At 51.0% G+C, this 139,147-nt stretch overlaps 6 protein-coding genes across 10 annotated transcripts; all 6 read right to left on the bottom strand.

Moving 5' to 3' along the window:
- Positions 1-323: 323 nt before the first annotated feature.
- Positions 324-4,348, bottom strand: Nanos3 (nanos C2HC-type zinc finger 3). 2 transcript variants are annotated; one of them, XM_036189186.1, is made up of 2 exons: positions 3,882-4,348; positions 324-680 (listed from the first exon to the last, which is right to left on the bottom strand). In XM_036189186.1, the coding sequence occupies exons 1-2, from the start codon at positions 4,336-4,338 to the stop codon at positions 613-615; spliced, it is 525 nt and encodes a 174-aa protein (XP_036045079.1). In that variant the 5' UTR covers positions 4,339-4,348; the 3' UTR covers positions 324-612. The 2 variants fall into 2 exon arrangements, with proteins under 2 accessions (XP_036045079.1, XP_036045078.1); XM_036189185.1 differs by having other exon boundaries at positions 3,870-4,348.
- Positions 4,349-13,538: 9,190 nt separating this feature from the next.
- Positions 13,539-24,472, bottom strand: LOC118583886. Its single transcript, XM_036187633.1, has 3 exons — positions 23,386-24,472; positions 15,052-15,282; positions 13,539-13,891 (listed from the first exon to the last, which is right to left on the bottom strand). Exons 1-3 carry the CDS (start codon positions 23,837-23,839, stop codon positions 13,539-13,541), a joined length of 1,038 nt encoding a protein of 345 aa, XP_036043526.1. The 5' UTR covers positions 23,840-24,472.
- Positions 24,473-37,168: 12,696 nt separating this feature from the next.
- Positions 37,169-61,137, bottom strand: Zswim4 (zinc finger SWIM-type containing 4). Of its 2 annotated transcripts, XM_036188300.1 has the most exons (15): positions 60,279-61,137; positions 58,517-58,718; positions 55,743-56,099; positions 53,938-54,086; positions 53,697-53,847; positions 52,441-52,608; positions 51,344-51,697; positions 49,449-49,586; positions 48,938-49,192; positions 48,434-48,569; positions 45,527-45,681; positions 42,780-42,943; positions 40,182-40,263; positions 38,081-38,950; positions 37,169-37,689 (listed from the first exon to the last, which is right to left on the bottom strand). In XM_036188300.1, exons 1-14 carry the CDS (start codon positions 60,414-60,416, stop codon positions 38,091-38,093), a joined length of 3,309 nt encoding a protein of 1,102 aa, XP_036044193.1. In that variant the 5' UTR covers positions 60,417-61,137; the 3' UTR covers positions 37,169-37,689; positions 38,081-38,090. The 2 variants fall into 2 exon arrangements, with proteins under 2 accessions (XP_036044193.1, XP_036044195.1); XM_036188302.1 differs by having other exon boundaries at positions 37,169-38,950; positions 54,007-54,086.
- Positions 61,138-71,473: 10,336 nt separating this feature from the next.
- Positions 71,474-73,904, bottom strand: C5H19orf53 (chromosome 5 C19orf53 homolog). Its single transcript, XM_036189155.1, has 3 exons — positions 73,741-73,904; positions 73,601-73,656; positions 71,474-72,158 (listed from the first exon to the last, which is right to left on the bottom strand). Exons 1-3 carry the CDS (start codon positions 73,829-73,831, stop codon positions 72,021-72,023), a joined length of 285 nt encoding a protein of 94 aa, XP_036045048.1. The 5' UTR covers positions 73,832-73,904; the 3' UTR covers positions 71,474-72,020.
- Positions 73,905-76,759: 2,855 nt separating this feature from the next.
- Positions 76,760-81,767, bottom strand: Mri1 (methylthioribose-1-phosphate isomerase 1). Of its 2 annotated transcripts, none has more exons than XM_036189201.1 (5): positions 80,859-81,767; positions 80,054-80,229; positions 78,427-78,594; positions 78,108-78,332; positions 76,760-76,988 (listed from the first exon to the last, which is right to left on the bottom strand). In XM_036189201.1, exons 1-5 carry the CDS (start codon positions 81,311-81,313, stop codon positions 76,831-76,833), a joined length of 1,182 nt encoding a protein of 393 aa, XP_036045094.1. In that variant the 5' UTR covers positions 81,314-81,767; the 3' UTR covers positions 76,760-76,830. The 2 variants fall into 2 exon arrangements, with proteins under 2 accessions (XP_036045094.1, XP_036045093.1); XM_036189200.1 differs by having other exon boundaries at positions 78,418-78,594; positions 80,859-81,766.
- A 648-nt stretch (positions 81,768-82,415) lies between these two features.
- Ccdc130 (coiled-coil domain containing 130) lies at positions 82,416-95,271 on the bottom strand. Of its 2 annotated transcripts, none has more exons than XM_036186759.1 (10): positions 95,213-95,271; positions 91,302-91,537; positions 89,254-89,307; positions 88,811-88,893; positions 87,971-88,026; positions 86,574-86,634; positions 84,929-85,071; positions 84,680-84,852; positions 83,465-83,603; positions 82,416-83,279 (listed from the first exon to the last, which is right to left on the bottom strand). In XM_036186759.1, exons 2-10 carry the CDS (start codon positions 91,302-91,304, stop codon positions 82,840-82,842), a joined length of 1,152 nt encoding a protein of 383 aa, XP_036042652.1. In that variant the 5' UTR covers positions 91,305-91,537; positions 95,213-95,271; the 3' UTR covers positions 82,416-82,839. The 2 variants fall into 2 exon arrangements, with proteins under 2 accessions (XP_036042652.1, XP_036042653.1); XM_036186760.1 differs by lacking the exon at positions 95,213-95,271 and adding an exon at positions 94,482-94,550.
- Between the last annotated feature and the right edge of the window lie 43,876 nt (positions 95,272-139,147).

Consider the following 139,147-nt stretch of genomic DNA (forward strand, 5'->3'; position numbering starts at 1 on the left):
TGCCAGGAACAAAGGGGTCCCTGGGAATCCAATTCCTGCCCCAACCTCAGTGCCAGAAGATATGGGCTGAGGGTGAAGCCTCAGGCCAGTTAGATGAATCCAGGCAGTGCTCTCCTCAGCGCCCCACAGGATGTGGGGCTGAAGGAGACAAAGGGGTGGTGACCCACAGAGCATAGGTAGCCTGTTCCCCCAAGTCCTGTGCTCCTTCAGTGCAAGGGGAGGCCCCGTTTTGCATATCAGTATGCACTGGGTGGCCGGGGGTTTAAAAACCTCACAGCTGCCCTCATGCTCCTGATTCAGCTCCTCAAGGTGACCCCAAGATTCAAAGAGCAGTCTGTCAGGTGGGAGGTGACAGGGAGTGAGCTGTGGTCTGTAAAGTAGAAGCATCCCTGCTAGCCAGATCCACACCACCTTGTCCCAAGACCAGGCTCCACTCCTCTCCATTTATTGGGTACTGATCCAACAACACAAGCAAGACTGGGGTAGGGGAAGGGCAGGCGATTTCCAACAAGCCTGTGGCCAGCCTCAGAGTCCTAAGCAAGTCCAGTCTCCAGCATGCCTGTGTCCAGACCCTTGGCAAGAGTACCCCATGGACCTCCCCACTCCGAGCTCCTAGGCCGTAGTGGAGGGACTGCAGGCCGAAGGTGAGGGTCCAGAGGGCTTCCTGCCACTTTTGGAACCTGGGGGTTGAAGCAGAGGAGAGAAATGCTGAAATGAGGAGCTCAGATGGCTGAGCAGGGACTCACGGTGGCACCTAGGGCCTCCTGCGCCACCTGGTGGCCACACCTGGGATCGTCATCCCAGGACCCAGAGCAAAAGCACAGAAATGCTACTCAAATGAAGGTGGTGTCCGAGTCAGGCTGCAAGGGACCTTGCATTCCTTACACCTAGAATGCAGTGCTCAGCTCGCTGTGACAGTATGCTGGTGAGGGCAGTACCAGGGAGGTGTTCCTGTCCCTTCAGAATTCAGAGATCATCTCTAAGACCCCCAACCCCAATTGCTAGCCCCTCAGGGCTGAGTCCCTTTAAGACTCCCCTCACTGGGAGGAATAAGGCTGTGGTGCAGCACGCAAAGGCCCTGGGGTCCATCTCCACATCACACCAACAACATAAAATTCTAACAGGCACCACGGGTGGTGGCGCACACCTTTGACCCCAGCACTGGGAGGGAGGCAGTCAGACCTCTGAGTTCGAGGCCAGCCTGATCTACAGAGTGAGTTCCAGGACAGGCTCCAAAGCTACACAGAGAAACCATGTCTCGAAAAATACAAAAACCGGAGGGGGAACAAAAACGAAACTCTTAACAGGCAGGCATAGGGGTTCATGTCTTTTCCAGCAATAGGGGTGCTGAGGCACGTTCTTTCAAGTCCACCCTGAGCTACACGGACAGACTGTCTCAACAACAAACTTTGAAAGAATGGGGTCCTCACCTGAGTTCCACTGCAAAGTTAAGGGAGACACCCCAGTGCACTGCCACCCTCTGGGACTGCCAGACTACCCAGGGAGACAAGCACACAACCAACAACTAACCATGGTGAAGCAGCCAGCTGTCTACCTCTGAGTCACCTTCAGTGTCCCACCCACAAACTTTCAGTTTCCTGAGGCCTCACAGGAGCTGAGGCCTGCAGAGCTTTGAGACAAGCAAGCACCTGCTAGTCCAGCATTTTTCAGGACAGGACAACTTGAGCTACAAACACCGAGTGCCTGCCGTCTCCAAAAACAGAAGAGAGAGGAAAGTGACAAAGAAACAAACAATGGCAGCCAGGGGCTAGCTTACCGACAACCCCCCACCCCGGGGTCCCCAGCACCCGTGTGGCCACTCACAAGCAGCTGTGACTCAAGTTCCAGGGTTTCTCATACCTCTTCTGGATTGCACACAGGTGGTACACAATCATACATGCACGCGAAACATCCACACACATGAAATAAAACTATCTGCATCTCTTGAGGACTCGTGAGGTGGACCCGTGGGTGAAAGGGAGCTTGTGACCAAGCCTGACCATCCGAGGTCTTTACCCCAGACCCACATGGTAGGAGAGGACTGATTCTTGCAAGTTGTGCGTGTCAAAAAGATTGAAGAAACAAACAGCAGGATGGGGATTTACCTCAGAGGTAGAGCACTTGGCAAGAGCAAGGCCCTGGGATAGGTCCTCAGCTCCCAAGGGATAAAAAGAAAAAGGAAAAAGTGAATCTCTGCAAGTTCCAGGCCAGCCTGGTCTACAGAGCAAGCTCCAGGACAGGACAGCCAGGGCTGTTACACAAACAAACACTATCTCAAAAAAACAAAACAAAACAAAACAAAAAAACAACTTACAACAACAACCACCAAAAAAACACCTGGGCACGGTGGCACACACCTTTAATCCCAGCACTTGGGAGGCAGAGCCAGGTGGATCTCTGCGAGTTAGAGGCCAGCCTGATCTACAGAGCAAGCCCCAGGACAGCCAGGGCTGTTACACAAAGAAACACTATCTCAAGAAAAACAAAACAAAGAATAAACAGGAACACTAGGGCACCCTGAAGTGGGGTGCCTCTGAAATCCTGGTCCATTAGCATGGATAGCATTAAAACTTACCAGGACAGGGAGATGCGGCCTCCTAGTTAAAGAGTGCAGGCTGCTCTTCCAGAGGACTAGGATTCAATTCCTAGCACCCACATGGCAGCTTCTAACCATCTATAACCAGTTCAGGGGAATCCACACCCCCTTCTGAAGCGCATGGGCACAGGCTTACATGCAGGCAAACCACACACTTAAAATCCATAAAAACCTTACAGTTTCAGGTGCTTAGGCCTGGCCTGGAGGGTGGTACTCTGCATTTGTGGGGAGATGGGGAGGCCCCTACACTGTAACAGCACAGACCCACCAAGCAGATTCCTAAGGGGTCCAACTGTAGTCTCTCCAGCTGCCCCCCTCTCCTGCCCTGCTGGCCCCCAGCGGGGCCTTGAGGTTCATGACAGCCATGGGACTCTGGAACCCCTTGGTCATGGTCTGTCCCTCCTGCAGACTTCTGAGAAGCCTTCTTGCTGTGTTTGTGGTGTGGAGGTCAGTGGACAATTTGAAAGAAATCAGTTCTCTCCTACTATGTGGATCCCAGGGATCAAACTTGGGTCTTCAGAATTATAGGCAGTCCTTACCCACTGAGTCACTGTGCTGGCACAGCACCCCAAACTTACCTTTTAGGGTTCTGACTGGGGAGCAAACTCATAATCTCTTACACACTATGCACGAGCCCTAACTTCGAACTCGCTAAAGTGACACCCCAAAGACCCAATGATTTCTAGCCACCCCACAGCACACACCTCCATCCAGTCACACTGAATTTTACGATAGTTTCCAAGAAGGTCCAGTCCACACTTCCCACCTCCACACCGGAAGTGAAGGAATCCAGACTCCTAGAAGTCACTTCTCCAGGAAGTTCTGGGACCCCTCATCTGAGTCAAGTGCTCCCCCATTCAGCACTGTCTTAACTGCCACTTTCCTGTACAACTTGTTCACTACTACCCCAGCACCCAGTGCAGAACACACACGGATAGTTTGGCCAAGGAATAAATGGTTTCAAGGTTCGGAAGGGATTTAGCTTCCCCCAAAGCTCCTGATCCCCAGGCAGAAACCAGAGTTCACAACTGCACCCCGCAACATCTGACTGCCACCATATGCCTGGGTTGCTCAGAGAAGGACAGTGACTTGTGAAAGACCACACAGCAACGTAAACCCCACACTCCCGAGCTATGCTCTACACACTTTCAGAATGTTCTCAGCTCTACACAGTGGGATGCTTAATTTCCAAGATACTGGCATCACACACACAAACACCCCAAAGAGCTGAGAGCCTAGAATGGGTCCCTCCTCCACCCAGTCCCTAAACCACCCGCATAGACACCTGCTGCTGCTTCTCCTCCTGGGCGGTGGCCAGCATCCTGTGTCTTTGCCTTGTCAGGCCGGGTCAGCTTTTTGCCTGCAGAGTTCCGGGTAGTGTAGCAGTAGACAGAAGTGTAGCCCTGGCCGGTGAGTGGGCAGAAGCGTCGAGTGTGGGCGTGCTCCTGAGTGGCCCCACATTGGGGACACACATAATCCCTCAAGATGGGACACAGCACCCGGCCCGCCTCATCTTTCAGGACGTGGGATTGATAGATGGCCCGGGACTCCCCATTGTGTTTGCAGAATGAGCACAAGCGTTCAGGAGCTGTTGAGGATTCCTTGCTGGCCTTCCGGCTTTCTGGAATCGGCTTGGGTTCTGGCTTGGGGTCCAGCCTGACATCAGGTACCTCTTCCTCATGCAGACCCCCAACCAGGTTTGCCAGACCCAGGTAATCTGTCCACAGATTGAAAGTCCCCATGACTGGGCACAGGAGCGACCGAAGGAAAACACGGCCTGACTGCTGCTCCCCTCGGTCCCTGAAGCTAAAGCTTCTCCGGCAGCTTTTCTATCTTGAGGGGGTGGGAGAGGGTGGAGCAGGCAGGCTCTGGGGGGCCCCTCATTATCACTGGGGGCTTCTTACATACCTGCCCAGGGGGTATATGGTGTTTGTGTGGGCTGGAGATAGACTAGGAGCCACTGAACCCCCAGGCTTCCCAGGGTCTCCTCCCCCTCCATGTGGGAGGTCAACCCTGAAGGCCCTCTAGGTGGAGGGGGGGGAGGTGGCTAAGAACTCCGCCCCAGGGCCAAACACTTACATTGATTTACTGATTTTTTTTTTCTCTTCCTTCCTCAGGGCTGGGGAAGGGTCGTGGTGGCCTTGAGTCCTTGTTAGGGCTAGTACTGTAAAATCCCAGTGCATGGAATGGGGGCGGGGAGGCAAGGGCTGGGTCCCAAGGCTCTGGCTTCACTAAGGGACTTTCATGCCTACTCCAGTGGCTGAGAACTTAGTCGTGAAGCGTGGATGGCACAAAGAAAGGTGAGCAGGACTGCCCCTAAGGGGCTGAGGAGCTTTACTGTAGAGAAAAGGGACAATGTAGGCAAAGACAGACACTTGGGAGAGTCTGGAGTCGATATGTGAGGAGAGAGGGAGAAGGGAACCTGGAGTGGGCGGCCAAGAAGCCCCCCCCCCCAAAAAAAAGGTGAAAAGACCATATAACCAAAGCGGCGGGGTTATAAAGGAACCAGAACAGCTGGGGAAAGGGCAAGCCCAGCCTGAGGATGCTAGCCAGAATCTGGACCCTGTAACAGGTGGGGACTGAGGGCTGTTGGGAGTACGGCAGCCAAGTGTCAGCTTTGATATGCTAATAGACACCTCAGCGGAGTTCCCAACTCTTCCTCCTGCAGTTAGGGGTCTGGCAGCCCCAAAGGAGGGGAAAGAGTCCCCCCCCCAGGCAGGCAGGCTGCATCCCAGCATGTGCCAGCTCTCTGATCCCCAACACTACCTGTCAGAGGAGGCCTCAGCCTGAGGTGCTTGGTTGGGGTCACCACTGGCTAGAGCACACTTCCACCCCACCAGTCCACCAGCCTACCATCTATCTGTCACAAGCCATCTACCAATTCCCCCATTCCAGAAACCTCACTGAGCAAACTTCCACCCTTCCCGGAATGGCTTCTGCCCACGGAGGGAGGCCCCACTTTGTGATCCCCCAACATCAAGTCCTCCAGGGTTTATTTCCTAATTCCAGTCTGCCCATCAGGATCCCAGATACCAGTCCACAAGGGGAGCAAGAATTTGGGGCTTCTAAGGGGTCCTGTCCTCCTTGTCCCTGAGACTGTAGTATGGCCCAGCCACAGTGACATTCATCCCTCGGTGGGTCTGACCTCCTCCTCACAACCCACCGACAACAATGAATGTTGATTGTGACCTTTGCTGTGGCCTGGGGGAGGGGATGCCAGGCTGCCTGGGGGAATCTCCCAGATATAGAAGGTGGGGATGGTGATGGAGCAGACGGCAGTTCCAGGCCTCGGGGTCCACTCAACGGTCGATGGTTTGTCTGAGCTGCCCAAACTCACCGACAGGTTGAATGTTCCCCCAAACCCTTGGCAAGTTTCTTGGAGAACTGGAGTGGGCAGCGGCCCAGATAGGGGGTGGGGATCATGTAGGGGGGTGGGGATCGTGTAGGGGGGTGGGGATCATGTAGGGCGATGGAGAAGCCAGGATCCCTTTGGGTCTCATGAAACCAGCCATCCCTTATTCAGCATCAACTGTCCTTTTGGAGACCCAGGAGAAACAGCACAAATATAAATCATAATGTAAAAAACGTGGCCCCTGCAACAGAGGCAACAACGTGCCTGTCTAAATTCATGTACTTTATTCAAGGGATGCCCGAACTAGTGGACCTGACCTGACAACTCAGGCTGAGTAGTTCCTGGTGAGGGCTAAGTAGTGAGATAAAAATAAAGTCCACCAAAGCGGTCCTGAGGTGCAGATTACCCCCGCCAGCAGTTAGTTGGGGAAACTGAGGCCAAGAGCACAGAGGAGAGACATTCCTAGCCCCCCCTGGGAAGTCTGGCAGCCACCTAGTTCTGATCTGAGAGGGTCAGAGACAACTGAGCAGTAAACAAGTTCCTTTAACAATGTAACGGCTCCTCGGGCAGGCTTGATTGTGGGGTAAATAAGGCTTCAATACAATGTAGACCTTTTTGCTTTCCGGAGGTCTCTAAGCTTGTTTCCTCCTGAGCCCTTCCCAGCCAAACAGTAAGCTAGGAAAGGAAGGGGGCACTGCCCTGCCCGCCCGAGACAGACAGACAGACAGACAGACAGACAGACTCACACACACACACACACACACACACACACACACACACACACACACAGAGACACACACACGGTCTGAAGGTTTCTCTAGGCCTTTTGGCTGGGGGTAGAGCATCTGCCCACGTGGGCAAAGGCCTGGGCTCTGCACCCTTGGCGCTGCCAACTTTGCTTTACCTGAGCTCCTGACCCTTCAGTGAGGGGAGTGATTACCCTCAGGAGTCTCCTGAGTTCACACAAGGCAGGCCCGGAGCACCAGGTGTAACCATGCTTGTGTGAAACCCAGTAACTCCGGCAGAGACCAGCCTATGCAGCCCCAGGCCACGACCCCAGACTTGCCCTCAATTCAGGCCTCTGCCAGGGTCCCTAGGAAACCTCCTGCAAGCCGGTCCTTCTAGATCTGCCTCCAAACTCAACCATCTGAGAGCTTGGGTCCCACCCTGTGCAGCACCTCGGGAGGCTTCCAGAGCACCCCCAGAAGTCCCCTAGAAGCTCAGCTCTTCCTGAGGTCCACCCCAACCCGTAGACCCAAACCAGGCCCCAGAAACCAGCGGGACTCAGGACGCACTCCCACCAGGTAAGGCCCAGTGCCTAGGACTGGTCACATTGCCACCCCGAGGCTAGCAGCCCCCTTTGAGGCCAGGGGCTGGGGGCAGCCCTTCGTGGACTTGGTCACTCTCGGCCCTGAGGAGGTACGGGCCTAGATCTGTCAGAGGAAGGTGAGCCGCAATTAGGGGCTTTGCACAGATCGCCACTATACCCCTGGGGGAGGGGTCGCGGCGAGTCCAGAACAGTTTTAGGGGGTTCCGGAAAGCTAAAATGGATGTTTACGAGGCACACAAGACACTCTGGGCAATGCGGGGCATCTCGCCGACACCCTCCTCTTATTCGCCTCGCCAAGTCCACTCCGCTTACTTATCCTTAAGCAAAGGGAGGCGTCTGCTGTGGGCATTCCCAGCAGGACCGCAAGCCTGGGAGCCGGGGGCGGGGCGGGCGCCCGGCCCCGCCCCCGCCCGTCTCTTTGTCTGCAGGCGTGGTGCCGGCTTCCCGCCCTCTGTGTCTGTCTGCGCTTGCTTGCCCTTTGTCAGCGGGGGTCGTCTGTCTGGGTCTGCACCTTCTCTTCCCGATGCGGGTTCGTGAGGTTGTGGGCAGCCATGCCCCCTGTGTGTGGGGGCTCACAGCCAGGGCCTGAGTTCTGGGCTGGAGGCTGACCGCATTCTTCCCGCCACGTGTCTGCCAGCCTAGGGTGCTTAGGCGGGAGGTTTGACTTTGAAGTCCCTTAGGGTGGGGGTGGGAAACTGTCTCCTCCCATCCCCAACCCCAGGGCCTGGTACAGGGGCCACCGCAGCAGGAAACGTCTGACCTGGGTGGGCCCTGCCCCGCTCACTCTGAGCCCCAAAAAAGCTGGGCAGCTGACTGGCGTCCTAGAGGTCAGGTTGAGGTGAAATGCCCAGCCAGATGGGGCTAGCTCTACCGTCAAGGGGAAGGAGCGGTGGGTGGGTCAGCTGTCTGCTGTTGAGTGCTCCTGTGGTCTGCAGTGTTCAGTGAGCAATGCCTGTGTGTAAGTCAGTGGGGCACAAGGGAAGGGTAGGACCTGGAAGACGAGCTCACTAGAGGGGGTGTAGTGACAAGACAGGGGTCTCATGGGTCACACTGATGGGGTCACATTGATGGTCCAGGCTGGCTAGACCTCCTTTTAGCCACACTTTCAAGGCTTCCCTCCCAAGCTTCTCCAGTGCTTCCCAGATACTCAGGTCTCTCATGGGGGGACTCACAGAAGCTCCTGTGTCCTACCCTGCCTGTGGGCAGTGGGTAGGCCAAAAGCCCAAAATTCTAGGCTGGCTGGCTGGGAGGCCATGGCTGTGGGTGAGAGGGGTCTGGCTTCTGGGTTGGGGCTATGATGAAGGGCTGACGGGAACTCCAGACACTCTTCTGAACTGAAAAGTTCAAGGTGCAGGGTGGGCCTGAGTATGCATCAAGGTGGACTGTCCTCACAAACTCGTCTGTCTACTTACACACCTGTTCATGGGTTAGTGGGAGCTTTCTGCTCTAAACTAATCTGGAGCTAGGGGGAGGGGAGTGAGGGTGTGTGTGTGTGTGTGTGTGTGTGTGTGTACCATAGTGGGTGGTGCTACTAGTGTGTGTGGGGGTGTCAATGTATGTACATCCATCCTGTGGGACTGTTTATGTGTAATGTCAGTATTATTGTAGGTAGGTGTGTCAAGCGCCGGTCTAATTGCAGGTCGATGTGTGAACAGGTGTATGTGGGCGTATGGGGTTTGTTAGAGTAACTGGGTGACTGTAGCCTGTAAGCAATGGCATCCCTCAGGCCCAGCCCCACTAAAATAACAGCTGTGTTACGGAAGGGAATTTACTGAGTCACAGGTGTGTCCCCAGAGCCAGCTGCTGCCTGGCGCTCAGTAAGTGTTGCTGGACATGGTGGCTGTTGAGACCTGTCACCTCTGTAGTTATTCACAAAAGCCCGAGGTTATCTAGTGAGAACCTATCTTAAAAAAAAAAAAGGCTGGGTGTGGTGTTGAACACCTGTAAATCCCAGCACTAAGGAGGCAGAGGCAGGCAGAACTCTGAATTTGAGGCCAGCCTGGACTAATATATATAGTGAGTTCCAGTCCGAACAAGGTTTCACATAGTGAGACCCTGTCTCAGTAACAACAACTTTTTTTTTTCTGTTTTTCGAGACAGGGTTTCTCTGTGTAGCCCTGGCTGTCCTGGAACTTGCTCTGTAGACCAGGGTGGCCTTGAACTCAGAGATGTGCCTGCCTCTGCCTCCTGAGTGCTGGGATTACAGGTGTGCACCACCACCTGGCTTAACAAAATATTGAGCTTTTGAATATCTGTGTGGCTCCACCTGTGTGTGTCTTTCCCGGTGGGTCTGTGTGTCTGTGTATGCACGCAATCATCGGTGTCTTCAGTATGCATGTGTAGAATAAAAGCATTAGGGTAGGGTACTATGGATGTAAGTTCCAAGGGTTTTGTTTATTTGTGTTTGTTTTGATATCCGCACCAATCCCCAGGGTCTTCTCATTACGCCAGGTTAGTACACTGCTTTAACATTAAAGCCACACCCCCAGCTCACTGTTTATTTTGATTTTTGTGGAGGTTTGTTTGTTTTTTGTATGAGATGGGATCTCCCAATAGATCCCTGGTTGGCCTGGAACTCAATAGATCTGCCTCCTGAGTACTGGGATTGAAACTGCTCCAGCTGGGCAGTGGTGGCGCACGCCCTTAATCCCAACACTACCCCAACACTTGGGAGGCAGAGGCAGGTGAATCTCTGTGAGTTCAAGGCCAGCCTGGTCTACAAAGTGAGATCCAGGACAGGCTCCAAAAGCTACACAGAGAAACCCTGTCTTGAAGAACAAACAAAAACTGCTCCAACACATCCGGCCTCCATTTCTTTTTTTTTTTTAAGACAGCCTCTAAATTGCCCAGGTTGGCCTCAGATTCACTCTATAGCCCAAGCAGGCCCTGAGCTTCCCCTGTCTCAGCCTCCCAAGGGCTGGGAAGACAGACCTGTCACTATGTCCTGCTCCATACCAAGTTATGGCTTTATGGGTGACTGTCTCTGTGGGTATCTGTGTTCCCGTGACAGTCTGGATTGCTGGGACCTGCTTTGGGCTCCTATGAGGGATGTTGTTATTTGGAAGTGTGTTTGTTGACCATCCTGCACCTGTGGTTGTCAGTTATTCTGGGTATGTGAGTGACCAGGTGAGGGTGGGCACCACTGATGTGACTCTGCTTTGTACCACCTTCCACTGGTAACTATTCCTCTGCAGGGGTGTTTTCCAGCCTTTGTGGGTGCAGTGTGTGCATGGGTGTCGGCGCTGTGGTTGACTATGTGCTTAGGATGTAAGATTATTAATGGGATAGTGTGTGTCTGTATCACGCTGTGTGCCTTGTAGGACTTTGTCTGATGACTTGAGACTAATTTTGGTTTGGCAAGTGCGTCTGTGAGCGGTGGGGGATGGGTGGGAAGGAGCTGGGGAACCCAAGTGTGATGGGGGTACTTTCTCAGCCCCCAGTTGGCCAAAGATGTGGCTTCTGCAGCCCCCAGCCCCAGCATGTATGCCCTCCGGGGCGAGGTCCCCAGGAAAGGCGCCCGGTCGCTTTAAAGCTAGAGCTCCTCAGCAGAGTGATCGGGGCCATCTTTCCTTTCTGCGGCCACTTTTGGAGGGCGGGTTCCAGTCGGCAAACCTTGTCCCCGGCGATCACCGTGCAGATGCGGTCCGTGCCCCCGGCCGGAGGCGGCCTCCCGCCCCGCGCCCCGAGAACAAAGCGCCCCGGCCCCGCGCCCCGGTCGGCCCGGCCCAGGCACTCGCGGCCGTGTCCGGGTACAGGCGGCGTCCCGGGCCGCACGGCCGGGAACAATGGAGGCCTCGGCCGTGGCCGTGACCGGCAGGTGCGCCCCCCGCCCCGGCCCGCGCTCACCTCGTCTCTGCCGCCGCAGCGCCCTCCGCTCCGCCAGGGCCCGGGAGCCCGCCCGGCCGCCCGCGCGGGAAGGCACCGAGCGGTTCGAACCCGCGGCCACGCGCCCGCGCCCCCGAGGCCCCCGCGCGGCGCCGGCCGGTGGGTCCAGCTGCGGCCGTGCGCGCCCCGGCCCGCCTGCAAAGCCCCCGCGCTGCAGGCTGCGGCTGGCGGGGGACTCGGGGCGCGGGCAGGGACCCGGGCTGCACGCAGCCCTCCAGACGCGGCGGGAGCACGCGCGCACAAAGGCACGCGGGCCACAGACGGAGAAGGTGCGCGGGGGCCTTGGGGCGTACGCCTGCCGGACGAAGGGGGTGGCGGCCACACACGTAGGGATACCTGGGAGCGGCAGGCGCCACTTTGAGGGACAGCACGAAATGTTCTTAGAACTGAATATGCCCAGCGGAGCCCGGTGTCACAGATCACACCCCACCATGTACACACAACCGGTGCACAGCCCAGAAAAAACCCGAAGTAAGGTACAAACAAAACCAGAGCACAGCTGGTGAGCTAGTCCACGCCTCTAAACCCTGGAACTCAGGAAGCTGAGGCAGGAGGATCGTGGTTTCAAGCCAGCCTGGATTAGAGTGAGTTTCAGACCAACCTGAGCTATAATGTCTCAAAACAAACAAACAACAAATAAACCAGAGCATGTCCATAAGGACCACCAGACAGAGTCTGGGCATACAGTTAATGAGCACACAAATACACAGCAGCCTTTCGTGGTTACAGAACAGAGCCAGGACCGCCGGTTACTTGGACAGACCTAACACTTGCTTCTGGGACCATGGGGCGAAAACGTGCACGCAGTCCAGTTATGCAAGTTCCTCTTGGGATGGGGCACATACAAGGTGGGGGGAGGGCTCCAGGTCTGCCAGAGACACATATGCAGAGCCCCAAAGTGGCAGCTGCCTGAGCACCACACAGGCAGGAAGTACTGGCTGAGCCCCTCCAGACACACACACACACACACACACACACACACACACACACACACAGTCTGCCACAGTCCCAGCTGGTTGGGGGAAAGGTCAAACCAGCCTGGGGCAGAGCCAACAGTTGACACTGTATGAATGTATGTCTGTATGTTTGTATGTCTGTATGAATGCCCGGCCCATATCCCAGGGCTGAAGACTTGGAACCTCTAAAAACTCAACTCAAGCCTTTTCCCTTGTAGGGCTCCATCCCTGGACTTCCTGGCTATTGCCTGCCTTCCTTTAACTCCTTACTGCCTCAGTTTCCCCTGGTCGGCTCCCCTTTCAGACATCCTCCTTAGAAAGACAAGTCTCAGCTGGCCCAGGAGAACCCCGTGGGGTGCAGAGTGAGACACGTGTAAGGAAGGAAAAGGGAGTGTAGAGGAGTCTGAGGCTGAAGACGACGCCGCTGGGGTTGGTAGTGTTTAACCAGAACGCCCAAAGCCCAGTATAAACCAAGCCCGGTGCTACAGTATTCCGGAGGTAGAGGCAGGATAGAAGATAAAGGGCATCCTTAGCTACATAGAGTTTGAAGCCAGCCTGAGCTACATGATACCATGTCTCAAAAAACAAGTAAAAAATAAAACCACCTAACAGTAATTGGGCCTCCCTATGTGAGGCCAGCTTTGTTCACGCCTCTGTCCTTTTCCTGCCCGCCCCCATAAAGTGAAGACTGCCCTTGAACTTCTGATTCTCCTGCCTCCACTCCCAAGTGCTGGGATCACAGGCGTTGCTCCCACGCCCAACCTGGGAGGGGTGGCTTTGGAGAGCATGGCATCCGTTCATGCACTCACCCATTCATTCACTCGTCCCTGTTTCTCAGTTTGGGGAGGCAACATTGGGACGGGCTCCTCAACTTCACTTTGCATTTCCCCTCAGCGCTACAAAGCCTGGCATCTCAGAGCCAAACCAGCAAAGTCCGTCAAGGGGATATTGTCCTCTTCACAGATGGACAGTTGAATGAGACAGAGCGACCGACCAGCCTCTCGCCCTAGGCGGCACAGTCACAGAGGCAGTCTGTTTTCTGTCTTTTTCCCGCTTGGGCACGCCTGCTTGTTTAGTGTCCTGCAGGGGGCAGCCGACTCCAGCGCTCCTCAGTTTTTGGGTCAGGCTGCCCTTCAGCGAGCTTTTCCTCCCACTGCAAACGGGGACTCTGCCTCGACCTCCCGCCCCAATCTGGGAAACAACCCCCTCGGCCCCCCCCCCCCGCTAAAATGCTGAAAGAGCTCTTCTGAAATAATCCCACCCCTAGAAGTGACGTCTGCGCCAGGCTCACTCGGAGGCGTCTCGGAACGTCTGGCTTCCCTTCCTGTGGTTCATTTACTGGGCCTGGGCAGGCGCCGTTGCGCTCCGGAACCGGTTAACGTCCCGGGAGAGGACTTCTGACTGCTGCCCAGGTGGAGTCTACGCTCCGTTGTCAGACCCGTCCACCGCCAGGAGCCCAGACAGAATGCCAGCAGCGGGCAAGCCCGTGCCTGGGCCGCTGTCCGGAGGACACCCGCTCTTCCCGACTGAGCCCAGCCAGAGTCCCCGCCTCCTTTGGGGCTCCGTGGGGACCCAGATGTGGCCGCCCGGGGCTCCAGCATCCCGGAGTCCCTGAGTCGGCAGCTCTGGGCGTCGCCCACGGGTCGCACACTTTGTCATCCGGGAAGAAAGGGGCTGCCCTTTTTGCACCCCGGTGGGGCCCAGGCGGCAACACGCAGGGCTCTTAGGAGGCTGGCGTGGAATCTGGAGCCAGCTTCTGCCACCTGCGTTGTCTGCGGGAACGGCAGCACCATCTTCCTAGCTGTAGAGGCCAAAACATTTAATACGTGCAGCGAATTCTCAAGTTCAGTTTTCGGTTTCCTGTGTATGCATCTAGAATCCTGCTGCCCGGAGCTCCCACCGGGGACCCCATAGCTTTCCTCTTGGACAAGCCCATTTGCTACCTGCTTGGTCTTCTCGCCCTCTCCGGCTGCTCCCTTATGGCCGCCAGGGGGCGCTTGGACTACTCAGGGCTGCTCCTCAGAATTAAGGCTGAAGGCTTGCACTGTCCGCCCCTGCCAGCCCTCACTTCCTCCATTACCCACCACTCCCCCTGTCCCACCAGGCACAAGCTGTTCCTTCCACCAAGGGTCTGTATACCTCTACTGCTAGGACTGAAGGCCTGCACCACCACACCTACCACCACCTTTGAACACAGTGAAACCTGGGGCTGCTCTTCGGTTTGGCTAGCTTTCCAGTGAGCCCCAGAAGTACTTTTGTCTCCATTTCCCCGATGTGAGGATTACACACATGTGCCACTAACCTAGCTGTTAAAATTGTTTACTTCTGCAGTTTCCTTTAATCCCAGCATTCTGGAGACAGGTAACCTCTGTGAGTTTGAAACCAGCCTGGTCATATAGTGTGTGTGTGTGTGTGTGTGTGTGTGTGTGTGTGTGTGTGTGTGTTCTGAGGACAACTTGCCTCTCTCCTTCCTTTATGTGAGCCCTGGGATGGACTCCGGCCACCAGGCCTGGTGGTAACTGCCTCTCCCTGCCGAGCTCTCACGGGCCTGCTGCCTTTCTACGTGGTGCTTCTGTGAGCACTCCATTGACTGGGTTCCCTCAGCTCTCCTCTCTTTCTCCCTTTCTCCCTTTGGTTTTCCTCCTTTTCATTGTCATCCTCTGCTCCCTCCCCAAGCGTGCGTTTGTAGCCCAGGCTGCCCCTGAACTCTGTATCCTCAGCTGTCCTTCTCTCCTGTCTGTCTGCCGTATCCATACATCATCTACTCCTAGTCACAGATTTCAGTTTGGTGTGCTTTTTTCATGACCAGGGGCTGATCCTGGGCCTTATGTGTGTTAGACAAGCAACTGGCACCGAGTTGGAGCCCCGGCCCTCTGTCTTCACCTCTTTCCTGTCATTGGGAGCATCTGCCGAACCCATAATCCATACTTACCAGGGAACAGAACAAATGTGAAGCCTGCCTGCATCGCTGGGAAGGGCAGGCAAGCAGCAGGCGGTTCTGTGAAGTTTGCTGCTCTGAGAAGTCCGGAGGCACAAGCAGTGTGGGAAAGGCTCAGTGAACAACCAAGGAGGGCCCTGGCTGTGGGGGCAGGGCTGCTGAGAGAGACGTGTGGGGCTCTGGAGGTCACAGGACAACTCTGGAGTCTCTTTCCATCTGGTAGGTCTTGGGGATCAAAGCAGGCCATCAGGCACATGACCTTTCCCTCTGAGCCATCTCATTGGCCCGTTTTTACTTTTTAGACAGCTATATTTAATAGACACTAAACTTCACTTTTTTGTTTGTTTGTTTTTTGTTTTTTGAGACAGGGTTTCTCTGTGTAGCTTTGCGCCTTTTCCGGAACTCACTTGGTAGCCCAGGCTGGCCTTGAACTCACAGAGATCTGCCTGGCTCTGCCTCCCGAGTGCTGGGATTAAAGGCGTGTGCCACCACCGCCCGGCCAAACTTAAACTTTCTATAGTACTAAGGCTGGTTCGCTTTTGAATTTTCATTTTTATTACTATTTTGGTGTGTGTGCGTTTGTGTTCTTGAGAAAGGGTTTTACTGTGGAGGCCAGGCTTACCTCTAACTACTGATCCCCCTGCCTCAGCCTCCCAAGTGTCCAGCTGTTAGCAGAATTCCAAGCAATCGGTGGCCCATGGCTAGTGGCAACAGCACTGGCAGGCAAGCCTTAGGGTCCTATCTGTCCTCATGTGGCTCTCCTTGGAGCTGCATCACATCCTGTCCTCACTGGAAACTTCAGTATTGGCTTCCTTGGGATTTCTCTCCCTCCCTCCCTCCCTTCCTTCCGTGGGGGTGGGGATGGAATCCAGGGACTTACTGTAGCTACGCCCTTTCATGTTAATGCCTATTTCCTAAGAAGTGCTCCATTGCACTTTCCACAGAGAGACTTGTCAGTGCATGCCCAGGACCTCAGCTACTAGGGAGGCTGAGGCAGTAGGATTCAAGTTCAAAGCCAATTTGGATTAAAAAGTGAGTTTCAGGACAGCCTGGGAAACTTGGTTAGATAGACCCTGTCTCGAAACTTTCTTTTTTCTTTTTTTTTCCTGAGACAGGACTCTCTGTGTAGTCCTGGCTGTCCTGGAACTCACTCTGTAGACCAAGCTGGTCTCAAACTCAGAAATCCACCTGTCTGTGCCTCCTAGAGTGCTGGGATTAAAGGTGTGCACCACCACACTTGGCTAAAATTTTCAGGCTTAAAAAACAGATGGGTTTGGGTGGCTGGGACCTGGCTCAGTGGTGATCATTGGTTTGGTGTGTGAGCCCAGTACATCTCATCATCAACCACAGTGCAGTCTCTCCACAGGTCAGTACCTGCACAATGATCGGAGAGATGTTCTGATGCACACTCCAATTGGGCTGAACCTACAAATTGAGGAAGCCCCATTCCTGAGACCCGTTCATACACAGACATGGAGAGCCCAAGGCTGCAGGACCTGCTGTCTAGAGAGAAAACAGAAGTGGCCACTAATGAACTCATGGTTTCTTTAGGGGTGGTAAAAAGTTCTAATTGTGGGCCAGGGGGTGACAACCAAATCTGGTCCCAGCTATTTGAAAGGTGGAGGCAGGAGGGTCCCATGATATCTAGTGTTCAATACTAGTGTGGGCAACACAGCCAGACTCAAAAAAGTGTGAGGTCACAGAACTGGCATGTTAACTCAGAGGTTAAAAGCACTGGCTGCTCTCCTGATGTCCGAGGTTCCATTCCCCTCATGCACATGGTGGCTCCCAACCCTCTGTAACTTCAGTTCTGAGATCTGATGCCCTCTCCTGGACTCCGAGAGCACTGCACACACATGGTGCACAGACACACCCTCAGGTAAAACACCCAAACACATAAAAATAAAAATTAAAGGTGTCAAATCAGCCAGGTGGTGGTGGCACATGCCTTTAATCAGGAGGCAGAGGCAGGCGGATCTCTGCGAGTTCCAGGCCAGACTGGTCTACAGAGCTAATTCCAGAACATCCCGGGGCTACACAGAGAAACTCTGTCCCCTGCCCCCCCAAAAAAGTGTCAAGTCATATAAAATAACTCAGTAATGATATGATACAGGCCTGTAGTCTTAGCATTCTGGCAAGTCTGAACTATCAAGTGAGACTTTGTTTCAAAACAAACAAGAAAACCCACAAAAACATTATTTTTTGTTATTTAAATTTTGTTTTTGCTTTTTCAAGAAGAGTTTTTCTGTGTAGCCCTGGCTGCCCTGGAACTGGGTCTGTAGATCAGGCTGGTCTCAAACTCAGAGATCTGCCTGCCTCTGTCTCCTGAGTGCTGGCACTAAAGGTGTGTGCTACCACACTCAGCAAACATTCTTTTCATTATATGTACATGGGGAGATATGCACACATGAGAACATCGCCCATGAGGGACCCCTGGAGCTGGAGCTACAGGATATTGTGAGCTGAGAGTTATTAAGAGTTACTTGTTCTTAAGCTGATGGTCTCACTATCCACCAAATAAACTAATAAAGTCAAATAATACAAAGTGTGGTGCTGGGCTACCACATCTGTGTATATGTACTAATATATTTGAATGCACTGATTATCAATTTAGTAGTGCGATTTTTTTTTCTGAATATTTATTTACTGGGGGTGCATACAGCATGTCAAGGCACACAGTGGAGGTCAGAGGGCGAATTTTGGAAGCCGGTTCTCTTTTCTCACCACGTGGTACTGGGAATCAAGGGGTGGCAATCAGCCATTGTTGTTGTTGTTAAAAGAGTTCTCACTGTGTAGCCCTGACTGGCCTAGAACTCGGTATGGAGACCAGGCTGCCTTCAAAGTTACTGAGATCTGCCTGCCCCTGCCTCCCAAATGCTGGATTAAAGGCTGGAGCATCATGAATTCTACTTCCATACAGCTTTCATAGCTTTCGTTTAAAACACTTTACTGCTACCTGACCCGGGTTTAAAAACACCCTGGTTGGGGCTGCAGAGATGACTCGGCAGTTGGGAGTACTAGCTGAGCTTCCCCAGGACCTGAGTCCAGTTCATTCAAAGTGCCCACGTACATTAATACATCACACACACACAGGGCTTCTCTCTTTGTAGCCCTGGCCTTTCTGAAACTCTGTGTAGACCAGGCTGGCCTCTGCCTCTGGAGAGTGCTGGATTAAAGACATGCACCACCATGCCTGGCCATAAACAAATTTTAAAGATAAAATAACACCTTGATCAACTGCCTTTTTGATGCTTTGTTAAATCTCCTTTAAAACATTTATAAGTATGGGTGTTTTGCTTGAATGCATGTCTAAGAGAACATCTGATTCTCTGGAACTGGAGTTACCAGCCATGTGGGTGCTGCGAATCAAACCCAGGTCCTCTGGAGGGCTGATGAGCCAGGCACCTGCACACTCCCACACCCCGCTTTCACTGACCTTTTGAGCCAGCCAGGGTCTCATTCTGTATCCTGGGTGGCCTGGAACTTGTTATGTAGACCACTTTGGCTCCAAACACGCAGAGAGCCATTTGCCTGAGTGTTGGGACTATATGTGCCCACAACTGGCATCCCCCCCCCCCCCCCCCCCCGACAGGGTTTCTCTGTGGAGCTTTGCACCTTTCCTGGAACTCGCTTTGGAGACCAGGCTGGCCTCGAACTCACAGAGATCCGCCTGCCTCTGCCTCCCGAGTGCTGGGATTACAGGCATGCGACACCACCATCTTTTTGTTTTGTTTTGAAACTGGGTTTCTCTATGTAGTTCTGGCTGTCCTGGAACTCACTCTGTAGATCAGGCTGCCCAGAGATCTGCCTGCCTCTGCCTCCCAAGTGCTGGATTAAACATCTCTGGCTACTGACTCCTCCTTCTTAAACCTTATACCCATGTGGAGACTTTTTGGTATCCTCAGGCCTGGTAATGGTTGTCTGTGTCCTGCCTGAGAAGGCTCCAAGGTCTCAAGGAGAGAAGGCCCCTCAGGCTTGAGTGGTCCTGAAGACGGGGAGATCCCTCCAGCACCCGCTTTTCCTGCCGACATTGGACAGCCTGACTCAATTAGCCTGCTGTGTGCGTGGGCCCAGCGAAAAGGATCCTCTGCTGTCCTGACAGTGACTCAGGCGGCCAGGAAGCCCCTCTCGGGGGTGCCCCGGGATGGTGACTTTTCACAGATGTGGCAGACACCCAGGCCAGGCTCCTGGGGGCTGGGCGGGGTGCGGAGCGCTTCTCAAAGGTCCTTTGTAGGAGCGGCTGGTGGGAGGCGCCGGACCCCGCCCTGTGACTCAGCCTCATTGCTGGGCAGTGACTCATGCCCAGGCCCCTCCGGACGCCACCCGCAGCAGGTGCTGCCCGCCCGCTGCGGCCCCCACAAGTGTCCTCTCCAGACCCACACCCACTTCCGGGAGTACCCACGTTGCTGACTGCCCGGTGTAGCTGGGTACAACCAGGGAGGGCACTTACACCCTGCTCCTCCTTGGGGCTACGGGCTGGCTACTGGGGTGCGCTAGCCTTTGACGGACGGAACTCTCAAACCGGTCTGGAGCTGGCCTCTTCTGGCCTCCTTTGTGGGGAAACTGAGGCTCTGAGCAGCCGGGAGACTCCCAAGTGGTCGTGGAGGCACCGGAATCAGTTACTCCGGCAACGAGGCCTCCATTTTACTCATGCAAAATGTAAACTGAGGCAGCAGCCCTAAGCCCAGGCCTGCCCTGCTGCGCCCCCGCCGCAGCCCTCCCGTCGCCGCCAGCCCGGGGCAGGCTGCCAGCCCGCCCGGCGCCCGCCCGCCCGCCCGCGTCACGCCGCGGTGAGTCACCGCCCGCCCCGCCCCCGCGCCAACAAACAGCGCGTTACCAGGCAACGGCCGCCGCCAGCTTCCTTTGGTCTGGGTTCGAGCCTCCAGCCAGGCCAGGAGCCAGGCCGGGGAGGGGGGTGTCTCTCCGGGCGGGCGGCCTTCTCCATGTCAGGGTTCAGATCAGGCCTGCAGTCCTGACGTGTGCAGGTCAGGAGGTTACAGAGACGTTGGTGGTCGGGTTCGGGGTTCAAGAACAATCGAATTCGCAAACCAGACTCATCCCCGTCCAGGCCCGTGGGAACTGGACAGTCAAAGCTGCTCTCCTAGAAGCAGCCTGCTTGGGTAGGGATGGCAATCCAAAGCCTGCCACAGGAGCATTCCCTTTTTGCTAACCGCCCCCGGTCCTAGGCAGGTGTTGTACGTACATCGGTCATTAACAAATTAGGTTTTCTTTGCAGGTGGGGGGCAGTTGCCTGGTTAGACAGGGTTTCTTGTGGTACGGACGGACCTGGAACTCACTACATAGCCAAGATGACTTCCAACTCCTGATCCTCTGGCCTCCCCCGGTGCCGGCTTCACAGACCTGAGCCACTGTGTTTGGCTTATTTAGCCAAATACTGTGAAGTACCTGGGCATTACCAGTTTGAGAAACAGCCGCAAAGCATTGCCATCACTTGAGGATACAGGACAGAATTCCAGGTGGATGATTTGAGTGGTTGCTGGAATTGTTATGTCTGGAATCTTCTAGAATGTGTGGGCATGAATGCCAAGTCCACACTGGAGCTGGGTGCTGCTTTTGAGCTCTGAACACAGACAGTTCAACATTGTGCCTCCTATGCCACCTTCCCTGAGGAGACCTAGAGAGGGTCCCTAAGGGCCAGTGTCAATCACTCTAGGCTCCCAGCATCCCATAATAGTCATCGCTCACCTGTAGGGACATGACCAGCTTGCCTGAGATGGTTTTTGTCCCACTTAGGAGGAATTTAGGGGCTGGAGAGCTGGCCCAGTAGTTAAGAGCATTTATTGCTCTTACAGAGGACCTGGGATAAGTTCCTGGCACTCATAACTGGTAGCTCACAACTGCTTGTAACTCCAGTTCCAAGGGATCCAATGCCCCCTCTGGCCTTTGAGAGCACCTGCATTCACTTCCACCCCACACCCCACATAATCATAATTTTAATTTGTGAACTTGGGATTTATTTCATGTGTACGAGTGTTTTCATGTATGTGCACCTCTGTGGAAGTCAGAAGAGGGTGTAGGATCCCCAGGAATTGGAGTTACAGATCAGTGTGCTCTTGACCCCTGAGCCATCTCTCCAGCACTCCATATACTCACATTTAAAATAAAATCTTTTTAAAAAATGAAAAATATTCAGCTACATGATGGTGCATGCCTGTGATCCTGTCACTCTGGGAGGCAGAGGCAGGAGGATGGCTGTAGCGAGCTTTCTTGTCGGAATGTCTTTGGACCACTAGCCCGCAAATAATGACCAGGAGACTTACTATTAATTATGAAAGCTTGGCCTTAGCTTGGGCTTTTTCCAAACTAGCTCTTATAATTTAACCCATACTTTTTCAATCCATGGTCTACCACATGGCTCGGTTGCCTCTTCTTAGTATGGCACATTCGACTTGTTCCGAGTTTGATGGCAAAATCGCATGCCTAGACTCCTCCTCCCAACCCCTCCCCGCTGCCCGGAAGTCCCACCCATTCTCTCCGGTCTAGTTATTGGCCATTTAGCTGTTTATTAAACGAATCTGAAGGCAGCTTAGGCAGAGACACATCTTTACAGTGTAAACAAATTCTCTGCAACAGAGTACTTCAGATTAGAGGCGAGCCTTAACAACACAGTGAGTCTCACCAAGCCTAGACCACACAGCAAAACCTTGTCTCAACTTCCACTTCAAATGAAAAGTAATGTTTTGTTAGCACAGATGGTGGTATGCAACTATAATCCCAGAATTTATAAAGCTGAAACAGGAAGATTGCAGATTAGGGCTATATACTGAGACTTTCTCAAAAACAAGCAAATTGGGCTGGGGATGTGGCTCCGTGGTAGAGGGCTTTTGTGGCAGGCATCGAGCCCTGTGTCTCCATTAGCACTGTGTAAAGGGAGGTGGAGTTGTGCTGTGCCTGTGGATGTATTCCACGGATGGAGAAAGGAGGGTCGGAAGTTCAAGGTTATCTCTGGCTACCTAGGGAGTCTGAGGCCAGCCTGAGACACCCTGTCTCAAAACAAGCATTCAACACTAAAAATCCAGCATCAAAGATAAAATCCGTGCTCCTCTTAGGGCAGAGGTGTGAAAGAAGATGGAGCTGAGGAGCAGGTGGGAGAATGGGGTGGAGAGAGAGCCAGGACTGGACTCCACTGCTTGTTTTGAGAATGGAGGGCAGAGGGGATCAGATGGGGAACAGGGAGCTGCAGGCTTTAGAGAACACTTAGGCCAGAAAGCCTTCTACCCACCTGGGATGACCAGATCACCTGCAGTTACAGGGAATTGAAGGCCCTCTTCTGGCCCGTGCTGTCCCCTACACACAGAGACACAAACACATGCACACACACATAAAATATAGTTTAAAAAATTCATCCTGGGAGCCCAATGGTGGTGGTGCACACCTTTGATCCCAGCACTTGTGAGGTAGAGGCAGGTGGATCTCTGTGAGTTCGAGGTCAGCCTGGTCCACAAATCCAGTTCCAGGACAGCAAGTCTACACAAGAAACCCCATCTTGAAAAACCAAGAAAAAAAAAATCATGGTGGGCCAGGCAGTGGTTGCACAAGCCTTTAATTCCAGGCAGGCCAGCCTCCTCTACCGATCAAGTTCCAGAACAGCCAGGGATAGCCTGGATTGACAGAGTAACCCAGTCTAGGAAAAAAATTCACGCTGGTTGTGATGGCGCACACCTTTAATGCCAGCACTTAGGAGGGAAGGGCAGGTGGATCTCCCTAGTTCAGCTTGGTCTACAGAGTGAGCTCCAGGCTAATCAGGTTTACACAGTGAGGCCCTGTCTCAAACAATACATTAATGAAAATAAAAAGCCCTTGCAATTACATTTGAATTTATGATACAGACTAAGTCATTTCTAGTTTAACTTTTTGTCTTTGTTTAGTATATCTGCCTACTAAATATTGCACAGGACACAGTTACATATTTTTGTTGTTGTTGTTTTGAATGGTCTCAAGATGTAGCTCTGGCTGTCCTGAACTCACTCTGTGGATCAGGCTGGCCTCCTAAGCGCTGGGATCAAAAGCGTGCACCTTTATTACACTCTTGCACACTCAAATAGGAAGCCGACCTATCACAAGACTATGGCTTGGGCCTGTAATCCCACCACTTGGAAGACTGAGGGGGGAGACTGCCAGTTCCAGCAGAACCCAAACTACAGCCCGAGTTCCAAGCCAGCCTGGGCTACAGTAGAAGACCCTGTCTTTCAAAACAGGCCCTCCCTGCCCAGCGAAACAAAAACTCCTCCTTGTATTTGGAAATCAAATAGACTTGCGTGTGCTTTGTGATCTGGAGACCCCACTTGGGGGGGATATCAAGCTCACCTGGAGCTAAAGTCATTTCGTTGGCTTGGGCCCCAACCTGGGGTCCCTCCCTGCACCTGGCAGAAGGCAGCGGATGCGAATCTGTTCTGTTGTAGAGGTTAGGTGAGGCCCGGGGTAGGGGTGGGAGACTCCCACTAGTTCTTAAGTCCCTGGCTGATGGGTCTGGCGGGTTCGGTGGGCCTGGTCCTCCCTGCCCTGCTCGGGTTGCGGCCTGCCGGCTTGTTTTACCTCCTCCCGCAGCCGGCGACAGGAAGTGCACACGCGTGGGAGCGGCAGGGCGTCCGCGCTCAGTCCCTTGTCCGGACCCATGTCCCAGAGCCTGGGACAGGGACCCCCGCTCGGGCCTCGGACCCGGTGCCGAGCCCCGCCCCTGCCATTGTTTACTCCGCGGCCGACTCCAGGAAACTTTGCTCGCCCGCAGTAATTTTATTTGGGAAAGTCGGGCGGTTGTCATAGCAACCGCACTGACGTCAGAGGGGCTGGGGCCCGAAATCCCCCGGAAGGGAGGGGGTGTTGAGGAGGGGAGACCCCGAGGAGGGTTGTCTTTAACCCTGCGCGCTCCAGCGCCTAGCGGCGGCCAACCCAACTGCGCACATTGGGTCGCCTCCCTCCTTTCCCCGGCGGGCTCGGTCAGTCACTGGTGCTGGGTTAGGCCACTAACTACCCACCCCGGCGCCAACCACCCCAACATGGTCCTGGTAACTAACTGCCCACCCCGGGGCCAACCACCCTAACATGGTCCTGGTAACTAACTGCCCACCCCGGGGCCAACCACCCTAACATGGTCCTGGTAACTAACTGCCCACCCCGGGGCCAACCACCCCAACATGGTCCTGGTAACTAACTACCCACCTCAACATGGTCCTGGTAACTAACTACCCACCCCAACATGGTCCTGGTAACTAACTACCCACCCCAACATGGTCTTGGTAACTAACTGCGCACCCCAACATGGTCCTGGTAACTAACTGCGCACCCCAACATGGTCCTGGTAACTAACTGCGCACCCCAACATGGTCCTGGTAACTAACTGCCCACCCCAACATGGTCTTGGTAACTAACTGCCCACCCCAACATGGTCCTGGTAACTAACTGCGCACCCCGGGGCCACCCACCCCAACATGGTCCTGGTGGCTGCCTATCCTGTGTGTCACTCCTGTGTCACCCCCACATAGCACCCTGGCATCCCCCCGCCCCGCGCCGCGCCCCTGCAGAGACCCTGGTAAGGCTCTTCCTCTCCCGGGCTCCCCGAGCCAGCCGGAGCGCAGGCCACTGCCCGGCCCGGGCCCCACACCCGCGCGCGGCCGAGTGACAGAGCTGGACGCCCTCGCCGGATGCGGGAGCGGCGGTGCCCCACGAGGGGGCAGGGATCTGGTGGGCCCGGGACAGTCGACAACACCGCCGGTCGCCACGGCGACAGGAGGCGGGTGCCTGGCGGCCGAGGAGCCAGCCGCCAGCCGTGGGGAGGAGCTTCCCTGACCGCAGTGACGTGCGGCCTCCCCGTTTGATGTCTCGGGGCTGCGTTGCCATGGGGCCCGGGGCGCCCTGCGTGTGCGCCCGGGTGACCCGTGGGGCGACCTTCAGACCTGACAGTGGGCTCTAAGGTGGTCCACTACCCGTGGACCAGAGCATGACGGAACCAGAGAAGCAGCACCCAGACATTTCAGCTGTGTGTGTGTGTGTGTGTGTGTGTGTGTGTGTGGTCTCAGCCTGTCCTGGACCTCTCCATTTCCTTCCATGACAAGAGTCAAAGCCGAGTTTGGTGAGCTGAGATCCCACTGGCTCCTGACTTTGGGTTAGGGCCACTACCTGGGGACAGACAGCAAGGGTCAGGGTACTGGGGGCTCCTTCTCTGGGGCTGCGAGTTGTTACGTGAGGCAGACTGACCCAAGCCACTCACGAGGGTGGTAAACCAGTTCGCCCACTGGTGAATGGGTGTCCCTAGGCCAGGTATGATGGTATATGCCTGTCATCTCAGCACTAGGGAAACTGAGGCAGGGGATCATGAATCCCAAGAGAGTTGAACCTGGGCTACAGTGAGACTCTATCTCAACAAAGCAAAATGGAAAGAAAAAAGACGTGTCCCCAGAGGACAGATGATGTGCGTCTGAGGGCAGGGTGATGGGGGTCTCCACAGGGGTGCACAGAGGGCACACCCCAGAGACTGAATCTGTGTGTTACTTCTGTGTGAACCACGTGTACACAAGACTCCAGAGGAATCCCGTGTGTCCTTCTGCCTTTATATCTCTTTTATCTCTTTTTGAGACAGAGTCTCATATACTCCAAACTTTCCTCAGACTCACCATGTAGCCCAAGGATGACTTTGAACTGATCTTTCTGCCTCTACCTTCCCGGCCTGGTCACATTCTGCAGCTCAGGCTGGCCTTCAACTTGTGATTCTCCTGCCTCAGCCTTTGGAATGCTGGGCTGACTAGCTAGAACCCTCCTCAGGGGGCCATGAGGCCATCTCTCCCACCTTTCAGGGCCCGCCCTGAGTTGGAGAATTCTGTGCCACCCCAAATCCTCCCCTGGGGCCCCAGCCGAGTGGGCCGCTCTTTTCCCTCATGCCCCAACCTGTCAGATCCTGCAGTCTGGGCCAGCCTGCCTCTTGGGCCCCACGTGGAAGGAAGCTTCAGAGTCCCCAGGGCTTGGGCCTCTGGGGTGACACCTCAGTGTGGCTTCGACCCCGATCCCATGTACACCCCAAACCGGTCGGGAAGTGGCGATGGGCCACTCCAGCGCCCTCCCTGGCCTGTGCCCGTCACCCATCTCCCCTAGCAGCGTTCAGAGGGCACATGGGGGTTCCGTGGCAGTCTTTGGAAATGTTGGAAGTTTCTGGGGAAAACTGCGCCCGGAGCAATATCCGCCGCCCTGACCCGTGCTGTGGCACGGTGTTCGGTGTGCTCCGGGGCCCAAGGGCCTCTGTCCTGCCCTGCAGAGGCCAAGTGGCAGTCCGACATTGCCCAAAGAGGCTGGGGTGGCCACACAGGGCACCCTACCCCTCCTTGGCTGCGTTCTGTTCCTGGCCCCCTACCTGGGCACCAGTCCAGGCCCCGAGGCAGGGCCCGGTCCCAGGGAACAATGCCACCGTGTTCCTGACGGTGGAGGGGAGGTCTCAGGATGAAGAGGGAGACGCACACAGAAAAAGGGAAGGATGGGGTGGGGGAGGGGGCTCTTTCTCAGGGATAGCCCCGTGGCTCTGGAGTCTCCCAGAGGTCCCTGGTGGGCGGGGGAGGGTGCCGGGAAGCCTGGAAAGGGGAGGGGCCCAGACTCAGGGGTCACCTGGCCTAGAGTCAGACACAACAGCAAGAGAGGCTTGGGTGAGATAAAAGGAGGGACTTCCTAGACTGGAGAAGGTGCGGTGGAGTGAAGATTCCTGCTTGGCAGGACCCCAGAGTACCCAGGCCCATGCCCACTCCGGATATGGAGAAAGTTGGGCCTGAGTTGGGGGACAGGAGAGAGCGCGGGGCGGGCCGCCTCGGGGGCACATGACGGCGGCGCCCGCCCCGCCCCGCGCCCGCCCCCTGCCCGGCCGTGGGGGGAGGAGACGCGGAGGTTTTAAAGGCGATCTGGGCCGGCCGGCGGGGTGGGGCGCGGCCGGCGTCGTCTCGCCCGCGCGCAGCCCGGCTCCCCTCCCCCGCGGGGAAGTGGGGTCCGACCCGGGAGAGACTCGCGGGGCGCGGGCGGCGGCAACTTTCCCGCGCGGGCCGGGGAGCAGAGAGGGGCCGCGACCGGCCGGCCCGGGAGGCGGGAGCTGGATCGCGCTGCGGGCGACAGCAGGTAGACTTCGGGGGCCTGAAGGCCTGACCCCGGCGTGGAGCAGCCGAGGCCACAGCCCTGGGTCCTCACGACAGGCCCGATGTCCTGTGCTGGCCCCAGGCTGACCTCTAGATTTGCAGGCCACCGAGCCCCTGAGCTGTGCGTGACCTTCCCGCCCGGCCAGGCCCCACTGGCCATCTGAGTGTCTAGGAAGTGCCCCGGCTCCCTGTACCTGCCCCCTTCCCAGCCTCCAGCAGCTGCCCGCCTCTGGCAGGGTGGCCCGAGAAGGTAAGTTTAAGGGCTGGAGGACCCTGGCACCGGGCTGTCCCCGCCAGCCCAGCCCGAAGCTGGAGCGACCCGACAGGTGCGCAGGCTTCCTGGCGAGGTGATGCGGGCTCGCCTGGGCCGCTCACCCACGCACTGTGCCTGGGACAGCCTGGGCACATGTGTTCACACCACCACAGTGCCGGGAAGGGTGGAGCACTGGGACAAGTGCTGTAGGGAGCGTCGCAGCTCTCTGTCTTTGTCGGAGGGGCCCCCTGAGAGCATCCCTAAGACCCCCCAACTGGTCAGGCCTTGCTTGAGGACCTAGTAGGGGGCCTTAAAATAGCTGTGGGCCCAGCCCAGGGCTGGCACGCGGCGCATATGCGTGACAGGGCGTGTCCAGGGGGGTCGGGCCTGTCTGCGCTGGCCCGGCCTCTGAGCTTGGCAGATTCTTGCTTGCTGGAGAGAGGCAGCCAAGGCGGATGCCCCACGAGGCACCCCCATGCCATGGCCACCCTATGCCTGTTGCAAGTGGAGGCCAGATGTTCCCAGCAGGCCCCAGCTAGCCCCATCCGTCTGCACTTTCCTGCCACAGGCATGTGTGGGAACGGGAGGGTCTCCCTGGAGCACAGGCTGAGTCGGAACAGTGTGTGGCCCAGGTTGGCTTGGAACTCACTGAAGTACCCTTCCTCAGCTTCCGAGTGTTGGGAACGCCAGGACGCAGCACCACCATGCCTACCCTATTCAATAGCAGCATCGGTCTAGTCTGTTTTGGTTTTGGTTTTGTAATTGTTTGTTTTTTGAGACAGAGTCTCAGGCTAGCCTCAAACTTCTGACGCTCCTGTCTCCACAGCCAGAGTGCTGGGATCACAGGCCTGTACCACCTCTGGCCTCCGCAGTGCTGATGATTGAACTCAGGGCCTGCGCGTGCCAGGCAAGCACTCTGTTATCTGAGCTACATCTCCATCCCTTTTTAGCTGATGGAGACAGGGTTTCTTGTAGCCTGGGCTGGCCTCAAACAAAATCAACAATGGTCTTGAGCTCCCCAGTCCCTGGCCTGCATCTCTCAAGTACAAGGATGATGGACGTGGACCACCAACCCCAGTTCTTTTCTTTATGGAGGGAGCGTAGACAGTGCCGGGTGTCTCCACCTCAGTTTTTCCATCTATAAATGGGAACTTTTGGAGAAGCAGTGTAAGGGCGCATACCCCGACCCTCCAGTCTCCCGTATGCTGGTCAATTCATCTCCGGATGTCCTGAGTGGACGTGGAGGTGTGTCTTCATAGCTGGTCATGGGGAAGGATTGAGGGTGGTGGCGTGGGCGTGAGAATTCTTGGGCAGGGAAGGACAGAGCCATGCCGGGCATGGCTGAGTCACACTCTAGCGGCGCCTTGCCTCAGGCTGCTGGAGCTGGCGCCACCCTGGGTGTGGCTACTGAGCTGTGGCCCTGGGCAGAGCAGGGTTGGGTGGCCAGGATGGGCACATGGGCTTTGAGGGGCTGGGGGAACAGATTTGGGATATGCCCTGGTACCTACCTCCCTTTTGTCTCTAGAGTAGCCTTCTGGGACTGGGGGTCGGTCACCTAGCCACAAGTTCGCTTTTCAGGGCTCAGGAACCTTCGACCTAGGGCCTGGGAATGATAATTGTTAATCTTATTTAACAGAAGAACCTTTTTGAGGCATGACCCCATGTAGCACGTGTTGGCCTGGAACTGGATAAGTAGCCCAGGCTGGCCTTGAACTCCTGATCCTTTGGCCTCCACCTCCTGAGTGCTAGGATTACGGGTGTGTACCATTATGCAGGATTTGTGCTTAGGATGCAGCTCAATGACCCTGCACACTTTGTGCGAAGCAGGTGCACTCTATCTACCCCAGTCATTTTGGGGGTTGAGACAGTCTCATTTCATAGCCTACCATGGTCTCGAACACATGGCAGTTGCCCTGCTTCAGCCTCCTGAAGGGCAGAATGACAGGCGAGCCTCCCAGCCTGACTGGTTCCTGGAAGATTTGGCGTGTTAAGGGAGTGAGCCAGAGCCTTGCAGGAGACTGAGTGATGGAGGCCCCTGCTCCCATCTCCTGTCCCAGGCTAAACCAGGGCCTGGGATGAACTTCACCCTGTGGACTCTGATTGGCTTGAGGGGAACTTCAGAGTTTGGGGATGTGACTCAGTGGTAGAGCACTAGTGTAGCGTGTGCCAGGCACTGGGTCCGTCTCCAGCACCGCAAAAGGAATTTTAAGAAATGGAGTAGGGGATTTGGTTGGACTGTGGCTGGCGGGCAGCGAGGGTGGGACGTGGCTGTCGTCTTTCCCTATTTATACCCAGTGATTCAGCCCTCCCTCACCCCTTCCTGCGCCCCCTCCACTCCCGGGTAGGCACCGGGCCCACCCACTTGCTCGTGCCCTGCCCCCCAGCCCGAGCGGGTTGTCTGCCCCTGCGTGGGGACGGCGGCGCGGAGGGCAGGCATCTGCGCCGCAGGTCGGGCTGGCCCGGGCCCAGCCGCCAAGCTCCTGGGAGAGTCTGGGCCATTAGCGAGCGCTGGTGACCGGGGCGGGGGCGGGGCGGGGCGGGGCCTGCGGCCCTCGGTATTTTCCGATCCTCCTGCTCCGCCAGGGTGGAAAGTATTTGAGGATCAGGCGGGGGACGGCCGCAGGGCCTCTGCCCTGGTTCCTTCTCGGGGTCCACTCCGGGTCCTCCAGAGATGCCGAGGGCCTGTGGGCTGTGTGTACAGACACGGGCTGGGGTGCAGGAGCGCCAGACCCGCCCTGGTGCCCAGGGCCTCCCGCGCCAGGACCTCTGTGGCCCCCTCCTGTGAGACAGGGGCACAGTTCTGGGTACAGGGTGTCCCAGCTCTGGACACCTGCGTGGTAGTGCCCCTCCACGCCAGACACAGACCTCTGGTGAGGATGGGAGTGGCCTTGGCCGCAGCCTTGGGCTCTTTGTAGGGGAAACCCCACAGGAAACCAGCCTGGCCAAATGGCCGCCCTTCCCGTTCTAGTCCCTGGGACGAATATGCTGTCTCACTTCCGGAGGTGGCTGGGGAGGCTGCCCAGCCGGAGGCCCTCGGCTGCCCCCAGACCCCAAAGGGACAGAGCTGGGCTGGGGCCTGGTGGGAAGGAGGGTAGCCAGCGTGCGTGCGTGCGTGCGTGCGTGCGTGTGTTAAGGGAGACACAGCAGGACATCTCAATCCCTATTCCTCAGAGAGAGTAATGCCAGATCTAGCCATTAGGATCTGCCTGTCATTAATGATATGACAGAATCCTTCTGTCCTGGTGTCCCCTGTCACCTAAGGACTATCTCAATTACTTAGGAAGTAGAGATTTTCTTAATTTTTAAAAAGATTTATTTTACTTTTATTTTTGTGTATGTGTTCGGTATGTGCATGTATGTGTAGGTTCCTACACAGGCCAGAAGAGGGCGCCAAATCCCCTGGAGCTGGAACCACAGAGTACTGAGCTGGGGAACCAACCAGTTTCTAATCTCCAGTCTCCACCTCCTGAATGCTGAGATTACAAGCTTGTACCATCACACTTCATTGATATGGTACTGAGGATGGAGCCAGGCCTGGAGTGCTGGGCCAGCAAGTTGCCATTAGGCCTCACCCCTAGTTGTTTTTTTTTTTTTTTTTTTAAGTAAAAATTATTGCGGGGCGGTGGCACAAGCCTTTAATCCCAGCACTCGGGAGGCAGAGGCAGAGGCAGAGGCAGAGGCAGGCAGATCTGTGTGAGTACAAGGCCAGCCTGGTCTACAAAGCGAGTTCCAGGAAAGGCACAAAGCTACACTGAGAAACCCTGTCTCGAAAAACCAAAAAAAAAAAAAAAAAATATTTAGCCGGGTGATGGTGGTGGTGGTGTACACCTTTAATCCCAGCACTTGGGAGGCAGAGGCAGGGGGATTTCTGTGAGTTTGAGGCCAGCCTGGTCTGTGGAGCTAGTTTCAAGACAACAGGGGCTGTTACACAGAGAAACCCTGCCTCAAAATAAATAAATAATAAATAAATATTTATTTTGTGTGTGGGTGTTTTGTCTGCATGTGTGTCTGGTGCCTGCAGAGTCCAGAAGAAGGTCCCAGACTCCCTAGAACTGGAGTTGCAAACAGTTGTTAGCCACCATGTGGGTGCTGGGAATGGAACCCGGGGTCCCCTAGAGGGGGAGGAGCCAGTACTCTTAACCACTGACCCATTTCTCTAGCTCCCTTTCTTTTGAAGCAGGGTCTCACTTGTTAGCCCAGGCTGGCCTCAGGGTTGAGTTACCCCTCCATCCCTCCTGGATGCAGGGATTACAAGCCCATGCCATCACACCAGGGTCTGAAATAATTTATTATTGCTGTTTTGCAGATAAAGACTTGTCCCAGAGAGGCTGTGTTCTTTGACCATGTCAACCGGCAGAGGCTGCACAGCTCCCTCGCAGGCAGACAAGCTCCAGAGTTGAGTTCGCCTAGCAAAGGCCTTTCCCTCTCTCCTTTCCCTTCCCTTTTTCCTTTTGAGAGGGCCAAGACCCGGTCCTGGTGTGTGGCATGGGCTATTTGAAAATCTTACCCTCTTCCTCAAGAGTCATTGGAAACTTTTGAGTGTGTGTACGTGTGTGTGCCTGGTGTCCTCCGTCATCAAAGACATTGGATCTTGTGAGACTGAACTTACAGATGGTTGTGAACCACCATGTGAATGCTGGGAACTGAACTCAGGTTCTCCGCAAGAGCAAAACGTGCTGCTAGGCATGGTGGCGCACGCCTTGAATCCCAGCACACAGGCAGAGAGGCAGGGGGATCTCTGTGAGTTTGAGGCCAGCCTGGTCTACAGAGTGAGATCCAGGACAGCTGGGGCTACACAGAGAAAACGGGGGCTGGGGGGATGGGTGGAACAAGCGTTCTTTACTAAACCATTTCCCAGCCCTTACCGTGTTTTCTCAAACAAGGTATCTCACTGGGACCTGGAGCCGGACAAATAGGTGCTGCTGGTGGTTGTGAGCCCTAGGGGTTTTCTAGCTCTGCCTCCCCAGCACTGGGATTTAAGTGTGAGCTTCTATGCTTGGGGATAATGCAGTACCTTGTGTTTGCATGGCAATCAAATTATTGACTGACCTATCACCTCAGACCCTGAAACGTTTTAGAGATGTGTGTGTTGTCTGGTCTGTGTGTGGGTTTGTGCATGTCGGTGTAGTGCCCTCAGAGACTAGAAGACGGTGAAACCCCTGGAACTGCTGTTCCAAGCAGCCTGGTGTGGGTGCTGGGAGTCAAACTCAGGTCCTCTGCAAGAACAGTACATGCTCATAACCACCAAGTCATTTCTCCATGCTTCATCTGAGACAAGGTCTCACTAGCTCTGGCTGGTCTCAAACGCCCTACATAGTCCAGGCTGGCCTTGAACTCACAAAGATCTGATTTCCTTTGCCTTTTAAGTGCTGGGACTAAACATTCCTGATAGTTTATTTTATTATATGGGTGTTTGCCTACATGTATGTATGTGCACTATACATGTGCCTGGTGTCCACAGGACAGAAGAGAGCATCAGAGCTCTTGGAACTGGAGTTATAGATAGCTGTGATTGTCATGTGGGTTCTGGGAAGGGAATGTGTGTAGATCCTCTGCTAGAATAGCAGCTGCCCTTAACTCCTGAGCCGTCTCTCCAACCCTGAATTTAAAAAGCATTTTTTAAAAATTTACCCTTATTTGTGTGTGGTGTCACAAGCACAGAGGACATCTTGCAGGAGGTATGTTGTTTTTCTACTATGTGGTTCTTGGGGTTTGAGCTCAGGGCATTGGGCCTGATGGCTAGTGTGTTTACTTGCTGGACCTTCTTTCTGGCCTCTGAATTTTTTTATTTTTTTTATTTTTTAAAAAATTTTATTTATTTATTTACTTATCTGTTTATCTATCTATCTATCTATCTATCTATTTATTTATTTTCCGGAGCTGAGGACCGAACCCAGGGCCTTGTGCTTGCTAGGCAAGTGCTCTACCACTGAACTAAATCCCCAGCTCCTGAAAATTTTTAATTGGCATGAAGGAAAAGCTATTCTACATTGGGTAGGCCCTAAATTCTGTGGCTTGTCCTGGTACTGAGTGCCAAATAGCTTCCTATCAGTAAATTAACACTGGCCTACCTGGTAGAGGGTTTTGTTGTTTGTTTGTTAGTTTTGTTTTGTTCTTTAAGACTAGAGTCTCAGACTATAGCGAAGCTTGGCCTAAAACTTATTATGTTGCTAAAGCAGGCCTTTATTCTTGGCAGCTCTCCTGCCTCAGTCTCCTCAATGCAGAAATGAGTTTGAGCCACCAACTGCAATTCTTCTTGGTCTGCTTTACAGATGGGGAAACTTGAGGAACAGGGACTTAAATTTTGCTGAGGTATTGGGATGGAGAGGCCCGCTTCCCCCAGCTTGGGTGCTGGGTTGGTTGGGGTCGGGTGTGTCTGAGGTGTTGGTGGAGAAGACAGCTATGGAGGCGTGTGTGTGTGTGTGTGTGTGTGTGTGTGTGTGTGTGTGTGTGTGTGTGCTGGAGTTCCCTCTGCCCTTCAGGCTTCTAGGAAGTGGCGCCAGCTGGGGTGAGGTCACTTCCTCCCCCCAACCGCCCACCTCCCTCAGCTTCCTCTCTCCACAGCCCCATTTGGTCTTCTTTGGGCTCAAAAGCGAATGGAACCCAGCTGGGAAGGCTTCGCATCCTATTTGACCTGTTAGGACTTTCTGGGCACCTCTGGCTTTGTAGGGCTGGGGCTGGTGGCACTCCTGGGCGCCCAGCACCCGGCTGGCTCACTCCTTTTTCCCTACTGATGCTCCTCTGTTGGAGGCTTCTTCCCTCCTGGAAGCAGATGGAGGGCTGGGGTGTGGTTCAGTAAGCAGAGCTTAGGTTCTGTCCCTAGCACAGTGTAAACAGGGTGTGGTGAGGTGAGCCTGTAGTCCTAGACTCCAGAGGTGGAGGCAGGAGAATCACCAGTTCAGAAACTGCCTCAGCTATGAGACCCTGCCTGAAGTAAATAACAAAAGACAAGCTGGGCAGTGGTGGCACACGCCTGTAATCCCAGCACTCGGGAGGCAGAGCCAGGCGGATCTTTGTGAGTTCGAGGCCAGCCTGGTCTACAGAGCGAGGTCCAGGACAGGCACAAAGCTACACAGAGAAACCCTGTCTCGGGGGAAAAAAAAAAAAAAAAAAAAGACAAGCAGGAATATTTCTAGTCTCATTCTGTCTCCTCTTTCTCCCCATAGGTGCTACACTCCGATCCACCTTCACCTGCTGTCCCTCACTATGCCTCGGCCGGCTGGGGTTCCTGGCGATGGGATTTGATGCCAGTCACAAATCACATTGCCAGGGATTTCCAACTGACCCTGTGCTCTGCCTTGGGGGCTCCTGTTGCCAACAATGCCTATCCTGGGTACCAGGTGACAGGGAAACCCAGCATGACAACGGGCCTGAGGAGCAGGGCTTAGCTGCTTGTGAGCAAGGTCCACAGTGAGTCGTGTTCACAGTGGCTAAGTTCCGCCCCACCGGGCCCATCTCCTCAGACGCTGCTGCCCACCCTGCAGGCCTCCTCCCCGGGCTCCGCCTCCTGTGCCTACTGAGCTGAAACAGTTGATTCCAGTGCACTGGCTCAGTTCAGCAGGAACAGGAGTCCAGCCCCCTAGGAGCTGGCACCCCTGCAGAATGTCTGCCATGACCTGAGACCTGGATGGAATGGGGACCTGGGAGCAATGAGGTGGTCGTTTGTGCCTAGGCCCAGCTATCCGCTGTAGGCCCTTCCTCTAAGCCTGCATCTGGGTATCCCAACCCACACAGCCACACCTTGAGATTGTTGTGGTTCCCTCAAAGAACAGATGGACGATCCTTGCATAAAAAGGCAAGGCAGTTGTGTTCCCTCAGGGCCTGCAGCTCTTCCTCTCCTAAGCCCAGTGGGGCCCAGGCACCACCCCTTATACACACCTTCCCTGCAGTCAGTTACCCAAGAGGAAGCTGCTTTAGGCCCTCTGACCGTTAAATGCCAACTCCCAGCTTCCGCAACAAGGCACTGACCCTATCCAGTGTGCCTAGCACCTCTGTGAGGCCTGCAGCTTTCCACTGTTGACAGTGATGCTGGGAGCAAGGTCCACAGGCCCTCAAAGGATATGAACAGATCTTCCTCCTTCCTCTGGTGTTGTGGCTTGTTGGAGTAGTCTCCAGGCTGCTATCCCCAAACAGACTGGATGCAGACTAGTTGGCATGGGGCCGAGTTCTACTTCCCAGATCACCCAGAGTCTCTCTCCACCCGGGGTAGGGGCAAATGGAAGCTTGGGTGGAGGAAGAGAGGCGGGGCTTGTTTTGAACGTTGTGCCTGTTTTCCAATTAAATAAAAGCTGCCCAGCTTCATTCCTTAAAGTCTGATGTTTCTTCATTCCTGCCTCCCACTGTGGACCGCTGGCTTTCTCGTCTCTTGAGGCGGCGTCTCTGTGTAGTCCAGGCTGACCTGTCAGTCCTCCCTCAGTGTCTGGAGTTTTGGAATACTAGGTGCCCCACACTGGCTCCTGACCTCACCTGTCCCCAACCCTGCCCCACCTGCATCCAGGAAGGTGTAAGTTTATTTCTGTGGTCAGAGGGGTCCTGATCAGAGAGTGCTGTGTCGAGATCCTGAGTGAGTGATATTTGGGGGCTGCTTGGACCAGAGGGATAACTCAGGCCTGGGGTGTATTAGAGAATGAATGTGGAAAGGAACTTTGGTTTGAGGTGTGATAGGAAGGAGTCACTAAGCCTAACGGGGCTACATTAGTGGCTGACAAACCCGTGCTGCACCCCAGGTCCAAGAGAGTGCTCTGCATATGCCAGGACGCACTGGCTGGCAAGGTGCCAGGGACTCAGGCTCCTGGAGTACTGAGGGGCCGCTCACACACCCCCGAGGGACCTGCTAGGCAGAGTCTCCTCCGACTGGCTCCCTTGAGCAAAGGAGCACCATGAGCCAAGTCATAGCCAGCTCCCTTAGTGCCAGAACTGGCGCACTGCCGCAACGCCCCATAGCGGCCATCACCCCCACTATCCTGGACCATGACCCGATCTGTCAGTGGCTAAAGGATACAAAGAACCCGAGAATGAGAAGAAACCCAAGGCAGTGTCCCCTGGATGAATCCATCTGAGAACTAGGAGGCTCATCCGTAGCCCAGATGTGCAATGGGTACGCCACCCCACCGTGGGCTCAGGAGTTCCTGTCGGCTCCAGGCGTTCCCCAGCTGCACTCCCGTACCTGGCGCGACCTCCCGAGCTCGTTGTCTGGAGCCAGGCGCCCTCTGGTGGCCATTTCTTGCGGTGTCCAGGCCGTGCAATTGGCGCACTTCGAACTAAAGGCATTACAAGCGCCTAATTTGCAGGGGGTTGTGACATGCAGATGGTAAAGCCGCAGAGCTGCCAGTGAGATTGCTCTTTTGTCACCACGATGCTACTGGAGGAAGCCAGCAGCCCCTCTTGTCCCACTCTTTTTTTTTTTTTTTCGAGACTGGGTTTCTCTGTGTAGCTTTGCACCTTTCCTGGAACTCGCTTTGTAGCTCAGGCTGGCCTCGAACTCACAGAGATCCGCCTGGCTCTGCCTCCCGAGTGCTGGGCTTACAGGCGTGCGCCACCACCACCTGGCTTTCCTGTCCCACTCTTGAAGCTGTGCCCAAAAACCAAAATTGAATTTTTTTGGTTAATGGAACAGGCGGGTAGCCCTGGCCCTGGGTACGTGTGTGGGGCAATGTAGCTCAATCCCAAAGTTAAAAAGAAGTGGTGTTCATTTTTTTTTTTTTTTTTTTTTAAAGGAAAGGAATACAGCATGGGATTCAATAAATAGGAAAAAAAAAGTTACAAAACGATGCCAACTTTTTCGTTAATATACAAGAGAAACAGGTTCATCTGCGATGGAGGCTGCCCTTCTCTTCCTCCGTAGTAGGCCAAGGCCTGGGATACAGGGAGCCTCCGTCAGCAGCTGGGACTTGAGAAAGATGCAGAAATGGCTAAACTAAGGAAGTGGGGTAGCAAGACAGCCGTAGGGCAAAGGAAGACAGGGTGGAGTCCCTGGCTGTCTGCCTGGGCCTCCACATCAGGTTGGAGGGCAGCCTGGTTCCTGAGTTGCGTATCCAGTTACTAGTGGTGGGGTCCGGGCAGCAGAGAGCTGTCCCCATCCTACCCTGTGACCTTGGTGCCCAAGACAAGACAGGTCCTGGCTGGACAGGGGGTTTGGGGGTGAGGTATGTGGCAGAGGCCCAAAGCCTCCTGATATCCTTCAGTGGGGGTGAGGCATTGATTTGTGCTGGCAGCGTGGGCTGGGAGCGCAGGGCAGTGGGACAGGACCCTGAGCTGTAGGAGAGAGAAGAAACACAAGGGGATTGAACTACCCTGATGAGAAGTCCCCAGGCACCTGGGTGGGCTCTGGAGGATCTGCTACACTGAGTTCAAGAACTGATTTCTGACTTCAGCCCTTCTCCTGGAAGCCTTAGCTAACCCTGCAAGTTTGGGAGAGCCAGAGCTTGCCTCTCGCTCGTGGGGTGCCCAGGCACACCCCCTGCAGGCCTCTAGTTAGCAGTATGGCTTCAGATCCTCAGAGCTCCCATTTTGTCTGCATACACCTAGGCACGCACTTGGAATGGTGTCACCCCTGCATCCCGCATTCCGGGACTTGACCCTTGAGTAGCCACGGGCCTCCTGCTTCAGGAAGGCAGGCCAGGGCATACCCATTGCTCCCAGTTACCTGCAGTCCCTCAGCCAAACCGCTCTCGGACCAATAGCATCAGCTTCTTCTTCCCCTTGTAGGTCTGTTTAAGGTTCTCTAAGAACTGTGCGAACTGGAGGTGCCCATCTGGTGCCAGAAGGAAGGTCTCTCGGGCTTTGCCCAGAAACTCAATGAAGTCACCGTAGTGACGTGGGCTGATGTGAGTGAGGCGTGAGTGGCTGGTGGTTATGTAGGCAGCTACCGCAGCATCCAGGAGCTGGCAAAGTGGTGCCCTGTCGGTCCCAAGTGGTTTGGTAGCCCTGCGGGCCCCCAGTGGGCCCAGACCAGGTGCTGAGAGCGTCCAGCGGCGTAGGATGTCGGAGAGCATGGGTGCACAATGGATGCTGCGGATGATGAGAGGGACAATGGCCGACAACTCGTGCCGCCCCAACGAGTGGCTGAGGGAGCAGGCCCACAGCACATCGTTGACCGCAGGGTGGCTGTCTTGGTTGAAGGCGATGCTGAGCTGTGCCAAGGCTAGCGTGGCCAGCTTGTAGGCCCGCAAAGGTAGGCCTCGGTGTTCCATGTATCGTGCCACGGTGAACAGATGGGCGTGGCCGAGGCCACCAGCTGCGGCATCCAGCACAATCTGGTAGGCAGCCTCAAAGGCTGCGTGATTCTTTTCACACAGGGTCAGGGCTGGCAAGGCGCAGTTCTGGGGGTCCTTCATGGCACACTGCAGTGCCAAGGTGCGGGCACAGGCCCAGAGCTCCTCTCGCCCCACAGCGTCTAGCTGCAGTCGCAGCAAAGTGGCGTGCGTGGTGCCCGTCACTGCCACGATAGTGACTGCCTCCACTGGGGTGAACAAGGAGTGCCAGTTCTTCATGATGCTCATCAGCGCTGGTGGGCCTGGGCATGGGGAGAGGGGATGGAGTGAGTGTGTGTGTGTGTGCATGCATGTGCGCATGCAGGACTCCCCATTTCCCTTCCCACTGCGACCACCATCTCTGCACCCTCCCAGCTTCACCATGCAGAACCACTTTAGGGGAGGATCTCACTATGCAGCCCTATTTGGCCTCAAACTCAGGGACCACCTACCAGTACCTCCTAAGAGCTGGGATGAAAGGTGTGGGCCATCATGCCTAACTGTTCTTCTCATGGGTCTGGAGACCTGCTCAGTGGCTAAGAGCACTGGTTGCCCTTCCGGAGGACCTGGGTTTGATTCCTAGCACCCACATGACTGCTCACAACCATCGCTGACTCCAAGGCATCCTCTGGCCTCCACAGATACCAGGTACACATGTGGCACACAGATACACATGCAGGCAAAGCACCCATACACACATAAAATTAGTTAATTAATTGAAAACAAAGAAGGTCTCATAGTCCAGGCTCACCTCAAACTTGCTATGTAGCTAAGGATCAACTTCTGGTCCTCCTGCCCCACCTCCCATGTGCTGGGATGAGACATGTGCCACCATGTCTAGAGAACACAGGGAGGGCCTAGTGCATGCTAGGCCTGCATTCTATCAAGTGAGCTACAAACCTTTTCTACTGGTGCTGGGGAGATGCAGTCAGGAATCTTGTCCCTGCCAAGTGATCACCCGATTGCTGAGCCACACTTCCTACCCATGGAGTCTTGAGATGGGTCTCGTTATGTGCCCAGGCTATCTACAATATGGCTCCTGACTTAACCTACTCAGTGTTCCAGGTGAACCACCATAACTAGATAGAAAAATTTCCCTTTTTTCAAAGGAGCAAGAGTGGCTGGACTGAGTAGAAACCTTGGCATGGTTAGCATCTGAAGCCTCCTCCCCACTCTTAACCACTTCAGCCTGGGCAGCCACTAGACTGTGGACCTCCATCTCTCCCACCTGATGCTCCCTCCCAGGCTAGCCTAGAGCTGCCATGGGGAAGAGCCTGCTTTTGTTTTGTTTTTATCTGTTTACTTTGAGGCAGACTTTTACTATGAAGCCTTAGCTGTCCTGGAACACCCTATGTAGCCCAGGCTAGCCTCAAATTCATAGATCTGCCTGCTCTACATCCGAGTGCTGGGGTTAAAGGGCTGCACAGCATGTCTGTCAGGGTCAGTTTTTCTGGAGCCTGTCTGGTTTCCTCAGTAGCCCCTCTAGGTACTCACCAATTTCTGTGGCACAGCTAACCAGCCAGCGAACCATCTCTCTGCGCCGCCAAGTCATTGTGTTCAGTGTCATCCGCATCACCTGCAGGGAAAGAGGAAGGTGGGTCCTCAGAGTCCTGCTGTGGCTGATGGCTTAGGCCCAAGGATGCTGTAGGCAGAGTTAGTGCAATGGACTGGGTAAGAGCCCTCATCTCTCTGGCCTCAGTTTCTGGCTCTATAAAATAGGGATATAGGGCTGGAGAGATGGCTCAGTGGTTAAGAGCACGGCCTGCTCTTCCAGAGGTCCTGAGTTCAATTCCTAGCACCCACATGGTGGCTCACAACTGTCTGTAACTGCAGTTCCAGGGGATCCGGCATCCTCACACAGATATACATGCAGGCAAAACACTAAAGCACATAAAATAAAAATAAATTTTTAAAAAGAGATAAAAATATAGACTAGGAGGGGCTGGGAGAGTTGCTCAGTGGTTAGGAGTACTTGGTGCTCTTGCAGAGGTGGGAATTTGGTTCCCAGCACCCATCACAGGTGGCTCACAACCACCTTTAACTCCAGCTCCAGGGAATCTGAAGCCTCTGAGGGCACCCATACACGTGAGCACACATCCATATGCAGCACAGTCCTTGTGCATATGTATGCACACATCCTCACACATAATTTTTTTTAAAGGTTTATGTATTTTTTTATGTATAGAGTTCTGCCTGCATGCATGCCTTCAGGCCAGAAGAGGGCACCAGATCTCATTACAGATGGTTGTGAGCCACCATGTGGTTGCTGGGAATTGAACTCAGGACCTCTGGAAGAGCAGGCCGTGCTCTTAACCACTAAGCCATCTCTCCAGCCCCCACTCACACATAATTAAAAATAAAATATTTTTTAAAAAATGGACTTGGTGCCGGGCGGTGGTGGCGCATGCCTTTAATCCCAGCACTCGGGAGGCAGAGCCAGGCAGATCTCTGTGAGTTCCAGGTCAGCCTGGTCTACAGAGCGAGATCCAGAACAGGCACAAAACTACACAGAGAAACTCTGTCTTGAAAAACCAAAAAAGGAAAAAAAAAAAAAAAAAAAAAAAAGAAAAAAGAAAAGGACTCGGAAGACGGCTCAGTTAGTACAGTACTTGCCATGCTAGCATGAGAACCTGCGTTTGATCCCCAGTATCCATGTAAGACAAAGATTGGGGCCAGAGAGATGGCTCAGTGGTTCAAATGCTTGCTGCTCTTCCAGAAGACTCAAGTTCAGATCCCAGCACCCATGTCCCAACTCCAGCTCCAAGGGATGCCCTCTCCTCTGGCCTTCATGGGCACCTGCATGTACATGTACAAACTAACACACAAGCACACATATGCATGTAAATAAAAACAAATCTTACAAAAAGAGAATCAAGAGGCTGGAGAGATGGCTCAGAGGTTAAGAACACCGACTGCTCTTTCAGAGGTTCTGAGTTCAATTCCCAGCATCCACATGGTGGCTCACAACCATCTGTAATGAGATCTGGCACCTTCTTCTATGTACATATTAATAAATAAATCTTTTAAATAAAAGCAACTCTACTGCATGGTGGTGCTGTGAAATTTAACCAAGATGGTATGGCTGAGGCTTTCTGCAGTAATACTCACTACCACTGCTATGATCTTAAGGCATCACTCAAAATCCTGCTTACAATAAGCCAACCAGCCCCTCTTTTTTTCGGAAAGTTGCATACCTCAAGTCGGAAGGTTTCCCCCTGCCCTCTGTTGATCCCAGCAGAAAGAAACCTTTTACATGTCTGCCTGCCCTGAGGCCTCAGCTCTGAACCCACCTCTGTGGGTCTTTATTTTATTTATTTATCAATTTAATGTGTATGGGTGTTTTGCCTCCATCTATGACTGTTCATCACATCTGTGTAGTGACAGTGGAGGCCAGAAAAGGGCACCAGATCCTACGGATCTGGAGTCACAGCCTGTTGTAAGCAGCCATGTGGGTACAGGGAATTGAACACCAGTCCTTTTTGGAAGAGGAATCAAGTTTAACTGTTGAGACACTAAAAGGTAACCTCAGGCTCTATTTCTGTCTTTTCCGATTAAAAAAATTTTATACTGGGGATGGAATACAGGACCTAGTATAACCTACTACCTCCCTGAGGAGTCACACCCCAGCACATGGTCTGTGTTGAGGTTTTTATTTTTTTTTTTATGGGTTTATCTATTTTTGAGACAAGGTCTCAAATAATATCTCCAGGCCTCCAACTCTATGCAGCCAAGGTTGACCCTGAACTTCCAATCCTGAATGCTAGAATTACAGGTGTGCACCAACACACCTAGTTTATGTGGTGCTGAGGCTGAAACCTAGGGCTATATGCATGTTAGGCAAGCATTCTACCAATAGTCTCTGCCCCTCTTGTGGCCCCTCCACTATCTTGCAGACCCTGCCCTGGATCCTCTCTATCTTTAATCACAGTCCTGGAACTAGGTTCCTATCATGAGTCTCAAACCTATAGTAATCTCCTATCAGCTCAATTTTGGTCTATAACTCCACCCTCAGAGGTGTGACTCCTAGGTCAGCCTTTGCCCCAGGGACAGGGTTCCCACTCATCCTCCTCCTGGTGATGTTAGCTAGAGTACCTGCAGGCCCAGCTCCAGTGCTATGCCCAGCAGCATGGTGTCTGGTGGTGCGCTGGCTGGTGTGGCTGTCTTGCAGGCATCTTGTGCCAACTTGAAGAGCAGGGCCGGGGAGTGGATGTTTTGCTGGACGGAACCCAGGACTGCATGCAGCCATTTGGTATCTCCTGGACAGAAGGAGTAATAGAGGCCATAGTTGGAACAGCAGCATAAGTGGAGCTGAATAACCTGTCACACCAATCCTCTACACAGGACCTCCTGTGTATGGCAGCGAACTTGGCAATGTTTCTGTGAAGAGGCTGCACGCATGTTAGTTATTTTATCTGTTTTGTAGGGCTAGATGATGGACCTTGTGTGTGTTAACCATGTGCTCTACAGGAGTTACATCCATAGCCCAACACTGCCTTTACCAACTGTTCTTGATTCCACACTCCATCACTGTTTTGGTCACATTAGTCTCTTTTCATTAGTGTAACTTTGCAGTGTTGAGGATGGAACCCAGGGCATCACACGCTAGGTTATCACCCTACCACTAAGTCCATTACTAGGCAGGGGTTCTACTACTGAGCTGCACCCCAGTCTCTTATTTTCTCTTGTTCCTCAGATACCACAGCTGTAAACCAGACTCAGAACTTCTGCACTAGCTATATCCCCCTGCCTTGAATGCTCTTGAAAGACAATGTGGATTAAACTGTGGCCCCATCTTCTTCCAAATTCCTGTGCTGGAAAGGCCTGATGGGAAGGGCAGCTAGGTGAGATGAGATCAGAAGGGTGGGGCCCTGTGAGGGGCAGAGTGCCCCTACCAGAGATAAGGAAGAACTTTCTGTGTCCTTCCCTCTCCCACCGCCTCCACTAAGGAAGGACAGTATCTGTAAACCAACAAGTGTGCCCTCACTGCCAAGTAACCCTGACACCTTAAGCGTGGACTCTGGCTTCCTCATCTATGAGAATTACACTTAAGCTATCCAGCTTATGCTATGGTGTTACTGCAGCCCAAGCACGACTCTGCTCTCATATGGGTCTGTGTTTAAGTGTCCAGCAGGTTAAGCTAGGAGTGTGGCTCAGTGGCAGAGTGCTGGGCTACCTTCCTTGTATAAGGTCTGGATCCTACCTCAAGCACCACAGAAAAAAGATAAGGCTGTCTGCTTTAGTGAACTAGGTGACACCAGCAGCTCTTTTGTGTATAGGGATCTCTGTTTATTGTCTGCCAGTTTTGTGCGTTTGAGTGTGGACACATGTGTACGCATACATGTAGAGGTCAGAGGTCAAGCCTGAGTGTCATTCCTCAGGCACTATCCACCATTTAAAACTATCTGCTATTATTATTATTACTTTATGTGTGTGGGTGTTTGTCTGGTGCCTGCAGAGGGCAGAAGAATGCATTGGGGTCCCCTGGAACTGGAGTCAATACATAGTTGGTGGGAACTGAACTCTGGTCCTCTGCAGGAGCACACAGTGATCTTAACCACTGAGATACCTCTCCAGCCTTCTTCCCCCAACATTTTTTTGAGGCAGGATTTCTCACTGGCATAGAGCTCACAATTAGGCCAAGGCTGGCCAGATGGCAGACCCTGAGGATCCCCTGTCTTTGCTTCCCCAGTGCTGGGTTGACAAGTATATGCCATCACACCTAGCCTTTTTTATTTTACTTTGGAGACCAGGTCTTAGTACATAGCTCTGGGCAGCCTGGAACTTACTGTGTAGAACAGGACAGCCTCGAACTCACTGAACTATGCTTGCCTCTGCATCTACCTCCCGAGTGCAGGAAATAAAGGCAGGTGTACCTATCCTTCCGTCCATCTTTATATGGATCTGGGGACTGAACTTGGGTGCCCTCATGCTTGTGTGGTGAGTGCTCTATCAAATGAACCATCACCTCCCAGCTCGTTTGTTTATTATCGTGGTGCTGGGGAAGCTCAGGGCTTCACACGTGCTAAGCAGGGTCTCTGCATCTGAGCTCCAGGGCCTGGCTAGTTGACTACACATCTTCACAGAGCACAGGACTTGGGATAGCTTTATCGCCTGCACCCCCCAGCACTGGGCAAAGATTCTGCTTGTTCCTTACAGAGGGTGTGAAGCAGTAGTAGGAAGAGTAGTTGATAAAGCAGCAGAGCAGAAATGGTAGAACATGAGGCTAAGGTGGAAGATCATCATTCAAGGTCACCATGAGCTACACAGCACATTCCAGGCCAGCTTGGGATTCATTCTGAGACCACATCTTAACACAAAAATGGGCTGGAGAGATGGCTCAGAGGTTAAGAGGGCTGGCTGCTCTTCCAGAGGACCAGAGTTTGATTCCTAGCCATGCCTAGTACCCACATGGCAGCTCACAATTGTCTGTAACTCTAGTTCCAAGAGATCTGATGCCCTCCATGGGCACAGCACACACATAGTACACAGACATACACTCAGGTAAACATTCATACACATAAAAAAATCAGTGAAATCTGCTGGGCGGTGGTGGTACACGCCTTTAATCTCAGCACTCAGGAGGTAGAGGCAGGTGGATCTCTGTGAGTTTGAGGCCAGCCTGGTCTACAGAGCGAGGTCCAGGACAGGCACCAAAACTACACAGAGAAATCCTGTCTCAACACCCCCTCAAAAAAAGTAAAATCTAAAAAGAAAGAAATAAAATTAAAAACAAAAAACAATAAATAAATAAGGGATAAGAGTGGGTAGAAAGTGGAAGAAGGATGAGAAGACATCAGGGGAACCCAGGACACCAGAAGGACGGCTGTCACTGCCCTCACCCTTGGCAGCGGTCAGCATGGTGGAGGCCAGTTCGCACTGGCGGGTCTCTAGGTGGCCGAGGATGAACCAACGGGGAAAGCGGTTGCTCATGATGGAGTCCAGCGGGTTAGGGTGAACTTCTCCAGCTGGGAATGTTGTCTCCAGCACAGGCAGCCTGGGACAGGGGAGAAGCAAGCACAGGGTGAGCTGGGGTTACCACCTCTACCTCTGTCCTGATGGAGAATCTCCCAGTGAGGTGCTGGGGGGTGCCAAGGTTCGGTTGGCAGAGTCTGCTAAAGGCCCTGGGTTCCATCCCAGCATGTAGCAAAAAATGCCTAAGATTTTAATGGCTCCTATCACAGAGAAGCTCTTCATGCTGGCAAGGATGGAGAGAAAGGGGAACTTGTTGAGGTGCTGGGGTCTGAGCTCAGTATAGAGTAATCACCTAGTAAGCACAAGGCCCTGCATTTGGTCCTTCACTCTAAAAACACACAGAAAACAGAAGCTTATCCACAGCTGCCATGTGAATTAGCACAACCATCACAGAAAGCAGAGTTCTTTGGGAAACTAAAAACAGGACTACCATATAATCCAGCAATCTCACTGCTGGGCACATGTCCACAGTAAACCAGTGTGTCAAAGAGACAGGGTGCTTGCTGTGTGCACCACAATTCGCAAGGCCACATTATGATAGTCAACACACGTGAACACGTTGAATGGCTACAGAAAATGCGATACCTGCACACAAAGGAATACTATTCAGCCATAAAGAAGACAGCACTGCCACTTGCAGCCACATGTTTGAACAGGACGGCGTTACATTCAGTGAGATAAGCCAGGCACGGGGAGAACCCGCACCTCTTCCATCATGAACAGGAGCTACGGGTGACAGGCCAGGTGTGGTGGCCCACACATGCCCTGGCAGCACTCCAGAGCTCAGGCAAGAAGGTTGAGAGTCTCAGGCCAGGGGCTGGAGAGACGGCTCAGCAGTTAAGAGCACTGAACATGGCAGCTCACCACTGTCTGTAACTCCAGCTTCTGGGGATCCAACACCCTCACACAGACATACATGCCGGCAAGACACCAATACACAAAATAAAAATAAATAAATTACTTAAAAAAATACTTTAAAAAAAAAAAAAAGTCTTTCTGGCGTGGTGGTGTATGCCTTTATCCCAGCACTTGAGGCAGAGACAGGCAGATCTCTGTGAGTTCCAGGCCAGCCTGGACTACAGAGTGAGTTCCAGGACAGGCTCCAAAGCTACACAGAGAAACCCTGTCTCAAAAAACCAAAAGAAAAAAAAAAGTCTTGGCAACAGAGAAAGACCCCACCCACAAAGAGAGAAAGAGAGAGAAAAGAAAAGCAAGCAAGCAAACAAACAACAGGTGATATTCTAGAAGGAATGGATATAATTCTACTGGAACATATGTTGGGGGGGTTGGGAAAAGATGGATCATAGGTGACAAAATACATACATGTCTTTATCATCATCTATCCAACTCTAATTACCCACACATCCCCCACTACCCCCCCCCTTCTCTTTCTCACCATGTATCAACTATCTAGGTTTTGAGTTCCAGTCTTGTTATGTAGTCCAACCTGGTTTAGAACTTGAGATTCCAACTCAGACTCAATGTGCTGGGATTACAGGCCTGTGTCATCACACCTGGCTATTAAGAAAATGCATTTAAGATGGGTGTGATGGTGCACACCTGTAGTTCCAGCACTTGGGAGACAGAGGCAGGTAGATCTCTGTGACTTTGAGGCCAGCCTGATCTACAAAATGAGTTCCAGGACAGTCAGGGGTACACAGAGAAACCTGTCTCAAAAAAAACAAAAACAAAATCAACCAAACAAAAGAATGCATTTAGCCAAGAGTGGTAGTGCATGTCTGTAATCCCAGGGGGAGGGAGAAGAACCAGGAGTTCAAGGTCAGCCTTGAGAGTTTGAGGCTAGCCTAGGCTTCATGACTGCTTCAAAACAAAAACAAACCTCACCAGAGGACCAGGCATTGTTTAGATGCCCTGGGAATCCATCAGTTGGTGACAGGGAGGAGCTATGTGTATGCAGATATCCCCCTGCATCATCCCTCACCATTCCCTCCTCTCGCTGGCTCCAACCGCTCCACTGGGAGCTCAGAAGGTGCGTTTCCTTTGTATGAGCTATCACAGAGGGAAAGTGAAGACATCACTGCTGCAGATGGGCCGGGAGTGGGTGTGCCCACAGGGAGCCAAGAGAGGTTCTGCTGGGCAGCCCAGGCCTCTGCCTGGCACACCCTCCCACTCAGCCCTTCTGCTCCCCTGCACTGCCTTAAGCATTTTTCTGCCAGTTCCCTTGAAACCCCACATGTGAAGCTGCAGCTCTCTGTCCAAGCCTCCCTCCTGCTCTTCTCCATCTTCTGCAGTACCATCTGCACAAGGCAGGGTGCACTGAGCTTTGCCGGCACCTCAGACCCACCTGCTTTGCTTGTGCTGCATTACAATCACTATTTGGTCCACAGTTAGGGCACAGGCATTAGTTAAATGGCTTAATGTTGCCACTAGCCTATACATATTTTAAACATGATAGGAATATTAACTGCAGAAAAAACATACATGTCATATGTGCAATGCTGGGCACCAACCTCAACCTTAGAACACCCAGGCCAGCAGGGTACTGCTGAGTCATGCCCCCAGAGCAGGGAACCAGCTACCCAAGTCTCCTTGAGCCTCAGGTAGGCTGAGACAAATCTTCCTAGAAAAAGCCGACACTTCGAGCACGCTTGCGGTCTGTAGCTGTGAGTCATTCTCAATTTCACCGTATTATACATTTCCATTTAACAGAGAAACACACTCTGTTGCATGGGCCGTGGGCCTCATTAACCAGACTATGAGACCCAGCTTGGAGATGGGGCTCCTAGCTCCTCACTCCCTTCTCCTGCCCTTACCTCATGGCTCGGAGCGCCAGGCGAAAGGCCAGATCTGGGTCGTGGGGCAGCAGCGCAGCGAACAAGTATCGGGCACAGGTGTGCATGGGTACGCTCTCCCGGAAAATCACTTCTCCGAAGCCACTGAAAGGGCCTCCTACAGGGACAGGGTGACCTCAGTCTCCACTATCCCTGCGCTCCAGATACATATGGAGGAGCAGAAGAAAAGAGGGGTCCCTAGGCAATATAGTGCATGGTGAAGGAGAATGAGGCTACAGGATGAAGAACGCCAGCCACAGCCGCAGCAATAAGGGGGAGACTTAGCAAGGAGCCAATAGGGTCAGACCATGGGCGGGGCTAGAATACAGGGCGGGGCTTACAATGTGGTGGGTTGACAGGTCACAGCATCAAAGATGAGGCTTATTCTTGAGATCATGTAGGGCCATGGAGGAGTAGACCGAGGCCAGGCGGCAGTCCCTCACCTGATTCTATAGGACTATGATGGCTGACCGAGAGCGGACTCACCTTCCAACAGCAGCGCAGCCTGCGTGCGCAGCACTTGGACCAGCCGTGCGTCCAGCTCCACCTCCTCCAGCAGGGCCAGCAGCTGCTCTTCATTGCGGACCACTTTGTCCTGGGCATACAGCCCCTCCGGCAGGGCCCGCTGCTGCCCTAGCCCCAGCAGGGCGACTTCCAGAGCCAGTGCCAGGTAGGACTCTCCAGGGCTCCCTGGCACTGGCACGTGCTGGTAGGCCAGCTTCCGCTTCTCTGTGGCCAAGTCTGGGAGAGACACACCCAAGGCCGCTGAGGTCTAGATACGCCCCCACCCCTCGGCCCCAAACTTGGTAACAGAAGTGGAGAGGTTTAGGGACAGTCCAACTCGCTTAGCCCTGGCCAATGGCCCCCTCATTTTGAAAAGGCCAAGCCCACTGGCTCCTGGCCCTGGCAGGGTGCACACTCAAAGCTTGCCATGTGACAATATCTGGCCAAACAGCGTGGGTGCTGGTCCTCCTGCAGGGGTCCTCAGGGTGGGTACCTGGGTAAAGAGAGGGAGGCTCCTCCTCCAGTCGACAGGCCTCCAGCAGTGCCCTGCAGAGGCAGCCGATGGGATCCAGGGGATGGCCCACCCAGCCTTCAGTGCTCGTGAGGCAGGTAGTACCTTTCTGGAGCAGTTCTGTAGATGGGAAGAGGTGGGCTCTATGCAGCCACCCACTCAAGCTCTGGAGGCTTTCTCTCCCACTCCACACCAGTCTCCCAGTGCCATCTGCCAGCCTGTGCGCCTCCCCATCTTCCTGAAATATGCAAAGCAGTGCTCTTCTCCTAGTGCTAACCCTTTCCCCATCTCTGCAGCCAAGCTCAAACTGCTCTGAGGCCCCTCAAGGGGCAATACGAAAGTTCTCCTATGATAGACTCCTGAATGCCCTGGGAGGCCGCTCATCCGCTGACCTCCCCTGATCTCAGAACAATGAACCCTGGCCTCTGAGCTCTGCCTGTGCTGTTCCCAAGTCAGCTGGAGATAGCTGACTCCTCCATTCCAGAGCCCAGTCCTCCCTTACACTCTGACTTCATCAGCTTCACGCCAAGAACTCGGCCAGTGGCTTCCTTCTGCCCCCAGATTTAGTCACAGCACCTTCCCTTTTGTTCAGTGTGCTTGTGTGTTTGTGGTGTGTGCATGTGCACCTGTGTGTGCATGCCCCATGCAGACACTGAGGATAAAGTTCTTCTTCCAGCTACCTCTACCTTATACAACAGGAGCTCTGTGGTAAACCTTCAGTCCTGGGGCCCGCCTTCTCAGCTAGAATGGCTGCCAGCAAGACCCTACCATCTGCCTGTCTTCAACTCCCAGCCCTGGGGGACAGCGACATGCCCAGCTTTTACGTGGGCAGCAGGGTATACAGACTCAGACCCTCGGATGCTCACAGCCAGCACTTTACCTACTGAGCCATTTCCTGGTTCTGCCTTTTTATTTACTACTATTATTATTATTATCATTACTTGTTTGTTTTGTTTTTCAAGACAGGGTTTCTCTGTGTAGCTTTGGAGCCTGTCCTGGAACTCACTCGGTAGACCAGGCTGGCCTCAAACTCACAGAGATCCGCCTGGCTCTGCCTCCTGAGTGCTGGGATTAAATGCGTGCACCACCACCACTGCCCGGCATATTATCATATTATTATTATTATTAATTTTTTTGAGACAGGTTCTCACATGGTCTAGGTTGGCCTTGACCTCTGACCTTCAAGTTCTGACTCCCTTGTTGCCACTTCCTAAGTGCTAGGGTTAGAGGCACGGGCCCCCAGACCTGACTTATAAAACAAAATCTGGTGTCATACCCACAAGCCCTTCTGTTGTGTTTCAAATGTTTGTTATATTTGAAACACAACTCAATTTGTTGCCCATGTTTAAAAGTGAGCAAATTGTACATCAAATAGTTCAATCTTCTGCTTCCCACCATACAAGCACATCCTTGAGGGTTATGTAGTGGGACCCTGCCTATGATCTGGAAGCTTCTACATTTCCCAGCCTCCCTTGCATGAAAAGCGGATGAACAATAGGAATGCTGTCATTATTCTGTGGCAGCTGCCCTGTGAAGAGGGGTGGCCAAGGCAAGGTACAAGAGGAGGTGCTGGTGGCAAGCTGTAGTGTCTTCTTGGGAACTGGCCCAAGAGCTGTGCATATCTAACAACAGTCTGACCCAGTTCTTACTCTTTTCTGTTCTTTTTCTTCTGTTGCTAGGACTGAGACCCAAGGCCTCAGGCATTAAGAGGCTTTTACCACGTAACTGCACCAGACTCCTTGAATTCTCCAACCACACAGTGCTTCAGTTTCAACAGATAGTGTTTCTCGTGTGTGACACTGAGTGGGAGCTGGGTGGTGCCAGGCCCTCTGCTATCTCCTGGGGCACTGGGCCCTGGAGCCCGCGGCCTCACTCACCTTTCTTCTGCTGCCTGTAGTCCTCAAGCTGGTGTCGCCGCTGCAGCCGCAGAGTGTTGATTATGGCACATGCTAGCCGCAGAGCCTTGTGGGGATAACCATGGGCACGCAAAGTATCCACCCGTGCACAGGCAGTAGGCAAAGGCTCACCCAGCCAGATGGGGTGGCCCTGAGGGTCAAAGGTTGGCTTGTCACCTCCCATATTGCCAGTGAGACTCGGGCCACAGGAATCACTGGCCAGGATCCTCTGCAGGTGGCTGTCATTCCAGTGCAACTCCCCAGCCTGCAGCGCTCTGCTGAACACTGTACGTCGGAGACTGGCTGCCGTCACCTCCTCTTCTTCGTCCTCCGAGCCTGCAGGAGGGTGCCCAATGTAGTAATGGTGGCACTGGCGGACAAACTGTAGCCAGCTTCTCCCACCAGGTACCAACTCAGGGTTCTACCCTAGGCATGTGATGGATGTGAATTCTTGAAGCAAATCTTCAAAGGGAAAGTGGGGGCTGGCATCTGTCACAGCACTGGCACACAGGTGAGGGACATCTCCTTCCTCCCTGCCAGCCAGCCATTCTTGTTCCTTCTCTCCTCGGTCTTGCTGCCTTTTTTTTTTTTTTTTTTTTTTGGTGTTTTGCTGCATGTATGTAGACTGTGTGAGGGTATCAGATCTTGGAGTTACAGACAGCTGTGAGCTGCCGTGTGGGTGCTGAGACTTGAACCCAGGTCCTCTGGAAGAGCAGTTAGTGCTCTTAACTATTGAGCCATCTCTCCAGCCCCTCTCTGCCTCTTTCTAATCTCTTGCTTTTCTTTCCTCTCCTTCATTTGTCTTGCCCACGCCCACATCACTGTGTCCTGCCCTGCCACCCCATGTTGGCCCTTGTCCTTTCCTTACCCACTGCCTCCCTTTGCTACCTGGAGACCCAGCACAAGCACCATGTCTCACTATCCCTCGGCACTTGCTCTCTTTGGCTAGAAGGACACCCAATGGGGTCCCCCTTCATCTCTCCTATCCTCTCTCTCCTGGGACACAGCACTGTGACAGAAGGTTGAGCTGTAGTGAGTGGTGATGGTTCTGTTGGAAATAGGTGGTGGCCCTCTCCTACCTGTCCTGGAGGCCACAGTAGGTTGTAGAGCAGGGATGCCGAAGGAGTAGTTGCCCTCTTCTAGTGGGCACACATCTAGCTTGTCCCATGTGCCAAGCAGCTGCAGCCAGCCTGCGCGCTCGTCTGGTTTGCAGTGGGGACTCAGAATGACACAGACCCACAAAGCCCCTGAAATGCAGAGAAGGGGAGGGGCTCAGTATCCAGGTCAGCATCATTAACGTAACACAGGCCAACAAGCAACTGCTGCAGCCAAGGCACGTGTTCTACCCTGAACATGGGCTGCAGTTCAGTGTCGCCTCACATATGTAAGGAAATAAAATAGGGACAGTGAGAGGCTCCAGTGGGGGAAGTGCTTGTCACCAAGACTAATGATCTGAGTTCGGTCCCTTGGACCCACATATGGAAGGAGAAAACTAACCCAACAGACTTGCCCCTTGACCTCCACATGTGCACTATAGTATGCCCACACATGCAGACACAGGATAAATAAATGTGACTTTAAGAAGAGAGAGAGAAACTGAAATGTGGCAAAGAAGCTCCACTCGTCCCGGTCACAATGCTCAACCCTGGGTGTGGTGCCTTGTGCGTCTCAATGTTGTTTCTTCCCCACTTCCTTTGGTCACCTGACACGGGTACAGCTGTAGTGACCAACGAGCCCCCGAGCACCTGGGAAGTGGAGGAGGAAAGACCAGGAACTCAGGGTCACGCCGGGCAACACTGTGAGCTTGGGGTCAGCCTGGGTTACACTCAGACCCTTTATCAAAACCAAAATAGAAGTGTATAGAAAGGATATGCATAGATTCCTTATAGACACTGTATGGTTTTATAAGGGTCTTGAGCATCCCAGATGTCTGTGTCTTTAAGGATTTGGAGCCAATCTTTCCAAGGATATCAAGGGACAAAATTGTATAGCACTTACACGTCCATGCATGCACATCCTCCCATCTAGACACCCATCCATGTACGTATCTATCCACACTTGCTGAAGATGGAACTCAAGGTCTCATGCATGCTAGACAAGCCTGCTACCACTGGGTTATATCCCCAGCTCTAACCGTCACGGGTCTTCCCCACTGAGTAGTAGTCCCGGAAGAGCCAGATTTTGTGTCTTGTTCTCTCTGGGAGTTCCAGCACCCAGCAGGGCAGTCAGCATGTTGGAGATGCTTAGTAGTGTTAAGTGGAGGGAAGATTTGGGCACAAATGCTGATATGAGTGGGAGCCAGGGTGTGGTCTCCACCCCAGGACCTAGGCCTTACCCAGCTCATCCCACAGCTGCCGGCACTTGTCTGTCATGCCAGCACCCTGTTGCCGCCACAGGGCCAGGCGAGGGTCCTGCAGGAACTGCTCAGTCATAAGGATTAGCATGCGTGCCCCATTAGAGTCTCGTGCCCGCAGCATCTCCCGCACCTGTGTGGAGAAGCAGGTAGTAAGAAAGGGATGGCACGGGAGGACCCCTGCCCTGCCCACCCCCAGCTCTGCCCACCCCCAGCCCTGCACCTTGCTGAACATGGAGCGCAGCTGCTGGCTGGCCCCATAGTGGCCACCATTGGACAGCAGTTGCTTCACCTGCTCCTGGATCTGCTCCTCATCCAGATGCCAGCAGTTGGCATCTTCTGTACCTGCGCCTGCCGTGGGATCCGGAGCACCTGGGGTGAACAGACAAGTGTGGAATGGAAGAGAGGGTGTCAGTCCTCCCTCTGTCCACCAGAAGCAACACCCTACCAGTGCATCTGCCCAGTCACACGACAATCCACCTGCTAACTCATCACCAGTCTAGCTCCACTCACTCACTTCATTCACTCATCCGTCCATCCCTCCCATCCATCCATACAACTGTCCATGAACACATCTTAGCCTTCAGTCCTGGCACTCGGGAGGAAGACGCAGGTGGATCTCTGTTCAAGACCAGCCTGGTCTACAGAGCGAGTTCCATGACAGCCAGGGCTGTAACGCAGTCAAACTTTGTTTCGAAAAACCAAAAATAAATCTGTCCATCGGTTCATCCATCTGTCTATCCACCCATTTGTCCCAAACACTACAAGCCCCTTTATTTACTCAGTCAAGTACTCAGTCTATGGAACACTGTATGTATCCATTCATTTACTCATCTTCACAAAACACCAGCCACTTATCCATTTCCTCATCCATTATCCATCACCTCACCTGGAACACTGCCCATCCACACCAAGCCAGTTTCTATCTCTCTCTTCCCCTCCACCCCAGTTCCTCCATACCCACATCCTCGTTCACTAGTCCTGTCTCCAAACCACCTACAGTGTGTGTACTAATACTATGACCCCACCTGCCTACCCTCCTACTTGTCTGACGGCTCAAAATATCCATCAATCAGCCATGCTGTCTAACCACTGAACTACTCCAGTTCACAAATACGCTTCACTCAAACCCCCAAACACCTACCCATCAGCCCCCGTGTTTGCACCTACTAGCCTGTCTTTCTTCCTTCCTCCCCCGCTTTTATTTTTTCAAGACAGGGTTTCTCTGTGTAGCCCTGGCTGTCCTAGAACTCACGTTGTAGCCCAGGCTGGCCTTGAGCTCACAGAGATCCACCTGCCTCTGCCTCTTGTGTGCTGGAATTAAAGGCGTGCGCCACCACTACCTGGCTTCTTTTCATTTTTTCAAGACAGGGTCCCACTCTGTAGCTCTGGCTACCCACTGGTCTTTCAAAGGGTCCCATCAAACCCCTCTCTATCCAGTCGCTCATCTTCCCTTCTAGTGATCAGCACCACTCACCAGCCACTGTACTCAGCTCTCTGCTCATCCCCTATATTCTTCCATGGCATCAGTTCCCCCTGGTGATGAGTCATAATCTCCTGGAACCCACTCAGCACCCCACGACCCACTGTCGCTCCCATCCACTACTCATCTACCTGCTATCTTCCTACCACTACAGTCAAGCAAACCAGCAGCAGACCCTCCCCACAACACCTCCTGGGTACATCCATACTTCACCATGACACCCACCTTTCAGTCTTTACCCTGGAATTCTGAAACACCCCACCCTGTGGGACAATTCACACGAAGACTGAATCCTCCTACTCTTGCCCACTGCCTGATTTCTCTCTCTCCCTCAATAGACCTACATAGAGACAGGGTGTCACTATGTTTCAATCCACCTCAGCCTCCCCAGTCCTGTGCCACCACACCTGCCCTATTTCTAACTGTTCAGGGTCAGACACCTAAGGATGTGCCTCTCTCTGAGTGTGAGACATCCCCCAAAGCAGGGCATGATGGTGCCCACTCTGCAGGCCTCTGCATCATGGCCCCTCTTTCCCTCCACTCACCATGAACCAGGTTGATCTCAGAGCCCAGCAGGAGGATCTCATCAGCAAGGCGCTGGGCAGTGGGTAGCACCTCAGTGTGGTGTGCACTGATGAGATACTGTACAAACTTCTGAAGCTGGTCACGGTTCATTTGTGACAGAGTCTCAGAGATGGGTAGTCGCAGCTCCACCTGGTGTGCATGACGGATGCGGTATAGTGACAGGGCCACCACATGGGCGCAGTAGAAGAGGTCTCTGTTGTCGCAGCCACAGCTCACAGATGTGATCTTGCAGCGGTCAAAGCTGATGGAGACGTGGTAAAGGTGCTCTGGCTCTCCTGGGGCCCCCAATTCTCGGATGTTCCCACTAAGGTGGAACCCTAAGACAAAACCACACACTGTGGAGACTGGATCACCCCAAGACCTGGATGCACAGCCCCACTGAGAAAACCCATCCATGCCTCAGTTTCACCATCTGCCCATATGCTGCAACAACGATCTCTGTATGCAGTTTTAATAAATGAATGAGTTACCCATGATAAGCATTTAGAATGGCTTGACATAAAGTTAAGTCTCAAGCAAACCCTTATTTTTTTGAGGGGGGTGCCTCAATTGTTCTTGGCCTTGTTTATTTATCTTTGGCTTTTTGAGACAAAGTTTGTCTATATAGCTCTGTTTGTTCTGGAACTCGTTCTGTAGACCAGGCTGGCCTCAAACTCACAGAGATGTGCCAGCCTCTGCCTCCTGAGTGCTGGGATTAAAGGCACGCACAACTATGCTGGCTTTCCACCTTATTTTTGAGACAGGTTCTTTTCTTGAACATGAAGCTAGCCTCTTTGTGTCTCTGTCTTCCTAGTGTTGGGGTTACAGCATGCAATACCATGCGTGGCTTTTACGCAGACACTGAACACCTGAATGCTTGAATAGCAAGTATTTGACCAAATGAGCCCTCTGCTCTGCTCCTCTGTCCTTATTCTAATGATCACTAAATAATATTATCAGTGTAGACACAATGCCTGAAATGCTTTGGGTTGAAAAACCCTTGGGTTGCTATGGTTACAACTGAGCTTTAGAAGCTCTGAACTTCCTGAGAAGATGCCAAAGGCCTGTGGCACTTGAGGGTAATGGGATGATGGAGCAAGTCCTGGGCAGTCCTGAGTGTCTATCAGGCTCATCCGACTGGTTGGACAGCCTGATGCAACCTGCGTCATGCAAGGCATGGCTTCCTCATACCAGGGGTAGCCATGGGGCCTGTGGCTAGGTTATGCCCAGGCAAAGGGGGTACCAAGGCTGTAAGGCAGAGTTACCATGGCTTAGCCATGATCAGCTATCATGGAAAGCCAAGAGTAAAGTCTTACTCATTTTTCAGCTTAATCACTACTGGCCCCCTTCTCAGCTTCTAAGGTCTAAGGCCTTTTTTCCCTCATCTTCCTCCCTGTTTCCTCAAACTTTGCCTTCTTGGCTCCTTTTCTTTCCTGTGTTTCCACTGTCTGAAGTCTGAGCTCACCCCTCATGGCCTTAGCTTTGGTTATTTTGTTGATCAGTTAGTGTTTTGTTTTTTTTTTTAAACTTGTCATTTGCTCCATCAGCACATAATAGTTGTACACATTTGTGGTATATGATGTGGTAACTCAATAGGGTATACAATGCACGGTGATCAGATCAGGGTAACTGGCTTTTCCTGCTCCTTGAACAGTGATTATTTCTCTGTGTTTGGAAGCTTCCAACTTCTTCCTTTTAATTCTTTATAAAATACACAATAAATTTTTGTCAACTATAATCACTCTACTGTTCTACACATGGCTGCAAATCTTTAATCACAAATTCTCCCAGGACACGGCTGCCTAAGCCTCAAAGTCTCTGTCCCCAAATTTGTATGACTGGCTTCTACCTGGGTCCAGTGCTGAGGCCTATGATCTTTCTGTTTAGTACTGAGACAGGGTCTCACTATGAAGCTGGTTGGAAACCATAGAGATCTATCTATTTCTGTCTTAGGCATGTCCCACCACACTGGAACTGTTTTGGTTATTTATTTATTTATTTATTTATTTATTTATTTGTTTGTTTGTTTGTTTTGAGCTGAGGATCGAACCCAGGGCCTTGCGCTTGCTAGGCAAGCGCTCTACCACTGAGCTAAATCCCCAACCCATTTTGGTTTTTGAAGCAGAGTTTTACTGTTTCATCCAGTGAAACCTTAAGTCCTTCTGGCCCCAGCCTCCTGAGCACGGGGTACAAGTGTGTGCCACCATATCCTGTCTTAGCATCATCTGTTCTTGGCCTCTTACCTAGGCATCATAGACGCCCTCTGTCTGAGGTCGGGAACCGGCTCTTCCTTGTGGCTGGCCCTCTGGTCCTCCCTGGGACCCCGCTTCCTCCTTGTTTTCCCAACTCTTGTATTCCTCAGCTCGGCTGTCTGAGGTCTCCCTTCAGCTTGTAGTCCTGTCTTCAAGCCCAACGTGAAGCCCACACCCTAGATTCGTCACTATGTCTCAGCCCCTCTAGCAGGCCCCACTCCAAGATCTGAGACCAATTCCACTGTCTCTTCCTCACCTGGGTCCTCCTGCCAATGCCTCTCCCTGCGTGCTGGTCAACGACAGCAACTATATACTTAGCTTAGTACATGCCCCCCCACTTAAACAGGCTCTTACTGTGTAGCTTAGGTTGACCTCTCCATCACCTGCCTCTGTCTCCCAAGTGCTGTGCCTGGAGAATGCCACATCTGGGCCTCCAAGCAGGGGGCTTGGGAGCTCCCCAGCCCCTGGCCCACCCTCCCTCCCCCCAGGACCTCCTCACTCACCCACTTGCAGCACTCGATCCACAGCCCCATTCTGCAGCAGGTGCAGCCCACGGGTGAATGGCACCCGGGTGTCCTGCTCGCCTTCTGGGGGCTGGTAGCCTAGTGATGAGTACATACAGATCTCTCGCTCACTTCGTGGAAAAGACCAGAACACGATGCGCTTCTGAACTGGCTCTGGCACCCGGGAGAACCGCTCCTCCACCTGTGGGAAGAGCTGGTGGGTTAGGAACCTGCGATAGAATCTTGGCTGTGTGTTTACAAGCTGCCTGACCTCTCTGAATCTGAGATTTCCAAAATTTAAAATAGGAATGCGAGAACCAACCACCCTATGCATATTGGGGAGATAAAATGCACACCAGTGAGCCCAGAATGGTGGTGCACCTTGAAATCCCAACTACTTGGGAGGTTGCACTTGAGCCAAGTAGTTCAAGGCCAGCTTGGGTGACACAGTAAAATTGCCAGCAACAAAACCGCTTTCAGTACACTAGCATTTACTTACAACAGTGCCTGGCTCACACTTGGCACTCTATAGAGTTTTTACAGCCAGTTTCCCAGGGGTCTGAGGTAAAACCCTTCGACAGCTTGGGCACTGTGAGCATTGTGGGACGAGAAGTGAGCTACAAGTGTAAGAGCAATCAAGGCCTGAGGTCCTAGCTTTCCTGTTTAGCTCCTCACAGGGTCACAGGATGCTGAAACCACAGCACTCACGGAGTCGGTGCCATTGCCTCAGAACCCGAGGCTCAGATGGGACAAACTCAGCTCTTCAGGATCTCTAAGCCAAGGAGCTCCAACTCCCAAGACCAGCTCCACCCTGGGCTTTCTTTCCCTGCCCCTTCCCTGGTCTGCGGTCCCCTGTGGGTTCCAAGGAACAGAACCAGCTGTTTGAGGCTGTGTTCCAATCTGAGCTGGCTAGTCACTGGCTGGGTGACCTTGGACAAGTTTCTCAACCTCTCTGTGCCCCAGTTTCCTCAAAGTGAGAGCAACTCCCAAAGGGTTCCAGAAGCTTCCCCAAGTTCTCTCAGCACCCGGCTGAGCCAAGGCAGAGCTGTGGGAGCCCTGAAGATGGTTTTAAGGTTATTCTGGGCATGTCACACAGGGTGACCAGCACAGAAGCCCTACCCAGGTTTCTAGAAGGGGGAGTCAGTGCCTCGGCTCCTGACAGTCTGCAGATGACTAAGGAGGATTTCCCGGTCATGAATCAGCCTGTTCAAGCCACAGGCAGCCGAAACCCACCCACCCTAACTCAGGAAGAGGTTCCGAGCACAGAACACCCTCAAAGTCGGACTAGAAGACGCCTGTTTGGGACTGAGGAGCCCTGCACCTTCCCATCTCCCTGGGGGACACTAAGACAGGGAGAGGGGATTGTCGGGGTTCCACCCACAAGCCACAGAGTAGGGGTTCCAGGTGCCCTGCCCAGGTACCCCAGCCTTGGCCCCGGGATGGCTGGAGAGAGGGAGGGAGGAGGAGGAGGAGGGACCCCGCCTCTGGCCACAGTCGGGGCATCTGGAGAGGAGCACGGGCACAGGGGCGTCTCGCGTGGGCCCCGCAGGCTGGGGTCTGCCCCCAGGGGCGGAACAGGGAACGGAAGGCAGCAATGGAGCGGTGTGGGTCTCGGGGCAGGTGTCGCTCTTGCGGAGAGAAGCGGCCCGAACGCGGACCCGGCGGGTCGCGGGCGGAGAGGCGCGGGGCGCGGGGCCCGGGGGTGGGGCTGGCCGCTGGGGAGGGGGCGAGGTGTGCGGCCTGGGGCAGGCCGGGGCCTCACCTGCTCGAAGGCCCAACTCTCGGCCACCCGCTTGGCGCTGAGGTCCAGCAGCGGCTCCGGGCGGCCTCGACGGGCCCCGGTCCCGGGCTCGTCCCCCGCGGGACAGCCCCGGCTGCGCTTGGCCGCCGGGGGCTCCATCCGGCCGGGCCGGCCGGGCGACGCGGCCCCTTTAAGACTCTTCACAACAATGAAGCAGTCTCCGCGGCCGCTGCCTCCTCAGCCGAAGCCCCGCCCCCGCCGCCCTACCTCTCCCTCACCATTGGCTGTCTTTGCAGACCCGCCTCCCAGAAGCCACCGTTCATTCGGTATTCGTCGCGTCAGTCTTTTCGATGCCATCCAATAAAAGGTCGCAGGGAGAGGCGCTGTCCATCACGCAGCGGTATGAGCCAATCAAAGCGAGGGGACCCCACGGCTCGGCCTTGCGAGGAGTTTCGGGGCGGCCTCACGTTCATTCACAACATTCCTCCCCCGCCCCCATGCGCCGGCCTAGGAACCCGGAGGCTGGGGCTGCGCCTCCGCACGGCTTTGTTTACGGAGGGTCGCTTCCGGGCGCCTCGGGGCCCGGGCTGGCCCTCGCTGGGCCGTGTGACCCCAGAAACTCACGCAGCCTCTCTGGACGACCGCTGCGGTGTGCGTGCTTCAGGAGCCCACTGCGGCGGCTCAGCCTTCCCAGCAGCGCTGTGGGCTCTTCACTTAAAGGTCCCTCTCGAGCCGGGAACTAGGACACACTTCCCACACTGTGAACTGAAATTTCCCATTGCGACCACGAGAATGGCAGTTGTGTCAAGTTCGAAGCAATGTATGTCAAAACCGCACCTCGATCGTTTGTTGGCTTGATTCCTGACTCACCTTCTCCGTAGCCGGGAAGTCAGCCACGTCTTTTCACCTTCGTGCCCAGCCCCTGACGTAAGAGATCCTGCGCTTTCCTACCCGCTTTCCTACCCGCTTTCCTCCCCTCGTGGCCGCTGCAACGTCGTTTATTCAGTCTCTCGGCAAGGTCCCTTTACGTGTGACTGGAGATCCTCCTGCCTCATCCTCAGAACGCTGCCGTGCCAGGTTTGTGCCAGGGTGAGGAGGTTGTTAAATGTCTGAGCTCCACGGAGCAGCAAGCCCTGCAGAGACCGGTCAGCACATGGAACAGCGCCCCGCATACCTACAGTAGACCCCCATCTAGGACCTGCTGACCCTGCCAACTTAGGCTGGGATTCCATTTAGTGGACAGGACCCTGAAAGCAGGAATTGCCAAGCTGGTCCCAGAAGCCTCTAGGAACTCCTCCTCTCCTCCAGGCCTCACTCGTCCCTTCTGCCCTCCCTATGCTGGCAACTAATCACCACTAGAGGCCCGGGAACCCTTCAGACAGGGCTGGTTCAAGTGGGGCCATGCTGTAGAGGGCAAGAACACACTGGAGGACCCGGAGAGAAGGCTCAGGGTTTAAGAGCACTGGCTAATCTTCCAGGGACTTGGGTTCCATTTCCAGAACCAAGAGTGGTTCACACTGCCCTGATTTCAGCTCCCGGGGATCTCACATCCTTAGTGGGACCCTGTCTCAATAACAACAGCAGCAGTAATGACCTAGCTTGCTTTCTTCTTTCTTTTCTCTCCCCCAACCTCCAAAACAGGGTTTCTCTGTATAGCCCTGGCCGTCCTGGAACTCACTGTGTAGACCAGGCTGGCCTCAAACTCAGAAAGATCCTTCTGCCTCTGCCTCCTGAGTGCTGGGATTAAAGGTGTTCACCACTTCACCCAGTTTGTCCTAGGTTCCTATAGTGTTGATAAAGACCATGACCAAAAGCAACTTGGGATGGAGAGGGCTTTTGGCTTGCATGTCCTGATCACAGTCCATCAAACCAGGGCAGAAGCTCAAGGCAGGAGCCTGGAGGCAGGAACTGAAGCAGGAACCACAGAAGAATGCTGTTCTCTACTCTGTTCCCATGGCTTCCCAGATTGTTTTCTTCTGTAACCCATGGCAACCTGCCCAGAGATAGCTCTACCCACAGTGGGCTGGGCCCTCTCCCATCAATCTTTAGTCGAGAAATGCCCCACAGACTTGCGTATAAGCCAATGTGATGGAGGTATTTTTTCAGTTGAAGTTCCTATTTCCCAGGTGACTCTAGCTTGCGTCAAGCTGACAAAAAATAAAATAAATGAAATTATATATATATACACACACACACACACACACACACACACACACACTAACTAGCACAAACAAAGAAATCTTTATTAGGTTTTTGAGACAGGATATCTCTATATAGCCCTGGCTGAGCTGTAACTTACTCTGTAGACCAGGCTGGCCTCGAACTCAAGAGATCTGCCTACCTCTGCCTCCTGAGTGCTGGGATTAAAGGCATGTGCCACCACCCAACCTGAAAAATATTTTTTAAAAAGACTTTTTAGGGTAAGATGAGATGGCTAGCTCAGTGGTTCTCAGCCTTCCTAATGCTGCGACCCTTTAATACAGATCCTCATGTTGTGTGGCCCCCAACCATACAGTCATTTTTGTTGCTACTTCATAACTGTCATTTTGCTACTGTTATAAATCATAATGTAAATATTTTGGTGACAGAGGCTTGCCAAGGGTGTTGTGACGCACAGGTTGAGAACCACTGTCTTCGTGGGTAAAGATGGTGGCCACCAACTTTGAGGACTGGAGTCCCTGGGACCCACATGGTAGAGGAAGACTGACTCCCGCAGGCTGTCCTCTGACCTGCACATGCGTGCCGAGGCACATGCGTGCCCTACCACCACAAAAGAAAGAAAGAAAGAAAGAGAGAAAGAAAGAAAGAAAAATATTAAAAAAAAAAAAAATTAAAGCACATGCCTGTCGTCCTGGCACTCAAGCTCAGACACAGGCATCATGAGTTTGAGGGCAGCCCGAGCTCCATATGGAGATCCTGTTTCAGCACCAAACAAAAAGAAAGAGGAGCTGGGGAGATGGCAGGTAAGAGCACTGAGCGCTCTTCCAGAGGATCCCCGTTGCATTCCCAACACCACACAGCGGTTCACAGCTGCCTGGAACTCCAGCTCCGGGGTGACACCCTCTTCTGGCCTCCAGGCTCACTCTGGAAGTCCCTGCCTCTTGAGCCATCTCACCAGCCCTCCTTTCATAGTAGAGAAAGGCTTTTGAGATTTTATTTCTATTTTATGTGTTTGGGTGTTTTGTCTGCATGGGTATCTCTGCATTCTTGGGGGCCAGAAGAGGCGTCGGACCCACTTACCAGCAGGCTCTTCACCTGCTAGACTATCTCCGCAGTCCCTCATGCTGCATTTTTGTTGGACTAAGCTGTCCTTAAGAAGCCACTGTGGCCAGGCGGTGGTGGTGCACACCTTTAATCCCAGCACTCGGGAGGCAGAGGCAGGCAGATCTCTGTGAGTTCAAGGCCAGGCTGGTCTACAGAGCGAGATCCAGGACAGGCTTCAAAGCTGCACAGAGAAACCCTGTCTCGAAAGACCCCCATCCCCCACCCCTGAAAAAAAAAAGAATCCATTGCTTTGGGCCAGCAAGATGGCTCAGCAGATAAAAGTGCCTGCTACAAGCCTGACCACCTGAGTTTGATCCCCAGAACCTGAAGGCTCAAAAGGAGAGAACCGAATCCTACACGTTATCGGACTTCCACACACACAGTGTGTCAGGTGCACAAATATGTCCACACAGACACAAAGTAAGTAATAAAAAGAATAGGAGTCTCTGTCTTGGCTGGTGTGCAGCTCTGTGAGAGAGTACTGGCTTGGCTTGCTAGGCCCAGGGTTCCATCCTCAGTAACAGAAAGAGGAGAAGAAGTGGGGGGGTGGAAGAAAAGAATGAAACCCTCAGAGCCTAGCCACAATGACAGTTACCGCCTTCCATTTCTCAGATTAGGAAACTAAGACTTAGAAGAGCCAGTTGCCTGAGGTTACCTAGCAGGGGAGGTAGCCGGAAGCCTGCAAACCTGCATTCCTGGGTATCTTTATTTTTAATTTTCAGTTTGCAGGTTGGGATAGCTCCATGCTGAGCATGCTGGAACAAGACAGACCCATGGGAAGGAGTGGCCAAGGTGAGGGGAAGCTGGGGACTTAGGGTCTCCCTTCTGAGTGGGCCTCAGGGGTTGGCTTCCCAGGAGGCCAGTCATGCTCCTGGGAAATAGTCATCAAGTGTCCTGACTATGCACATCACTCAACACAGGGTGAGGACAGCTTTTATATTTTATTTCATTGATTGACACAGGGTGTCAGTGGACCAGCTGACCTACATTGCTGAGAGTGACCTTGAATTTCTGATTCTCTTGTCTTCACATTTGCAGTGTTGAGATTTCAGGTCTGTGCCACCACACGGAGTTTATTGGGTACTAGAGATCCATCTCAGGTATTCATGCTCCCAGCAAGTGCTCTGCCAACTAAGCAGACAAGGTTATGTATGTAGCCCTAATTGGTCTGGAATTTGCTATGTAGCCAAGGCTAGCCTTGAACTCTTGATGATCTTGTCCCAGCTTCCCAGGGGCCGAGATGACCGGTGTATTCCAAAATGCCTGGCTGCTTATTTCCTTTATTGTGTTATAGTCCATATAAATATGGACAACATCCCATCTCACAGCTGAGTGTTGACCTGGGTGGGGTCACAGTAGACAGGGTCTGAATCTGAGTTCAGGAGATACGACAGATGAGGGAAGTGAGGTCCAGTGAGGTCAGGAAACTGCCCTGAGTCACACAGAGATCCTGGTAAAGTGTGGGGGGTCAGAATAGAGCCAGGAAGGTTTGGGGTGTACCCTGAATTCTCAAAGCTTATTTCGAGCATGCCCCCTTGAAAGCAATATTTTAGGAAAGGAGATGGTGGTGGTGTTCCAGCGGGTGGTGCCCTCACTCTGCTGGAACACAGAGGTTCTGGCTTTAGGAAGTGCCAGCCCTGTCTACTCAGCCTGTATGGTGAGCTCACTGTCTAGGCATCTGGAGCTCCTGACCCCAAACCCATGTGCTCCCAACCTACAAGTGAAGTAGGGCTGCCCTACTAGCTCAGGTGAGGGAGGGGACACAGATCTGCAGCTTGGGGGACATGTCTACCCTGACTTTCTGAGGGACCCTGTTCTGCCTGCACTGCCAGCAGCAGCCAGATGATACAGGCAGTCTGGCTCACTTGTGGTTGCTGGCCAGTTCAGCTTTGTGATTCTGCTTTCTTTTGGAAACACAAGCTCATGGGTAGAGTGTTGCCAGGAAAAATGGCATTCCAGACAGGGAAAAAAATTGAGTCTGAAATCACATTTGATGCTCCCTGACCGTGGAGAAGGGGTCTCCAATGACAATTCATGACCACACTAAAGAGCCCCAAGTTACTCTAGTCTCCTGCTCTGGCCCACTGGGGTGGGGTGCTGGGTCCCCATTTTAAATAGATGGGGCCATGGTGGCTCAGAGAGGTTAAAAGACTAGCTGATGGTCTCACACACAGCCAGGAGGTAGAAGAATCTGGCACAGACAGACAGACACAGTTGGGCCTGCCTGTCATCCCAGCACTGAGGCTAAGGTCAAGTTTGGGGTCAGCCTGAGCTACACAGAACTGTCTTAGAACAGAAGAGCAAAGCAGCTTCATGTAGAATCTGAGGTGGGGACTACTGGCATTATGGGGGGCAGGGAAGTGAGGAGGAAGGGGATGTCAGGAGGCTTAAGGGACAGGTGTGCCATCATTCCAAGTCCCTGGCCACTGGGCCTTTTGAAGAGGACCACCAAGCTGGCATCAGAGCCACAGGGCTGCTATTCTCAGGGCTTCTTGGCTTGCCTGCAGGAGGTTAGTTGGGACAGGCCTACCTGGGTCCCCAGGGCTTCCATCTGTAATGAGATCTGGCACCCTCTTCTGTATACATAATAAATAAATAAATCTTAAAAAAAAAAAAAAAGATAGGGTTGGGGATTTAGCTTAGTGGTAGAGTGCTTGCCTAGCAAGCGCAAGGCCCTGGGTTTGGTCCTCAGCTCAAAAAAAAAAAAAAAAAAAAAAAAAAAAAAAAAATTTCAAGAGGGCACTCCAGCTGCTGGAGAGATGGCTCAGAGGTTAAGAGCACTGGCTGCTCTTTCTTAGGACACGGGTCTCCAACACCCACATGGTGGCTGACAGATATCTATAACTCAGTTCCAGTTCCAGGGGACCCAAATCCTTCTGGCCACAGTGGGCACTAGGTACACACATGGGGTGCAGACATGCACACAGTCAAAACACTCATACGCATAAATAGATACATATTTACTTTCTTTTATATATATATTTATTTATTTTGGTTTTGGTTTTTCAAGACAGTTTTTTTGTGTAGCCCTGACTGTCCTGGAACTCACTCTGTAGACCAGGCTGGCCTCGAACTCAGAGGTCCACCTGCCTCTGCCTCCCAAGTGCTGGGATTAAATGTGTGTGCCTCCCTGTAGTAGTTCCACCGCCCTGTAGAAATTGTTTTTTAAAAAGAGCACGATATGTGAGCATCTAAGAATGTGTCTGAGCTTGCTGAGCAGGGTGGGCAGTAGCTCAAGGGGGCATGGTGTGGAAATGTGGAAGATGAACGGTCCCTGGTGGGGCCGTGGCTCCCTAGGCAGCACTGGGTCCACCTGCTGGAGCTCACAGTTTTGGGCTGTTCAGCAAGTTCACGGCGGCGGCGGCAGTGGCAGCAGGGCCTGAGAGGGCAGAGCAGCTCCCCAAATACTGGACTTCCTCTCTTGGCAGGAGACCTCCCTCCCTCCCGCTTCTTTCCTTCTACACACACCAGCCCACAGGCCACTGTCTGGGTACAGGTCTAAATGGGAAAGACCTGAACAAAACAGCAGCAAACACACAGGAAAGCAGGGGAGACAAGCATGGCTGAGGGCTAGCTCCCAGCAGAGCTTGCTTAGGGAAGCCCTAGGGTTCATCCCCAGCACCAAACCGAACTTTAGCCTTTTAAATCACAGCACTTGGGAGGCAGAAGCTTGTGGAGCTCCTGTGAGTTTTAGTGAGTTCTAGGCCAGCCAGGGCTACACAGAGAAATCCTATCCTGCCTCAAATAAAATGAAGAACCCCCTCAAACCCCACAAGAGTGGTGATCCAATGGCCCTGCCAGAGCCGGGGTGACTGATCACAGACAGAGGTGGCATCCGAGAAAGAGTGCAGGAATGAGAATGGCAGGGAAGAGGGCAGGCAGCTGGGGCTGGGTGGTGGTCTGATTTCCGCTCTCTGTAAGACTAGGTCATTAAAGCACACTTGTAGTGAGACCAAGACTTCTTTCCTAAGTAAGTGCCAGTTGGTTTCAGGAGTCAGAAGATAAAAGAACTAAAGGAAACATCAGCGAGATCCAGCACAGTGTGCAGAGTCTATCTCTGCATACATTCTTTCCTTAAACAAAACAATTACTTTTGTATGTGCACAAATGCCATAGCATGTATGTGGAGGTCAGGGAGCCCATGGGAATCAGTTCTCTCTTTCCACCATGTAGGTTCTGGGGATCAAGCTCACGTCATTAGACTTGGTGGCAAGCCCCTTTACCTACTGAGCCACCTGCGGGCCCCAGTTGTCCCCCCACCCCCTTTGGCTTTTTGAGACAGGGTTTTTCCAATGTGTAGCTCTGGAGCCTTGTCCTGGAACTCACTCTGTAGCCCAGGCTGGCCTTGAACTCACAGAGATCCTCCAGCCTCCCCCTCCCAAGTGCTGGGATTAAAGGTGTACATCACTACTGCCCAGCCTTAGCTGTTTCTTTAGAAGAGCAAAGTTGGGCAGCTTGAGAAGCATGAAGGATGCAGTCTGGGCTAAGGCTCCCCACCTTAAGGGAAGGATGCTAATCACTGAGGTGGTCACAGGTGGCTGAGAGCCTTGATTCCCAGGTGTGGCTCTGGGGTTAAAGAGCAGTCCCTTAGAACAGGGGAAGAAAGGGGCTGACCTGTATGGATTCCTAGACTCCATTCCCAGTGAGTCTAGGTCTCTCCTGTCCAGTCTTCCTGGTGCACAGGAACCCAGGGAGCAGACTGCAGACCTGGAGCGCTGACCCTCTCCTAGCTTGTTTTTCTTGGTGACTGTCCCTCACACTTCCTTCCTTCCGTGTGTGGAGGTGGAGCTGAGGCCTGCTGGAGGCAGGCAAGCTCTAGCACTGCCACCTCAGCTCTTGGCTTTTGAACATCCGTTAACTCTGTAGCCCAGGCTGACCTACCAAGCCTCACACTGCTGGCGATCCCCCGACTCACCTTTCTAAGTGAAGGCTTTACAGGTGCCCATTACCATTTATAGCTACATTTTTTTGGAGGGGTGTGTGTCAAAAATGTGTGTCCAAAGAGCCAGTAAGATCTTGTTTAACTGTGTGGATGGTCCCAAATTACCCATTCCACAAATGTTCTAGTTCAATTTAATGAAGCCTATGGTTTTGCTTAGTCATGGGCATACGGTAAGCCTCTGGTTCACCAGTCTTTCTAGGTGAAAAGGAGGTGGCCTGAAGTCTTCAGGGGGACTCCAGAGGAGCTGTTGATGTCAGACATCAAACCAGTGAGAAATGAGCCTATCTTTTTAAGTTCACCTATCATAAAATAGATTTTTTTCCCCCACAGTGAGCACATTCCCAATATAATAAAATGCTCAGCTCTATTTAGTTCCAGAACTTTCAGGCCTGGAGGACACCCAGTGTTTACCTGGCACCATGCCCCTCTTCTTCTCCTGGGCATCTGCTTGCTCTGCCCTCTCACAGAGCTGTACCTATTTATCTTTCTGTACCTGGTCTGTTACGAGGGAGCCTCAGAGACTTCCCTGCTTCTGCAATTTTTTTTTTGGCAGGGTCTCAAGCATCTCAGGTTAGCCTTGAAATATTTAGCGGAGGATCTTAATATTCTTGGTTTTCCTTACTCCACTGGGTACTGGGTTTATAGGTGTGTATGATGCCCAGCATCAGCTCATCTATGCTGTAGCCTGGATCAGTACTTTTTTTTTTTTTTTTCTGGGGATGGGGTGAGGGAGCAGAACAGAGTCTATCCATGTAGCCCTGGCTGGCTTTGGACTCATAGAAATCCACGGAGCTTTGCCTTCCGAGTGCTGGGATCCAAGGCATGTATCACAACTGGCACATTTCAAATATTTTTAATGTTTTCTCCTGCATGTAAGCACATCATTTGCACGGAGTGTCTGTGGAGGACACTAGACACTAGAACTGAAGTTGCAGGCATTGTGAGCTGCTGTGGGTACTGCGGGCTGAATCTGGGTCCTCTGCCAGAGCAGCATCTTCATCTTTGAACTGAGCCACCCTCCCAAGCCTTCATCTCACTTTTTTTTGGTTTTTCGAGACAGGGTTTCTCTGTGTCGCTCTGCGCCTTTCCTGGAACTTGCTTTGGAGACCAGGCTGGCCTCGAACTCAGATCCACTCTGCCTCCCGAGTGCTGGGATTAAAGGCATGTGCCGAGGCCACCACCCCGGCACCTTCATCTCACTTTTACACTTATGTACGATGTGACTGTGTGAACATGTGCACTTATGTATGATGTGATTGTGTGAGCATGTGCACACCCCAATGCAGGTGTGGAGGTCAGAGGACAACTTAGTTGGTTCTCTTCTCCTCCTGATGTGGGCTCTGGGACCTGAACTCAAGGTGGTCAAACCTAGTGGCAAATTTTTACCCACTGAGCTATTTTTCTAGTCCCTCATTACATTTTAATGGCCGAATAATATTCCACTGTGGCTGGAGCAGATTCTCACCCAGTCCAGTTAATGCAAATGCAAGTTGTTTCTGCCTTTGTGCTAGTGCAAAGCATTCTATCAACACCAGTACACGCACCCATGTGAATGTTTGTTTTGCAGAGTGCTTTGGGGAACTGACAGACTATAATACGAAGCTGCATTTACTGGATTAGCTTACATGACAGCAGCTGGGCAGTCATACAGTGGTCACCTCCATGCCAGAGTCTGAAAACTCAGCAGCTGCTCAAGTCACCAGGAGGCACCACCGAGGGGCAGGAAGCTCTGGAGTGCTGTTGCTGGCTGGTGCACTTGGCAGGCACCTGGGGGGTTCACATACTGGGACAGGGTCTTCCATTCACCCTCCCTGGCTTCCACGGTGCAGCTCAGGGTGGTCATTACCCAGCCAGTCTCCTGCATCGTTCCTCTGCAGATACGAAGAATGATGCCCACTAGCTGACAACCCTTGCCTCCACCAGGCTGGCCTAACTGCCCCTACCTACCGAGTGCTGGGATTAAAGGCCTGTGCCCAGCCACCTTAGTCTTACTACCACAGAACACCTGTGATGGGCCTAGAGCTCAGCAGCTAACAGCTTCCACTGCTCTTACCATGTAGGGTGGCTCATAGCTGCCTTTGATTCCATCTCTAGAGGACGGGTTGGCTCTTAGGCATTTTAATCTCAGAACTTGGGAGGTAGAGGCAGGTACAGCTCTGAGTTGGAGGCCAGCCTGGTCTACACAGTGAGTTCTAAGCCAGCTAGGGCTACACAGGGAGACCCTGTCTCAGAAAACCAAGCTAAACCTGAGGCAGGCCACTGAGGAGCTCATGGTTCTGGGGCTGTATCCACAATGAAGTGGACTCATGCCTCAGGATCTGTGGTGAGGGTACCAGAAGGTAGGTGTGGTGGGGAGCTGCATGTCCGGACACTGCCTCATCACAAGCCAAGGCCTTCAACAACCCCTGAAGTAAGTGACAGACTCTAAGAGTGTCCTCCACGCTTACAGCAGAGCAACTGTGTCCTGGTAGGACTGCAACCCAGCAGCTCCTTCCTCTGCCTTGCAAGTGCATTGGAAGCTTAGGCAAGGGTGTGGCTCAGAGTGCTGGCTAAGCACACATGAAGTGGATCTGATCCCTAGCAGCCATGGCGATCCAGAAGCCAGCCTGGGAGCATTAGTCTCAACACTAAATTCTGACCAAATTCCAACTGTATGGGAACAAATTTACCCAGTCAGGGCTGGGGGCAGTCACTGGTGATCTGACACTTTAGTGTCTCCTCAGTGGGTGAGATGGCTGGGCAAAAAGGGATAGGCCACCAGCATACTCATCACTTGTCCCAGGGCCACACCAAGGGAGATGCCACCATGTCAAGCACCCTGCATATGACATGATCAGCATCTGGTCCAGCAGGTCTGAGTGACTACCAGGGGTGTGAACCCCTCAGTGGACAGAAGCAGAGCTGTGCTACGGATGAGGGTAGCTGAGTTGCCAGGTCCTTGCTGGAGTGTCAGCACGCTAGCTCGACAAGCCAAGAGGTGGGGATGGAGCAGGAAAGCACAAGAATGGCATGTAGCCTCTGTGAGCACAGCTTTATTATTTAACACTGGAGCATCCCCAGGTGGCTCTGGATTACTAGTCTGACAGGATGAGGTGGTACCTCACTAAAGATATGGAACCCTTCTTTATGTATAGGACAACTAACACGAGATGACTGGAGGGGTCACCTGGGTCCAGGGCAGAGACTTATCCCCAGCTGCCAGCCTCAGGTACAGATGTCACTGCCATTTCTTGGGTCTGTGGCTGTCAAGGGTGTGTGTGGGTGGGAGAAGTTTCTTGTGGAGACCAGTGAGGCTCACCTAGCCCCAAACAGCTCCCCATCGAACTGCTTGAGGGCTGGAGGGACAACAGAGCCAGGTTCATCACAATGTGTCACCCCAGTACAGACAGGCCCTGAGCCCACAGGAAGCCAAGTGCCTCTTCAGTACCCCAGGGAGCTGGTTTCAGGCTTTATCATCACCTGCCCATTGCTGTCCCAGGTGTCATCAGGACAGACTGGAGCAGGGTTCTCTTTAAGTCTGGCCAGCCTGTGGGGTCACCTGCCAAGTCCCAGGGCCTTTAGGATGGTGTCTTGCTGGGGTGGTGGCCTGTCTTCTTTGATGCCTCCTTCAGCAGTGCCAGCTTCTTAGGCAGGCTGGAACTGGCCTTCATCACCACATCATGCTCAATCTTCTTCCGGATCCCCACTTCCAGGCTCTGTGGGGGACACAGGGCAGCCCTCACTGTCCCCAGCCCGAACACACACACACACACACACACACACACACACACACACACACACCCTTCCTTTGAGAATGGCGGCTTCAGATTCAAGCTCCCCTTTCCTTGACTCACCACTACAGGCCTGGGTGCTATGCTCATGACTAGCGGTGGACAAAGGATCCATAAGGGCCAGTAAGGCCAGAGGGACAGAAGGAAGGATGAAAGGCATTGAGGATGGAAAGGTGAAGGACCTGAGATTCTGCTGTGCAGGAAGCAGCCATGGAAGGTTCTGGGCAGAGGGGAAACAGTTTTGAGCACGGCAGATGCCTCAGCAGCTATAACAGGGAGAGGATTGAGCTAGGGTCCAACCGTGAACAACCGTGAAGGTGATGGGGCAGAAGTGGGCAGATTCTGGATGTATGCTAAAGGGACTAGACTGGGTAAGAGTGGAGTTCAAGGATGACCTCTGAACCTGGGAAGGCAAAAGGCAAAGTGGTCCCATGGTAGACTGGAAGGAATTCACTTAAGGACCTGAGAGTGGATACCCCAGAGTAGAGCAGGCTGCTGGGTAACCTACCTAGGGGAGATATTGGGGGGGGGGGGCAGAATTATCTACTCAAGATCTAAACCAGATTGGAGCCTCTAATTTTCCTAACTAATTTTTAAAAAAGGTTTATTTACTTATTATGTATATAGTATTCTATTTGCATGTGTTCTTGCAGGCCAGAAGAGGGCACAGATCTCATTACAGATGGTTTGTGAGCAGCTATGTGGTTGCTGGGAATTGAACTCAGTTCCTCTGGAAGAACAGCCAGTGCTCTTAACCAACCACTGAGCCATCTCTCCAGCCCCTAATTAATTTTTATTTATGTGTACAAGAATGTTTTGCTTACACGTATGTCTGTGTACCACATGCATGCAATGCCTAGACAGCACTGGAGATCCCCTGGGGCTGGAGTTACAGGTGGTTGTGAGCTGCCATGTGGGTGCTAAACACATACATATAATTAAAACAGATAGACTAGACTGGCCCAGAACTCTGGGATCAGCCTGCTTCTGCCTCCCAAGCGCTATGATCAAAGGCGTGCGCTACCAAGCGGGCTTCAGCACCTGTGATCCCTGAAGACCAAGGTTCAGTTCCCAGCACATGCATGATGGCTCACAATCGTCAGTAATTTTAGTTCTACGGGTCTGGACATCCTCTTCTGACCTCTTCGGGTAGTAGGCACACACTTGATGCACGCACACACACAGACACACACAGGCAAAACACTAATACACATAAAAAATAAATTAAAAACCCGAAGCTATTTGCTGACAGGCCCTGACACACATCAGAGCCCCTGGATCCATCGAACAAGGGAGGGCACAGACTCGGCGCTGGGAGTCCACTGGGCCCGCTTGATCCCGGGTCACCCACGCCGCGCTCCACTCACCTTCTTCAGCTTTTGCTGCTGCACGACGCGCGCCTTCTTGGGAGCTATGACTCGACCTACGGAGCGACACCAGCCCGTGAGCCTGGGCCGCCCTTCCCGAGTTCCGCCGCCCTCCCGCCCTCCTCCACCCCGTTCCTCACCGCCTTTCCTCGGCCCTCGGCTCCGCTCCGCCGCAGCCGCCGCCTTGCTTTTAGGTTTCTGCGCCTGGAACTTGCGCTGTCCCTGCGCCATGTTTCACCACAACCGGAAGAGGCGGGGCCACTGCAGGAGAGTCGGAAGCCGTGTGACGTCATCGGCGACAGTGGGACCGAAGGTCTCGGGGGACCCGGAGCGGCATCCTTGAGGAGCTGCTGTCCAAAAATTCGGAAGAAAATGTCGTTACCATTTACAGGGGCAGGGCACTTGTGCATTATAAAACATGGTCGGTTGTGCTTTTTATACATAAAAGTTCAAAATTAGGCTTGAGGGGAGGCAAGCAAGGAACTCATTTTGGGTGGAAAATTAAGGTAGTGCCCAGAAACCGAAGTAATCATTGGTGAGTAACACGCTTGCCGCCATGCCTCATAACCTGTGTTCGATCTGATCTCAGCACTCAGAGAACCGACTCCTGCAGACTGTTTTTTAACCACATTCACACACATAATAAGTAAATAAACACGTCACTAAAAAAACCTTAGGTTACCATGATACTTAATTTTGCGGCTGTGCTGGGGTGGCTTTCAGCGTCACACTCGCAGCACAGAAACAGTCACAGCATCAGCTATGTTCTTTTATTCATTTATTCATTCATCCATTTATTAATTGATTGATTGGTTTTTCGGTACAGGGTTTCTCTGTGTAGCTTTGCGCCTTTCCTGGAACTCACTCTGTAGCCCAGGCTGGCCTCGAACTCACAGAGATGCGCCTGGCTCTGCCTCCCAAGTGCTGGGATTACAGGCGTGTGCCACCACCACCACCCGGCTTTTTTTGGTTTTTTGAAACAGGGTTTCTCTGTAGTTTTGGTATCTGTCCTGGATTTTGCTCTGTAGACCAGGCTGACCTTGAACTCACAGAGATCCCCCTGCCTTTGCCTCCAGAGTGCTGGGATTAAAGGCGTGCGCCACCACCACCCACCATGGCTTCTTTTCTATATTAAAGATTTAAAATATGTACCTGGTGGCTGGGAACATCACTCAGTGGGTAAAGTGTTTACTGTCCATATTTGAGGAGTTGAGCTCCATCCCCAATGAGTGATAGTGCACATACCTGTGGTGATACATTGTAATCTAGGAAATAAAGCTTGCCAAAGGTCAGAGGACAGAGCTAGCCACAGTTAGCCATAGTGGTCAGGCATGGCGGCACACACTATGCCAGCACTAGGAAGGTGGAGACAGGAAGTGATATGGCTGGGCAGAGAAAGGAATGTGAGGCGGGAGGAGACAGGAATTCACTCTTTCAGGCTGAGGAGTTGGTGAGGCTATGGTTTGCTCTGCTTCTCTGATTTTTTTTTTTTTTTAATTATTATGAGGTACATTTTTAAAAAAGATTTATCTATTTATTATGCATACAGGAGAGGGCGCCAGACCTCATTACAGATGGTTGTGAGCCACCATGTGGTTGCTAGGAATTGAACTCAGAACCTCTGGAAGAACAGTCAGTGCTCCTAACCTCTGAGCCATCTCTCCAGCTCTGCTTCTCTGACCTTTCAGCTTTCACCCTGATGTCTGGCTCTGGGTTTTTATTAAGACCAATTAGGATTCATGCAACACATACCTATGATCCCAGTGCTGAGAGGACTGGAAACAGGAGGGTGCCTGCAGCCTAGCCTAATTGTTGAGTTCCAGCTTCAGAGACTCTCAAAAAATAAAATAAAATAAAATAAAAATAAAGCAAAGCAGGCTGTAGTGGATCACACCTTTGATTCTTTGCTCAGGAGGCAGAGGCAGGTAAATCTCTGTGATTTCCAGACCAGCCTGGTCCACATAGCAGGTTCCAGGCCAGCCAGGGATACATAGAGACTCTGTCTTAAACATTTATCTTGATTCCTGAACTTTGGTGTTCTCTTCTAGAGATCTGTTGCTCTTGCAGAGAGGATCTGGTTTTATTCCCAGCACCCACATGGCAGCTCACAACCATCAATAACTCCAGTTCCAGGGGATCCAGTGTCCTTTTCTGGCATGTAAAGCACTGACACATAAAATAAAAATAAATAGCTGGGCGGTGGTGGCGCACACCTTTAATCCCGGACTCAGGAGGCAGAGACAAGTGGATCTCTGTGAGTTCAAGGCCAGCCGGGGTCTGAAAGTTCCAGGACAGTGAGGGCTACTTAGAAAAATCCTGTCTTAAATACTATAGACTTGTATTACATGAAATATGTAGTAATATACAAATTCATAGACAGAAAGATTAGACATTATCTCAAGCTGGAGAAGAAAGGAATATAGAGCAATGATTCCCTAACTTTCTGTTTTGTGTGATAGAAAAGCCCACAAATGAACAGTAGTATCAGGACATAATATCATGAATATAATTAATCAATACAATTAATGTAATTAATAAATACCATAAATATAGTTATTGAATGAATACTGCAAATGTAATAAATGAATACCACAGATATAATTAATATCTTGAATGTAATTCATGCTACTGAAATGTGCACTTAAAAATGATTACAATTGCAAATATTATGTTCATTTAAAAAATAAGATGGAATATAATCACCATACATTATATGTGTATGAAATTGAAGACAGTGATGTTCTAAAACAGGAAGTGGTGATGGTGTCATGGGCCTATGAGGATGCTGGACTAAAGTCTATTAAATTGTGCAAACAGGAAAATTGTATACTATGTGAATTATTTGTCAATAAAGATTTTATAAAACATAAAAAAAAAATCCTGTCTTGAAAAAAACCCAAATACTTCAAAGGCAGCTAAGACCATCCTGTTTATGCCTATGTTGGTTTCCTGTTTGTTTTTTTCAATCTGTAGCCCAGGGTAGCCTAAAACCCAAAGAAAGCCCCCCAGGAGCTGGGATTACAGGTATGTCCCCCCACACTTGCCTTTGCACCCCATGCATGGTCATACAAAGGAGGTGCTGGAATGTGAACTTGGGCAGTTTGTTGTAGATCCAGTCTGCTCCAGCAGCTGGAAGAGGGGGTACGGATGAGGATGAGCTTTTGGGTATCCATTTGAGAACTTTATTATAAAACCAGAGGAACCAGAGTAGGTCGTAGAGAACCAGCTAGTCACATCTGGGGACTCTCTAGGGTCTGTCCCTCTAAGATGGAGGCACTTAGGGCCGCTCGGAGCTCCTCAGGGGCAAAGACACCCAGCTCAGTGATGATGCCACCGGTGATGAGTTCGTGGGGGGTAACATCAAAGGCAGGATTCCAAACCCGGATTCCTGCAGGGAGAGAGGGCATATGAGGTGGGGCTTTGGCTCTGGGAACTCCCTGGCTGGTGTCATTTATCCTCACCACAGCAATTCTTGGGGTCAGTGAGTCCTTGAGAGTCTAGGGGTCTACACATACCAACTTATTCGTAAAGGTGCAGGCACGGAGGCTAGTAACAGCCATAGCTCAAGAAGGCCTCAGCCTTACAGACTCCATTCTTGCCTACTCCAAGACTTACAGAATTTCAGAATCTACTCTAGGGCTTTTGCACTGGTTCAAATGTGAGTGTGCTCAGAACATTTGTTCTGAGGTTCTGAGGATGGGGTGGAGTCCTTCATAGACCTTTTGAAAATCAATTTTAAAAATGTAATTACTTCTCTAACACAGGGTCATATATGTAGCTTGGGCTGGCCTCAAATTTTCTATGTAGCCAAGGCTGGTTTTGCAGTCTTTGTCTTCCTGCCTCTACCTCCCCGGTCCACCAGATATACACCACTAAGACCAGCAAATTACTTGAAAATATCTTTATTCTTTAAGACTTTCTTACATGTATACAATGTATTTTGATTATTTTTAATGTGAAAATTTTTTTTTATGTAGTATTGGGTGTTGAAGCTCAGGCCTTGTACATTCTGGCAAATGCTCCATATCAAGTTACATCCTTGGCCCCTTTTAAAATGTTTATTTTGAGACAGAGTTTATGTTGACTAGGCTAGCCTTGAACTGGTAATCTTCTTGCCATGGCCTCATGAGCAGCCACTAGGCCCCAGCTTTCTGATTTTTTTTAAAATCAGAGACAAGGTTTCTCTGGGTAACAGTCCTGGTTGTCCTGGAACTCGCTCTGTAGACCAGGCCTGCCTCTGCCTCCCGAGTGCTGGGATTACAGGCATGTGCCACCACCGCCCGGCCAGCCCAGCTGTCTTTTTAAAAAGTTGGTTTTGGACACCAAACTCAGGTCCCCATCCCAACACTCTACTGAGCCCCATCTCTAGCCACCCAGCACTATTGACGAAGTCTGACTTTGAATTTAACCTCCATCATCAGAATCCAGCTGAGGAGGAGCTTGAATGAGCAAAGCAGCTCATGCCACGGAGGTCCACAATACCCTGAGTGCCAAGCCCACACCTTACCCTGTGCCGCAATCCTGACTCCATTCACGTCAGTCAGCTCCTGGCTAGGGCGTTCCTCTATGACAATCTCCCTGCCAGTCTCCAGATGGAGGTCACATGATGAGCTGGGGGCAGCCACGTAGAAGGGGATACCGTGGTGCTTGGCGACGATGGCCAGCTGGTACGTGCCTATTTTGTTGGCTGTGTCTCCGTTGGCGACGACACGGTCAGCTCCTACTACCACAGCTGGGGGCGGGGGAGTTGGGAAGGTCATGTACCTGGCTGTGGATGCCCACAGCACTACCTGCCCCACTGTGCCCAGTCCACCAACCTGACACACCCTGGTGGGCCATGGCAGCGGCTGCCATGCTGTCAGTGATAAGAGTAGCAGGAATCTGCTCATACACCAACTCGAAGGCTGTCAGCCGGGCTCCCTGGTTGTAGGGCCGGGTCTCTGTGCAGAAGGTATGCTCCAACCGGCCCATCTCGTGTAGGGAGCGGATCACACCTGTGGGGCGTACCAGCAGACAAGCAGTATAGCCCTGAGACTAGGGCTGCAAGTGCTGAGGCCAGTGCAGAGCACAGCATAACCCCCAGCCATTTCTGTAGCGAGTTCCTGTGCCTGACACACTGTTCTCATCTGCTCACATCGTTTTTACATCCACTTTCTGACACCCCGAGATTCCTCAGTCTCATACAGTAGCCCTGCCACTCCGATCTTTATAGAACCTTCTAATTATTTTCTTGTTTGTTCTGCAGTGTCGGGGATGGTGGAACCCAAGGCAGTGCATCTGAGTGGCAGGTGCTCTACAGCTGAGCCGCACATCCAGCTCTTAATGGAGGGTTTTCAGCAATGCCACACTGCTGACCCATACTCTAAGTCCCCTATCATTCCTTTGTACTCAAGGCTGCAGATGCCTGGCATCTTCCACAGTTCACTCCCTGGAAGTCAGGAGTTGCTTAGTGAATGCTGGCTGAGTCAATGAATGGGGCACATGAGCCTTGTTCTAAAGATCTGAGTTCCCAAGATCCAGTGCTAGATTCAGGCAGCCAGGAGAGCTTCCTGGACAACCGAGGGCCTCGACTTCCAAATCCCTATTTCCTGGTCACAGCTTTTCCATCTTACGCCTCATCCTCTGGGAGTCAACACTATGCCCCTTCTCTAGGGAGGTGACCCAGGGGACTTCCTGGTCTCTGATAGTAGAATTACTTCAATCCACGGGCAAAATGGGGGCTAGGGTCCCAACACCATTAGTTGAACTTGATATACCCACACCTCCCTGCCAGCGACTTCCTACATGTCTCTGTACATGAACTGATATACTTGGGGCAGGAAAACACAATAGCAACCTCCTAACACCCTGGGCTGGAGAGATGGCCCAGTGGTTCAGAGCACTTGCTGCTCTTACAGAGGACCTGGGTTTGGTTCCAAACACCTACATGGTGGCTCACAACCATCTGTGACTCCAGCTTCGGAGGATCCAACACCATCTTTTGTCCTCCATGTGTACACACGCACACAATCAGGCAAAACCACTCATACACACAAAAATAATACTTGAAAAAACTAAACAATACAAAACCAATATTCACATTTCTGTGCCTGAAGTAGTTTGGGTTCCTTCTTTAGGGTTCTGGGGACTAAACCCTGGACTTTGTTCACACTAAGTATATACTCTTTTAAAAGAACTTATTTCTAATTATGTGTGCATATATGCATGTGAGTGCAGGTGCCCATTGAGGCCAGAAGAGGGTGTTGGGTCCTCTGCAGCTGGCATTGCCCGTGGTTATGAGCTGTTCAGTGTGGGTACTGAGAACTGAACAGGTTCTTTTCAACTCTTAACTGCTGAGCCAGCCCGAGCTGAGCATGTACTCTTGCTGTTGAACAACACCCCCAGCTCAAGGTGTTTTGCCTTTTACCCAAAAAAGACCCTCCCATGCCCTAACAATTGATAGTGCCTCCTCACCTAGGGCTGTACCATAGCCAGCAGTGGCCAGAGCGCCAGTGTTACAGTGGGTCAGCACGGTCACCTTGCCACCCCTGGGGTTGGTCTGCTCCAGAAGGTGGCGGGCTCCCAAGTCCCCGATGTTCCGGTTATCTCTGAGGTCCTTCTCCAACATATCCTCAGCAAAGCATATCACTCTGGAGACAACAGGAGCTCTTAGCACTGTTGGAGTGGCCCAGGCTAGCTGCTATCCGACCCTCAAAGTTGTGGGGCTCTCCTGGGACTTTCTCTGGGGACACACCTGCCACTCTACTCACTAAATCTGTGTTTGTGAGCCAGGTGTTGGGGGTAGGGCACAGCAGTAAACACAACAAAGGCCTCTGCCTCTGTGGTGAGACATCAGGGTGGGACAGACAGTCAATTAACTGGTAAAATGAAGGACAAGAAGGCAGTGTTAGGGGCAGACAAGGTGTTATTACAGAAGGGGAGAGGAGGGACCAGGAACCTGAGAGGTTGGGCAGAAAACTGAGAAAGTGGCTTGACCGGAAGTGGGGAGGGAAAGAGAACCGGAGAGAGGAAAGCAGGGCAGAGCATACAAGACCTCATGGACCTAGCAGAACAGGTGTCATAAAGCTGGTATGGTGCTGCTAAGGGGCTGAGTTCAAGGACCTGGGGAACACGGCGCAGGGATGGACTTCTAGTCCTGCAAGTGGGCCTCCGGACACGGCACACGGCTGCACTGCGCCTGCTTCCCGGTATCCGTAGAAGGGGAAGAAAGGGGTCAGTAGTTTCCGCTTGGTGCACTGCCTGGTCCAGGATCCCGTACCTTTCCCGCACGGTCTCCTCGGTGGCACCCTCCCGCTCCGCCTCCCGAGCTGCCACGCGAGCCAGATCCCGGGCGGCACGGGCCATGTTGACAGCGGTGGGCCTGGCGGCGACGAGGAGACGCAGCTGGTCTTGCACGAAGGCCACCAGAGCGGCCAGCCCCGGTCCGCCGGCGCCCGCCCGCAGCTCCACCGCCAGGCTGAGGCAGCCCACCAGCGCGATGGCGGGGGCGCCGCGCACCTTCATGGCGCGGATGGCCTCCCCGGCCTGCTGCACCGAGCCCAGTGCCTCGTAGCGGCAGTGCTCAGGCAGCTGCAGCTGGTCGAGGATCTTCAGCGAGCCCGGCGAGTAGCGGATGGCTTCCAGTCGCATGGTGCCTGGTCCGCGGGGGCTACACTGCAGCAGCGGGCTCAGGCGGAGGGGCGGAGCCGCGTCCTGCTGCAGGCGCCTGCGCATGCCCGCAAGCAGCGGCGCTGCGATTAGCTTCTTCCGGTGTTGCAGCGACTAGCGCCAAGTTGGGAACGCCAAGGTAGCCAGCCGGAGGTGGGGTCGTTTTTTGCCGAGAACTGTTCATCCATTACAGAAGCGATAACTTGGCAGCCTCCTCAGGTTTGCCCGTCCACGGATCACAGACAACCAGCGCTTAATCGCTGAGTCAAACCACCTACCTCAGACTACTTCTAGCCCCATTTCTTTAAAAACAAGTACCATGAGGAACCTTTATTCGGGGCTGAAGAGATTGCTCAGTGGTTAAGAGTGCATGCTGCTCTTGCACAGGACCAGCACTCGGTTCCCAGGTGGCTTCACAGCTGGCTCTACCTCCAGTTACGGGAGTCCTCTTCAGACCTCTCGTCCATGCAAACGCTTAATTAAAAATAAATCTTAGACTTTAATCTCAGCACTTGAGAACCAGAGCTCTGTGAGTCTGAGTTCCCCTAGTCTACATAGTGAGTTCCAACAGCCAGGGATAGAGAAACCCTATTTTAAAAAGCAAAACATGGACTTATCTACGTAGCCCAGGTTGGACCGGACCACACCTTGACTCTGCTGCTGGGGTGCCAGGATAACAGGTGTGTGCCACCACTGGTGGGACCAGCACATTTTTGGTGGTTGTTTCACAAGCACCCCTCCCTCCTGGTTGGGTTTTCATGAGTGGCTCATACCAGCCCAAGGCATGCAGGCTGGATATCCTTCCTGCCTACCCCTAGTAGTATATCTGTGGCTCCAGCGGCCTGGCCCTCTTTTAACCTTTCTATGTAATCCCTGCTACCTCACACAGGAGGCCACTCCAGGCCATGGCCAGTCTTTTGTTGTTCTTATTTTTCTTTTTTGATTTTTTCAAACAGGGTTTCTCTGTGTAGTTTTGGTGCTTGTCCTGGATCTCACTCTGTAGACTAGGCTGGCCTTGAACTCACAGAGATCTGCCTGCCTCTGCCTCCCGAGTGCTGGGATTAAAGGTGTGTGCCACCACAGCCCAGCTTTGTTTTTATTTTTCAAGACAGCATTTCTCTGTATAGTCTTGGCTGACCTGGAACTCACTATGTAGCCCAGGCTGGCCTCAAACTCAGATCCACCTTCCTCTGCCTCCTGAGTGCCAGGATTGAAGGTGTTTGCTGCTGCCGCCACTGCCACCGCCTGGCAGCCATGGCCAACCTTGATTCGGTATCTCAAACCCGTCATCCTGCCCTGTGGGGACCTTGCTGTCACAACAGCGGCTGTAGCAGCATGGCTTGGTTGGTGGAAGTGAGGGTGGGGCAGCTACTAGGTGACTTCAGCAACCCAAGGCAGAGACAACCAACGGGGCTTTAATGTTAGGGTGTCAGCGGTTACCCCAAGGCACAAACATCCTCACCAAGACTAAATAAATAATGATCTGTAGAGGGAGAGAAGTCTGTGGCTGGGCTGGTAGCAACTGGGCCTGCAGTCCGTGAGGTCTGGCCGAGTCCTGGTCCTGGCTTCTGGTCCCTGGAATTCTGACTCCCTTAATCGCTTTCTGAGTCTGAGTAGTCAGCCACCAGGGAGGCACTGGGGGTGCTGGGGTGCAGCAGGTCCTCCTGGGAGGAACCTAGGGGTAAGGCCTGCTCTCTACAGTTCCTCGTGGATTCTGGTGTCTTGCTGGTCCTAGGGGCCTCTGCTGTCTCTTGAGGGCTGTCCTGGGTGGTTCCTGGTGGCCCTCTTGGTTCTGCTGACAAGGAACTGTCTGCTGCACTCTGGGGGCTTCCTGGAACTTCTCGAGACCTTCTCCTCACTATGCCCAGGTCCCCCACTGTGCCTGTGGTGCTGGGGATTGGTCTGCGGCCCTGGCACAGCTTCTTTAGGACGTAGCTAGCTTTGCTGCTGCTAGCACTGGGTCCCTGGGCTGACGGGAACCAAGAGCGGTGGATGATCTCTGTGCGCTTCAGTTTCTGTTTGTCCTCATAGGCTGTGGAGAAGAAGAGTAACTGTACAGGGTCTGAGGTTCAGGGGCAGAGTGTGTGTAGACCACACCCCAAGTCTTGAGCTTTCTCCCCACCACTGTAAGCAACAGGGCCCCTTAGGGACCAGGTGCCCCAAACTCTGCGTGCAACCCCTGCCCACCATGGACCCCTGGCCAGTGCTACCACTCACAGTCCAGGGTGTGCAGCCTTAGCAGGGCGGCCAGCCTCCGGTCGTCCTCTGACTCTGGTACCAGAGGGATGGCTAGGCTGGCCTTCGCCTGCAGTGCCTGGTCCTTCTCCTCCTCCTCCTGCATGGCTTTCTTTTTTTCCTGTGGGTGGGTGTGACACACAGGGAGGGAGATCAGAATCCTGCCTCCTTGGGACCCACAGGTCTCACTCCAGGCACTGGGTTTCAGTTTCTCCCTTGACACAAGGGAAGGGCCCATACAGCACCCGTGCAAAGGGGCCCAAGTGGAGGGGTTCATGTCAGTGTCCCGCATTCTGTCCCTCATGCATTCATGCCAAAACGATGTCCACGTGCTACCACACACTCTGATCAATGATGGGCTGCAAATGTGACCCACTAGATAAATTCCATAAGATACGATAAAGAAGGCAGGGTGGCCCATGCCTGTGATCCCAGTACTTGGGAAATCCACACAGGTGACAGGGGATTTAATGTCACACTTAAGCCTGAGCCACACTGCCAATGCTGAGGTTCTAGAATTTTTTCTACTCCATCCCCTTTTTGGAAGTGGGGGAGGGGTAAGGTCTCCCTCTGCAACCCAGATGGACTTGGAACTTGAAGTAGTACCCTTGTCTCAGCTTCCTGAGCATTGTGGTTATAAGAATGTGCCACCAGACCCAGCTTTCTGTCTTTGAGGTTAGTCTCCAACTCCTGAGCTTTTGGGAGCCTCCCATTTTCAGTCCCCTGAGTGGCTGTGACCACAGACAGGTATCATCAAAACTGGCTCCCTGCTTATGTTGAAACTTAGTTTGCTGTGTGATGGCTGACCACATGAGGCTTTGGGCAGGTGACCAGGTTGTGAGGTCGCCTTCATCACGGGATCAGTGCCTTACACAGCAGTCCATAAGGAGCCTGCGTGTTCTTTCTGCCCCTTGAGGACCCAGCAGGAAGTTCTGAGGAACCCGACCAGGCACTCTGTACAGAGTCAATCTGTAGATGCCTCAATGCTAGGCTCGCAGCTTGTACAGCAGCGGGTAATACATTTTCAGTACATACGCTTCTCAGTCTGCAGAGTGATGTAACAGTAGGAAGAAGTGAGGCAGGAGCATGGCTGTGTGCTTGCTGTACACAGGGAGCCTGGGGCTCAGGGGAAGTGACCAGCTTGCAAGTGGGGTGTGGGACACAGGTCTGCTCATGTCCACTGTGGGGCTGCCTCACCCGGAAGTGCCTGCGGAGCATGCTATTCAGAGCAAAGTCATCCTTCCAGGCGTTCTGTGCCTCCTGGATGTGGCTGAGCGTAGGGAGGGCCTTCTTCAGTGTGCTACGGTCAGCCTCACCATGCTCCAGGCGGAACATGGCGTCTGTCTCCAGTTTCTCCTTCTTCTCATGCTCTGCAAGGACCACGTAAGCATGACTCTGGGGAAGCAGCCTGGGGTCATGTGGGATGGGCAAGCAGGTGGTGCTTACCTGTGGTCAGCACCTGCTCATTGTCTTCCATATCCCAACGCTCCTCCTTGCGACTGGCACCACTCACGATGACATAGTCACAGTTGGCAGGGTCTGTCTGCATCTCGATGTAGTTGACACAAAGGTGGCATTTCATCCGGAACCTGGAGAGGGACTGGAGTCAGGATGCAGTGGTCCTATCCTGGGACCCACTGCCAACTTCCTTTGGTGTACCACACTCTTCAAGGAATCACTCAGCACCCACTGCACCCAGCAGTCATCCCAAGAAAGACACGCAGGCTTGCATCCAGATGGAGCAACCAAGAAACTGAAGATGGGGTTGGGGGTCCAAAGTATAGGGCCTGCTCAGCATGCTCCAGTGTTGGCCAACATTTGGTGCAGGGTGCTGTGGCACCCTCTTGTGATCCCAACACTCCCTAGGTTACACAGTCAGACTTTCTCCATACCAACCACCCAGACACTAAAGCTGTCTTTCACTCATTTGCCCATTCCTCACCTACCTATCCCCCATTAGTCCATCCCCCATCAGTCCATCCCCCATCAGTCCATCCCCCCCTTCAGTCCATCCCCCCATCAGTCCATCCCCCCATCAGTCCATCCCCCCATCAGTCCATCCCCCCTTCAGTCCACCCCCCCATCAGTCCATCCCCCATCAGTCCATCCCCCCTTCAGCCCACCCCCCCATCAGTCCACCCCCCCATCAGTCCATCCCCCCATCAGTCCATCCCCCCATCAGTCCATCCCCCCTTCAGTCCACCCCCCCATCAGTCCATCCCCCATCAGTCCATCCCCCCTTCAGCCCACCCCCCCATCAGTCCATCCCCCCATCAGTCCACCCCCCCATCAGTCCATCCCCGCTTCAGTCCATCCCCCCACTCCCCATCAGTCCATCCACTCACCCATCCATCCATCCATCCATCCACCTACCCACCCACCCACTTACCTGCCCACTGGTCCATTGATGAATCTATAGATCTATCCACCTACCTATTAATCCACCCACCAATCATTCACCCATTTATCCATCCTCTACCTATTCACTCTCCCACTCAACTAGTCACCCACCTGGGCATCCTCCCTCCCTCCCTCCCACCCACCCACTCCTACCACCCTCCCTTTTTAAAAATTTTTCTTTTTCATTTTATATGCCAACCCCTGTTCTCCCTCCCTCCCCTTCTCCCACTCCCCACACCTCCCCCCATCCCTCCCTCCTTCTACTGGCTATTCTGTGCCAGGCTGGTGCCAGCAGCTACGGATGGTGCTAGTCAGTGGAGTAGACAGTCTGCTCTGGGAGGGGCTGGTGTGCCTGGGATGAGCTCGGGCCAGCAAGAAGAGTGACCACATAGTAGGTGATGGCTTTAGAAAAGGTCTCTTTGAAGGCAGTGTCTGAGCAGCACAGGGAGGGGCCATTTGTCTTCCTGCAGAAGAGCTTTCTGTGTGGGGGAGCAGAGTGAATGAGAGGGGCCTGAGCTTTTCCTGGGAAAGGTGGGAACCATGAAGGATTGGAGGAGGTGGGACAAGGCCTGACTGACAGGCCAAGATGGATGTTATACAGAGGACGGCTCTGGGGAGGATGCCAAGTTCTCTTCCCCTTCCTTCAGCCTGTGCTAGCACACCTGTCCTGAGGTGCCAGCAGAGCTCCTACCTGTAGATTGGAGTTGTGTAGTAATTGCCAACCTTCTTCTTTTCTGCATTGTAGCGCACACCTGAGAGGGTGGGAGAGAGAGGCTGGGACCAAGGCACCTGCCACAGCTTTTCTCTGGGTGGGAACAAGCTGGGTGTTGGTTGTCTGGCAGGACAGGTGCCCCAGAAGGAAGGGCACAGAAATTCAAGGTAGGAGAGTGACGTTTGGGAGGCATAGGAGTACCCAGGCCAGAGGAAAGTGTGGACCTGAACAGGAAGGCTCAGGTTCTAACCCTGCTTTACTGTGTATCCCAATGCAAGGTGCCTCATCCCTCTGGGCCTCAGTTTCCCATCTAGTCAACAGAGATGATTGTAATTCTGATCACAAAGGGCTCTGGGAATAAATGTCAATGGAGAGCTAGATTTGGGGGTACACCTGAGACCCAGCACTTGGGAGGCAGAGGCAAGGTGGACATACCTGGGTGACATAGTCAGACCCTGGTGCAAATGAGTAAAGACCTGAGAGAGTGTGAACTGGCTTTCCAGCACCCTTTCACAAATGTCCACTTCTCCTGGGAGGTGGGAGTCCCTTCTCACCTTGAGTGACAGCCTGACAAGTACAGCTGAGCCTGGGTGCAACCGATGGCAAGATCTGGCTGTTTTCCTCTCTGGGGCAGCTGCTTTAATTCTGGCCGGAGGGTGGCCATGAGGCATCTGGGGTGGTTCAGTTCCCACTGTTCAGTGGGACTGTTCAGTGCTGGGGGCAGGATTCAGGGTCTTGAGCATGCCCTGGACCCAGGCTCTGTTCACAGAGTCTCTGTTCGCACAGTCAAAGTGCCTGTGGGGCTCCCTCACTTCCCTTGGCAGCACAGGCCTCATCCTTTCCTTCCACAGCCACCTTGTCTCCCAGCATTGTGCCATCTGGCTGCCAACCCCACTTCCTGGCTCCTAGTTAGCCCGGGCGCAGGCCACAGACATGACACTGTCTCTGTCCCGTAGCCTACCATAGCAATCTGTCCTTGCTTTCCTGCCCTCTGCTGGATCCAAAGAAAATCCGGGCCCTGCCCTTACCCAGGGGTAGGTCCTAAGACCCTGCTCACTGCAGAGAGGTCCTGCCCCTGCCCAGGATGAGCAATTCCAAGAAAAGGCTCAATGGCAAGCCTTGCTGGGCTATGAATAAAGGTTTTATCGAATGAGGCCTCCACAAGGTACTAGGGCTCTTGGGCAGCTGGAGAGGGCACAGCTCCTGGAGGGGTGCCCCACATGTCCCATGCCATTTGTCTCTCACTCATTTGCTTGTTTTGTTTGTTGGTTTGTTTTTTGAGATAGGGTTTCTCTTGGCCTTGGGGGTGGCGGTGTCTCCGGTGTCTCCAGCACCTGGCACAGAGGGGCTGAAGGGGCAGGGGGTGGTGAGCTCACCCATGCCAATGTGGTTCTTGCAGCCATCACACCAGATGTTGTACGGCATTTCAAACCTAGAGAAAAGACAAGAATTGTCATTGTTTACTTATTTATCCGTTGTATGTGTGGCAGTCAGAAGACAACAGTGTGAGCTGGTTCTTTCCTTCCACTGCGTGGGTTCTGGGGACTGAATTCAGGTGTCAGCTAGGCAACAAATGCCTTCCCCACTGAGCCAATGCTGCTCCCTTTCTTCTTAAGATAAATTCTGGCTATGCTACCCAGGCTGTTCTTAAACTCCTGGACCCAGTGACCTCCTGCCTCAGGCCATCTAGCATTTGGGGGTCCTGGCTGGCCACTCTTCCTGCTGTGGTCATGTCCTTGTACATCACTCTGTGGCTTGTCCATGCAAAACAAGAGTCTGGCCCCAGCCCTGGAATCAGGGTCCATACTGGGCAACTGAAGGGGAAGAAGGGACAAGGGTGACAGGTCTGGCTCTTGGCCTTAAGAGGCCTGGCACTTTTGGTCACTCTTTTGTAGCCATGATACTGCCGGTTTGCTGGAAGAAAGACCCACTGTGGAAAGCCTATCTATACAGGCCAAGGCCCCACTGGACCAATTGGTCTTCAGCTACCAAGCCCCTACCCTGAAGAAATAAGGCTTAGTCAGGCCCTTCCAAGTCCAGAAGAGGCACCAGACTTGTTATCAATAACAAATACTTACTGTTTTGTTATGCAGCAATAGCTAACTGATGCAATGTCTTCCTGCTTTATGGAATTAGAACCTTGCAGCACTGGGCCAATCAGGGACGTGAGACATGCAAGGTAGAGGTCTTGGGAGAGGGGGTGGATAGTTTCTTACCGGATGACAAGGATGCCTTGTGACAGCTTCCGAGCCCGTTCTCGAAGGGGGTGGCTGTTGTGGTATCGGTTGAGGGAGCCATGCTGTATGGAAAGGGTAAGTGGAGGCAGCAAGGCCACACTGGGCAGCTTGCTCCCTTGCTGTTCCTACTGCTGGGGGACAAGTGCCTCCCTGGGTGGAAGGGGCTTCAGTCTGACATCCTACAAGCACGTGCGAGGTGTGGAGCTCTTGGTAAGGTACACAGCTTGGAGCCAGGGACAGAGTTGTCCTTGGTATCTGAAGGAAGCAGTTGCAGGAGCCCCCAGGAACACCAGCGTCTACAGCAGGACTTTACATGCGATGTCATGGAAACTGGGCAGAGCCTGCACACATCCGCAGGGGCCCTGGAGTCTTCTCTAGGTGACCTGTGACACTTGGTCCCTGGGGGTGAGGGAAGTGCTTACCTTCTCGGGGTTGAAGTCTGGGGGGTAGTACTTGTTTTGGCCTTTCCTTTCACCCTGAAAACAACGGGGAGCATGAGTGAGCGGACAATGCGGGGCTGGGGACACGCTGAAGGTTCTTTCCAGGGTCTGAGCTACAGGGGCAGCTTGGCTGGAAAACCCACTGTTATAGCTTTGGGAATTCCTCAAGGCCGCATGTCTTACAGGAGTGGCTGCGTGTTTTGGGGGACTGTAGGCAACAGTAGAGAAGTGGGATGGCCACTGACTCCTAATGATCTGTCCTTTTTTAAAACAGTGTTTCACGTAGCTCAGCTGGTCATAAACTTGCTATGTAGCTGAGGCTGGCCATGACCCTCCTGCCTTCACCTCCCAAGGCTGGTATTATAGACATGCACCACACCTGGTTTATGGGGTACTAGGGATGGAGGCCAGGCCTTATGCTAGACCCTTCGATATAGTTCCACATGCCGTGGTGACCCCCAACCATAAAATTATTGTTGCTACTTCATAACTGTAATTTTGCTACTGTTGTAAACTGTAATGTAAATACCTGAAATGCAGGATATCTGATATACGACCCTCAAGGGGTCTCAACCCACAGGTTGAGAACTGCTGGTCTTGACCTATCATCCAGGAAACTTTTCTTTGCAACAGAGACCACCACAGAAAACCACAACCCAGTGGACACATCTACAAAACACTCCCACACCTCAGGCTCTGGGGACTCTGTGGAGCCAGAGGATCTGGGACTTTGCTGTGAGATTGTGTCCCCTAGTAATGTCAGAAGTTACACCTGTAAATCAACATGATCACCCAAAGGGGAGCTGAAAAAGGACACCACAAACATGCCAAAGCGGGGAGAGACCACGAGGCTTCCACCCCACACAAAGAACTACAGGTAACTGAGGAAAACCGAGATCAGGAGAGGAAGCCTTCCCCGAGGAGAAACATAACAATGGGTTGTCCAGCCAAATGGTCAGTGCTGGAAACATACACACATGTGACATTGTAAGAACTCAACAGGTTATACTGGGAATGCACATGTATATAAAAATACATATATACATGTAAGAAAGAGTGATGGAAAGTGGCCATGAAGTTGAAGGAGAGCTGGAAGGTATATATGAGAGAATTTGGAGGAAGAAAGGGAAGGGAGAAATGATATTAAAATACAATCTCAAAAATAAATAACATCAAAACCCTGGTCCAATGCTGTGGACGTAACTCAGTGGTAAGCATGTGCCTAGAGTCCTGAGGCCAGCCCGGCCTTGGGCACAGCACATGGAAAACCTTGAACACAGGACAGCACACATGCTCATGGCAGGGAGATTCCGAGTCTGGAGGCAGGCGAGTGGCTCTTGGGACCATGAGGAGGGAAGGACAAAGGGTGACTACTTAGGGCTGAGGAGATGGGGGCAAAGGTGTCTGCCAGCAAGCCTGAGGACCTGAATGTGAAACCGGGAGCCCACATGGTGGAAGGGGAGAACCTGCCCCCTCAACTTGACCACACATGCATGTGCACCCACTCTACAGTAGGTAGACAAGAGTACAGTCACATACATTTTCAAGAGTGACTGCCTGGCTTAGCAGTGCAGGGCCTCCTTTTCAGGATGACAGTCTTGTAGAACCGTACTGAAGAGGTGGAAGGCAGGAACACCTCCCACACTCCACAGTGCCTAATTCAAGGGTGGGGATGCAGCTCAGTAGCAGTGTGCCTGCCCAGCAAGCATGAGGCCCTGGCTTCATCCCCAGCTCTGCAGCAACAGGCATAATCCCAGAACTTGGATATGATTGATCTCTGAGGCAGAAGGGTCAGGAGTTTAAGATCATCCTCAGCTAAATGGCATCAGAAAGGAAGGGAGGGGCAGGGAGGGGGCAAGATCTAGATGGAGAGAGGACTTGCTAGGTGGTGGTTTGAGTGCCCAGCAAAGGTCTGCAAACATGATACACAACAATCACTAGCTACCACACAAGAGCCCGAGAGGGGCAGGGCTGCCTGGAGGCTGTGCTGGCACCTAGGAGTAACCCAGGCTTGGGAATCTTTTACTCACCATCTTGGGAGCTGCCTACCGGTCCTCACTAACAAGGCTGTAACTGGGAAAGTGGCCTGGTCAATGCATGCAGTGGTGGGGTTTATCCTCCTGTGGCGCTGCAGAGGCCACAGGCTGCCTGTAAAGATGTGGCTGTGTGGTGGTCTGGCTTGGCTCTTCCTGTCTTCAAGTTCACAGTGGCGGAGTTGAGAGCTGGCACTGAGCCTCCACAGGGCACACGAGCATCCAAGGCCAGCCTGGAGGGAGGGAGGGAGGGAGGGAGGGAGGAGGGAGGAGAACCATGTGGCTCCAGACTCTATGCTGGTGTGGCCAAGCAGGGACGGTCTGTGTGCTAACCCAGGCCTCCATTCCTACTGCCTGCCCTGCTCCTGATGCAAAGGCTGCAAGGACTCCTTCAAGTCACATCCTAAATCACTACTTTATGTGCTTGTGTATGTATGTCACGGCATGCTAAGCATGTGAAGGTCAGAGGACAACTTGTAGGAGTCAGTTCTCTCTTTTCCCACTTCAACTTTTCAGAAAACTCAGACTGTAGGCTTGGCAGAAAGTCAATGAACAGTCTCCCAGGCCCAGCAGGGGTCTCCCATAATTTGTGCTACTGTGTCATGATCCCCTGGCCTCCAGAAGCTCCCAGTCTAGTATATGATCAAACCTACAGGCCCTACTGCCTCCCAGCCTTAGAAGGAGGTCGCTCACCCCCTCTCCTCTCTCTATTCCTGGCTGTCTGCAGAGGTCAAGGCAACCAAACTGTTCCTGAACTGCTGGGATGGACTCAGAGACTCACAAAGGTCAAGATAGCACTCTACCACTGACCCACTTCCCTGCCCCTCACTGGGGGATTCTAGGCAGGGGCCTCCACTACTGAGCCACAGCCCTCCTCCCTAACTGAAGAATTCTAAGGAGGGGCCCTAGCACTGGCCTAGCCCTAGGTCCAAAGATGTAGTTTTTGTTGTTTGTCTTGAATGCCAGAGGCCTCATTCAATCACCCAATCTAAAGTCACTTCTTGGAGCCAGGTGTAATTCTTATAATCCCAGCTACTAAGGATAATAGGATTGAGTTAGGAGGAGTCCAAATTGAAGACCAGCATGGGCAATATACTGGGCAATGTCAAAATAAAACCAAAACAGTTTAGGGATCTAGCTCATGGGGACAGTGCTTGCCTAGCATGCAGAAGATCCTGGGTTCCATCCCCAGCACTGCAAAATAAGTTAATAAAAAATAAAAATAAGAGCCAGGCAGTGGTTTCACACGCCTTCAGTCCCAGCACTCAGGAGGAAGAGGCAGCCTGATCTACAGAGTGAGTTCTAGGACAGCCAGGGTTACACAGAGAAACCCTGTCTCAAAAAACCAACCAAACAAGGGATAGGAATATGGCTAAGTTAGTGTAGCATTGTTTAGCATGCAGGAAGCTCTGGGTTCCACCAATTGCATAAAGCTCATGTGGTGGCACATGCTTGTAATCTCAGCACTCAGAAGATGGGAGCGAGGGGGGCGGGGTTCAAGCTCAGAGGCAGCCAGGGCTATGGAGACCCTGTCCTGGAATAAATGCTAACTGGGTGAGCAACAGAGACGCATGCAAGTTAGAGAACTGTCAGAATTGGGGGGAGGGGGGACAGCTGCGTCAGGGAGGAGGGGTACTCTAGAGTGAACAGACAGGTAAAACTGACAGATGGACGACACACACTTCTGTCTTCTGACCACACAATATCTGTGCTCAACTGAACTAGGCTAAAAGCATGTATGGATATCAGGCAAAAGATTGGCCTTGGGAAAACCAATTTCTTAAAAAAATTTATTATTTTGTGTGTGTATAACATGTGTAAGTGCAGGCCAGAGGGTAACTTTGTGTCCTTTCAAATTCACCAGGGTTTTGGGTTTCCAGGATTGTGTGGCAGCTACTATGACACATTGAACCACTGTTCTGGCTCCCAATTTTTTTTATTGGTAATTTTGAATTACATATAAGTGTAACCTGTCTTCTGATATGCTCAATGATTTATACTTGATCTTAACCAAAAGGCTGAGATGTGGTTCCCCAACCACTTAAAACTTGAAAACTGGGCCCAATGGTGGAAGGAGAGAACAGACTTGGTCTCCACATGTGCCATGACATATACCCATGCACATGAATGCATGCAAAATGAATAGATAAAATGTAAAAAGAAAAAAAGTTTTTCTTTCTTTTTTTGGTTTTTCAAGACAAGATTTCTCTGTGTCCGAGCACTGCCTGTCCTGGACTCACTCTGTGGACCAGGCTGGTCTCAAACTCACAGATTCGCCGCCTCTGTCTCCTGGGATTAAAAGTGTGTGTCACCACTGCCTGGCTTGAAAATTAAAAAAAAAAAAAAAATTATTTTAAATTGTGTGTGTGTGTGTGTGTGTGCGCACACATCCAGAGTCTAGGAGAGGATGGCAGATTTCCTGGAGCCGGAGCTTCAGGCAGCAGAAAGTCATCTGGGAACTGAACTCAGAACCTTTAGAAGAGCAGTATGTCTCTTAACTGCTGAGCCATCTTTCCATCCCTAAGTTAAAAAAAATCGTTGTGTGTGTCCAGGCACGAATGTGTCACAGTGTGTGCAGGTCAGAGGACAACCCGGAGGCAGTTCTCTCCTTCCACCACGTGGGTCCAGAGATGGAACGCAGGTTGTCAGGCTTGGCAGCAGCAAGTGTCCTCATCTACTGAGCCATCTTGCTGCCCCCTCACCCAAATACTTTTGATGGCCAAGTACTTAAGTGCCCAGGTCTGGGGTCCCGGCTGCCTGGGTCTCTGACCTTCTTCACCTCTAGGGCGTGCCTCACAAACTCAGGGGGCAGAACCAGGAGTACAGATTGAGTTCCAGGCCAATCTGATCTACACAGCAAGTCCAGGCCAGTCAGAACTACACAGTGAGACCCTAACTCAAAAAGCAAAAACAAAAGAATGGAACTGGGGGTCCTGACAGGAGGAATGACTTTGGAGCTTGCTGTAATGAAATAAGTGTAGACACCCAGCTTGTGAATCGGTGTGGGCTTGGGGTCTGTTTTAGAATGTTTGGGGAGACACGCCCATCTCTCTATGTAGTCCAGGCTAGCCTCTTCCGAAGCCTAAGATGGTTAGTCACAGTTCCACAGCCAGGTTACTGCAGACTGCTCAGATTGATGCACAGGGATGGGGTCATCAGAGTCATTCCTGACCTCACCTGCCTGAGCAAGCCTTTCACTCTCCCCTGCTGCTTCCCTGCTGCCTGACCCGGGCCAGCTGCTACCGCCTATCTTCGGTTTCTTCACGTAGGAAAAAAAAAAAAAGTAGTTTTCTAAAGGACGGAGCTGCCAGGGTGCGGTTGGGAGTCGTGGCAGGTGTGAAGCATTGAGAACAGCGAGCCTGGGACAAAGAACAAGGGCTTTCCCCTACCTACTACAGCTGTAAAAATTACTAAGTTATGTGTATGTGTGTGTTTATGAACAAGTGAGTGCAAGAGGGTTGGGTCCTCTGGAGCTACAGGCAGATGTGAGCTTTGGGGACTGAACCCCAGTCCTCTGCTAGAGCAGTACAAGCTTTAACCGTTAAGCCATCTTTCCAGCCCCTTAAAAATTACATTCATTTGTTTTGTGTGTGTTGGGGGAGCATGCCACGAAGTGTGTGCAGGTCAGACAACACCCCACAAGAATCCATTTTTCCCCCATGCTCGGGGGTCGAACTCATGTCGTCAGGCTTGGCCGCAAGCGCCACTGCTAGCTAAGCCACCTCGCCGGCCCTCAAGCTACTGTTCCTAAGCACCATGTTCCACACTTGGGCTTGGAGGGCTCATCTTCTGCATGAAGACGGCTAGGGGCCCTGGGAACCCGCTCGCGTCCGCGCCAAGCCGCCGGGGTGGGATCGAGGTCCTGCCACCCCCGTCGCCGCCGCGGACCGGTCGCACCCCGTACCTACCTGCCCTCCTCCTGACGTCACGCCGCCACCAGCCCGGAAGTATACCCGGCGCCGGGAACCCGCGGAGTGCCCTCCTCCGCGGAGCGAAGGCGCCTGCGCGAGGCGGGGCGAGGCATTTTCGCCATCTTGATTGGCTGAGATACCTGCAGGCGGACCCAATCCGGCCCGTCGAGCTGGGAAATCCCCGCCCACCAGGCGGGGCCCAATCTGAGATGGCTGCCTGGCCCCTCCCTCCCGGAAGTGCTAACTTGCCACCGCCCAGGCCTGGCGGCTGCGTTTTCAAAAACAGCTGATTCGTCATTTTAAAGCTTTGATTAATTGATTTTTAGAAGTTTGTTGTTGTAGCCCAATTTGGCCAGGAGTTCATTATATTGCTGAGGATTACTCTGAACTTCTGCCTCGCCTTGTAATCTTCAAGTGGTGGGATTACCCGATTACCCGGGGGCTGCACCGGCTATTCCGTTATGGATTTAAAAAAATTACATTTATGACCAAGCGTGCTGGCGAACGCCTTTAATCCCAACACTCTGGAACAGAGGCAGGTAGTCTGGTCTACATAATCAAAGGCCAGTCAGGAGAGTGTGAGACTATATAAAAAAAAAAAATGTGTGCATGTGGGTGAGTGCTAGGAAGAAGGTCTGCGGGAAGGAGCCATCCCCTAGGAGGGGTCACCGTGAACTCTGGGCATGCATGTGGTGCCTGCAGCCAAGAGAGCCATACAGGTAAAAATAAGCTAATCTAAAAAAATAGAAAGCAGAAAAAGGAGATTTATTCAATGTTGGCATTTCAGAAGGCAGACAAAGAGATTCAGGGAAGGAACCACCCAAGTCCTGAAGTGAGATCAAAGTTAAATAAAGGGACAAGAATATTCACATCTAGGCGGACCATGCCAAGGTGTGGCTCTGCACATCACCATCTTTGGCTTCGGTCTCAGCGCTCCTCTGGCTTGGCCCAGCGTGAGATTCCTGGGGAAATTCCCATTTCTTTGGGGTCCATTATTACCATAATCTGATAGATTGAGAAATACAGGACCCTCTCTAGAATATCTTCATTTTTGCCAGGCCTGTTAAAAACAAAAGGCCAGAAATGTGGGAGATTCTTGAAGTCCCCTTAGCTTTACAGAGGAGTCAACTGCTGGGGAGGGCGCTGACCCCAGCTGTGAGAAGTGACTCAGACTGCTTTTGAGTCATCTCTGTTCCTGGGAAGTAACCCTGACCCATTCTCCTGTTGCTTCACCAGGTCAGACCTTGGTGCTGTCCTGACTTTGGTCTTTTGTGTGTTTTTGTTCTAATGGGCAGATGCCTTTGCCCAGGAAAAGTCTGTGACACCACATTTGGCATGAAACAGGGCCATGCAGCTCCAAAGACTTGAGTTGGGAGGAGTTGCGTGTGTGGTTCTGGCTATGGTTAGACAGGCATGTAACTGAGGCTAAACAGCCTGAGGGGAGCATCAGAGGAGGAGATAACAATAAGCCAACCTTCCCTGTGTGGTAAGTGTTAGTGTACTTTATGCTAGAGCAGCAGTCATATATGGTTCTTGCTCTGGGTAGTGAGATGTGTAACTAAGGTTGAGCCGTCACAAGTTGGAGTATCCGTGGGAGGAATTCCAGGATGTCAGTCTCTGTCTATGTGGTATTTGTCAGGTCTAAAGGAAACTCCATTTCCCCAAATTTCAAAAGGCAGAAGGAACAAATGACTGGTGCTTGTAGCATGCCAAAGTGCATGCCAGCCTCTGGGCTCCCTCAGTACCACAAGAGCCCTTTACATATGTCCATACTGGCATCCCAGCTCTTCTCACCTCCTCCTCCCCTAAACTCCCCTAGCTAACAGACTTCACTAACCCCGGCTACTCATTCTCCTTATAACCTTCCTATTTCGGCTGTTCTCTTCCCCGCTTTCCCCCTCCCCCCCCCTCTAAAAACCTTCCCCTTATCATATCATGAAGCGGTCATGTCATCAGTATTGGTTAAGCAACGGCGCTTGTGGCTGGCGGACAGCGGCCATTCCGACTGAGAGAGCGCTGGATGTTGTGGTAGTGGAAGAATCATGAGCCATGGTTACCTTTCTAGAGTTTTATTGAGAGAAAGAGGGAGAGAGGGAGGGAGAAAGGGAGGGAGGGAGGGAGGGAGGGAGGGAGGGAGGGAGAGAGAGAGAGAGAGAGAGAGAGAGAGAGAGAGAGAGAGGAACCTCGAAGAGTGGAGAGAATACAGAATGGGAGAGAGTATGGAAAAGAGAGGGCACGCCCGCTTTTTAGGCTGGGATGCCGTCACAGGCTGGTGACATAATTAAGGACTAAGGACACAATCCTTACAATCAGCAGTATGGGGTGGTATGCCTGCTTGGTGAATGGAGTCCACTGCATGTATATTGGGATTCCCTGAGAACAGCTAAAGGTTTAGAAGAAATTTTGCAATCTGAGAGTGCATGCCAGGGTTGCCTGGCTGCCGCTCTGTGTAGTGAGAAATGCATCTGCGGCTGAGATGGCGGCCCAGTAGGAACTTACTGTAAAGGCAGAGTTACAAGAAAGGGAGATTCGAATAGCATCATCCATATTAGCCTCCAGTTAGGCATGTAAATTAGTTAAAAGAGAGGATGAGAGCCATTTCTTCTTTGTTGTTGTTGGTTTTTGTTGTTGTTTGAGACAGAGTCTCTCTCTATAGCCCTGGCTGTCCTGGAATTCACCTGCCTTTGCCTCCCAAGTGCTGGGATTAAAGGCAAGCACTATCCTGCCCAGTAACTGCCAGTTATTATGGGTGGGGGACCAATAGGAAGCGTCTGCCCTGAAGAGCCCCTTCCTGGGACCCGAGAACTTCAAGAAACCATAGTAATTAGGGACACTCAGCACATGCACTATTCCAATTGTGGAGGCACTTTATTTTATTGAGACAGGCTTTTACTTTGTAGCCCTGGCTGACCTGAAACTTACTATGTAGACCAGACTGGCTTCAAACTCAAAGCGAGCTGCCTGCCTCTGTCTCTGAGTGCTAGGATTGAAGATGTGTGCCTCCACACTCAGCCTTTTGAAGCCTGAAATCCTCCAGTTCCTCCCTTAGGTGGTCTATATCAGAAATTCTGTCATAGTAGTGCAGAAGTAACTGACGGAAGATGAGAGGGACTGGCAAGAAGACTCAGTCTCCAAGCCACAAGCCTGACCATCTGAGTTCGATTCCTGGAACCCACATGGTGGAAAGTGTAGCAGGCTTTCTTGGACTGCCAGGCCCCAAATCATGACAGAGACTTATTATTAATTATGAAAGCTTGGCCTTAGCTTAGGCTTGTTTCTAATTATCTCATAACTTAAATTAACCCATTTCTCTTACATGCTGCCATGTGGGTCATGGCTTTTACCTCTCCTCCTGTATGTCCTGCTTCCTCTTGTCTCCTCTAGCGTCTCTCTCCTGTGCTTAGATTAATCTCTTCTTTTTTCCTCTCTGCCTGGAAGCCCTGCCTAACCTCCTCCTGCCTAGCCATTGGCTATTCAGCTCTTTATTAAACCAGTCACAAAGTGCCTTGGCAAAGACACATCTTCACAGTATACAAAAAGGTTATCCCACAACAGTAAGGAAAGAACCAACTTCCAAAAGTTGTCCTCTGACCTCTACACTCATGCTGTGGCACACCCACATGCTTGTGTCCCCCCAAGAATGTATTTAAATTTTTTTAGAAAAGGATGAAGGGCTGGAGAAGTGCTGTGCTTCTTAGTTTTAGTCAACTTGACATGAGCTAGGTCATCAGAGTGGAAGGAACCTCATTTGAGAAAATGCCTCCATAAGACCTGCTGTAGGCAAGCCTGTAGGGCATTTTCTTAATTAGTGATCAATGGAGGAGAGCCCAGCCCATTGTGTGTGGGGCCATTCCTGGGCAGTTGGTCCTGGGTTCTATAAGAAAGCAGGCTGAGCAAGCCATCGGGGATCAAGCCAGTGAGCAGCACCCCTCCATGACCTCTGCATCAGCTCCTGCTTGAGTTCCTATCCTGACTTCCTTAGATGATGAACAGCTATATGGAAGTGTAAGCCAAATAAGGCCTTTCCTCCTCAAATTGCTTTTGGTCATGGTCTGTCTGCTTGCCTTTGTTTCTTTCTTTGTTTCTTCTTCTTCTTCTTCTTCTTCTTCTTCTTCTTCTTCTTCTTCTTCTTCTTCTTCTTCTTCTTCTTCTCCTTCTCCTTCTCCCTCTCCCTCTCCCTCTCCCTCTCTCCTCTCCTTCTCCTTCTCCTTCTCCCTCTCCCTCTCCTCTCTCCCTCTCCCTCTCCCTCTCTCTCTCTTTCTCCTTTTCTTTCTTTTTGAGACAGGGTTTCCCTGTGTAGCCTTGGCTGTCCTGGAACTCACTCTATAGACCAGGCTGAACTTGAACTCAGATATCTGCCTGCTTCTGTCTCCTGAGTGCTGGGATTAAAGATGTGCACCACCACTGCCAAGCTTGATCATAGTGTCTTCATCACAGCAACAGTGATCCTAACTCAGACAGTCATGGTGTTTATCACAGCAATAGAAACTGTGACTAAGATGGATGGTGGCTCAGAGGCTGTGTGCACGTACTGCCTGCATTCAGCTTCCAGAACTCAGATCGAGCACCTTACAACTGACTATAACTCCAGTTCCAAGGGATCTGACACCTTCTGGCCTCCACGGGTACCAGCACACATGTGGTGCACATAAACTCACACAGACAGATGCATATAAGTAAAAATAAATTAAAAATCCTTTAAAGATAAAACAATCTTAAAGGGGAAGTTGTTCAGTGTGAGCAGGTCCTCTACTCCATCAGTGCTTGTTTCCAAGGCTAGAGGCAAGCTGGGTATGATGGTCCATGTCTAGCATGAAGAGTCCACCTTCTCACTAACCTCCCTTTGAAGAAAAATTTGGCTTTGCAAAATTTCCTTGTTGCTTTTTAATTATTTTAGTTTTGTTTATTTTTTACTTTTTACTTTTTTTCCCAGGGCTGAGGACCAAACCCAGGGCCTTGGGCTTGCTAGGCAAGCGCTCTACCACTGAGATAAATCCCCAACCCCTATTTTTTTTTTTTTATTTTTTTTTTGTTTTTTTGAGACAGGGTTTCTCTGTGTAGTTTGGTGCCTGTCCTGGATCTCACTCTGTAGCCCAGGCTGGCCACTGCCACCCCGCTAATTATTACTTTTAGAATACATGTTTCTTTTTCTGTCATTGCCTCTTACTTATTTAAGTAAAGAAATTAAACCCTTTCTTGTCCCCTAAATGGCGACACCACATCCTCTCTTTTCCTCCACTTCCCCACAGCTCAGTCTGCTCTGAATCAGCATAGGGGTTGTTCTGTTGATGGGGGCCAGAGCTCTGTGGCTCAGCCACTTCCCAGGACCCTAGCCATGAATGCTGCTGCACTGAGAACCATATCCTCAATACCTGACTTTTGGGGGGCATTTCAGTCCAGACCACGTCTACCCTGTGTTCCTGTCTTATAGGGCATTTCAAAACATGCCGAGGGCTAAGAGATGGTCCAGGTGCTCTTCCCAGCCTCAGGGGCTCACAATGGCCTGTAACTGCAGCTCTAGTGGGGAATCTGATACCTCTGCCATCCCAGAGCACCTATACACATGTGCACATACCCACACAAACACACAGATACACATAATTAAAAAAAAACCTAAAACAAAACTACGGTGGACAGTTCCCCCAAAGCCTTGAGGAAGCGCCTGGTGACTTTTCTCTCGGCTGTGACGAAGCCTGGAGGCAGTAGGAGCGCCTTAGGGATTCGGGTTTTATTTGTTTGCTAGTTGTGGCTGTTTTTGCTCCTGAGACAGGGTTTCTCTGTAGCTGTGGAGCCTGTCCTGGACTCGCTCTGTAGCCCAGGCTGGCCTCGAACTCAGAGATCCACCTGCCTCTGCCTCCCGAGTGCTGGGATTACAAGCGTGTGCCAGCACCCAGCGCTAGTTGTGTATTTTGAGAAAGAGTATTGATAAGTTTTTCACCCTGAAGGCCTCTCCGCTGACACAGCAATCCAAATTAAACCGAATCTGACCAAATTGGAAAAGTCCAGGTTTAATGGGCAAAGTGTTCCCGGGGGATTCCCCGGCCCCTCAGAGAAGAGACCTGAACAAGAGCCCAGAAGAACCACAGTCTGTCCTGTGCGAGTGGCCTTGAGCCTCTCCGGGGAGGAGCTGTGTTTGGTGGGCTTTGGAGGGGCGGGTTTGGGGAAAGAGATGGGAGAGGGGAGTTGAGGTGGATCGTCCACCAGAACATTCCAGACTCTTTGGGTATAGGGTGCCAGGGTGCCAGGGGCTGAGGTGGAGCTCCCACCCAAACAGGTATCACTGCATATCCCTGGCCGGCCTAGAGCTAGCTGTGAGACTAGGCAGGAAGTAGGTCACTAGGGGTGTGTCCTTGAAGGTGTATTTTGTCCCTAGCTCCTTCCTACCGGCTCTTTGGCTCCTAGCTGCCGGGAGCATCTTCCTCTGTCCGGTCTTCTACCACCGTGTCCTGCACGCCACAGCCCACCGCAGCGCGTGACCGTGGGCTGAAGCCGCTGAAACAGTGGTTCCAAATAAAACGTTACTCCTTTAAGTTGACTTTCAAAGGCATTTTGTCACAGCCGTGGGAAACTGATGCTTGAATATGAAATGTCCCATGCAGGCTCCTGTGATTGAGTGCCCGGTCCCTGGTTGTTGGTGCTACTTGGGAAGGTTGTGGAACCTGTAGGAGATGGAGCCTCACTGCACAGTCTTGGGGGAAGAGTTTTGGGCCCTTATAGCCCATTCCTGCTTCCCGACTTTGGAAGCAATTTGGCAAGCATGCTACTGCTGCCACGGAGCGGCCTGCCACCGTGCCTTCCTGCTGTGCTGGACTATGCTCCCTCAGACTGATCCACAATAAGCCCTTCGTCCTTTAAGTGCTACCTGCCAGGTGTTCAGTCACAGCCATGAGTACAGTAATTAATAAAACAGAAGCCAGCACAGCAGGGAGCCAGGAGCCAGCAGGAACTGGCAGCATGTTTTATTTTTTATTTCAAATTTGTGTGTGTGTTGCCTACAGTATTTCTGTGTACCATGTACATGCCTGGTGCCCATGGAGGCTAAAGGATGGTGTCAGATCCTCTGGAACTGGAGTTACAGATGATTGTGTACCACAATGTGGGTGCTGGGAATCGAACCCGAGTCTTCTAGAAGAGCAGTCAGTTCTCTGGCTCCCCAGTTATATATATCTTAATATGCTGGATGTTTGTTGGCACATGTGCCATGTGTGGGTGTGGAGGTAAGAGGACAGTGTCCAGAAGGTGGTCTCCCCTTCATTGCATGGGTCCTGGGAGTTGAACTCACCCTAACTCTGCCCTCCCTCAAGCTCACAGGCTTCCCTCCTCCAAGCTCATATTCATTCTCCTTATAGTACTGCTATTTTTGATATGCCATCTGTCTCTCTCATTCCCCTCTCTCTGTCTGTCTCTGTCTCTCTGTCTCTGCTCCAGCTTCTTTGATGATCAGGTCCAGTCTACTGGACAGGTTCAGTCTGCTTCTTTCTGCTGTGGACTCTTCCCAATGCCTCAGGCTGTTCTGTTTCTCATATCTACAGTAAATACCTTTCTTTAACCATACCACAGAGCAGTCACATCATCAGTTTATACAAATACCTTTCACAATAGCTTCAAATTATAAAATAAAATACCTTAGGGATGACTTTAAACAAGCAAAGGAAAGACTGGTATAATAAGAACTTTAAGAAATCAAAGAAGATATCAGAAGATGGAAAGATCTACCGTGCTCATGGATTGGTGGGGTTAATGTAGTGAAAATGGCCGTCCTACCAAAAGCAATCCACGGGTTCAGTGAAATCCCTATCACAATCCCAACACAATTCTTCACAGAAATTGCAAGGACAATTTTCAGCTTCATATGGAAACACAAAGACCTCAGGATAGCTAAAACAATCTTGAATAATAAAAGAACTCCTGGAAGTATCACCATCCCCAATCTCAAACTATACTATAGAGCTATAGTAATAAAACCAGCTTGGTATTGACATAAAAAAGTTATTCACTGGAATTGAACTGAAGACCCAGACATAAGTCTACACACCTATGGACACCTGAGTTTTTATATATACTGGAAAATAAATACTGGAAAAAGTATCTTCAGCAAATGGTGCTGGTCAAACTGGACAGGTGCACATAGAGTCATAATCACTTCCTGCCCAAAATTCAACTCCAAATGGATCAAAGACCTCAACATAAGGCCGGATACCCTGACTCTGATAGGAGAGAAAATGGGGAATAGCCTTGAACTCATTGGCACAGGAGATGACTTTCTGAACAGGACACTGGTAGCACAGGCACTAAGAACTGTTAATCAATGGGACCTCATGAAAAGCAAAGGACACCATCGTCCACTCAAAGCAGCAGACTACAGAGTGGTGACATATTTCCACCTATTACACATCTGATAGACAGCTAACATCCAAAAAATGTAAAGAACTAAAAAATGGACATCAAGAAAACAAGTAAACAAAACCAAAACAAATCGAAACCCAAGTAGCTCAATTTAAAATAGGGTACAAAACTAAACAGTTTTAGTTCATCTCAAAAGTTGGGATGCAAATGGCTGAGAAACACAAAGAAATGTCCAACATACTTGGTCATTAGGATCAGGGAAATGTAAATCAAAACTATTTTCAGATTTCATTTTTTTAAACGTGATTTTTTTTTAAGATTTATGTATTTATTATATATACAGTGAGTATTCAGTCTGCAGGCCAGAAGAGGGCACCAGATCTCTTATTGTAGATGGTTATGAGCCACCATGTGGTTGCTGGGAATTGAACTCAGGACCTCTGGAAGAACAGCCAGTGCTCTTAACCTCTGAGCCATCTCTCCAGCCCCCTCTTTTTTTTTTTTTTTTTTTTTTTTTTTGAGACAGGGTTTCTCTGTGTAGTGTTGGTGCCTGGCCTGGATTTCGCTCTATAGACCAGGTTGGGGGCTGGAGATTTAGCTCAGTGGTAGAGCGCTTGCCTAGCAAGTGCAAGGCCCTGGGTTCTGTCCTCAGCTCTGGGAAAAAAAAAAATAGACCAGGCTGGTCTTGAACTCACAGAGATTTGTCTGGCTCTGCCTTCTGATGGGATTAGAGGCGTGTGCCACCACTGCTGGGCTCATCTTTTTTTTTTTTTTTTTTTTTTTTTTGTAGCCCTGGCTGTCCTGGAACTTGCTCTTTATACCAGGCTGACTTCAAATTTAGAGATCCACCTGCCTCTGCTCTGAAGTGCTGGGACTGAAGGCATGTGTCACCATGATTGGGCTTGTGATTTCATATTACACCTGTCAGAGTAGCTGAGATCAATAACACAAGTGACATCTCATGCTGGGGAAGATGTGGAGTAAGGGGAACACTCCTCCATTGCTGGTGGGAGTGCAAACCTGAATAGTCACTATGGAAATCAGTGTGGCAGGCCCTCAGGAAGCTGGGAATAGGCCTACCTCAAGATCCAGCTATACCACTCTTGAGCATATAGTCAAAGGGCTCTACACCCTACTACTGAGACACTTGCTCAGCCATGTTCACTGCTGCTGTATCCATTATATCCAGAAATTAGAAACAGCCTAGATGACTACTGACGGATGAATGGGGTAGACAATGTGGTACATTTACATAATGGGATATTACTCAGCTGTTAAGAAAAAAAAAACATGAAATTCACAGGTAAATGGATACAGTTGTAAAAAAAAATCATCCTGAGAGAGGTAACCCAGATCCCAAAAGACAAATATGGTATGTTCTCTTACATGTGGATGTCAGCTGTTGCCTCTTCTATAAGTCTGTATAACCACAGAGGTTAGGTATAGAGGAAAAGACTGGGTGGGGAAGTAGAGTAGATGGCTATGGACGGATGGGGTGGAGAGAGACTGAATGGTACTGGAAGGTACTCTGCACACTACCAGAGGAGAAAGGTAAACACCCACCCAGCCTCAAACCCTTTGATCTACAAGGGTGACCTCCCTGCAAGATACACTGGTCCACTAATGACACAATGATTGCATATAAGGCCCATTCTATGATAGTGAACCTATGCTCAACACTGCTCATGTGGCCAAGAACCTCAGACTAAACAGGCCATGGCCCTAGGGGAACACCAGATACTACTGTCTGCTGAAGGAACATAGCAAGAAAATGACCCCTAATGCATTCTGCTACACTCATAGATCAGTGTCTTGTTCAGCCATCATTAGAGAAGCTTCCTCCTTTAGCAGATGGGAACAAATACAGAGAGACAGAGCTGGACAATGTGCAGTGAGAGAGAGGTCTTGGATCACTCAATTCTAAATGGGAGGTCTCCATCAAATCTCCCACCTCCGGGCTCAGGAGACGCTGCAGAAGAGGGGGCAGAAAGACTTTAGGAGCCAGTGGGGATGGAGGGCACAAGGAAAAGGCCTTTTAGACACAACGGGACTGTTGCACATATGAACTCAGAGATGTGACAACATGCACAGGGTCTGCACAGGTCCGAGCTGGGTGGGGTCCCAGCACCGAGAGAGGAAGTGGACACAAGCCCAGAACTAATCTCCAATTGCTAACTGCTCACAAAGGATAAAATGTTTTGTTTTTTTCCAGTGGAGTCTCACTGCTAAGCAAACCATTCTTAAGGGCAGGCCCCATGCCCAACAGTAGCTGGCCAACAAAAAACTAACTCAGTGGTGATTGTGGAGGTTTGTTGTCTCATAATGCTTTGTCTGGGCTCCCTTCTCTCTCTCTCTCTCCCCTCCCTCCCTCCCTCTTTCTCTCTTCCTTCCTTCCTTCCTTCCTTCCTTCCTTTCTCCCTTCCTTCCTTCCTTCCTTCCTTTCTTCCTCCCTCTCTCCCTCCCTTCCTCCCTCCCTCCCTCCCTCCCTTCCTTCCTTCCTTCCTTTCTCCCTTCCTTCCTTCCTTCCTTTCTCCCTTCCTTCCTTCCTTCCTTTCTCCCTTCCTTCCTTCCTTTCTCCCTTCCTTCCTTCCTTTCTCCCTTCCTTCCTTCCTTCCTTCCTTCCTTCCTTCCTTTCACCTGCAGGTCTTTTGCTTGTTTATTATGACTTCCAATTCTGTGTCTTTTGGAGAATTGTGTGTGTGAATGTGTGTGTGTGTGAATGTGTGTGTGTGTGTGTGTGTGTGTGTGTGAATGTGTGTGAATGTGTGTGTGTGTGTGTGTGAATGTGTGTGTGAATGTGTGTGTGTGAATGTGTGAATGTGTGTGTGTATGTGTGTGTGAATGTGTGTGTGAATGTGTGTGTGAATGTGTGTGTGTGTGTGTGTGTGAGTGTGTGTGTGAATGTGTGTGTGAATGTGTGTGAATGTGTGTGTGAATGTGTGTGAATGTGTGTGAATGTGTGTGAATGTGTGTGAATATGTGTCTGTGTCTGTATGTGTTTCTTGTGCTTTTTCTTTTCTTTGTTTTTGTTTTTGTTTTTTGGAGACAGGATTTCTCTGTGTAACAGCTCTGGCTGTCCTGGATCTCGCTCTGGAGACCAGGCTGGCCTCGAACTCACAAAGGTCCACCTGCCTCTGCCTCCCGAGTGCTGGGACTAAAGGCCTGCGCCACCACAGCCTGGCTTGCCTTTTCTTTTCTGATCGTTTGTTTTGTCCTATTCAGGTTAGTTTTATTTTATTTACTTTTTAAATTTTATCTTATTTTATTGTTCTTTCCTTTTTTTTGATGACTGTTTTCTAATGAGGAAAAGAGCAAGAAAGGGTATGGATTTAGGTGGGGGTGGGAAGGATCTGGGAGGAGATAGGAGAAGGAAACTGTAATCAGAATATACTGTATAAAAATTTATTTGCAATAAAAGAGAAAAAGATCACATTTTTCTTTACAATTTATTTATTATTTAGATTTATTTATTTACTTATTCCCCTCAATCCTTAGGGAGGATGTGCAAACAGGAAAGCCTGAACTTTCTGCTTAATTTGGGTTTCTGTGCTGAGACAAAACACCATGACCAAAAGCCACATGGGGAAGAAAGGTTTTCTCTCATCTTAGAGCCTGTAGTCCACCATCCAGAGAAGTCAGGGCAGGAACTCCAGGCAGGAACCTGGAGCTAGGAACTGAAGCAGAGGCCACAAAGGAGTTCTGTGTTGTGGGATAATATTTTTGTACACTGTGAAGCTATGTCTCTGCCTAACTCATCTTCTGATTGGTTTAATAAAGAGCTGAATCACCAGTAGCTAGGCAGGAGAGAATGAGTAGGACTTCTGGGAACAGAGGGGAACTTGGGAAGAATCTGAGGTGCATGGGATTAAGCCAGTGAGACTCAGAGCAAGTCAGGTGTACTGTACTGAGAGAGGTAACAAGCCACAGGGCAGAACATAGATTGATATAAACCATTATTTTAAGTTGTAAGAGCTTGTTGAAGACAAGACTAAGCTAAGGCCAAGCTTTCATAATTAATAAGAAGTCTTGGTGTCATTATTTGGGAACTGGTGTCCAAAGAAAGTCAGACTACAGTGCTGCTAACTGCCTTGCTCCCTATGGTTTGTTCAGCCTACTTTCTTATAGCACCCGGGACCACCTGCCCAGGGGTGGTGCTGCTCACAATCAAAGGGGCCCACCCACATCAATCACCCACCAAGAAAATGCATCACTGGCTTGCCTACAGGCCAATTTTTATGGAGGCATTTTCTCAATTAAGATTCCCTCTTCCCAGATATGTCTCTAGCTTTTGTCAAGTTGGCATAAAACTAGCAAGCACACTGTATTTTAAAGAACCTTTTTAAGCCAGGCTTGGTGGTGCATGTCTTTAATCCCAGCACTCAGGAGGCAGAGAGGCAGGAGGATATCTGTAAATTCAAGGCCAGCCTGGTCTATAGAGTGAGTTTCAGCACAGCCAGGGCTACACAGAGAAACCCTGTCTTGAAAAACCAAAACCAACCAAACAACAACAACAGCAACAAAAAAGATGACTGCTGTGGTGGCTCAGAGATCTAAATCCCAGGGTTTGAGAGGTGGAGACAGGAGGATTGCTCAAAATTGGATACCACATTGGGCCACATAGTGAGTTCTAGGTCAGTTTGGACTGGAGTGTGAGACCCCTTCTCAAAACAAAACCAACAGAACAAGTGACTTCTCTGAGCCCTGAGATGGAAGGACGTGGATGTCAGTAGGACCGGGAGAAAGCCCTGTAATCTAGGCTGGTGAAGACAGCCACTGACAGCTGCTGCCCGAAGCAATCAGAACCCTGCTTTCTGAGGCGGAGGTGAACAGTCCCAGAAAGGAGCCAAGCTCATGGGACTCAGTTACCAGCCAATGACACAGTAGCCCTGGCTAGCTGACAGGATCAAGTCCTGGTAGAACATGCTTCTCTGGTGCCTTCATGGGGAAGACAGTGGTGGGTGTGGAGGACCAGAGGTGCCAGTGAGGGAGGCTGAATTTCCTCCACAGGTCACCCAGTCTGAGTCAGCGGCCAAACATTCATTCATTGTGGGCATTGAGCACTCCTCATTGACATGAAAGGTCACTGTAGGCCATGTGTTTGCTATGTCTACATGTATGTATGTGCACCACATCTGTGCTGTTTGCCTGAAGAGTCCAGAAAAGAGCATCAGATCCCCTGGGAACTGAACCCAGGTTCTCTGCAAGAACAGCAAGGGCCCTTAGCCACTGAGCAATCTCTCCAACCCCAATATTTTATTTATTTATCTATTTGGGTTTATCCAGAGAGGGGTTTTCTGTGTAACAGCCCTGGCTGTCTGTCCTGGCACTCTGTAGACCAGGTTGGCCTCAAACTCACAGAGATCTGCCTGCCACTGCCTCCCGAATGCTGGGATTAAAGGCATATGCCATCACTGCCCAGCAATATTTTATTTTATTTTTTTACCAGTGTGTGTGTGTGTGTGTGTGTGTGTGTGTGTGTGTGTGTGTGTACAGGCGATTTACATTCATGTGGTGCCTTTGGAGGACAGAAGGCATCAGATGCCTGGAGCTGGTCTTACAGAGGTTGTGAGACCTGAATGTGGGTTCTGGGAACCAAACTCAGGTCTTCTGCAAGACTAGCCTGGTAGAGATGCTTCATTTGACAGCCTGAAATAAGTGTAAAGTATGTGGCTTAGCAGTAGAGTACTTGCCTGGTATGGGGGTGGGGCGGGCGCGTGTGGGCGGGGCAATGTTTCACCTTCCCTCAGCCACAGCTAGTTTATTTGGTCTCTAAAGTCCTTTGTGGAAACAAAACCTGGAAAGGGACCTTACAAATCTGCCCCCTGTCACAGCAGGAAGGCGGGACACAAAGGACTGTGTGTCCACACAGATCAGTAATGCAGTTTTCGTGGCCTGTGGACACACACAAGGGAGCATGGCAGGTGAGTAAACAGGAAAAGGAAACCTCCCTCCAACATGGAAAGACACTTTCCATCAGGCCATGCAGGTCTGGGGTTCTGCCACAGGAAGGAGAGACACCTTAGCTCGAAGAGTTCCAAGCCCCTGTGCATAACCTCCAAACAAAGGTCATGACCCCTGGAGCTGGGGAGGTGGGCTAGCTGGTGAAGTTCTTGCTGTGCCAGCTTGAGGGCCTGAGTTCAGACCCCAGCACCCATGTGGAAGTTGGGTGTGGCAGCACACAGCTGTGACCCTAGTGCTGGAAGCTGGGGGTGGAGACAGCAGAACCCTGGAGCTCATTGACCAGCCATACAAGCCGATCAGTGAGAGATGCCATCTCAAGAAAATAAATAATTGCCAAAAAGTTAACCTGGCATTAACTTCTGGCCTGAATACTCACGTGTACACACCCCACGACATGTATATAACACACACACACACACACACACACACACACACACACACACACACACACGTCTGAAGAAGCCGTAGTCTGGTGCCTACAGGTCATGGCAGCAGCAGCAGACCCATGTGCTCAGGAGTGTGATGCTCACACTAGGCAGATTTCTCCCTTCCCACTTCTACCAGCTGCAGGCCTCCAGCCTAGTGGACAGCACTCTTCCCCTTTAGGGCAGGTATCTCTTCTCTGCACTAGTTTTCTATTGCTGTAGCAGAATACCCTGAGGAAAGCCACTTAGAGGAGAAGAGGGCTTATCCGAATGCACAGTTCCAGAAGGGACACAGTCTGTCACGGCGGGAAGGCATGGTGGCAGCAGCTTGCAGAGAGGTCACATTTCATCCACACAGGAAGCACAGAGAGAGCAGGAAGTGGGGCCAGACCCCCATTGCCCCAGACCCCTCAACCAAGCAAAACGTAAAAACATAAAAATAAACTTAAAAAGCAAGTGCTCCCCATGAGCTGAGCAGAGGTGGCTGTCTTAGACACTGTTCGATTGCTGTGGAGAGACACCAGGCAACTTAGAAAAATAAAGCATTTAATTGGGAAATTGTTTACAGTTTCAGAGGCTGTGGCCATCGTGGCAGGGAGCGTGGCAGCAAGCAGGCAGGCGTGGCGCTGGACTTGACATCTGATCTACAAGTTGTAGGCAGAAAGAAAGGACAGGAGAGAAAGGGAGGGAGAGAGACAGAGAGACCCGGAGAGAGGGGATTAGCCCTGGCATAGGCTTTTGAAACCTCAAAGCCTGCCCCCTGTGACACACCTCCTCCAAACATTCAAATGTATTAGCCTATGGGAACCATTTCAATTCATACCAGCACACTGGCTTTATAGACAGAGTAAGGCAGAAGAAGCTCGGAGTTTCACCTGGCAGGGGATTTACCATTCTTCCGTGGGTCCTCGACATGGCCATGTCATGGGTGCTCTTACTCAGGACTTCCTCCACTTTCTACAATGCCTGCGTTAGTGACTCCAGCCAGTTCTAACCGCCATCTTTGCCAACAGATTTTTCTAGTTTGAAAAATTATTGTTATTTTTGTTTATGATCCTCTGTGTGGTGGTATGCGTGCGTGCGTGCGTGCGTGCGTGCATGCGTGTGTGTGTGTGTGTGTGTGTGTGTGTGTGTAGGTCAGAGTTCAATCTTGGATTCGACTTTAGAAACACTTCAGGGTGCCTCACTGGCCTATGAATCTCCGATTAGGCTGTCTAGTCTCAGGTAACCTCCCTTCACTGTCCTCCCAGTGCTGGAGGTACAGGTGTGTGTCACCCAACACCTGGCTCTTTATGTTTGTTCTCAGGATCAAATTCGGGTCCACATGCTTACAAGGCAAGCGTTAGCTCCTGGATGCTAATTTTGCAAACCTTGAGTGATGTCTTCCCTGAACCATTCTCCTGCCTCACAATCACACCCAGCTTTCAAGTCAGAGATTCCCTCCTGATCCTAGACAAGGGTGTGACAGTGTAATTACTATGTCCCTCAATAGGTCCCGAGCCTCAGATGGACCTATTCATTACCGTATTATTCTTGTTTAGAACAAAGCTAGAAGTGGATGGTGGCATCCCTGCACTCAGAGGGCCAGAGCAGGAAGACCCCGAATTCCAGGCCAACTTGGGTTACACAGCAAGTCCCTGATGGGGTGGAGTGGGGCTATCTGTCTCAAGTTCTTGCTGTTCCCAGGTTAGTAACTGCAGAAGCATGGAGTGGCAGGTAGATGTTTGAGAGAATTAAAGGAAGGATAAAAAAAAAAAAAAATCAACCACAGCTGAAGAGCTGATAGAAATACTTGAGACGATCCTATACTTTAGACACAGTGTGTGTGTGTGTGTGTGTGTGTGTGTGTGTATGTGTGTGTTCATGCATGCTGGGTATCAAACCCAGGGACTGGTCCAAGCAAGTGCTCTATCAACTAAGCCACAATCCCAGCCCATCATAGAGGCTGGGTTTTAATTATTTTTTCTCATATGCACCCCAGGGTGTCTTATGTTTAAACACCATAATTTCCCACAAATGAGCCCCCACCACGGGTGGAAACCACCACCATAATTTACTTGTTAGATCAGGTACAATATGCATTTATCCGAATTGGAACAACAGCTGTATGGAGGTGAAAAGCTGGGGGTGGGGGCAGGGTTGCTGAAGGGGCTCAATAATTTTTGGCAAACATAGGAATTGGCTGAGTGGATCAAGAGGATTCCAGGTTCTGTTTACAGAACCACATAGCAAAAAGCCATTGTGCTGGCTAGCTTTTGTCAATTTCCCACAAGCTAGTGTCATCCGGGAAGAAGAAACTCAGTTGAGGAAATGCCTACATCAGATTGGCCTGTAGGCAAGTCTGCTATGGGGTACTTTCTTGATTAGTGACTGATGTGGTGTGGCTCAGGCCCCTGTGAGTAGTGTCACCCCTGGGTTGCATGTAAAAAAAAAAGCTATCAGGAGTGAGCCAGTAAATAGCACTCCTCCGTGGCTTCTGCCTCAATTCCTGCCTCCAGATTCCTGCCCTGCTTCTCTTCATGATGGCCTGTCGCCTGTAAGAGGAAATAAACCCAAGTAGCTTTTGGTCATGGTGTTTATCACAGTGACAGAAACCCAACTCAGACAGAAGTTGATAGCAGAGAATGAGCAGCTGCTGTGACAGACCTGACCACATTGTTTTGGGATTACTGTGGAAGTGTTTGGAAATTCGGGCTGAAAAAGTCGTTGGTGTTCAGCGTTTAATGGACTGCTCTGTGGAAGCTTGCAAGATAAAAATGCTGACATAAACATAGATGATGAAAGCCTGTCTTGTGACCTTTCAGAGTCCCCAAGGACTCTTAGGGCTGTTGTAATATTTTGTATTAAGAATTTCTGTTTCTAGTCTTCTGGGGCTGAAGAATCAGCTGTGGTTAGCAAGAGGCCAGCACTGAGTGAAACTTTGCTTTCCTGGGACAATCAGTGCTCATCAGCTGGGACTGAAAAATCAGCTGTGACTAGGAAGAGAGCAGTGTCACCAAGGTGGGATCCAGGAAGTGTTTCCTCAGGGTCAGCACACAGAAGCTGTGGTCCAGAGGAGGCCCAGGTTGCGTGTCACGCCTCCAGCTGAACTTGATGACGTGCATGTGAAGGGACCTCGGAGTCGGCACTGAACACACCCAGACACCAAACTCTCAGCACAAAGGAGATTTATTTACCCTGGCGTGGGGGAGACACAAGCAGGGCCTGCTTTTGAATCAGGCAAAGATAGCAGCAGTTGTCTCGGCAGGAGTATTTTTTTAATTTATTAAATTTACTAAATTTATTGATTTATTTTACCTCCCGACCGCAGTTTTCCCCCCTCCTCTCCTCTCCCCACCTCCCAGTCTGCTCCCCCAATCCACTCCTCCTCTGGTTCTCTTCAGAAAGGGGCAGGCCTCCCACGGGTGTCAGCAAAGCATGGCACATCAAGTTGAGGTGGGACTAGGCTCCTCCTCTTGTATTAAGCCTGGATGAGGCAATGCACTGTGAGGAATAAGTTCCTGGAAGCCAGCCTAAGCGCCAGGGACAGTCCTGCTCCCATTGCTAGGAGTCCACAAGTAGACCAAGCTACACAACTGTCACACATGCGTAGAGGGCCTAGGTGGGTTCCATACAGGCTCCCCAGCTGTCAGTCCAGTCTGGGAGCCCCAGGGAGCCCAGGTTATTGTTTCTGGGGTTCCCTTGTGATGACCTCAACCCCCCTGGCCTGTACAGTCCTTCCTCCCTCTCTTCAACAGGGTTCCCAGCGCCCTGCCCTGTGCTTGGCTGTGGATCTCTGCATCAGTCATCGGATGAAGGCCCTCTGATGACAATTAGCAAGGTTACCAATCTGATTACAGGAGGTGACCAGTTTAGGCACTCTCTCTACTATTGCTCAGTCTTAGCTGGGGTCATCCTTGTGGATTCATGGGAGTATGGATGGAGGTGGAGAGCAATGAAAGAGATGCCTTGAGGGGGTTGCTGTGGGATGGTCTTTCTGTACGCTGGGAATATGTGTTGCTACTATTAGTTAATGAAGAAGCTGTTTTGGCCTGTGGTAAGGCAGGAAAAAAGCCAGGCGGGAGATCCAAGAGAGACACAGGAAGAAGAAGGGCAGAGTCAGGGCAGACGCCAGCCTGCTGCCAAAGGATCAACACATCAACAGACTGGTAATTGTTAGAAACCTAGCCACTCCCCAGCTACATGACCTCTCTTGAGCTGTCCAGTAGCCAGGCAAGATGCTTCGTCATCCCAGAGCCTTACATCCTATGTAATCTGTGCACTGTGTGATTAATTTGCATGCAGGGTGATCACATAACCTATGTGCATGCATGGCATAGCTACATAAGCCCATATGCATGTGTGTGGGAACCTATAAAAGCAGGTTCCACCTATTTCTCCCCTCTCTTCCTGCACGCTCATTCCATAGGCCTCTGCACACCCCTTCTGTGCCCTTCCCATAATAAACTCTTACTGTGGGTTCTGTTGTACCTCGTGGCTTTTCTCTCATGGTAAACAGCGTTGCTTAATAAATAACATTGTGCCGTGTAATAAGGCTCAGAGGTTAAGAGCCCTGGCTGTTCTTCCAGAGGTCCTATGTTCAATTCCCAGCAACCACATGGTGGCTCACAACCATTTGTAATGAGAGATCTGGGGCCCTGTTCTTGCCTGTAGGCTGAACACTCACTGTATACATAATAAATAAACAAATAAATATTTAAAAAAAAAAACCAACAGCAATGTCACGGCCACATGGCAAAACATAGATTAATAGAAATGGTTAATTAAAGATGAAAGAGCTAGCTAGCAAGAAGCCTGCGCCACAGACCAAACAGTCTGTAATCAATATAAGCCTCTGTGTGTTTACTTGGGACCGAGTGGCTATGGGACACAGAAAAACTTCTAGCTACAGAGGGGCCATTTTGGGGTCAGATGGAAGCCTGGTGCATGGGAAACCCCAGGAGTAGTTTTTAAAGAGAAAAAGGGGTAAGTTCTGTATTAGGATGAGTTGATAAGTCCTGATTGGACATGTTAGTCAGTGTAGCTGAATAATGAATTTTGATGGCTGGGCCTTGGTGTTTTGATAGCTGCACCTTGGTGATCAGCCTCAGGAATGAATCAGGCACAGGAAGTGGCCAAATAAGGGAATGGGCATTGGTGGCTTGCATTAGGAATGTAGAGCCCTTCAGTCTCCCATGTGGTGTTGTTACTAGCAGTATAGAAGCTGAAGGATCGAAGGGGCCATGGAGAGTAGCCAGGGCTTGGCCCTGTAGGGCAGAGTGCACAAGGGAAGTGAGAGCAGGCTCCCTGAGGTGGCACCTTCTTGTTCCTGAAGACACTGAGAGGAGGACCGGTGAGGAGGCAGGCACTGGGTGGGTTTCTAAACAGGACCGACAGGGAGAGGCGAGACTCAAGGCCTAACGGAAGCTAGCACACCTTCAGCACAAACCCAGTCTTGGGCCCCTCTCCTCTTTGAAGCTGTTACTTTCCTTCTCTCCACGGCATGGTCCGCTATCCTTCAGTCCTTTGTCTATGCTGGGGAATGAACTTGGCAGTCCCCTCGATGACCACCAGCAGCCTTGTTACATGTCTTGGGGTCTTTTGTCCAGGATTCGAGATTGCTCCTAAACATTGTATACCTGACTGAAAATCATGTGGCACTTGTCTGACACTCTGAAGGGACTTCCAAGAGAAGGGCCACTCTGGAAATGACTAGCACATTCCTCTAGGAATAAGGAGAGTGAAGGCGTGCTCTGATGGAGGGAGTGCTTTAATGTTTTACAGCTGAAAGGGGATTTCTCCCAGAAGAACCAGGGCTGAGAGTTTAATAAAAAGCTAAATGGCCAATAGCTAGACAGGAGGTACAGCAGGGACTTCTGGACAGAGAGAGCTCTGGGAAGAAGAAAGGCAGAGTCTCTAGCCAGGTGGAGAGGAGGCAGGATGGGCAGTACATGGTAAAGGTAAGCAAGCCATGTAAAAGAACGTAGATTAAAAGAAACAGGTTAATTTAAGTTATAAGAGCTAGTGGGGCACGTCTAAGCTATAGGCTAAGCTTTTATAATTAATAATGTCTCTGTGTTGTTTTTTTGTAAGCTGATGGCCCAAAGGAAAACCCGTCTACAGCTGAGGCTTAGGCTGCCACTCTGAAGCTGGGGTAACTGGACCTAATGTACTCATCTTCTTCCTGGGAGGCGAGGTAGGAGAGGGAGGAGTTCCCTCTTGATATACTGGAAGTGCCTGAAATTCAAACAGAGGTGACCAGGAGGGAGAGCTCTGCCTCTGTGGGATGCTGGTACCCACGAGGGCTTTAGCTGTTTGTCCAGAACACACACGGGCTATTGCTGGGTTGCAGATCAAATACCGCCCTCCCCCACCTTCCTGCGTGTGCACACACTTCTTTCCCCATGTCAGGCTCTGTTATGGCCCTGTTGTGTGTGTACCTCTGATATTTCGGGAGTCACTTGGCTCTGGAGGTACCTAGGCCGATGGAGGTGGAGTTGGGAAGGAAATGGTGGATCATCGACTATTGGGCTATTGGTGGGGCTGTGGGTAGGGTTCAGCAGTCCAAGGCTTGCCTAAACACATGTGTGTTCATAATATGCATCTCAGGTACTGTTCCTCAGGAGTGGTCCAACTTGTCTTTTTGAGACAAGGTCCTACTAGCCTGGAGCTCACCTATTGGGTCAGGCTAGCTGGTCAGTGTGTTGTGGTCCAAGGCTCTGTGAATTAACCCAAGCAGACACAGGAGGTTTCACAAAGCAAGATTTATTACTGGGCAGCACAAAAAACCTAATCAATCAGGGTGCAGAACAGACTTGGGATCCGAACTGAGATCCTGAACATTCATTTCAACAAATATTTAAGCACAAACCCCACAAACATCTGTGCCAAGTTACAGTTACATTTTCCCACCAATCAGAATTCAAAGATTAGGAGGTCTTCCCTGAGTATTCCACCGTTGTGAAATGACACAAAATGGAAACTTTTCAGTCCAGCCAATCAGATTCATTTGTTCTTTCTGTTGTAGGGACAGCCATGAAGTGTTAGAGAACTAAAGATGCACAGCATTATTTCTATGGTATAGGGAGGAGATGTGTTAATGCAAAGTGCCCAGCCCCCCGCCCCCTCCCCGGCTTGGGAACTTGAACTTGGTTTTACCTCACAGGTGAAATGGATCTGAAGTCAAAATGGCAGTGCTCAGGGCAAGGTGCCTTTGCCTGCTCCCAACAAGCAAGCCCAGTGATTCACCTGTGTTGGTGTTAGAAACAAAAAATAATTTTGGTATCACACACAGGTACACATTAACAAAGTAAAAGTAACTTGGCAAAGCAATTTCTGTTTGCAAAAAGCATGTGTGTGCCAGAACCCAAACTCGGTGAGCAAACAGCACACCAGCTTGGAAGGTTCACTTGAGTTTTTATTCTAACACAAGTGGTGACTGTGTCCTTTCCCCATTGCCTGGGGTCTGACCTCACACTCTTAAAAAAAAAAAAAAATCAGTGTAAGGGAAATGAAGGATTGGGAGAAGGGGTCAGTTATTCCAGGCCATCAAGTTCCAGGAATGAAGTGGAAGGAGGCTTTTTGTAAACAAAAGTTTTACTAAGTGAGGGAGATTAAAAGATTTCCATAGGCCAGGTGGTGATGGCTCACGCCTTTAATCCCAGCACTGGGGAGGCAGAGCCAAGCAGATCTCCGTGAGTTCGAGTCTAGCCTGATCTACAAAGTGAGATCCAGGACAGGCTCCAAAGCTACACAGAGAAACCCTGTCTTGAAAAACCAAAAACAACCAACCAAACAAACAAAAAACAAAAAACCAAACAAACAAGAAAGATGTCCATAAACATTTTACAAGGGTAGATTAAAGGTGAGGAGGAAGAGCTATGGGATACTGGCCCTTAGTGGGCCATCTGTTTTTATTGGAAAACATTCCTTAGAGTCCCCCATCGTTACTGTACATTTTCTTTGTTTTGTCTTTAAATCCCCAGCAAACCTTTGAAGTCTTGAGTCAGGGTAAAGTTCTGATACAGTAAATGACTGGATTGTTTGGTCTCGGTGAAGCTCTGGGTCTCCAGGAAGAACCAATTATTCCATGTGTCTCTTTACTGTGGCCGAAGGGGGGTTGTCTTCTAGGTACTCCCTTGGCCAGGTGATTGGAGGGGAACGTCAGGCCTGTACCAAGCCAGGGACTCTGTTCTCCTGACCAGAGGAAGCTTTGTCCTAACAGGCCTTCACTGCTGCTCCAACATTTCCCCCTCTAAAGAGGTCACCCTAAAACTGTTTAGGATCTAGATCACAGGAAAGAGCCCCAAATACATTTGTCATCTCTGTCCTCCAGCAAGGACAAGGCTGCCAAGAGTCCCATCGAATTTCTGGCATTTAGCTAGGAAAGAAACCAGTTACTTCTCTCCTACAAACTGCCAGATTGTATACCTCCTGTTTCCGCCATCCTCTCCCTTCCCTGAGAGGTTCCCCTCAGGGCAATGAGCTATCTGGCTTCTAGCTGATAGGGGGTATCACATGTGGCAGTCAGGGTTCCCCTCCAGTGTGCTTATCTAAAAAGACCCTCATTTGTGTGACAGCCCAGTGTAGGAAGGCCTTGGCTGGGGCCTGGAAAGAGGTGTGAGGGAGAAGTGAAACCAAGTTGTTAGCATCATAGGTGCCAGGGGGGAGCCAGGAGCAGCCCACAGAGGGTGCTGTTAAAGCTTCCCAAATCAAACTGCATTAGCATCTCTTGATGTGCTCACAGCACATTCTTCTATTGGGCCCCTCACTGCTTCGACCTCTAAAGCTGGTCTCTAGAGCGGGAACCCAGTGCTCTCAGACTTTCCATAGCTGCCTAGGTGGCTGGAATCAGTGGGAGGTCCCTCCCCTATGGCTTCTGGATAGAGAAGAGGTATTCAGACACCATATGTGTTTTAGGGCCTGTCTCTCTTTGCCTCAGCGTGGTCCTCAGTGAGCCAGGATCTGAGACATTACATCTGAACAACATTTTCTCATCAAGAAGATCACTGTGAGAAATAGCTGTCTAAACAACATCCCCTATGGAGTAAAGCCTAATGTCAGGGGGGTGCGGCCCCTTGGACTGTGGGGGAAACATCAGCAATTTTAGTCTCTGGTTGTACTTTCCTGCTGCCAGGAAAATGGTTAAAATTCTCACCTCCACAATCCCAGTTGAGGATCTGGTCCTCAGGGGTTACCTGGGCCTGAGATGAATGCCTGGTTCCTCCAGGCTGTCTTTATTTAATGTTTCATGTATGTGAGGAGAAGTCAGAGGCTTGGCTTGACTATAGCTTGACCATGGAAGCATTGAGGAAACCTTTTTCCCTTTGCATTGACCCTCCTTTTTGTAGACTGGGCACTTGTTAGAATTCACCAAATGGGGTCTCCATGGACTCCCTGAACAAGGGAACCAGTGCCATCCCATAGTTACAGGACATTTTGAATGCTGCCCCACACCCCCTGACCACACAAGAATGTCACTCACTCACTAACACTCCTTCTCTGACCTGTTGGGCCTGCTACCGCTCCTTATTTTAGTCCTCCTGGTGATGGCAACAGTGTTTGCAACACAGTCTCTGCTGTTTAAATTCTTGGGGAAGTAAGTGATCAGTAGACACTCTGTGAAGCCAATGCATCTTGGTTTTGGGGGAGTCCCACCCCGTTGACTCAGTTCTTAACACACCTTATATAAGAACATATGTGTCGGCAGCCTCATGTGAAATCTCTTCTGTTCTCAGTCTACCTAAAATAATGTCAAAAGAATACCGTGCTGTTGTGAACCATGAGTTTTCTAGTGAAGTTTAACATGCTATACAATACACACAAAAATGAATTCAAGCAACTAGTAAAAATGAAGCAATTTTTAAATACACCATTTTCCAGAAAGAATTTGGTGCTGATTTGGTGCAAGACAATGGTTTCTAAAATCCCTGGTTTGGGAAAACTCCTGTTTTTTCCCCATATGCTGGGACCTGTCCCAGCTCCAGGTTCCCCAGTCTATTGGTTTAGTGCAGTGGTTCTCATCCTTCCTAACACTGCGACCCTCTAACACAGTTCCTTACATTGTGGTGACCCAAACCATAAAATTATTTCATTGCTATTTCATAATTGTAATCTTACTACTGTTATAAATCATAATGTAAATATCCAACATGCAGAATATCTGAGATGCAACCCCTTGTGAAAGAGTCCTTGGATCCCTCCCCCCACAAAGGGGCTTGGGGCCTGAGACCACTTCCTCTTCTAGTTGTGGACTGAGTTCTCAGAGAAGCAGGTACCAGCTACCAGCTAGAGGAGGGGGCTTGTCTGTGACTCTAACGAGCTCTACGTGCACTTCATGCTTCTGCTGGATCGGAACAGTTGCTCTCACACATGCAGCTGATGCCTGCTAGCTGTTGCATCTCTCCGCTGGCAGCAGTTTGTCTAGTACCTGGCGGTACTTCGAGTCTCAGCTGGGATCTGTGTTTTCCAAAGACTGTCGCTAAGTCACATGAGCTCTCCAAGTCTAGCTATCTCAAAGTGGCATTTTCCGTCGGGAGCTAACTAATATCAGAGGCAAATGGCTGGCAGACTCTTAAGTCCCCTTGGAAGTCTGTGAATAAATATGCAAAAACAATTGTAAAAAAAAAATCTCGGCCTGGCAGTGGTGGCTCATGCCTTTAATCCCAGCACTTGGGAGGCAGAGGCAGGTGGATCTCTGTGAGTTCGAGGCCAAACCCTGTCTCAAAAAGCCAAAAAAAAAAAAAAAAAAAAAAAAAAAAATCTCACCATGAAGATCTGATTCTACCTCCTTAGTCTGATACAAAAATGCAATGACCCTGTCACATGGCAAGAGAGCCCTTGCTAAAATTCCTCTGGGTTCCCCTTCCCATGATCCCATTAGGCATCTGAGACGGTGAAAACCAAAATGGTAAAGAAAAATTGGGAAAAGAGCTGTGGGTCATGAGACAGCTGTCTGTGGTGCAGGAGACCCTGAGGGTTTGGAGTACAGTGAATTTTATGGGTGCTGCTGTCTGTGGTGCAGGTTTGGGGTACAGTGAATTTTATGGGTGCTGCTATCTGTGGTGCAGGAGACCCTGAGGGTTTGGGGTATGGGGAATTTTATGGGTGCTGCCATTTTGTTTTGTACCAGGTGACTGCACTAACTGAGATGGCAGTGAGGTCACATGGTCGTCACCACCTTGGTGACACCACTATGATGGCAGCCAGGTCACATGGCTGCTTCCATCTTGATGATGTCACTAGGCAAGATAGCAACAAAACAAGATTGCTTTCTTTAAAAAGCAAAAATGGCCGGATGGTGGTATCACACACTTTTAACTCCAGCAATCAGAGGCAGAGGCAGGTGGATCTCTGTGAGTTTGAAGCCAGCCTGGTCTACAGAGTGAGTTCCAGGACAGTCAGGGCTACACAAAGAAACCCTGTCTCAAAAACAAACAAAAACCAAACTAACCAAGTAAACAAAGAAATAAGGGGCTGGAGAGATGACTCAGTGGTTAAGAACACTGACTCCTCTTGCAGAAGACCCAGGTTCAATCCTAGAACCCAGCTCACAACTGTCTGCAATTCCAGTTCCAGGGGATCCAATGCCTTCTTCTGGCCTCGATGGGTACCAGGCATGCACATGGTGCACAAAAATATGGGTAGACAGAAACACTCATATACATAAAATAAGAAAATTAAAATGAAGAAGATTTGATTTTATATGTAAGTGCCTAGGTATATGTATGTGCACCATATGTGTGCCTGATGCCTACAGGAGCCAGAAGAGGCCATTAGATCCCAGGATTTCCTGGAGCTGGACCATGTGGGTGCTGGGTGCTGGGTTTGAATCTTCTACAAGAGGAGCAAGTGCTCTTAGCCAGTGAGCCGCCTCTCCAACCCCAACGTGATTACTTTCTGCTGTGGCAATGAGCTTTTACCTCATCAAGACACAAATCCCATGGGTTCCACATATGCCATACCACACACAAAGACACATATGCATACACATGTACACACTACACACTCATAACATGCACAAACACCCAACATCCAACACACATCTATACAGCACATGTATACACACATACACACATACCATATACACATATACAAACACTACCAATCCACACATATCTGCAATACATACATATATATGCATACTACACACACCACATCCACACACCATACACACACACATATATACACATACATACACATATACACATACAAATACAACATTCAACATATACAGAAACATACATACATACCATACATATCTACATACACATCACACACGTTCTAGCATACATATACCATACATATAAACATACCACATATATCAGCATACACACATATACACATGCCATCCATATACACTACACAAATAAAAACACCACACATGTATACACATACACCACTCTTATGGGATATTTGTACACTGTGTGAAGGTGTGTTGCTGTGATTGGTATAATAAAAAGCTGAACGCAATAGCTAGGCAGGAGGTGTAGGCGGGACTTCTGGGCAGAGAGAGAGGAAATAGGAGATGAATTGATGCATGGGAGATGCTGGGAGATGTGGGCAAGAAACAGGAAGTGCAAGAAGGAAGAGAGGTAATGCCAGGTGATAGAACGTAGATTAATATAAATGGGTTCATTTAAATTATAAGAGCCAGTGAGACAAGCCTAAGCTAAGGCTGAGCTTTCATAATTAATAATAAGTCTCAGTGTCATTATTTTTGGGCTGGTGGCCGACAAGAAACTGTCCACACACCACATGCACACACACATTGTATGGCATGTTCCTGTGAATGGCAACATTCCTTCCAAAATGAAATATTTCTTGCAAGAGAGAAGGAGAGACTCCAGAACCTGGGGAGATAAACAAAAGGTCACGTGTGGGAGAGACCAGAAGCTGGAGATTCTTGGGGGCTGTGGTGATATTTTATCTGTGTCCCCCAATGAAGTTTATCTGAGACTCAGAGGAAAAAGCCAGCCACTATGGTAAACACAGAGATCAGGCAATGGTAGCACATGCCTTTAATCCTATCACTCGGGAAGCAGGGATCCGTCTGGATCTCTGTGAGTTCAAGGCCACACTGGGAACAGAGCCAGGCATAGTGGCACACACCTTACATTCCAGCACCAGTTAACCATAAAGATCTGGAGGTCTGTACAGACAGACAGGAAGTGACAGAACTGGGCAGGAAGAGGAAATGTTGTAGCTGGGTGGAGAGGAAGTGAGATAGTAGAAAAGAAGGCATATAGGCGTGGGCGTACAGGAAGTAGGTCTCTTTGGCTGAGGATCTCCAAGTGGTGAGGATGTAGCTGGCTTCTTTCTGCTTTTCTGATCTCTCAGGTTTTAACCCCAATATCTGGTTCCAGGGTTTTTTTTTTTTTTTTTTTTTTTTTTTTAAATAAGACCTTTTAGCAATTTGTCTACAGAATGCTGGCATTTTTCTTTCCCGGAGCTTCTGTACTATTTTCCTCTTTGCTCCTTTGCTCTTTCTGTCAGCTTAGCTTTTTTTTTTTTTTTTTTTTTTTTTTTTTTTTTTTTGAGCTGAGGATTGAACCCAGGGCCTTGCACTTGCTAGGCCTGCCTGTGCTCTACCACTGAGCTAAATCCCAACCCAAATGATTGTTTATCTTTACTTTCTTTCTTTTTTTTTTTAAAGATATATATTTATGGACTGGAGAGATGGCTTAGAGGTTAAGAGCACTGATTGCTCTTCCAGAGGTCCTGAGTTCAATTCCCAGTACCCGCATGGTGGCTCACAACCATCTGTAATGAGATCTGGTGCCCTCTTCTGTATACATAATAAATAAATAAATAAATCTTCAGAAAAAGATATATATTTATTTATTATGTATACAGCATGTATGACCAACCAGAAGAGGGCACCAGACCTTTATTACAGATGGTTGTGAGCCACCATGTGGTTGCTGGGAATTGAACTCAGGACCTCTGGAAGAGCAGTCAGTGCTCTTAACCTCTGAGCCATCTCCCCAGCCTTGTGGCTAAGCTTTTGAGTGTTGCTTTCCAGGAAGTTATACCCATTGTGAGATGCAGGCAACAGACTCTGCATTCTGCCGCACCAAGGACAACGCCAGGTTGTTTTGAAGAAACCAGTATGAATCAACTTAATTATTTAAGTAAAATTAGTTTCAAGCTGACAAACTCCTTGGCCCTGTTATTCAGGTAAGTAGATGACCAAGACAGAGAGTCTGCAACCCAGAGGGCTAGTGTGAGTGTTTAGACACTGGCTAGCACCTCCAGTCCACAGCCTGGGTCCCAGGTGACCGGCTCGCTTGCATGTTATCTGCAGCCCTGTCTGGGTGTCAAATAAAGCTCTGGGACGGAGCTTTGTCTCTGTTGCTTTCTGGCTGTGTGACTCGTAAGTTCTCTGTGCTCCATTTTCCTCATTTACCAAGTTAGACCCCCGTGGTTTGCTTCCTGAAGGTAAGTGCTTCTATTCAGGTTGTTTGTTCAGGACGGTTTTCTTCGTTCTCATTTAAAAAGAATTATCATTTGTTCATGTGTGCATCTTTGTGAAGATGAGTGTAGAGCCCAAGGAGGCCAGAAGAGGGCACTGGATCCCCTGGAGTTGGAGTCACAGGTGGTTGTCTACGCCCAGTGTGGAGGCTGGGAAACAATCCACAGCAGCCAGCCTCTTAACCAGCAAGCCTTCCCTCCAGTCCCAGGTGAGTGCTTCTTAACTAGTGCCAACCATTTCAACCACCCACAATCCTGGAGCAGGGTAGACAACTAGTATCAACAGGACTCAGTGTCAGAGGTTTTTTTTTGTTTGTTTTGTTTTTAAAACAGGGTTTTTCTGTGTAGACCTGGTTGTCCTGGAACTCGAGCTGTAGACCAGACTGCCCTTGAACTCAGAGATCCGCGTGGCTCTGCCTCCCGAGTGCTGGGATAAAAGGTGTGCACCACCACTGCCCGGCCTGTTTGTTTTTTAAGATTAGTTTTAAGTGTGTGTGTGTGTGTATGTGTATGAGTGTGTGAGTCAGTTCAGTTGCCTTTGGAGGCCAGATCACTTGGACTGCAGTTACAAGTGCTTTGGTGCTGGGAACGGAACTTGGGTCCTCTTAACTCTCCAGATGTTTAAAGCAGAGCTGGTAAGTGTGCTGGTTAATTCCACCAACACTGGATTCCAGTAAACGCCACTGACTAGCCAGGCAGTGGTGGCCCCTGACCCTCTGAGCTGCAGCCACTTCATCCTGGAGCCATTGTCTCCCAGCCACCGGAGCTTCCTGTGTGACGTGGATGGGAAGGGGAGGAAGCCATGCACAAAGGATCTGGTGACTCAGAGGCCAAGTGGTGGCCCTGTGAGGACGGAGTTCTAGGGATGTGCCAGGGAAGCTGAGTCAGATGGCCAACAAGGGAAAAAACAACTAGCCAGATGGCTCAGAGGGCAAAGGCACCTTTGACAAATAATCCACATGGTGGAATGAGAAAACTGACTTCTGCAAGGTGTCCTCTGACTTACACACATACTGCACTGTGGGATACATGCCCCCCATCCCATAACACACACACACACACACACACCCCACACACACGGAGTAAAATGCTTTAAAAAGTCTATACTATAATATCAGCAAACCCAGCTTTATTCTTGTGTTCTGTCCTCTGCTGCTTGTTTGTGTTTGTGCAAACTTTTTATTTTATTTTATTTTATTTTTACAGGGTTTCTCTGTGTAACTTTGGAGCCTGTCCTAGAACCTACTCTGTAGATCAGGCTGGCCTCGAACTCAGAGAGGTCCTCCTGCCCCAGCCTCCCGAGTGCTGGGATTAAAGGCGTGCACCACCACCGCTCGGCTAAACAAGCACTTCTAAAGTGCATGCTGACCTACGAGCAATAAACTTCAGCCCATATTAGACACCAGCCAGTCTTTGCGGCCAGGGGCAGCGGCGTTTGGAGGGCTGGCTTCTTCAGGGCCTTGCTTCGTTTCCGGGAAAGCAGCCTCCCGAGTGCCAGCCCTTTCCAGAGCTCCAGGTTCTTTTAAAAGCGTTGTGTATTCTTCGCGCTGCCGCCAGGAGGCGCCCGTGTTTTCATTTGTTAAGAAAAGTGAAATTCAAGAAACAAAATCACTGCATTCCAAAACCAAAAACCAAAACGGGGCGGAAGGGGGAGGCCCAATGGTAAAGGTGCCTGCTGCGAATCAGGAGACTCAAGTTCCATCTCTGGGACCCACACAGTGGATGGAGAGAGTCGGTTCCCTGAAGATAGCCCCCGACGCCGCAGGTGGACTGGAGCATGCGTTTACACCACAGGCATACACGAACACAATTAGTACAATAAAAGTTGGGTTGAGGAAATGTGTCAGCGGGTGAAATGATCGTTGTGTAATAGCAAAGGCCACAGTTTGGATCTCCAGCACCCACATAAATCCTAGGGGGTTGCATGTGGTAGCCTGCCTGTAATCCCAGAGCCAGCAGCAGAGACACAGGCTCTCCAAATTAGTTGCGTCAGCAAACTCTGGGTTCAAGTGAGAGACACATCTCAATCTATGAAGTGAAGACTGATCAAGGAAGACACATGACAGGGCTCTCTGGCTTCCAAATGCATGCACACACATACATGTGCCCCTGCATACATGTGAACATGCATGTACACTACATATATACACAGAAAAATACTCTATTTAAAAGAAGCCACTAGATCTGGTGTGGCAGCTGTGGAGGCTGGGCTGGGCAACTGTTGGAAGGTCAAGGGCAGGTTGAACTTGTGATGAGTCTACAGATGAGAAAAACAGATCATGAGGGTGTGGCTCGGGTGGTACAAAATCCTGGTCCCAGCAGCGGAGGCAGGAGGATCAGGCATGGCAACAAGGACATTGACAATGTTGTGTGACCAGCATCTTGGTTTGACCAGCAAGAACACCATCTGCTTGGAAGGACAGAATTCTCAGCAGCGAGTGATGGTGCGGCATGGCAGCCCCACGGAAGCTGATCTGCCTTGTGGAGTCTCTGGCGGTGTGTGTGGGGGAGCAAATTAAATCACTCTTCAATTTGCTTGTGTACAGCTTTTAAAAAGTCATTCTTAGCTGGGTGGTGGCGCACACTTTAATTCCAGCGCTCTGGAGGCAGAGGCAGGTGGATCTCTGTGAGTTCGAGGCCAGCCTGGTCTACAGAGTGAGTTCCAGGAAAGGTGCAAAGCTACACAGAGAAACCCTGTCTCAAAAAACAAAACAACAACAACAAAAAAATAAAAAGTCATTCTTAATTATGTGGAGGTGTGTGTGTGTGTGTGTGTGTGTGTGCGCGCACACGCGTGTGTGCGCTTGTGGGTGTGAGCACAGGAGTGCAGTGCCCACAGCCGTTTGAGATGTCAGATTCCCTGGAGCTGGAGTTACAGACAGATGTGGACTGCTGCACCGGGGTGCTGGGAACCAAACTAGAGTCCTCTGGAAAAGAAGCTAATGCCTTTAACCGCTGAGCAACCTCTCCGGCTTCTTGTCTTGTGAGACTGGCTCTCATGTAGCCCATGCTAGCCTTCAAACTCACGATGTAGAGGAGGACGGCCTTGAACTCCACATCCTCCTGCCTCCGCCTCCAGAGCGCTGGAACGACAGGCATGGGCCACCAAAGTGGTTTATGTTGAGATAGAACCCAGGGCTTTGTGCATGCTGGGCAGGTGCTCTGCCAACTGAGCCACACCCCAGCTCCCCTTCTACTTTTCAATTTTTTAAAAAATTTTATGTATATAGGTGTTTTTCTGCACGTCCACCTGTGCAGCATATCCATGCAGTACCTGTGGAGGTCAGAAGAGGGCATCAGATCCCCTGGAACTAGAGTTACAGATGTTGTGAGCTGCCAAGCAGGTGCTGAGAAGCACACCCAGGTTCTCTGGAAGAGTAACCAGTGTTCTTACCTGGTGAACATCTCTTGGCTTCAGCTCCTTTACTTTTTAATTGAAAAACATTAATGTATGTGTTTGTGGGGCATAGTATGACCTTTTGACACTTGTATGCAATGTGGAATGGTGAGGTCTGGCTAGTTAACACACTGTTATGGTTTGGAACTGGAATGTCTCCCAAAGCCTCATGTTGAAGGTTTGGTCCCAGGCAGGTTTGTTCAGACCCAGGACCTTTCCTATGGGCCTTGTATGGTGTGTCACAGGGCTCTGCCTTCACATGTGGGCTCAGCATGGATGAGATCATCATTTGCTGGGCCACAGGTGGGAACTTAGGAGGCGGGGCTAGTCCCCAGTCAGTGGATTCTGGGCTGTGTGCAGTCAGGGGATGTGTCCTATCCCTCATCCTGCCTTTTGCTCTACCCTCTGGCCACCTCTAATGCTTCTCTAATGTGAGAAATCCACAGAGTCTGCTTAAAGGGAAAAGGAATTTACAGAACAGAGTCGTCACAGGTTCTGGTCCATTGTTCCAGCTGCCTGAGTCAGTGTCCAAACCCACGAGGAAGCACAGGGAGCTGGTTATGTGCAGCTCAGGTCTGAAGGGAGCAGAGAGGCCACGCCCCAGAGGCATGTGCTTCAAGGTCATAGGCAGGCAGAGCAGTTACCTGCTACACCTATAGGGACAGTGCTTCAAGGTCATGGACAGAACAGCTGTCCACTCCACTCCTCTCTAACATGTAATCCCTGACATGGTTCTCTGCCTCTGTACCAGCCCAGAGCTCTGGAGCCACGTGGCCATGGACTGGGACCCGGAAAACCCCTTCCTCTTTTAACTGTTTCTGCTATTTTGTCACAGTGAAAGCTAGCTGCCCATTGCCTCATATACAGCCAATTCTCTGTATCTGAAGCTAGGTTCTGGGACCCCAGAGACACTGACACTCAGTGGATGATGCCCACACTTACAAGAAAGAAAGCGATGTGTGCACATAACCTACAAATATCCTCCTGCAGATCTCAATCATCTCCAGACTATTTATAATGCTTAATGCAAATGCAAATGATCTGTAAATCATTAGACTGTATTCATTAGGGAACAATGACAAGGAGACTTCTGTGCCTCTTCAGACAGATGTGGTTTGTTTTTCTGTGTGTTTTCTGTCCTTGATTCATTGAATCTGAATCTGTGGAAGGTGAACTTTTGAAAACAGAAGGTCCTCTGCACTCTGTGCATGTGTGGTGTGTGTGTGTGTGTGTGTGTGTGTGTGTGTGTGTGTGTGTGTGTGTGTGTGTGTATGGTGTATGTGTGTGTATGTGTGGTGTTTATGTTGTGTGTGGTGTATGTGTATGTGTGGTGTGTATGTCGTGTGTGGTGTGTGTATGTTTGTGTCTCCCTCTGTGTGCTGTGTATGTGTCTGTATGTGTGGTGTATGTGATAACACACAGGTGTCATGGTGTGTCTGTGGGGTCTGAGGACAATTTGCAGGAATCAGTTCTCTCCTCCCACCCTATGGGTCCAGCGCTTGTCCCCAATGAGCTATCCCACTGGCCCAGCAGGAACCTTCATGTATCCTTTTCTTCTCCTTCCTTCCCTTTCTTTTTTTAAAAACTGTATATTTATTTAGAAAAGTCAATATTTCCTTTATTCATCTAGACATTATGTTTCTCTCTCTCTCTCTCTCTCTCTCTCTCTCTCTCTCTCTCTCTCTCTCTCTGTCTTTGAGACAGAGTTTCTCTGTGTAGCCCTGACTGTCTTGGAACTCACTCTGTAGACCAGGCTGGCCTCGAACTTAAAGAGATTAAAGGTGTGAGCCACCACTGCCTGGCCCTTTCCTTTCTTGTATATCCACAAAAGCTCATATTTATTAATATCTCAATATAAAATACATATCAGCTTTTAAAGGTCCAAGTCTTTACAAATTCTACACTTTATTTTATTTATTTATTTATTTTTGGTTTTTTGAGACAGGGTTTCTCTGTGTAGCTTTGTGCCTTTCCTGGAACTCGCTTTGTAGACCAGGCTGGCCTCGAACTCACAAAGATCCACCTGGCTCTGCCTCCCAAGTGCTGGGATTAAAGGCGTGCGCCAGCACCGCCCGGACAAATTCTACACTTTAAAAGTTCAGTCTCTTTAAAATACCTAAATCCAAAGTATCTTACAAAGTTTAAAGTTTCTCTGAAATATTCAAGGTCTAAAATTTCAAAATCTCACAATTGTGGGTTCCTGTTTGGAAAAAAATAACACTTTCTTACTCCAAGAGGGAAAACCACGGCACAGCCACAATCAAACCAAAGTGGGACGTAAGAAAGTTCAGTGCTCGGCACTGAGTTCTCGGTCACGTCCTCCGCACTCCAAAGGGTGTTGACAGGGGCCCTTCTCCAGCTCTGCCCTCCACAGCGCTTACAGCTTCGTTCACAGGCCAGGGCCGGCTCCACCCCACAGCTGCCGTGGTCCTCCTGGCAGTCATCCTATGGTCCTGGCACCTCCCAAATCTTGGGGCTCCACAGCAACTGGGCTGCACCTTCACCGTGGTCTCTCCCAGGCTCTGGTCAGGGATTCTGACTGCCTCTTGGTTCTCATCCTCATTCTCTCCCCATGACACCATCAGCCTTGGGGTTTCTATTGCGACTGAGTCTTGACCTTCACCAATGGCCTCTCTTGGTCTCTCATGGTGCCAAGCCTCAGCTGCTCTCCATGATTCCCTCATGCCTTCAAAACCAGTACCACTTGGAAAAGAAACCCTTACACATTGCCAAGTTCAGCTGCCAGCACAGGATACAAATTTGGCTCCCTCTGGACCACAGCTTCTGTGTGCTGACCCTGAGGAAACACTTCCCAGAAGATTCTACCTCAATAATTCCAGCCAATTCTTCATTCCCAACTGACCCAGTATTGATTGTCCCAGCAGAGCAAAGTGGTTCTTCACTTTGCTGGTTTTGATATTTTGTTAATCACAGTTGATTCTTCAGCCTCAGAAGACCGTATACTTTTAATTCAAAATACTGAATGGAGCCGGACGGTGGTGGCGAACGCCTTTAATCCCAGCACTCAGGAGGCAGAGGCATGCGGATCTTTGTGAGTTCGAGGCCAGCCTGGCCTACCGAGTGAGATCCAGGAAAGGTGCAAAGCTACACAGGGAAACAGTGTCTCGAAAAACAAAAAAAACAAAAACAAATAAACAAACAAAACTGAATGGCCCCAATATCATCTTTAAGGGACTCAAAACTTCTGAAACTTCACCAGCCAGGCCGCCATCATTTGCCTTCAGCCTTCTCATCTTCCACAGTCTCACAGAGCAGCTCACTGACTTCTGAGAACTCAATGGCCTTTCCATTCCAAAGTCAAAATGCCACCAAAATCCTTCCAAAAGCACACAGCCAATCTATCATAGCAACACCCCACTCCTGGTACTGATTTATGTCTATTTCTTCTACTTCTTCAGCCAATCTACCTTTGAAGTCACCAATTTCCTCATTTTATTGAACATCTATCTAATTGTTTCCATATGGGTTCTGGCAATTGATCATGAATTAATAAATCAGCAGGGCCATGATCACCTAAAGTCACTGCATGAGTTACCCTGATATGGTACAAAATTCCCGTCATCAAAACTGTCATTAATTTTAAACTATGTCCACATCTTCTGTCACCTTGCCAAACACGGAATGAACATCGTTAAGGTCATCTGCATATTCTTCTGTTGTAATAAGAAACATAAGGTGGGGCTGGAAAGATGGCTCAGAGGTTAAGGGCACCAACTGTTCTTCCAGAGGTCCTGAGTTCAATTCCCAGCACCCATGTGGCAGCTCACAACTGTAACTCCAGTTCCAGAGGATCTGAGACCCTCATATAGGTATTAAAAAAAAAAAAACCAAAACACCCCCCCCCCAAAAAAAACAAACAAACAAACCATGAGATCCATGCAGATGTGAACACAGTGACCTTCCTGTGCTTAACCCTTGATACTTTTCTTTTTTGGTCTCAGAATAGCTTGCTTGATCACCATACAGTTGTCCAAATATAGACTCTCCTCCATGGCCAGTCCCTGTAGGATCTCCTGTTTGTATGATAAAATCCTTCTGTACATTGTAAATAAGGCAATGATTGTAATATTTTATTTGTTTGAAGAAGAATGGTCCCCATAGGCTTGTGTATTTGAATGCTTAGTCATCAGGGAGTGGCACTATTTAGAAGTTTAGGGGGAGAAGTGTGTCACTGGGGGTGGGCTTTGAGCTAGGTCCAGAGATTCTCTCTTCTTGCTGTCTGTGGATCCATATGTAGAACTTGCAGCTATCTCTCCAGCACCATGTCTGCCTGCATGCTGCCATGCTCCCTGCCATGGACTGAACCTCTAAAACTGTAATTCAGTCCCAATTAAATGTTTTTCTTTCTTTCTTTCTTTCTTTTTTTTCTTCAGAGCTGAGGATTGAACCCAGGGCCTTGCGCTTGCTAGGCAAGCACTCTACCACTGAGTTAAATCCCCAACCCCAAATGTTTTTCTTTACAAGAGTTGCTGTGGCCATGGTGTCTATTCACAGCAACAGAACACTGACTGAGACACACCACTTCAGGAAATTCAAGCCAGCATGTGGCTATTCCTTGGTGTACAAGTTGGTGGCCCAGAGTGGCCTCTGCAGAATTGCCAAGGCATCAGTATTTCCTCAAGACTCAGCATCTTCTTCTGGCCTTTGAAGACACCTACACTTGTATACAAACACATATGTGGACATATACACATGTGCACATACACACACAGGTTCACACCCACACTGGTGCACATACACACATGTGCACATACACACAGACACATGAAAATAAATGAATAAATTTCAAAAGAAAAAAAACCCCTTGTCTCAAAAAGAATTTTTTTAAGGCTGAAAAAAAAACCCAAACCTTGCCCCTGCACAGCAAGAAGTCCTCACTGGGTGCTGGGCAGAGGGTGGCACAGGTGGCCATCTGTGGGCATAACTCTCGGCTCTCTGCAGGTCCCCAGGCTGGAGTGTCACAGCAGCAGAAAGCAGACTGAGTTAGTCTCCCCATAAAGACAACTCAGCAGCCTTGGCAGGTGACTGTGAACCTGGAAGAGGACTTGGGCCAGACGCCCGGGGCCATTTACCAATCAGGTTAGAGAAGGGTGGACACAGGAAGAGCAGAGCGGCAGTCTCCTAGGGCTGCTGGACACCAAAGTCACCATTTCTTGTTTGTTTTGTGGAGATGGTCTCATCTAGCCCAGGCTGGCCTGAAACCTATGTAGCCAAAGATGACATTCTGTTCCTTCTGATCCTTTTGTCCCCATTTCCCAAGTGCTGGGATTACAGGTGTCTTCACACACCCACTCTGCGATGCTGGGCATCGAACCAGGGTTCAGGCAAGCACTCTACCCAGTGAGCCACACACCTCCAGCTTGTGAGTCCTTTTTGTTCTCCCTTGTTTGTTGAGTCAAAGTCTCATGTAGCCCACACTTGCCGTCTCTAGCCTCTGCCGTCCACGTGCCGCGATTACAGATGTGAGCCATCATGCTCATCCCTCTTTGTTTTCAGAACAAGCTCTCGGGGCCAGTTGTGAAGTAGGTAAAGGAGCTTTTTGCCAAGGCTGGTGACTCAGGTTTAATCTCTGGGAACTACATGATAGACGAGAACCAGCTCCATCAAGCTGTCCTCTGGCTTCCATATGTATTCGTGGCATGTGTGCATGTGTGCATGTGTGCATGTGTGCATGTGTACATGTGTGTGCATGTGTGCATGTGTGAGCTTACACTGTTTGGACAGATCTATTCCTGGCAGTATCCTCTGCCCACCATCTTCCCCAGGCTCTTGGTGTGACCAAGTACCTGTAGAGAGCCAACTTAGGGGGCTGGAGAGACAGCTCAGCAGTTAAGAGGATTGCTGCTCTAGGGGACCTGGGTTCAGTTCCCAGCACCCAAGTCCGGTGGCTTCTAACTCCAGCTCTAGAGGACCAGAGGCTCTCTTCTGGCCTCTCAGAGTACTTGTTCACAAATGGCATACACTCACACAGATATACATGTACACACACATACATACACATACACCTAAATAAAAAAAATTGAAAAGAAATAACTTAAGAGAAGAAGTGTTTACTGTGGTTGATATATTGTGCAGCCCAATAAACTTATCTGGGGCTCAGAGACAGAACAGCCACTATATTAAACATAGGTTTAGGCAGTGGTAGCACACGCCTTTAATCCTAGCATTCAGGAGGCAGAGATGCGTCTGGATCTCTGTGAGTTCAAAGCCACACTGGAAACAGCCAGGCATGGTGACACATGCCTTTAATCCCAGGGACTGATGGCAGGAAGCAGAAAGGTATATAAGGTGTGAGGACCAGGAACTAGAGCTGGTTAAGCTTTTAGGCTTTTAGCAGCAGTTCAGCTGAGATCCATTTGGATGAGTACACAAAGGTTTTCAGTCTGAGGAAACAGAATCAGCTGAGGAACTGGCAAGGTGAGGTGGCTGTGGCATGTTCTGTTTCTCTGATCTTCCAGCATTCACCCCAATAAGTGGCACCAAGTTTCTTTTTTAATTAATAAGACCTTTTAAGATTCGTGTTACAGTTTACTGTGGCTTACAGTCCAAGGGGACACATGAGGGGGATGAGAGCAGCTGATTACATTGTATCCCAGTCAGGGATGGAAAAATGACCAGGAAGGGACCTAGTTCTACACTCTCAAGGCCTGCCTCCCAGCAACATAACTCGCCCCTCAGCTTCCCCAAACAACACCGTGTCTGGAACCCAAGTGTTCAAACGTGTGTGCTAAACCACAGCATCCTCCACTCTGCCCTTGACAGCTGAGCCATCATTCCCATGGGCTTCCTCTCTCCAGCCTGTGTAGGCTTATCGTCTCCCTCAGCAGCAGAGTGGGATCATTGTAACAGAGGCCATATGGCCAGCAAACCAAAAATATTAACCTGGCGCTTTACAGAAAATCTAAACCAACCAATTAAGCCACCAGGAAGCAAGTGTAGTAGGCAGGTCTGTTAGCCCCACTTGGGAGGTTAAGGCAAGACAGAGGTAAGTTCAAGGCCAGCCTGGCCAAAGCGAATCTCCACAGCTTCAGAATGGCTGTTCTAACTGTACAAAAGTTCATAAAGATGGATAAAACTTATGTCTGACAAATTCCATGGTGTGTTCTTTTTTAAAAATTGCTAATTCTTTCTTTGTTTGTTTTTCAAGACAAGGTTTCTCTAACAGTCCTGGCTGTCCCAGAACTCATTCTGTAGACCAGGCTGGCCTCGAACTCACTGAGATCTGCCTGCTTCTGCCTCCTGAGTGCTGGGTTTAAAGGCATGTGCCACCACAGGCCAGCTTATAATGAAGTTTTACTAAAAATAAAAATTAAAAAAGAGATAAAAATGACAAAGTCTATCCTGACTCATTGAATTTACTCACTGCTGTAAGCGAGGGCTCAGACATGTCTAAGCAGGACCTTAAATGACCTGGGTTTGTATGTTGTCATGAGTTTTGCCCATGTACAGGCAAAAACAGTGCCATATCTCACAGTCTGCTTCAGAAAGGACCCATGTAGCGCTCGCTGGAGCACAAACACAATCCTATTTCATTTGGGTGCAGGAAGGTACCTGTTTTCCGATTCAGATAATCAGTGCCTTGGTATTCGTCCCACATTTCCCAGAATCCTCCACATTTCCAAGATCAGAAGAGATGTGGCATGTTCAGAGTGAGAATAAACTTTGATCCTCCTCATTTCCAAGGCCCATGTGACTCGTTCTTGCCGATGGGCTGCCACCTGTGTGCGGAGCCTGTTGAGAGATGGTGATCCACTCTGGGGATCTTCCCTCCTAACGCTGGTGGACACAGGACAGGGATCAGACTTTAAAGCACTTGCTGTGCAAACACAGGACCTGAGTTCAACCCCTAGAGCTTTCATGAAAAGCCAGGCTGAGTGGTGCATCCTTGGTAATTCCAGTGCTGGGGTAGGGTGGAGAGGGGCTGAGGTAGGTGGGTCCCTGGGGCTTTCTGAACACACCGCTTAGCTGACTTGGCATGCTCTCAGCCAAGGAAAGACCCTCAATAAACAAGATGGGGAGGTTGGAGAGACGGCTCAGCAGCCAGGAGCACTGCCTGTCTTTCCGGAGGGCACGAGTTTGATTCCCAGTGCCCACACGGTTGTGAATATCTCCAGTCCAGAGGATCTGATGTCATCTTCTGACCTATGAGGACACCAAACACACATGTGCATGTACACTCACAGACACACATAATAAAATTAAGTCTAAAAAAGAAAAAGAAAAAAACTAGATGGCTGGGATCTAATGAAATAAACATGGAAAATAATGACCGAAAGCCTCTAGTAAGTCCTTTAACAGTGACGATTCAGTTAGCAGGGATGTGTTTTAAACCCTTCCATCTTCATACGTCTGGAATATGGATATGATTGCTATAGCAGCTACTTTGTGATTATGTGGCAAACTTGAAGACGGAAGTCAAACCAGCCAGTGGGTCTTCTCCAACAGTTTCCCCTCTATTTCTTGGGAGTTTGTGAATGGTAGAAGTCAGCGGGCTGCCAGCAATAATTCCACCCTAGAAGTATTTCAGAAGCCACCACTGTCCTTCTGGTAGGACCTTTTTGGTCCATGCTAGCTCTAATCTTCAGTGCTTTGGGGTCATTTTTAAGCTTGCCTGTCAATTCTGAAGCTTGATGCCAAAGCGACCATTATTGGCTGTTTGATGTCGCTCTCCTGACCTCAGGAGATTTGACCTAAGGAAACATTCAGAGAGCATGGCTGAAAAGGCAGCAAATGTAGCTTGAAGAAAGTTAAAAAATAAATAAATAAAAGGGAAGAGATTTAGCAGTTCAAACCCACAAAGCAAGCTTCTCCTTGATTTGCTGGAGGTGTTTTGAAAACTTGACACCATCATATAATTTATATATAAATTAAATAAACAGGCTGTAGTGGGGTTTCACATCACAGGAATAAGTAGGCAGATGTAGGCATGATTGACAACTTAGGGATTTTGTTTGGAAGTAAAGATGGCTGGCAGAATGAAAAACAAAACAAAACAAAGGATGTACAGACTCCCGAGAATTAGAAAGCACTGAGCTTGACTGCATCCGTCACCTTGTCTCAGTGAAAGTGTTCATCAGCACGAGAGGAATGTCACTCCCACTCAGCGTCCATGCTACAGAGCAGAAGTGAATGCCAACGGAGACTTACCCACCCAAGGAGGAAGGGTCCACCACTAAGGCGGGCCCCTCCTGCTCTTCCATCCCCTTTGACCTTCTTCTGTCCTCTGTACCACCCTACAGGATGTGAGCTCTTCTAGGATAATAGAGGCCATCTTTGGATACTTGGTAGTGCTCTGAGCTCTGGATTAATTCAGCAGGATCATCCCAGGGGAAATAATGTACCAAACTGCTTCTCAGACATCCTCGCATCTGCCTACTTATTCCTGTGATGCAAAACTCCTCTACAGCCTGTTTGTTTAATTGCCCTGATTAGAGCTGCACGGAACTGCATCCAGCATCAGCCAGCAGTGAAATTGTTTGGCTGGAGAGCGGCAGCGTGCCCAGTAGAAGCCCCTCAAACTAACATCTGTGTCCTTCCCACAAAACCCTTCAGTCAGTGTCTAAAACTGTCCGGTCCCCTTCCTTCCCAACCCCCTCCATATACCCATTTCCTCTCCTTCTTCCTCCCATCTTCCTTCCCTTCCTTGACAGGGCCCCCCTATGTTATTTAGGGTCTCAATCATCAATTCTCCATCCTCCATCTTTCCTTGCTGATGTGACCTAAACAATGGAATCTTTCTCTAGTGGAGAGAGGCCCTTGTCTCCTTCTCCCTGAGGGTAAATCCAGTGGGGCAGGTCAGCGGAGCCACCCCTGGGAAGGTGGTCACCTTAAGATGGTGTGCCCACCCCCAACAGATCCCTCAGCCTGTGGCATGGTCTCTAGCAACCACCATGAGGTCCCGCTGGGTCTGCTTATCTTTCCTCAGAATGGCATAATTATTTAGTTTTCTTTCTGTGTCTTTTTCTTTCTGTTGTTGGCCAGAGCCTAAGTACGTTTTAAGTCCTCCAACTAACTTTTTTCTAAAGTGCCCTCTTTTCCATGTGGCTGCCTGTCACTAGATGGCTGACCTCTGACCTCCAGTCTCATCTCCAGCTGCATGACTTCTGTTTCTTCTCTGTTCTTCTCCTCCCTCCCTTCCAGGCAACAGGGAGATAGCAGCTCTCCTCCTTTCCTTAAAAACTCCAATACATTGTCCCCAAGATTCTGTTTGAGTCTGTTGTCTTTATGATTCTGGTTATGTCTGTTACTAAATTATTTTATTAATGAGACTAAGAGGGGGCCCTGATCTTTCCAGTACCATATTATGACTCTTCAGGGACTCCCAAATACTTTCAGTTCATTTCTTCCTTGTCTTTAATTCTTTAATCAGCAGAGAAAAAACAACACTAATATCCTGCATCACTGGATGACATCAGTGCCACCATGCTTGGCTCTTTCTTGTGTTTCTGAACAAGTAAACCCTAAGATGTTTTTGCTCATTTTCGGGATGCAGTTATTTTGCCTGTTTTCCTCCCTAAGAGAGTGTTGATACTTGCTGGATGAATGGCTGGCTGGGTGGATGTTTCTCTCTCTCTCTCTCTCTCTCTCTCTCTCTCTCTCTCTCTCTCAATGGATGAATGAGTGGGTGGATGTATTGTTCGGTGGATGGGTGGGTGGGAGGTGGAGGGGTGGGTGGCTGTGCAGAGGGATGGGTAGGTGAATGAGTGGATAGATGAATGAGTGAATAGGTTGATGGGCAGATGTGTGGGTGGGTAGGTGGGTGGTTGTGTAGATAGATGAATGGGTGGGAGAATGGATGGGTAAGTAAGGAGATATTTGAGTGGATTTGTCCTTTCATATCACTGCATTCAAGTTACTAGCTCCTCTATTTCTTCCCTATTAACTCAAATTTCAGGGATGGTCAGTCAACAGGCTCTTGAGGTGAGATCCCCAGACCAATATCCATTAATTGCCTCAAATCCAGCCTGGCCCCTGTAGACTATCAAGGCCAGGCTGGCTCTGTGCATTCCCAATAGCTCTAGCAACTGGGACATTTTTAGACAGAGATACAGTGAAGAAAAATGTGGCTCAGGCCTGTCTCCAGGACAGGTATCTGTCCCACTGGCTTGGAACAAGGGGCTGTCTTGTGTCTAAGGACTCCGATCCCGGAAACAGCTGCTCTCCTAGTTCTGTTCCTGATTCTAGATTCCAGTGCTGGGCAGCTGTCTGCTTGCTGAGATTCATGCCGCAGGGGGACATCCAAGAAGCCAGGAAGATGCTTGAACATCCTTGAAGTGTCCTTTCCAGCTGCTGGAGTGGTGCCACTGGGTGGCACAGGGGTCTGCAGACCAA

Source organism: Onychomys torridus, chromosome 5 (genome assembly GCF_903995425.1).
Source record: "Onychomys torridus chromosome 5, mOncTor1.1, whole genome shotgun sequence".
Classification (NCBI taxonomy): Eukaryota; Metazoa; Chordata; class Mammalia; order Rodentia; family Cricetidae; genus Onychomys; species Onychomys torridus.

What these genes read in the sequence shown, in the direction of transcription:
- Nanos3 (XM_036189185.1), bottom strand. Translation starts at nt 4,338, where the DNA reads ATGGGGACTTTCAATCTGTGGACAGATTACCTGGGTCTGGCAAACCTG. An exon ending in AGCAGCAGGTGTCTATGCGG is followed by an intron (nt 681 to 3,869) that starts GTGGTTTAGGGA and finishes TTCAACCCCCAG; the next exon opens with GTTCCAAAAGTGGCAGGAAG.
- LOC118583886 (XM_036187633.1), bottom strand. Translation starts at nt 23,839, where the DNA reads ATGACAACCGCCCGACTTTCCCAAATAAAATTACTGCGGGCGAGCAAA. An exon ending in CGAAATGACTTTAGCTCCAG is followed by an intron (nt 15,283 to 23,385) that starts GTGAGCTTGATA and finishes TTGATCCCCAAG; the next exon opens with ACCTACCAGATGGAAAGAGA. An exon ending in CACATTTGTTCTGTTCCCTG is followed by an intron (nt 13,892 to 15,051) that starts GTAAGTATGGAT and finishes CCGTTCCCGCAG; the next exon opens with ACAACGCAGGTGGCAGAAGC.
- Zswim4 (XM_036188300.1), bottom strand. Translation starts at nt 60,416, where the DNA reads ATGGAGCCCCCGGCGGCCAAGCGCAGCCGGGGCTGTCCCGCGGGGGAC. An exon ending in TGAGATCAACCTGGTTCATG is followed by an intron (nt 54,087 to 55,742) that starts GTGAGTGGAGGG and finishes TGTTCACCCCAG; the next exon opens with GTGCTCCGGATCCCACGGCA. An exon ending in CACTGGAGCTGGGCCTGCAG is followed by an intron (nt 40,264 to 42,779) that starts GTACTCTAGCTA and finishes CTTTCCCTGCAG; the next exon opens with GTGATGCGGATGACACTGAA.
- C5H19orf53 (XM_036189155.1), bottom strand. Translation starts at nt 73,831, where the DNA reads ATGGCGCAGGGACAGCGCAAGTTCCAGGCGCAGAAACCTAAAAGCAAG. An exon ending in CCGAGGGCCGAGGAAAGGCG is followed by an intron (nt 73,657 to 73,740) that starts GTGAGGAACGGG and finishes GTCGCTCCGTAG; the next exon opens with GTCGAGTCATAGCTCCCAAG. An exon ending in AGCAGCAAAAGCTGAAGAAG is followed by an intron (nt 72,159 to 73,600) that starts GTGAGTGGAGCG and finishes TGTCCCCCACAG; the next exon opens with AGCCTGGAAGTGGGGATCCG.
- Mri1 (XM_036189200.1), bottom strand. Translation starts at nt 81,313, where the DNA reads ATGCGCAGGCGCCTGCAGCAGGACGCGGCTCCGCCCCTCCGCCTGAGC. An exon ending in TGGCTATGGTACAGCCCTAG is followed by an intron (nt 78,595 to 80,053) that starts GTGAGGAGGCAC and finishes TACGCCCCACAG; the next exon opens with GTGTGATCCGCTCCCTACAC. An exon ending in AGTCAGGATTGCGGCACAGG is followed by an intron (nt 76,989 to 78,107) that starts GTAAGGTGTGGG and finishes CTCTCCCTGCAG; the next exon opens with GAATCCGGGTTTGGAATCCT.
- Ccdc130 (XM_036186759.1), bottom strand. An exon ending in CAGACTTCAACCCCGAGAAG is followed by an intron (nt 88,894 to 89,253) that starts GTAAGCACTTCC and finishes CTTTCCATACAG; the next exon opens with CATGGCTCCCTCAACCGATA. An exon ending in TACACAACTCCAATCTACAG is followed by an intron (nt 85,072 to 86,573) that starts GTAGGAGCTCTG and finishes GTCCCTCTCCAG; the next exon opens with GTTCCGGATGAAATGCCACC.